The sequence below is a fragment of the Aulonocara sp. 'chitande type north' Nkhata Bay genome, linkage group LG3, assembly GCF_057382095.1.
Source record: "Aulonocara sp. 'chitande type north' Nkhata Bay isolate Kocher_YH1m ecotype deep benthic linkage group LG3, A_spYH_male_GT1.1, whole genome shotgun sequence".
NCBI lineage: Eukaryota > Metazoa > Chordata > Actinopteri > Cichliformes > Cichlidae > Aulonocara > Aulonocara sp. 'chitande type north' Nkhata Bay.
Window position 1 is genome coordinate 14984802 of NC_141346.1, and position 135680 is coordinate 15120481.

The 135680-nt window shown below is 39.8% G+C and overlaps 9 protein-coding genes and 1 pseudogene across 10 annotated transcripts; 3 read left to right on the forward strand and 7 right to left on the reverse strand.

Moving 5' to 3' along the window:
- Positions 1-12898: 12898 nt before the first annotated feature.
- On the forward strand, positions 12899-25838 carry LOC147334125 (uncharacterized). Its single transcript, XM_086286717.1, has 15 exons — positions 12899-13847; positions 14494-14572; positions 14785-14829; positions 16035-16079; positions 18250-18294; positions 19090-19134; positions 19930-19974; positions 20359-20364; positions 20770-20814; positions 21610-21654; positions 22450-22494; positions 23290-23334; positions 24270-24399; positions 24599-24693; positions 24896-25838. The coding sequence occupies exons 1-15, from the start codon at positions 13723-13725 to the stop codon at positions 24905-24907; spliced, it is 852 nt and encodes a 283-aa protein (XP_086142843.1). The 5' UTR covers positions 12899-13722; the 3' UTR covers positions 24908-25838.
- A 4926-nt stretch (positions 25839-30764) lies between these two features.
- On the reverse strand, positions 30765-33339 carry LOC147334126 (Fc receptor-like protein 5). The gene is made up of 5 exons (XM_086286707.1): positions 33309-33339; positions 31852-31887; positions 31358-31621; positions 31033-31278; positions 30765-30946 (listed from the first exon to the last, which is right to left on the reverse strand). The coding sequence occupies exons 1-5, from the start codon at positions 33337-33339 to the stop codon at positions 30765-30767; spliced, it is 759 nt and encodes a 252-aa protein (XP_086142833.1).
- Positions 33340-37066: 3727 nt separating this feature from the next.
- Positions 37067-38210, forward strand: LOC147334127 (uncharacterized; annotated as a pseudogene).
- A 2712-nt stretch (positions 38211-40922) lies between these two features.
- On the reverse strand, positions 40923-46430 carry LOC147334128 (Fc receptor-like protein 4). The gene is made up of 7 exons (XM_086285878.1): positions 46403-46430; positions 44691-44954; positions 44369-44611; positions 44166-44282; positions 43857-43949; positions 41800-41859; positions 40923-41679 (listed from the first exon to the last, which is right to left on the reverse strand). The coding sequence occupies exons 1-7, from the start codon at positions 46428-46430 to the stop codon at positions 41636-41638; spliced, it is 849 nt and encodes a 282-aa protein (XP_086142004.1). The 3' UTR covers positions 40923-41635.
- A 3626-nt stretch (positions 46431-50056) lies between these two features.
- LOC147334129 (ICOS ligand-like) lies at positions 50057-55575 on the reverse strand. The gene is made up of 3 exons (XM_086286832.1): positions 55334-55575; positions 51537-51875; positions 50057-50788 (listed from the first exon to the last, which is right to left on the reverse strand). The coding sequence occupies exons 1-3, from the start codon at positions 55389-55391 to the stop codon at positions 50703-50705; spliced, it is 483 nt and encodes a 160-aa protein (XP_086142958.1). The 5' UTR covers positions 55392-55575; the 3' UTR covers positions 50057-50702.
- A 6061-nt stretch (positions 55576-61636) lies between these two features.
- On the forward strand, positions 61637-66331 carry LOC147334130 (myelin-oligodendrocyte glycoprotein-like). 2 transcript variants are annotated; one of them, XM_086286678.1, is made up of 4 exons: positions 61637-61905; positions 62016-62122; positions 65141-65479; positions 65711-66331. In XM_086286678.1, the coding sequence occupies exons 1-4, from the start codon at positions 61748-61750 to the stop codon at positions 65875-65877; spliced, it is 771 nt and encodes a 256-aa protein (XP_086142804.1). In that variant the 5' UTR covers positions 61637-61747; the 3' UTR covers positions 65878-66331. The 2 variants fall into 2 exon arrangements, with proteins under 2 accessions (XP_086142804.1, XP_086142805.1); XM_086286679.1 differs by lacking the exon at positions 61637-61905 and having other exon boundaries at positions 61910-62122.
- A 10970-nt stretch (positions 66332-77301) lies between these two features.
- Positions 77302-94955, reverse strand: LOC147334131 (uncharacterized). The gene is made up of 9 exons (XM_086286614.1): positions 94925-94955; positions 93714-93749; positions 93236-93499; positions 92911-93156; positions 92663-92824; positions 92381-92473; positions 83828-83908; positions 81603-81689; positions 77302-77521 (listed from the first exon to the last, which is right to left on the reverse strand). Exons 1-9 carry the CDS (start codon positions 94953-94955, stop codon positions 77478-77480), a joined length of 1044 nt encoding a protein of 347 aa, XP_086142740.1. The 3' UTR covers positions 77302-77477.
- Positions 94956-99855: 4900 nt separating this feature from the next.
- Positions 99856-102876, reverse strand: LOC147334132 (junctional adhesion molecule B-like). The gene is made up of 3 exons (XM_086286774.1): positions 102522-102876; positions 100276-100632; positions 99856-100037 (listed from the first exon to the last, which is right to left on the reverse strand). The coding sequence occupies exons 1-3, from the start codon at positions 102586-102588 to the stop codon at positions 99856-99858; spliced, it is 606 nt and encodes a 201-aa protein (XP_086142900.1). The 5' UTR covers positions 102589-102876.
- A 19611-nt stretch (positions 102877-122487) lies between these two features.
- Positions 122488-124340, reverse strand: LOC147334133 (Fc receptor-like protein 5). Its single transcript, XM_086286701.1, has 5 exons — positions 124310-124340; positions 123494-123529; positions 123090-123356; positions 122765-123010; positions 122488-122678 (listed from the first exon to the last, which is right to left on the reverse strand). Exons 1-5 carry the CDS (start codon positions 124338-124340, stop codon positions 122488-122490), a joined length of 771 nt encoding a protein of 256 aa, XP_086142827.1.
- A 1167-nt stretch (positions 124341-125507) lies between these two features.
- On the reverse strand, positions 125508-129379 carry LOC147334134 (coxsackievirus and adenovirus receptor homolog). Its single transcript, XM_086286829.1, has 3 exons — positions 129120-129379; positions 127375-127734; positions 125508-127155 (listed from the first exon to the last, which is right to left on the reverse strand). The coding sequence occupies exons 1-3, from the start codon at positions 129187-129189 to the stop codon at positions 127001-127003; spliced, it is 585 nt and encodes a 194-aa protein (XP_086142955.1). The 5' UTR covers positions 129190-129379; the 3' UTR covers positions 125508-127000.
- Positions 129380-135680: the final 6301 nt, after the last annotated feature.

The following is a 135680-nucleotide window of genomic DNA, read 5'->3' on the forward strand; positions in this document are numbered from 1 at the left end:
TTCAGGTCCTTGAAGTACACACGGGTGGGGGCTGGAAACCCACTCCACCTGTCACAGTCTGAAGACAGAACGTGATTTCTGTTCAGTGTGTGAGGATCAGTATGATGTATAATAATGTGAGTAAACTTCAGCAGGTTCATGTCTGTGATGTAGAAACAGGAACAAGCAGAGGTGCTCTGGATGTTTGATCTGTGCTCTGATAATTCAGCGTATCACCATGTGGGACAGGAGACTGTCCAGCACAAGTTACAGCCTGTCAGAGTGTCGCTCACGACAAACAACAGATGCATCTGTTACTGTTTCTGTCTGCTTTTATTCTAAGCCCACCTTTTATTTCCTGTCCTGTTCTTGTTTTGTGCTCATGGAATTGATGGAAGATTGTGTGTCAGTATCCTGGTCAGACTGGTTCAGCAGTAGAATCATGTGTCTGTCTGTGAATCATATCAGATTTCCTCTTTGATGTTAAGCACATTCATCAGCTCTATTTGAACTTGGAGCTCCATTATTTTTCTGTTGTTTTGTTCTCGTCTCTTTTGGATGTAAAGTCATTTCAGAGCTTCATACCTGTGGTTAGCTGTGCCAGTCTAACAGACTGAAAGAGTCTAAAGAGTTTAAAGAGTTTAATCCTCTTTGGCATGAATTAAAGTTTTTTAGAGAAAAAAATATTTCACTGTAGTTTCTTGGAGTTTGGAGCTCCTGCTTTATATTTGAATCAATAAATTTGCAATAAATAAATGTGCAATGCGGCTCCCAAAATGTCACATTTTTCTAATTCAGAACTTTTATGAAAGAAACAACTAATTGATTGAAAATTGTAATTTTTTTAAACAAACATCACGTTGATTTTCATAGAAGTTTTTAATAAAATAAATTAAATGTATTTATTTAATGGTAATTATTTATTTAATTACCATTAAATAAATGGTAAATTGACTGTTTTTATAGAGCACTTTTATATTGTACTTGAGCATCAAAGCGCTTAATGCAACATGCCTCATTCACACAAGCACCTTTTATACATGTTTTCCATCTAACATTCACACTCTGAGAAACACTTCAGGAGCAACTTGAGTTCAGTATCTTGCCCAAGGATACTTTGGGATCAGGTGGGCACAGGTTGTGTGCAATATCATGCACGATGCAAGGGTCTGTATGTGTGATCGTGTTTGTCTCTGTGTTTTTGTGTGTCTGAATGTGTGAAACTTTATGAATCAGAGGTGGACATCACATTTCTGTTGTTTGACATTTGGAGTACCATTACATCCTGGGACTTTACATCTCCTTCCATTCTGTCCTCCTATGACATGTTCTTGTGGTAATTTCCTGCAATTTGTACAGGCTTGTTTTAGTGCATGGTTTGATTGCTACATATCCCATCACTCAGTGCTCATACATTACCAATAAGTTTGATGTGTCACATGGCCCTCTTCCTATTGAACAAACAAAAGTTGTATCCAAGATGGCCGACTTCTAAATGGCCACCATGGTCACCACCCATCTAGAGGAGTTTGCCCCCTCACATATACTAATGTGCCACAAACAGGACTTTAATATCACCAACCATTCCCATGTTATTACGGTGCATCCATATAAATGGCCCACCCTGTATATATTATGTATACATTTTATACCATTAGTCTTTCATAATAAAGCATTTTTGTATGAATTTATGGTCCATGTTAAGGACTATAATCACATATAAAAAGAAAAACAATGTATTTGTATAAAATTAAAAGTGAATTATTTTAATAGTTAGAAACCTTCTAAATTATCTTTGTGGACATTAATGAGACAGCATGACCACGATGTCAGACTGAAACATAAACTGTTAAACCTCCACACCTTTCTGATGGAAAAACTTTTGAAACAAAAAATTGATATTTGTGATTTATTGGAAAAACATGAACTTGTAAACCAGGCTGATTCTATTTAACAGAAACAAACACTGTTTGGTTTTTAACAGTTCACCTGCAGACACAAACCCAAACACACCGACAAACAGCAACACTGATCAGAGCAAAGCAGACATTTCTCTGTTATCTGGTTGTGATAATCTACTTTGTTTGGAGTTGGTATGTCTAATCTGAGAATCTGAGTTTCATAAATCTAACTAAGATTAAATTCAAGGTTCAAATGAAGTCACTGATTACGAGAAGTAACTTTGAGCTACTTGTTTGACTTTCCCATAAGTGTTGAAGAAAGAGGAAGTAATAACTACACATAAACGTGTCATAATAAAAGAGGTGAATGATGGAGGAGGCAGCATTTAGCTGTAGCCTCCATCAAACCACAGCTGATCTGGAGAACTTTGTCCACCTTTGATTGTCTTTAAGTTGTGTTGGAGCCACAGAGAGCAAATCTTTGTTCTTTATGGAGAACCAGTGAGGTTGTTTGGACTTTCCTATGAAACTTCAGTTCATGCAGCTGCTGCAGCACTTCCTGGAAATCACATGACTGTATTCAGAGTACAGGAGAGTAACTGAGTACATTTCCTCTTTGTGATTGAGGTCATTTTCTTCTTGATAGTGTGTCAGATAAAGTCTGAGAGGTTTTGGTTTTTCAGATGATAAAACACATTGAATTAATTTTATATGATGTGATGTAGATCAGCGGTCCCCACCCCCCGGGCCACGGTCCGTGAGTCGTTTGGTACCGGGTTGCATGAGTTGAGGCTCACAACTCTATAAACACAATAAACATAGTTTTTTATCGTTAACTTGGTTTCCCTGGGCCTTTTCTTGTGTTGTAGTTTTGTGTCTTTTTTGAAAGAAATATTTACACATTACCATAGCGACCAGAAAACATTAAGGGGCAGAGAAGAGGATGTTACTCTCAGTGTTGTTGGCGCATTTCAGGAGAATACTGCTAATAAAGTTACACAATTACACAGTGAATTTGCGTTTAGTATTATATTTACAAAATACCAGTTTTTGTCTTGGTCGTATCATTTTATTTTGTTGTATTTATCTGCCATACTTTCAACAAAAAAGGTTGGGGACCACTGATGTAGATTACAGAAAAGGCTGAAGAACATCATTTTTTAACACTTACTGTTGTTCTGAAGGGTCTCTGAAACCCTCAAACACTCTTCTGATCATCAGGATGGAAAAATGATCCACTTAAAACAGCAAGCCCTTCACCTCTGTCACCCCATAGCTTGTTCCTGCCCACTCCAGCTATACAGATATTTGACAAACAAATAGGTTTTTTTGTTAATCCTTTACACAATACAAAAAACATAGGAGAAAATGAAAGTTCAAAATATATATTAAAATTGAAAAGTTAAAAAAACATTGATCATAACTCCAGCAGGTCTGATCGCTCAAACAACATGAAGAAATAGTTTATGAAGGCAAAATGTAAATAAAACACTTAGTCTGTTTAAAACCAACAAACTTGACTCTGGTGACGTCTGTCTCTGGCACATTGTTCCCTCATAACTTCATAACATATGAAATCTTCAAGGCTAAAACACACATGTCACTTTTACTAAATTAATACATTTTACAGCACCTACTGCAGCTGTCAATATCTAGAGACAAGATCTTTATCACAATATCATCTGTGAGGAATAGAAAGAAATGCAGATTAAAACAGTGCATTCTGGGGAAACTGGGAAGACTCATATGACCATGTGGGAAATGTGGCTGCTCAGCCAGTTTCAATTTAGAGTAAAAGAAAAAACAGCTGATGAGCATAGCTGGACTGGCCATCGGGCATCGGGCATACCGGCCATCTTGCCTTATGGGCCGATGGTGATTTTTCGTTTTTATGGGCCGATGTTTTTTTTTTCCCATAACGGTATAAACACTGAAAGGTGGTGGATTGGCCAGATGAAGGGAGATTTGTAAAAATAACTCAGTTGTTTGGTGGTGGCTATTGCGGAGCTTCCACAGATTCAGTAACATTAGCAAGTGGTGGAGGCCAGCAGATGCAACACGCTGGCAGGTGGATAACGGAAAGGCAGGAGCAGCAGAGACCCGAGGCGGTGAACTGAACTTCAGGTAAGAAGTTATGACTGCAGTCTATCTGGGTCAGATATAACCAAGTTTAGGTGGAGTTTATTTTCGTTATGCTGACTTTTTACAGTCAGTTACATTAACTTATTAACATTAACATTGAAAGGGGGGCACAAAGAAATACTTTTCTTTCTTATTCTCATTTAAAATGTCTCGCTTTTAACAAATAATTATCTGAATCTTACAAAAAACATTTTCATCTGATGTAAAATGTATAGAAATCCATTTTTGTATAGTATTTCTTTTAGGGTCCCATCATAATTTCTTCAGACGTAGCTAAGTACTGTTTATGATGCCAGCATTTTCCCACATTTTTTAGATTCTGTACCAGTACTGTGTGTAAAATGCCATCAAAAAGTCAATTAACTTCTATCGCTGCACCATCGAGAGCATCCTGACCAACTGTATAACAGTCTGGTACGGGAACTGCTCTGCCTCGGACCGGAAGGCGTTGCAGAGGGTCGTGAAAACTGCCCAGCGCATCGCCAGAGCACCACTTCCTGCCATAAAAGACATCTACAGGAAGCGGTGTCTGAAAAGGGCTGGGAAAATCATCAGAGACCCCAGTCACCCATCACATGGACTCTTCACCCTCCTGCCCTCTGGGAGGCGCCACAGGAGCCTCCGGACTAAGACCACCAGGTACCGGAACAGCTTCTTCCCCACAGCTGTCAGACTCCTGAACTCTGCCTCCTGACATCTGACCCACGTTAAACTCATGGACTGAACATACACACACCCACAATGGACAACTGTACCCTCAAACACACAATAATAACATGGAGTGAACCACCACTCACAACCACTAGTACTTTATATAGCCTCTGTAGGAATTATCCACATATCTCACTTATCTTAACTGCACTACTGTATAGCTCTGTGTAAATAATCATTCTGTACATTCAATAATCTTTAACCCTACAACTGTTTACAACTTGCATAGTTCCCATTTCTGTATAGCTGTATATCTCAGATTTCTGTAAAGTTATTTATTTCATATTCTGTATAGTTTTTCATATTTATATCCTGTTCAGAGCCTGTACATAGCTTGTACTCACTACAGCCTGTACATACTTAGTTATAGAATATTCACAACATACTTCATACCGTGTACATTATAACATACCATAATAGACCCATTTCTGTAATATACTCACATATCTATATTATTGCTAATATATATTGTAATATATCTATAGCACTAAAGCACTTCTGGATGGATGCAAACTGCATTTCGTTGCCCTGTACCTGTGCATGTGCAATGACAATAAAGTTGAATTCTATTCTATTCTAATTAAGTTTTATTCTTTCTCACCTGTCTTTCTGTCTCCTTTCACTTTTTAAAGTTTGCCATGTTAGAAAAAATATTGTGCCCTGCCATGCTGTTTATTGATGTGGTAAATGAATGGTTTATGAAAATATATGTAAATCTGTCATCAGTAATCAGTAATGATCATGTCTCACCTCTAGTCTTCTCTGTCTTAATTTCAGGTTTTCACCATGTGTTGTAGATAGTTCAGGAGGTTAACTTGACCAAGCAGTCTACTTTCAGGTACTGTTTAGAGTACCAGGACAGGGAGGATGGTGTAGGTTTAAGTTTATTAGATTGATACATATACACCAACAAGACAGTGTACATCACTGTGACAACAGCGTTTGTTTTCATTCAAAGGCTTTATGGTTTTTCCTATAATACCTGGTGGGCCGGTCTCTAGTCAAAATGCCCGGGCCGATTTTTTGTCCCAGTCCAGCCCTGATCTCAGCTGCAGTCAGTCCAGATAGATCACATAAAATCAAAAATAATCAAAAAAGCTTCAGACTGTTTAACTTCATCAGACTTGAAGATGAAACAGATTTGTGACTGTTCCTGTAACAAGAAGACGGGGAGTGAAGAGTTGTTTTTAATCTGCTCTTAATCAGCTCCTTTAGTCAGAGACTGAAACACCCTCACTGCAGATCATTCATCCCAACAGCAGTTAGACTCTATAACCTATAACTCCTCAATCCCGATTTCACAAGTCACTGGACATCCACGGTCACCACTTCCTGCATAATGCACCTTCTATGTGTATGAACGTGTGCAGATATATATGTATGTATATACATACATACATACGTGTGTGTGTGTGTGTGTGTGTGTGTGTGTGTGTGTGTGTGTGTACTTGTTTTCATGACATCTTAGGACAATTTTATGATAACACACTCACAAAATGAGGACGCTCAGAAAAATGAGGACATTTTTGAGGTCCTCATTTTTCTGAGCCTTCTAAAGTGTTCTAGAGGCTCCCAACATGCTCCCAAACCAAAAATCTCGAAAGTCCTGAAACATCACAATTTTATGAAAAAGTGTGTTTAAGTGTGTTTAGCGTTTTTGCTCACTTTCAGTTTCGCCGCCTACTGGCCAGTTTTGGAACTTAACACACTTTAAACACACTTTCAGTGACGTCACTCTGCGAGTCCTCATATTGTAGGTGTGTCAGACACAATAACACATTTGACCCAGGTTATACCCTTCTGGGGCTTAGCGGACACATGCGTGGACAGCACCTTTTAGTTCTTATGTCCAAAGTCGTATTCAATGTTGAAATGGAGGTGAACTTTCAATCATTCGTGGAATAGTAACAGATGAATTTTGAGGCTTCTGAAAATTGTTCGTTCAAACCTTGCCAATTAAACAATCATTCTAACACACATCAAAAACTTTTCACATTTTTATACATATTAAGGTGAGCTATAAGCAAGGGTAACAACAGTTAAATCAGGCAAATCTTGACAAAAATGAAGGTCTTTAGATTCAGTTATCAGTACCTGCACAGCTTGGTTTCTTTTGTTGTTGACAAAATGTATCGAAATATAAAGTTTCAACATTTGTCTAATTATATTACTATTAATTAATGAGTCTTACTTCTCAAGATCAATGCACAAATTGTCTGACCTTCACTATGCAGAATGATGTGTGTGCAGATTTTGACCCTTGAAGAGTTTATATTAATCTACATTAATATAATTGCATCTGCAATCTGCAGTTGAACTTGGAGATTCCTGCCGCTGTCATCTGATTCAGTATGATCATCAGGCTCAGTCTCGACTCTGTATCTACAAGAATTGATGAAAAAAGTCAACACTTTATTAATTATATTTTAAATTCAACTTACCTTATACTTTTTACAATATAGTATAAAATGCATATTGTTTCTTTAAAAACTAATAACACACTATTAAAAACTGCAGAATGCACAATTCCAGCTTCATTTAGTAATTCAATTAGTAAATAAAAGTGAGTAATTAAGTCACTTAATTAACTAAGCAACTGTAAATGTCACAGAAGTACAATTCAATTTCAATTCAATTTTATTTATATAGCACCAAATCACAAAAAAAGTCGCCTCAAGGCGCTTCATAGATACAGAGAAAAACCCAACAATCATATGACCACCTATGAGCAAGCGCTTTGGCGACAGTGGGAAGGAAAAACTCCCTTTTAACAGGAAGAAACCTCTGGCAGAACCAGGCTCAGGGAGGGGCGGCCATCTGTTGCGACTGGTTGGGGTGAGAGAAGGAAAACAGGATGAAAGACATGCTGTGGAAGAGAGACAGAGGTTAATAACAGATATGATTCAATGCAGAGAGGTCTATTAACACATACTGAGTGAGAAAGGTGACTGGAAAGGAAAAACTCAATGCATCATGGGAATCCCCGGCTGCCTACGTCTATTGCAGCATAACTAAGGGAGGATTCAGGGTCACCTGGTCCAGCCCTAACTATATGCTTCAGCTAAAAGGAACGTTTTAAGCCTAATCTTGAAAGTAGAGATAGTGTCTGTCTCCCGAATCCAAACTGGAAGCTGGTTCCACAGAAAAGGGGCCTGAAAACTGAAGGCTCTGCCTCCCATTCTACTTTTAAATACTCTAGGAACAACAAGTAAGCCTGCAGTGTGAGAGCGAAGTGCTCTAATAGGGTGATATGGTACTACAAGGTCATTAAGATAAGATGGGGCCTGATTATTTAAGACCTTGTATGTGAGGAGTAGAATTTTGAATTTAATTCTGGATTTAACAGGAAGCCAATGAAGGGAAGCCAAAACAGGAGAAATCTGCTCTCTTTCTAGTCCCTGTCAGTACTCTTGCTGCAGCATTTTGGATTAGCTGAAGGCTTTTCAGGGAGTTTTTAGGACATTCTGATAATAATGAATTACAGTAGTCCAGCCTGGAAGTAACAAATGCATGAACTAGTTTTTCAGCGTCACTAAGAGACAGGATATTTCTAACTTTAGAGATGTTGCACAAATGAAAGAAAGCAGTCTTACATATTTGTTTAATATGTGCATTGAAGGACATGTCTTGGTCAAAAATGACTCCAAGGTTCCTCACAGTATAACTGGAGGCCAAGGTAATGCCATCCAGAGTAAGAATCTGGTTAGATACCATATTTCTAAGATTTTCAGGGCCGAGTACAATAACCTCAGTTTGATCTGAATTAAGAAGCAGAAAGTTAGCGGCCATCCAGGTCTTTATGTCTTTAAGACATTCCTGCACTTTAACTAATTGGTGTGTGTTATCTGGCTTCATGGACAGATAGAGCTGGGTGTCATCTGCATAGCAGTGAAAATGTATGCTATGTCTTCTAATGATACTGCCTAGGGGAAGCATGTATAATGTAAACAGAATTGGTCCTAGCACTGAACCCTGTGGAACTCCATAATTGACCTTAGTGGGTGAAGAGGACTCTCCATTTACATGAACAAATTGTAGTCTATTAGACAGATATGATACAAACCACTGGAGTGCAGTACCTGTAATATCTACAGCATGCTCTAATCGCTCTAATAGGATATTATGGTCAACAGTATCGAACGCTGCACTAAGGCCTAGCAGGACAAGCACAGAGATGAGTCCACTGTCAGAGGCCATAAGAAGATCATTTGTAACCTTCGCTAAAGCGGTTTCTGTGCTGTGATGAACTCTGAAACCTGACTGAAACTCTTCAAATAAGCCATTCCTCTGCAGATGATCTGTTAGCTGTTTGACAACTACTCTTTCAAGGATTTTTGATATGAAAGGAAGGTTGGAGATTGGCCTATAATTAGCTAAGACTGCTGGGTCTAGAGATGGCTTTTTGAGTAAAGGTTTAACTACAGCCAGCTTGAAGGCCTGTGGTACATAGCCGATTATTAGAGATAGGTTGATCATATTTAAGATTGAAGCATTAATTAATGGCAGGACTTCTTTGAGCAGTTTTGTAGGAATGGGGTCTAAAAGACACGGAGGATTGGAGGAAGTAATTATAGAAGTTAACTCAGAAAGATCAATTGGAGAAAAAGAGTCTAACTTAACATCAACGGTACTAAAAGTAGCTGTAGATAATGTTACATCTGTGGGATGATTATTGGTAATTTTTTTCTCTAATGATAAGAATTTTATTTGTGAAGAAGTTCATGAAGTCATTACTAGTTAACGATGGTTGGCTCAAAAGAGCTCTGACTGTTTGTCAGCCTGGCTACAGTGCTGAAGAGAAACCTGGGGTTGTTCTTATTGTCTTCAATCAGTGACAAATAGTAAGATGTTCTGGCTTTGCGGGGGGCTTTCTTATAAATCAGCAAAATATTTCTCCAATTATGATGATCCTCTAAATTTGTGACACGCCATTTCCTCTCCAGCTTACGAGTCATCTGCTTTAGGCTACGTGTTTGAGAATTATACCACAGAGTCAGGTACTTCTGATCTGAGACCTTAGTTTTCACAGGAGCTACAGTATCCAGAGTCATATGTAGTGAGGAGGTAAAATTATTATTAACAAGATAATTGACCTCTGTTGGGGTAGCGTTCAGATAGCTGCTCTGCTCTGTGTTGGTACAGGTCATTGAAGATGATAACAGTGGGTGGATTACATTCTTAAACATAGTTACAGCGCTTTCAGAAAGACATCTGTGATAAAGTCTACTCTCCACTGCTGTGTAATCAATTATTGTAAATGTAAATGTTATCAGGAAATGATCAGACAGGAGAGGGTTTTCAGGAAACACTGTTAAATGTTCAGTTTCTATGCCATATGTTAAAAACAAGATCTAGAGTGTGATTAAAGTGGTGGGTGGGTTCTTTTACATGTTGAGAGAAGCCAATTGAGTCTAATAACAGATTAAATGCCATGTTGAGGCTGTCATTCTTAGCATCTACATGGATGTTAAAATCACCCACAATAATTATTTTATCTGAGCTGAGCACTAAATCAGATAAAAAGTCTGAGAAATCAGAGAGAAACTCTGTGTAAGGCCCAGGTGGACAATTAGATGATAACAAATAAGACTGGTTTCTAAAATTTTTCAGCTGGGGTGGACAATGCTAAGCATCAGGCTTTCAAATGAATTAAAAGTCTGTCTTGGTCTTTCATTAATTAATAGGCTGGTGTGAAAAATTGCTGCCACACCGCCCCCTCGGCCTGTGCTTCGAGGTTTCTGGTAGTTAGAATGACTCGGGGGTGTTGATTCATTTAAACTAACATAATCATCCTGCTAAAACCAGGTTTCTGTAAGGCGGAGTAAATCAATTTGTTGATCAATTATTAAGTCATGTACTAACAGAGACTTGGAGGAGAGAGACCTAATATTTAATAATCCACATTTCACTGTTTTACTCTTTAGTTAGGATGTGGATACTGTATTGTTCTTTCTTTGTAATTGTTTATGTTTAAGTTGTTTGTTGCTGGTTTTTAGTTTGTTTTTTGTCTTTTTGGAAGCTGACACAGTCTCTATGGAGATGGGTTTTTGGGGGGGTAGCAGGAGGAGAGAAGCTGCAGAGAGGCGTGTAAGACTGCAACTCTGCTTCCTGGTCCCAACTCTGGATAGTCATATTATGGGGGGTTTAATTAATTTGTCCATATTTCTAGAAATGAGAGCTGCCGTCTCTCCTTATAAGACCAGGTTTCCTCCAGAAGGTTTGCCAATTATCTATGAAGCCCACATCGTTTCTGGGACACCACTCAGACAGCCAGCAATTTAAGGAGAACATGCGGCTAAACATGTCACTCTTGGTCTGATTGGGGAGGGGACCAGAGAAAACTACAGAGTCCCACATTGTTTTGGCAAAGTTACACACCGATTCAATATTGATTTTAGTGACCTCCGATTGGCGTAACCGGGTGTCATTACTGCCGACGTGAATTATGATTTTACTGAATTTACGTTTACCCTTAGCCAGCAGTTTTAAATTTCCTTCAATGTCGCCTGCTCTGGCCCCTGGAAGACAATTGACTATGGTTTCCGGTGTCTCTAGCTTCACATGTCTGAGAACAGAATTGCCAATTACCAGAGTTTGACCCCCGACGGGTGTGTCGCCGAGTGGGGAAAAACGGTTAGACATATGTATGAATTTGAGGAGTGGACCCAAAATGCTGACACAAAGGAACGTGAAAGAAAATTTGAATATTAACAGAAAGCAAGCCGTTTATTAATCTCTACTTTTAAGATTAGGCTTCAAACTTTCCTTTTTGCTAAAGCATATAGTTAGGGCTGGATCAGGTGACCCTGGATCCTCCCTTAGTTGTGCTGCAATAGACGTAGGCAGCCGGGGGATTCCCATGAAGCACTGAGTTTTTTCCTTTCCAGTCACCTTTCTCACTCACTGTGTGTTAATAGACCTCTCTGCACTGAATCATACTTGTTATTAATCCACAGCATGTCTTTGTCCTGTCTTCCTTTTCTCACCCCAACTGGTCACAGCAGATGCCCGCCGCTCCCTGAGCCTGGTTCTGCTGGAGGTTTCTTCCTGTTAAAAGGGAGTTTTTCCTTCCCACTGTCGCCAAAGCGCTTGCTCATAGGTGGTCCTATGATTGTTGGGTTTTTCTCTGTATCTATTATTGTGCGATCTACTGTACAATATAAAGCGCCTTCAGGCGATTGTTGTTGTGATTTGGCGCTATATAAATAAAATTGAATTGAAATTAAAAGATTACAAAACAAAAGGCAGAGGTGAAGCTAAACAATAACCTAACCTGGGGAAAATATTTTTTATTAAAAAAAACAAACAAACCATGAAACCTGACATGGATACAAAGATACCTGGAACATGGAAACGTGGCACCAAAGACAACAGATGACCTGACACTGAACAAATGAGGACAGGACTTACAGTGGCTTGCAAAAGTATTCGGCCCCCTTTAACTTTCCCACATTTTGGCACATTACAGCCACAAACATGAATCAATTTTATTGGAATTCCACGTGAAAGACCAATACAAAGTGGTGTACACGTGAGAAGTGGAACAAAAATCATACATGATTCCAAACATTTTTTACAAATAAATAACTGAAAAGTGGGGTGTGCGCAATTATTCAGCCCCCTGAGTCAATACTTTGTAGAACCACCTTTTGCTGCAATTGGATTCCATTAAAATTGATTTGTGTCACGGCTGGGAAGGCGAGCCGTGTGGTGTGGAGGAAGGAGGACCCAAGATGCAAGCAGTGGATGAAAATGCTAGTGAAGTTTATTTACAAGGTGTAGTGGCAAACAAGCAGTGGGGCATGACAAATAACTGAAGACACCTAAACTGGGAAGAACTAAAATAACAGACCTGGGTGCATACGACAAAGGGATGCGCGGCAGCCGCCGAGCAGGACACCGAGTAACAGGCAGGAGAACACACAGGGCTTAAATACACACACCAGTAATCAGGGGATGAGAGACAGGAGGGCAACAAGGCTGGGAGGAATCAGAGCTGACGGGACAGGGGAAACGTAAACTGAACACACTCACATCAGACAGAGACCTTCACAATAAAACAGGAAACTCAGACACGGGGAACCAAACAAGACACAGAACTAAACAGACAGATTCACAAACAGACGGGGTGACAGCATAGACAGAGACACAGACGCAGACTCAGAGGCAGACCAAATATAACACATAGAACTCAAACAATAATAATCATCATCATCATCATAATAATAAACTAAAAGCGCTGGGTCACCGACCCAGGACCATGACAATTTGTGTTTGTGGCAGTAATGTGACAAAATGTGGAAAAGAGGGACGAATACTTTTGCAAGCCACTGCAAGTACACAGAGAGATAATGAGGGGATGAGGAACAGCTGGGACAAGGGGAAACAAAACTAGACTCACTGCATTTAGGACAAAGACTTTCCCAATAAAACAGACATCACAAGGGTAATCTAATAAACAAATGAACTTAGCAAACCTAAAGAACTTATAAATAAACATCGACATCTAAACAAACTAAAACTTAAAACGCTGGGTCAACAGACCCAGGAAAGTGACAGTAAAATCATTTATTATACACATTATACTTATTTTCTTAAATTGCTTATCTATTATCTGTATTTTAACTTGGGGGTCTAGGGGTGCTGCATGTTTATGATAACACACTGACAATATCAGGACAATTTTAGCCTTACTCTATCAGTGAACAGCATGCCCATGCTAACTTAAACTAGACCAGCAAGCTAACCCCATGTGTATTAAGTGTTACTTCAGAATAGGAACCAAACAAATTAACGGAACGAAATTAACTGTAACAGCAGTTTGCAAAACATTGTGACAGTTCTCAAGTGTTCCTACCTCAAATCCAGCACGTGTTGCTGTGTTTTTGTTGTTAAATGGACGAGGAGAGACCGTGGCTGGTGAGAGGATGCAGCATTTCGTCAGTGGAGCATAGAACGACGTCTCTGATTGGTCAAAAAGTGAGTAAAGATGCATCTGATTGTTCGAAAGCGTCAACCAAAGAGCTGCTGGTCACGGCAAGATACAAACTCGCCGGAGCTCTGCGTGAACGGCACATCCGGGACCTTCAGCACTCAGGAGAGATTTATCTTGAGGTATGTATTTACCTTTGATATCCATGCGTCGACGCAAGCTCCGCGAGGTAAAGTTGTATGTTTAACAAGCTAATTAAGGTTAGTTAAACGGAATTAAAACAATACACAACCGATTTGAACAAATTGAAAGTGGTGAATGATGATAAATGCTAAAAAATTACTTAAGATTTATCTTTAACAATAGATATTAGAAGTTAAATTTAACTGTTTTTAAATTCCCACCGGAGTTAAAGGGACCTGCGGCCTTGCATGTGCTCTGCATCTTCAACTGCAGAGACAGTCAGTCTAAGCTCAGTGTAGCTAACTGCAACACACTTTTTTTTTTTCAACACAAGATATGCTTGGGGGGATTTAAATGATAATATTAATGTTTTCTTATTCAGCACAAATCAATAATATTATAGTTATTTGCTCACGGTCTGGGTCTCTGGCCCAGCGTTTCTGATGTTATTCTAAGGTTTTTGAGTTTCTTATGTTTAATGGCGGGTTAGTTGAGTTTGGCTTAACGTTATTAATATCGTTTTAAGGAGTTTATGTTAGGGCTGTATATTACCACGTTTGTATTTTCATGCCATGTTTCCTGTTTTATTTTGAAAGAGTCTGTTGCGTTCAGTTCATTAATCTCACTTCCCTGTTGTGTCAATAGAATCATTTGTGCAAGCTACTACCCTGCTGTCCCTCTGTCGTGTCTCAACCTCCAACAGGAAAGTAGAAGTCCTCATATGGTAGGACCAGTGATTGTAGTGTGTGTTACACTGTCCTCATATCGTTGGGTAGCAGAACCGTACAGTGTTAAGTTTCTATAGAATCTGGTATAAGGAAGTCAGATCCTTCTGTAATAATATTCACTGATACAAATATGATCTGTAGTTAATTAAATAGTCGGGATTTATACTAGAGAATGTTTCTGACGTTATATTGTTGTCTTTTGTTGCAGACACCAGGTGCCGAGGTCCTGTCTCAACCTCCTTCAGACCAATTGGTGAGTGACACACCCACTTCATTCTTCCAACAGGTGAAGATGGATGTTGCAGACAGGACATATCCTAACTTTTGCAGCCGTTACGATAATAACGCGCTGTTTGCACGATGAGCACAGCTTCCAAGCTCCCCTAAATTGACCGTGCGCTTCGTGTTGTGTGTGCGCGAGTCTGTGCATTTAGTGGCGTCTGTGCAGAAATGACTAGTAAGACAAGGCTGCAAACTATTCTCACAGACTTCAAGTGTGCACTTGAATCCAAAACGATCTCTCTCTCTCCCTCCGGCTCTGTTGAGATGCCACTGGGAGAGTAACGACTGCCCCTCCCCCCCTCTGCTCAGCAAACAGGTGGCTGTTTTTGCACCCCTCCCCCTCTGCTCTGCAAACACGTGGCTGGTTTTGCACCCCTCCCCCCTCTGCTCAACAAACACGTGGCTGCTTTTGCACCCCTCCCCTCTCTGCTGAGGGCAAAAACAAGGCTCATGTGCAAAGTGAAGCAAAATAACATTGACAGAGGTTCAGAGAAAGGAGAAAAAAACGGAGCAGGCTCCCGTTGTTCACTTCAAGGAGGCGGCTCTACGGGCCGTTTTGTTTGTGACCGACACACACAGTATATATATATATTCTCAATCACATTCACACCACTCTCTTATATCAGTTCCACTACATCAAGACTATTTTATGGTGGTCAGCTGTTTTATTGTCATGTATTTTGCATAGTAAGATAACCATGTCCTCCATTCAAAAGCACTGAAAATGTCTATGGTGGTGCTGTACCTAATATTGTGCTCATTTGATCCAAAACCTATTTTTCCTTTATTTTGAAGGCTGAGGCTTAGATCCATTAGGTATTCACGAGAAAGGCATTATCGCATGTCAGGATTACAGTATATCGAAAATATGTGATTATAATGGGAGTCAATGGGGCCCAAACGGATACAAGGGTAAAAGGAGGTAGTACATATGTGAATCTTCTTTACTATACACCACACCATAGAGGGGATCATTGAATTTCAAAAATAATCCTAAAACACACATCCTGGCCAAGTTTCATGCAACTAGTCTTTAAAATGACTGATATATTGAGAATCAAAAATCCAAAGTTACCCAAGCGGGTCCCTTTTTTCGCTAGGGTAAAACGAGGGTTAAATAGTCTGGATTTATACTAGAGAATGTTTCTGACGTTATATTGTTGTCTTTTGTTGCAGACACCAAGTGCCGAGGTCCTGCCTCAACCTCCTTCAGACCAGTTGGTGAGTGACACACCCACTTCATTCTTCCAACAGGTTACACATTATTTTTTTGTATTTGGCATCAAGTATATGTGTCAGTTGGGCCTAGTGCATAAATGAAATGCACTTTAATTGTACTAAAACAATCAGTTTTAGTCGAAGTTAACCAAAACCAACATTAGCATTAGGATAAAGTAATTGTCTATACCATTTGTTAGTCCAAACTTTCCCTTAAAGCATCAGCTTGATCTTTATTCTGACAAAATTTGATATTTTTGTCGTTTTACACATGTTTTTGTCAAAATAAGCTCCCGCTGATCAGTTTACATGATTTAATTTCTGGGGAAATAGATGGCTGTACATCAGTGTTGGGTTTAGAGCTTTTATTGACAACAGCAGGAGAAGTTAGAGGTCAGGAATGTGAACTCTACATGTGTTCAGTCGTCATGTCCTCATATTGTTTTAAGCTGTGAAGGACAGGAGTGTGTTTAAGTAGAAGTCCTCATATGGTAGGACCAGTGATTGTAGTGTGTGTGTTACACTGTCCTCATATTGTTTTAAGCTGTGAAGGACAGGAGTGTGTTTCAGTTGCCTTCCTCATGTGGTAGGACCAACAACTCTAGTGTGTGTTACACTGTCCTCATATCGTTGGGTAGCAGAACCGTACAGTGTTAAGTTTCTATAGAATCTGGTATAAGGAAGTCAGATCCTTCTGTAATAATATTCACTGATACAAATATGATCTGTAGTTAATTAAATAGTCGGGATTTATACTAGAGAATGTTTCTGACGTTATATTGTTGTCTTTTGTTGCAGACACCAAGTGCCGAGGTCCTGTCTCAACCTCCTTCAGACCAATTGGTGAGTGACACACCCACTTCATTCTTCCAACAGGTGAAGATGGATGTTGCAGACAGGACATATCCTAACTTTTGCAGCCGTTACGATAATAACGCGCTGTTTGCACGATGAGCACAGCTTCCAAGCTCCCCTAAATTGACCGTGCGCTTCGTGTTGTGTGTGCGCGAGTCTGTGCATTTAGTGGCGTCTGTGCAGAAATGACTAGTAAGACAAGGCTGCAAACTATTCTCACAGACTTCAAGTGTGCACTTGAATCCAAAACGATCTCTCTCTCTCCCTCCGGCTCTGTTGAGATGCCACTGGGAGAGTAACGACTGCCCCTCCCCCTCTGCTCTGCAAACACGTGGCTGCTTTTGCACCCCTCCCCCCTCTGCTCAACAAACACGTGGCTGCTTTTGCACCCCTCCCCCCTCTGCTCAACAAACACGTGTCTGCTTTTGCACCCCTCCCCCTCTGCTCTGCAAACACGTGGCTGTTTTTGCACCCCTCCCCCTCTGCTCTGCAAACACGTGGCTGGTTTTGCACCCCTCCCCCCTCTGCTCAACAAACACGTGGCTGCTTTTGCACCCCTCCCCTCTCTGCTGAGGGCAAAAACAAGGCTCATGTGCAAAGTGAAGCAAAATAACATTGACAGAGGTTCAGAGAAAGGAGAAAAAAACGGAGCAGGCTCCCGTTGTTCACTTCAAGGAGGCGGCTCTACGGGCCGTTTTGTTTGTGACCGACACACACAGTATATATATATATATTCTCAATCACATTCACACCACTCTCTTATATCAGTTCCACTACATCAAGACTATTTTATGGTGGTCAGCTGTTTTATTGTCATGTATTTTGCATAGTAAGATAACCATGTCCTCCATTCAAAAGCACTGAAAATGTCTATGGTGGTGCTGTACCTAATATTGTGCTCATTTGATCCAAAACCTATTTTTCCTTTATTTTGAAGGCTGAGGCTTAGATCCATTAGGTATTCACGAGAAAGGCATTATCGCATGTCAGGATTACAGTATATCGAAAATATGTGATTATAATGGGAGTCAATGGGGCCCAAACGGATACAAGGGTAAAAGGAGGTAGTACATATGTGAATCTTCTTTACTATACACCACACCATAGAGGGGATCATTGAATTTCAAAAATAATCCTAAAACACACATCCTGGCCAAGTTTCATGCAACTAGTCTTTAAAATGACTGATATATTGAGAATCAAAAATCCAAAGTTACCCAAGCGGGTCCCTTTTTTCGCTAGGGTAAAACGAGGGTTAAATAGTCTGGATTTATACTAGAGAATGTTTCTGACGTTATATTGTTGTCTTTTGTTGCAGACACCAAGTGCCGAGGTCCTGCCTCAACCTCCTTCAGACCAGTTGGTGAGTGACACACCCACTTCATTCTTCCAACAGGTTACACATTATTTTTTTGTATTTGGCATCAAGTATATGTGTCAGTTGGGCCTAGTGCATAAATGAAATGCACTTTAATTGTACTAAAACAATCAGTTTTAGTCGAAGTTAACCAAAACCAACATTAGCATTAGGATAAAGTAATTGTCTATACCATTTGTTAGTCCAAACTTTCCCTTAAAGCATCAGCTTGATCTTTATTCTGACAAAATTTGATATTTTTGTCGTTTTACACATGTTTTTGTCAAAATAAGCTCCCGCTGATCAGTTTACATGATTTAATTTCTGGGGAAATAGATGGCTGTACATCAGTGTTGGGTTTAGAGCTTTTATTGACAACAGCAGGAGAAGTTAGAGGTCAGGAATGTGAACTCTACATGTGTTCAGTCGTCATGTCCTCATATTGTTTTAAGCTGTGAAGGACAGGAGTGTGTTTAAGTAGAAGTCCTCATATGGTAGGACCAGTGATTGTAGTGTGTGTGTTACACTGTCCTCATATTGTTTTAAGCTGTGAAGGACAGGAGTGTGTTTCAGTTGCCTTCCTCATGTGGTAGGACCAACAACTCTAGTGTGTGTTACACTGTCCTCATATCGTTGGGTAGCAGAACCGTACAGTGTTAAGTTTCTATAGAATCTGGTATAAGGAAGTCAGATCCTTCTGTAATAATATTCACTGATACAAATATGATCTGTAGTTAATTAAATAGTCGGGATTTATACTAGAGAATGTTTCTGACGTTATATTGTTGTCTTTTGTTGCAGACACCAGGTGCCGAGGTCCTGCCTCAACCTCCTTCAGACCAATTGGTGAGTGACACACCCACTTCATTCTTCCAACAGGTTACACATTATTTTTTTGTATTTGGCATCAAGTATATGTGTCAGTTGGGCCTAGTGCATAAATGAAATGCACTTTAATTGTACTAAAACAATCAGTTTTAGTCGAAGTTAACCAAAACCAACATTAGCATTAGGATAAAGTAATTGTCTATACCATTTGTTAGTCCAAACTTTCCCTTAAAGCATCAGCTTGATCTTTATTCTGACAAAATTTGATATTTTTGTCGTTTTACACATGTTTTTGTCAAAATAAGCTCCCGCTGATCAGTTTACATGATTTAATTTCTGGGGAAATAGATGGCTGTACATCAGTGTTGGGTTTAGAGCTTTTATTGACAACAGCAGGAGAAGTTAGAGGTCAGGAATGTGAACTCTACATGTGTTCAGTCGTCATGTCCTCATATTGTTTTAAGCTGTGAAGGACAGGAGTGTGTTTAAGTAGAAGTCCTCATATGGTAGGACCAGTGATTGTAGTGTGTGTGTTACACTGTCCTCATATTGTTTTAAGCTGTGAAGGACAGGAGTGTGTTTCAGTTGCCTTCCTCATGTGGTAGGACCAACAACTCTAGTGTGTGTTACACTGTCCTCATATCGTTGGGTAGCAGAACCGTACAGTGTTAAGTTTCTATAGAATCTGGTATAAGGAAGTCAGATCCTTCTGTAATAATATTCACTGATACAAATATGATCTGTAGTTAATTAAATAGTCGGGATTTATACTAGAGAATGTTTCTGACGTTATATTGTTGTCTTTTGTTGCAGACACCAGGTGCCGAGGTCCTGCCTCAACCTCCTTCAGACCAATTGGTGAGTGACACACCCACTTCATTCTTCCAACAGGTTACACATTATTTTTTTGTATTTGGCATCAAGTATATGTGTCAGTTGGGCCTAGTGCATAAATGAAATGCACTTTAATTGTACTAAAACAATCAGTTTTAGTCGAAGTTAACCAAAACCAACATTAGCATTAGGATAAAGTAATTGTCTATACCATTTGTTAGTCCAAACTTTCCCTTAAAGCATCAGCTTGATCTTTATTCTGACAAAATTTGATATTTTTGTCGTTTTACACATGTTTTTGTCAAAATAAGCTCCCGCTGATCAGTTTACATGATTTAATTTCTGGGGAAATAGATGGCTGTACATCAGTGTTGGGTTTAGAGCTTTTATTGACAACAGCAGGAGAAGTTAGAGGTCAGGAATGTGAACTCTACATGTGTTCAGTCGTCATGTCCTCATATTGTTTTAAGCTGTGAAGGACAGGAGTGTGTTTAAGTAGAAGTCCTCATATGGTAGGACCAGTGATTGTAGTGTGTGTGTTACACTGTCCTCATATTGTTTTAAGCTGTGAAGGACAGGAGTGTGTTTCAGTTGCCTTCCTCATGTGGTAGGACCAACAACTCTAGTGTGTGTTACACTGTCCTCATATCGTTGGGTAGCAGAACCGTACAGTGTTAAGTTTCTATAGAATCTGGTATAAGGAAGTCAGATCCTTCTGTAATAATATTCACTGATACAAATATGATCTGTAGTTAATTAAATAGTCGGGATTTATACTAGAGAATGTTTCTGACGTTATATTGTTGTCTTTTGTTGCAGACACCAGGTGCCGAGGTCCTGCCTCAACCTCCTTCAGACCAATTGGTGAGTGACACACCCACTTCATTCTTCCAACAGGTTACACATTATTTTTTTGTATTTGGCATCAAGTATATGTGTCAGTTGGGCCTAGTGCATAAATGAAATGCACTTTAATTGTACTAAAACAATCAGTTTTAGTCGAAGTTAACCAAAACCAACATTAGCATTAGGATAAAGTAATTGTCTATACCATTTGTTAGTCCAAACTTTCCCTTAAAGCATCAGCTTGATCTTTATTCTGACAAAATTTGATATTTTTGTCGTTTTACACATGTTTTTGTCAAAATAAGCTCCCGCTGATCAGTTTACATGATTTAATTTCTGGGGAAATAGATGGCTGTACATCAGTGTTGGGTTTAGAGCTTTTATTGACAACAGCAGGAGAAGTTAGAGGTCAGGAATGTGAACTCTACATGTGTTCAGTCGTCATGTCCTCATATTGTTTTAAGCTGTGAAGGACAGGAGTGTGTTTAAGTAGAAGTCCTCATATGGTAGGACCAGTGATTGTAGTGTGTGTGTTACACTGTCCTCATATTGTTTTAAGCTGTGAAGGACAGGAGTGTGTTTCAGTTGCCTTCCTCATGTGGTAGGACCAACAACTCTAGTGTGTGTTACACTGTCCTCATATCGTTGGGTAGCAGAACCGTACAGTGTTAAGTTTCTATAGAATCTGGTATAAGGAAGTCAGATCCTTCTGTAATAATATTCACTGATACAAATATGATCTGTAGTTAATTAAATAGTCTGGATTTATACTAGAGAATGTTTCCGACGTTATATTGTTGTCTTTTGTTGCAGACACCAGGTGCCGAGGTCCTGCCTCAACCTCCTTCAGACCAATTGGTGAGTGACACACCCACTTCATTCTTCCAACAGGTTACACATTATTTTTTTGTATTTGGCATCAAGTATATGTGTCAGTTGGGCCTAGTGCATAAATGAAATGCACTTTAATTGTACTAAAACAATCAGTTTTAGTCGAAGTTAACCAAAACCAACATTAGCATTAGGATAAAGTAATTGTCTATACCATTTGTTAGTCCAAACTTTCCCTTAAAGCATCAGCTTGATCTTTATTCTGACAAAATTTGATATTTTTGTCGTTTTACACGTGTTTTTGTCAAAATAAGCTCCCGCTGATCAGTTTACATGATTTAATTTCTGGGGAAATAGATGGCTGTACATCAGTGTTGGGTTTAGAGCTTTTATTGACAACAGCAGGAGAAGTTAGAGGTCAGGAATGTGAACTCTACATGTGTTCAGTCGTCATGTCCTCATATTGTTTTAAGCTGTGAAGGACAGGAGTGTGTTTAAGTAGAAGTCCTCATATGGTAGGACCAGTGATTGTAGTGTGTGTGTTACACTGTCCTCATATTGTTTTAAGCTGTGAAGGACAGGAGTGTGTTTCAGTTGCCTTCCTCATGTGGTAGGACCAACAACTCTAGTGTGTGTTACACTGTCCTCATATCGTTGGGTAGCAGAACCGTACAGTGTTAAGTTTCTATAGAATCTGGTATAAGGAAGTCAGATCCTTCTGTAATAATATTCACTGATACAAATATGATCTGTAGTTAATTAAATAGTCGGGATTTATACTAGAGAATGTTTCTGACGTTATATTGTTGTCTTTTGTTGCAGACACCAGGTGCCGAGGTCCTGCCTCAACCTCCTTCAGACCAATTGGTGAGTGACACACCCACTTCATTCTTCCAACAGGTTACACATTATTTTTTTGTATTTGGCATCAAGTATATGTGTCAGTTGGGCCTAGTGCATAAATGAAATGCACTTTAATTGTACTAAAACAATCAGTTTTAGTCGAAGTTAACCAAAACCAACATTAGCATTAGGATAAAGTAATTGTCTATACCATTTGTTAGTCCAAACTTTCCCTTAAAGCATCAGCTTGATCTTTATTCTGACAAAATTTGATATTTTTGTCGTTTTACACATGTTTTTGTCAAAATAAGCTCCCGCTGATCAGTTTACATGATTTAATTTCTGGGGAAATAGATGGCTGTACATCAGTGTTGGGTTTAGAGCTTTTATTGACAACAGCAGGAGAAGTTAGAGGTCAGGAATGTGAACTCTACATGTGTTCAGTCGTCATGTCCTCATATTGTTTTAAGCTGTGAAGGACAGGAGTGTGTTTAAGTAGAAGTCCTCATATGGTAGGACCAGTGATTGTAGTGTGTGTGTTACACTGTCCTCATATTGTTTTAAGCTGTGAAGGACAGGAGTGTGTTTCAGTTGCCTTCCTCATGTGGTAGGACCAACAACTCTAGTGTGTGTTACACTGTCCTCATATCGTTGGGTAGCAGAACCGTACAGTGTTAAGTTTCTATAGAATCTGGTATAAGGAAGTCAGATCCTTCTGTAATAATATTCACTGATACAAATATGATCTGTAGTTAATTAAATAGTCGGGATTTATACTAGAGAATGTTTCTGACGTTATATTGTTGTCTTTTGTTGCAGACACCAAGTGCCGAGGTCCTGTCTCAACCTCCTTCAGACCAATTGGTGAGTGACACACCCACTTCATTCTTCCAACAGGTTACACATTATTTTTTTGTATTTGGCATCAAGTATATGTGTCAGTTGGGCCTAGTGCATAAATTAAGTGCCCTTTGATTATATTAAAATAATCAGTTTGATTGAAAGTTTCCCATATTCAACATTAGCATTACTTGTTTGTGAACATCTTAGGAGAAAGAAATTGGCATATCATTTGTTAGTCCTAACTTTCCCTTTAAAGCATCAGCTTGATCTTTATTCCTGCTAAATTTGATATTTCTGTGTTACATTGTCCTCAGATTGTTTTAAGCTGTGAAGGACATGAATTTGTTTTTTTTTTTTTAGCCTTTCTCAATTGGTAGAACCAACAACTCTAGTTTGTGTTACATTGAAACTGAACAGCAGGGATGTTTGTCATGAAGATAATAACACTCTATCCGATTTCAAACAATCACACTGTGATGAGTATTATTAGTAGATTATGTTCACATGTAAAATATTCATATCAAATGGTAAATATCCTATATTTATATAGCGCTTTACTAGTCCCTAAGGACCCCAAAGCGCTTTACACATCCAGTCATCCACCCATTCACACAGACATTCACACACTGGTGATGGCAGCTACATTGTAGCCACAGCCACCCTGGGGCGCACTGACAGAGGCGAGGCTGCCGGACACTGGCGCCACCGGGCCCTCTGACCACCACCAGTAGGCAACAGGTGAAGTGTCTTTCCCAAGGACACAACGACCGAGACTGTCGGAGCTGGGGCTCGAACCGGCAACCTTCTGATTACAACTCTTGAGCCACGATCGCCCCTTAGCCCCTTAATGTAGAATTACACACTGCCCAACGCTGACTTTGCCTACAATGCAGAGAAAAAAGCAAACAGACCTATTGCATGCATTGATTCTCATATTTCACTGTTACTTTTCAAAGGCTCAAGGACCAAGTATTCCGGGGGTTCCAAGCCACACGCTTTACTCAGCTGCCCTGGACAACATGAAGGGCACCTCTGCCTCAATCACCCTGGACAACAAAAACATTAGCAACACTTCACCAAGAAGGGGTAAAGGCACCAAAATACAAAATGTTTTAGGTTAATATACTTGTGATCAAAGAACAAGTTTGTTTTCAGACATGACACTATTCAGAGCTTTTATCATAAATCATTTCATCTTATTTGATTCCCAGCAGAACACAGCACTTCAAATGGTTCATTCCAAGCATCCTTAAAGGAGCAATAAGCAATATCTTTTCACTGCTAGGTGTGCTGTTTTGCACTGCCTGTGAACCAAACCAAAGTCTATGGCTGGAGATCAACACAGAGAGAGGGATTGTGACTTCATGCTGTACTCCAGATGTAATTACACCTCTAGTTCTTCACATAGTCATTTTTAATTCCTTCAACCTAAGTATGATGAATTGTGCTTATTGCTCCTTTAAAGTGCTCCAGTAGAAAGCAAGGTTTAAGAACATTTTGTATTCACATTATAAACTAGAATATTTTCTATCTTTTCTTGCATTCACATTAAGATATTTTCTTTTGTTTCCATTTATGACAGCTGGGACGGTGAGAAGCAAGTGGACAAATGATGAAGTGAAGGTTGCTGAGCGGCATGTTTCACTTCATAAAAAGCTGCAAAGTACCAGGTAAAAAGGAATGTGACTGCTGCCTCCAAGCAGAGCCGGCAGCTCTGAAAGGCAGAGACTGGGTTGTCATAAGGTACTACAGCCACAACAGGATCATAGCATTAAAAGAAAGATGCAAGAAAAAAAGAAACAAGCAAGAGAGATACTTTGTTACTTCCACAGTTATGTCAGTATTGCAGTTTTCTGTATTGCATTGTTCTTACTCATAAATCTGTGGTTTATGCTGGGTGCTTTTTGCAATTAAATGATAAAAAAGGCAGATAATGTTCCACGTTTTTATTCACATGAACATTCACTACAAAATGAATTAATGCATTACAATATCAAGACTTAAAAAGTAGACTGACCACATTTGACCCATGTCTTTTTTTTTTTAAAAGTCTTTACACAGCTCAGATTTACTGTTTTATTAACACATAAATGTCTGATATTTCTGTCAGAAGTTACCCAACTGATGAGCATTACTATTGTGCATCCATGTCTATTATATTGTAATCTCAAAAGGAGCCAAGCTAAAAATGCAGAACCTACCGTTACCTGGTCCTTATAAGTCATGTATACTTGAAAATTATGTGTTTCCATGGGCTTCACAATTCACCTAAACATGAAATATCTGTGTGTGACCTTATGGTACTCATAAGTCACATAAACCTGACAGTGTCCTCACAAGTAGCATTAAATTCAGGTTTGACCAAAATTTAGCCCTAGCCAAAATCTCAACAGATGGGTGTGTTCCTGGAAGCATGGGTCAAATTTTTTGAGATCCCCATGCCTCTAGGACCTTCGGAAAGGCACGTTCCCATTTGTCACATTTTTGTCATACGTACTGATATATCACGAAAACACGTATGTGTGTGTGTGTGTGTGTGTGTGTAGATGTCTATACATAGGAATAGTAATGGTAGAATGTGAGTTTTCACTGTTGAAAGGTCTGAAGGACTCTGTAAAGTCAGCTTTGTGTCTGTGGAGAGCCTTTGAAAATGTCCTCACCTTCAAAATAAGTATTTGATATTCTGATTCATTGAGTCCTCAAGAGTGTTGATATAAAACAGGTGTGTGTGTGTGTTTGCGTGTGAGTCAGTATCCTGGTCAAACTGGTTCAGCAATGAGTGTTTGCTGATCATACAAATGGGCTCTGTTTTGTTTCATATCACATGATCATCATTGGTATGTGCAGCAAAAGTAAAAACACTCAAAGCTTCTTTCCTTCTCCATTTTTATTATTTTTATAAAAGTAGAGCTAAGATAGTTGCTTAGATGTTAACAAGGTGGTAATCTCAGGCTGTCTAATAGCGATAAAACCACATAAAAAATCTCGAAATGGAACATTATTATCTACGCAAACTTAGATTTTACTGACTTTAAAAATCTATATTTTGCAAACACTACTCATACAGAGTATGAGTAGTGTTTGCGCCCCCCGTGATCTTGAAAAGGATAAGCGGAAGTGAATGGATGGATGGAAAACTGCAGCTTCCTTGAATGTAAATGTTTAATATTCAAACACTGAAATGATGACAGAGACTGAGATATGACTTAAAGACATTAGGAAACATGAATAAAAAGCATAAGAGAAGAAATGTGGATAAAACTGTGACCAACAGGAACCATTAAATATATTCCTTTCTTTGTGCTGACAGTGAGTGACCACCAGAGAAGAAGCCGTCTGTGGTCATCAAGCAGTCAGAAACCACTCTGGATATTAGTCACTGGAAATGAAACAGGAACAGTGCTGGATTCAGGGCTGTGGGAGGAAAGATGCTGAAATGCACCCCGTGGTGGATCGTAGAGACTCGAACTCAAAGACAAATGAAAAATAAATAAACATTAAACTTTTCCTTTATTTGTGTGATGTATATCTGATTCTAATATCTAACGTTAATGAACAGGGTTTGAATCAGATTTAAATAATTTCACTGTGAAAAACCATCAAACTCTGACGTTAAAGGAAACATTAAGTGTTCTGTGGAGAGCAAAATATTCATGTTTCATTGTAACAACACTGCCACCATGAGGTTAAAGTGAACAATGACAGCTGTGCAGACATGCTCTACTCACTGGAACACAATGATTCAGATGTATGAGTTTTATAAATGGCTGCATTGTGTATAACTGTGGATGAAGATTCCTTTACTTTCACTTGTATTCAGGTTAATCATGAAATAGTCAGTGGAATAAACATGACTGTACTCATGATTGGGCAGTAATACTTCTAATATGAACCTAAGAACAATTTCAACAGCACAGTGAAAATATTTAAAATGTGTTTAATATTTCTGTTGGAAAGGTTGTCAACAGTGTGTGAGAGCACCCTTGTGGCGAGAGAGCGTAATTGCACTATTGAGCACGTGGTCCAGAGCACAGAGGTTGAGCTAACAAAGGCCACTTTGCACACTGGCTCAACAGTGGATGTCTAGGCATGGTGAGTTGTGTGCGTTGCTAAAGTAGTGTGTGTAGACATTGATCCCTGCTTGGAAAGGACAGTCTTGAGCCTTTTATGTCATTCAGGCATTTGGTTTATTTATTTATTTTTTTTAAAGAAAAATGTGTTGCACCTTTGTTATAATTTTGTATTCTGGTCTGAGGTGCTGGGGGGACCAGTTAGAGACCAACAGCTGGACGTCAGTGGTTGGACTGGTGGACTACTTCAGTGAACAGTAGACGACGTCTGGCTCTGGTTTAAAGTCTGAACACAAACACACACAGTTCAAACAACAGGAAACATAATTACAAGCTTTGTAGTTTAATCAAGCCCTCCAATCTCCACCTCTCTGCATCACACTGGACTGAGTTCTGAGCTTGAGTGACGATGTGGTTTGATCAGCTTAGCTTAGCATGATGGATGAAAACAGCATGAGCAGCTAGCTTGTCTCTGTTCAAAGATAAAGAGCAGCTGTACCTGTTCTGTCATCTTGTTGTAATGGTTGTTTATCCATAACCGATGTCTTCAGCTCTCACTGCTAAGTAGACCACAGCCGAATAAATGTCTAAAAAAAAAAAAAAAAAACTTCAACAAACTGCAACTACACCAGTGCAGGTAAACATGGCAAAACATTTTTACTGTTTCTAATGTTCCATCACGAAACTACATGATGTGCCAGCCATTGCAAAGGTCAGGTTTTAGTGAAACCAGATTAATTTGAATCTATTCGACTGTTTTTGTGACTTCTCAGTGGAGTTTTTAGATTTTAGATTTTGTCTGTGTTGGACAGAGTACATCTTTCTTTCTGTACATCACATGTTACAGTAACCTGAGAACTGTGATGGATCATGAACAGGAGGAGCTACATGCCACTGATGTTCTGCTTTAAAAACCACAGCATCTTTGTACAGTTTTTTTTTCTCGTCTTAACACCTTTGCTGTGAAACACTGAGTGACCACAAAGAACTGTGGGGTGTTTCTGAGAAAGATGCAGGTGGACGACCACAAAGCTGCCATCTTTTTCCACTGCAGACTGACACTCTTCACCACAGAGCACAAAGCAAATACGTTCTCACAGCATGAACACTTTTATTAGACAAAACAGTAAAAACTGTGGCGAGAACATTCATGTGTTAGATGAACTGTAATCAACAACAGGAAGTTGCTGCTGATGGTTTTACATGAAGAACTTCAAAATAATAAACGATTGTGAACTTTTTAAAAAGACATCGTGTCCATTCATGTTTCTTTTATTTCTCATAGTGAAAATAAATTCATGAGCACCAAAAACCAGACAGCAGATACATGTCAGACTAATCAGAGCTTCTCTAAGCTCCTACTTTTCAATTACAACACTGATAATGTTCTGAGTTCACAACACACCTGACATCTGGACCCAAGGCTGAGTCATTAGTTAAAATAAAATCAAAGAGTCCCTAAAGAAAAATGCTGATCTGTCACATTTGAACCAAATTTCTATTAAATTTTTGACACAATTAAATAAATATTTGTTTCAGCTGTTGACTGACTCTTTTTGGGCCTAAGGGTACATCTTTCACCATCTTACAATGCTGTGATGGCAGCCATTCCCCAACTCTCTGTGAATGGTGATAATGGCCATTAATCAATTATTATTGATCAGTGGCTGTGACAATTTGCATATTAATGATCAAGGAACTGACCTCCCAGCCCATTGTTCCTTCTGTGGGCTGATTTCAGTCAATATGCAAATGTACTGTTTATAAGATTGAAACCTGCAGTCAGCTGAGACTGAAGGAGTCACCTGGATGAGTGACGAAACGTTTCTCCCACTGAAAACATTTTGTCCAGATGAGCAGAATCAACTTTTGGGGATTGCTTGTCAAAATTCTTTCCATAAATATATTTACTAAGAATATTTAAAGAATATTAAAGAACTCTCATGCGATGGTGATGAACTTCATAAAGAACAAAATAATAATAACACTACCTCGTCTTTCTTTGACAGATTGTTGTTGATAAACTGATATCTTGATGATGAGATGAGTGATGAGGTCATCTTCTCCACTTTCTCCTCGATCTGCTGAAACAATGAAAAACAATTCAGTAATATAATTTAAATCTTTAAACAGGGTTTTGACCCCCAAAAATCTCATAATTGTGCTATCTAACCAGATACTTACTCTCATTTTTGTTACTGTGAGATCATTTTATTATCTTGTGCCGTGTTATACCCCTAATTAAAGATTGTGAAATTATTATGTAGTTTTAGTTTGCATTATTCTCCTGACTTAGAAAAAGGTGATAACTATTACATTTATTAAACTGATTTGTATTATTATTGTATTGATTTGTATTACATTAGACTGCTGATTTATTGTAAATGGATGATATTGTTTAATGATGCATTATACTGATGAGGTATAAGAAATATTGTTTTCAGAGAATCATGGCCTTTTTTGACTGATTAGAAAAGAACAGAACACAGGAAGCCAAGGTCATAACTTAGGCTCACTGAGAGAGAGAAAGAATGTGGATGCTTAGGTATTATGACTTTGGAGGGGGGCTGAAGCTATCAGAATGTGAGAAACGCGCGGACACCCTCCTGTGCTCTCCCCTCCGGATGGTTTATGCTCAAAAGTGTTGTATGGAATAATAAGAATTGTATGGAATAAAGAGATTTTTTGATTGAGCATTTATACACCGAGTGTTGTCCTTCCTTCAGCCCAAAGATCAAAAGAACTGAGAATTTAACATTACCTTGGCCTCCAGTGACACTGTGAGAAATCGTATAGTCATTTTTAACCAGGTTATGTCCATCAATATTAATTTAAATTTCTTCCATTTCCATTTCCTCTCACAGTGATGGTGACATGCACTGAGTGTTTCCTTCTCCTTCACCTTTTTTTTTCCACTCGCTAAGTGTTTATATATTTCTCTACATTTAATTATTAGCCATTATTAGATTATTATTTGTCCTGTCTTCCTCCCCTCAAACCAATCACATGAGTCTCCCTGAGTCTTGTTTTGCTGCTTTTTGACTGTCACTAAAGCTCTGGTTCATGGGGGGGGGGGGGGGGGGGTTATATGATTGTTGGGGTTGGATTTTTTGTCTTTATTCCTTATTTTTTTTTTTTTTTTAACTATACAGCTTTTACCAAACAATAGAAAACACCTTGAGGCAACTGGTTTTGCAATTGAACTCAAATGAATTGAATAAATTTAAGAAACTAGTCAGAGTAAACATAATGCCTGTGAACTTCTGCTGAAATTTAAAAAATGAACAATAATAAAAATTAAATATGTAAACAAATTTGTTACTGTGATCGTAATAAACGTTAATAAACTTTATTCTACTAAATAAACTCATACATGAAATATCAGGAAGTCTGAGTCTCACCTTCAGGTCTTGTGTGAACACATCGTCTCACCAGCAGAACCAGTAACACCAGTAGAACCAAAATACAGATTGATCCAACACATGACAACACAGAGAGAACAGCAGGAGGTGTGGATGTAGGTGGAGGTGTGGATGTAGGTGGAGGTGTGGTGGTGTGTTCCCCTAAAATAAAGCAAACACAGTCATTAAGTTGTCGTCACATTGTGAATGTTGAAAGCTGCAGAAACACAGACAGGTGAGTGTGTCACCTGTGACAGTGATCCAGCTGGATGGAGACTCTCCATGACCGCTGATGTCACACTTGTAGAGGCCTTCATCAGACCTGGAAACATGCTGGATGGTCATGTGACCTGTAGGCTGCTTCCTGATGAGGGAGCCATCTTTATAGAAAGCAGCTGGGAGGTTGGAGGGAGTGGTCTTTGTTTTACAGAGCAGAGTGACGTCATCTCCCTCCATCACAGGGAGGACAGGACTCTGCAGGATCACTGATCCACCTCAACACAGAGACAAACTACAGCATTTCATCCATTTACACACAGCTTCATCAACACTAACTCCACACACTCAGCTTACCAGTGACTGTCAGGTTAACCATGTTACTGATGGGACCCTCTCTGGACTCACACCAGTAAACTCCACTGTCATGAAGCATCATCATGCCGATGTTACAGGAAGAACCAGCACCTTCTCCCCAAATATCTCCACACTGAGTCCTCTGTCCTTTGCTCGTGTTTCTCCTCAGAGTCCATCCAGCAGAGCTGTCGTCCTCCTCACAGCTCAGAGACACAAAGTCTCTTTTAAAGAACTGAGAGCTGCTGGGACTCACAGTCAGACGAGCTGTGAGGGTTAAAATTAAAAACTGATGATCACGTCTTTGAGATCTTTACTGAAAGTAAAAGTTTTAATCCAAATGTGTAAAACATGTCAGAGTTTATCAGGTTGAAAATGAGAATTTTGGTGAAAAGATGAAGTTTTACATGTGAGCTCCATTGTGAAGCATGAACCCAATCAGGTCATATCAGTGAGCATTTGTCAGGTTTAAACTGTGACAGAAGAAGGTTACTGACCTTGGTTTGTTGTGCAGCTCAGCAGTGAGATCAGAACTAAAGAGAAATGACACTCAGGTTGGTTTGAGGTGAACATAAAGAACAACTCCACACAAACAGCTGACAAACATAGAAATGACATTGACACAGTCTTTTGAATTTTATTTTTGGATTTATGAGGTAGCTCACATTCTAGTGTTTTATTATTTAGTCATGAGTTTGAGTGCTTCTGAGTTTTGTGTCTATGTTTGCAGATCTTAGTTCCTTGTTTGCTGATGTTAATCTGAGTCTGGTCTCTGTGCATCTCCTGTGTTAAGTCAGTCTCGTCTCTTGTGTTAGTGTTTATTTCTTTATGCTTGTGTCTTATTGTGTTCAGTTTTTTCTTCCTCTTGTCTAGTAACTTAGCTTCGGTTCACCTGTGCCTCATTTTCACCAGCTGTGGCCTTTCTCTCTAATTGCCTCATGTTTTTATTTAAGCCCTCAGTTTTCTTCAGTTCCTGATCACCTGCAATCTGTGTGCTCTCCTGCTTGTCTGTTAGGCAGTCCAAGCACTCTTAATTCTTATTCTCATGTATATATCTCATGTATATCTCATGCACATATCTTTCTACGTAGCACTTTTAATTCTTATTCCTACTTTTATTTTTTCATGTCTATTTAAGTGCTATTTATGACACTATGTTTGCACTGAAGCACCGCAGCAATTTCCTAATGTTGTAAACCTGCTCAACATTTGGCAATAAACCCCTTTCTGATTCTGATTCTGATGTTAGTTTTTTCTCTCCCCAGTCAGCCAAAATTCCAATGATTATGTTTTGTTTAAAGAAATCACATTTTCACATTTTCACATGAGTCTTTCTGCCCACTTCTGGATTTGGCTCATTTGGCTCACACTTTGCCTGTATCACAAACACACTAACCACTGCACCTCTCCGCTACCTGTGCTGTTAAAACTAATTTAAATAACATTTTTATAGTGTTTTAATCAACATTTCTGGAGGAACTTACTGACATAAGTATTTACAGAGAGTGGACTCAGCTTTTACTGTGATCATTATGTACATGCTGAGTATATACTTTACAAATTATCTACTACTTAAACGTATTCAAACAGTTTGGCATCTCCATCTGCTATCCCAATTTTTATCTAAAAAGCAGCTCTTACTGTGGTCACTCATGTACACTGACTACTCCGAGTATATACAAATGTTCACTATAATAACCCAGTGAAGTCATGTGTCCACTGTGCAGCTGTGTTGATATAATGAGTGAATGATTTGATCTTTTCACTGCCTGCTGTGTTTCCTCGACTCCTGAGCAAAGATAAAGAGTCAGTTCAGACCTGCAGTTGGTCCTCGTGGTGTTTGAACTTGAATTCAGCCTGATTTGTTTTTCATGTCTTCTCCTCCATCATCAGTTATCAGGAGAGCAGACAGTCAAAGTACAAGAATTCAAACAAACACAGAGATTCTACTTACAGAGCAGACACAGCACAGATGTTTCCTTCATCGTCCTTCTCACTCATTTGAGCTTTTTGTCATTTCTCTCACTGACACCAAGTAAAGCCCGCCCTCTTCCTCTGAGCACCAGCTTTTCTATTGGTTCAAAGAAAGTCGTGAGGGGCTCACTTTTTTCTTTGTGATATGATGTTGCTTGAAAAAGTTATTTTGAAATCTAACTACAATCACACTATAATCCCTTTAAAAAAATTAACTATTGTTTTAATATGATCCAGTATTTTCTATAAACATCTTTATATAAAAATCTGAGGAATAAGATGTCCTCTGTTCTCAGTGATCTGTAGATTGGTTGATAATCAGATCCATTTCCATGTAGTGGACGTCCCCCTCAGTGAGAGAGGCTGAAACACAGGAATCAAACCAGGGTCGCTGCTGTTATGGAGCTGAACTGGAGCCATTCAGACACCGAGGCCCTCTGAAAATATTTTAATTACAGGTGTCCAAAGACACACTGGTTTACTTTTTTACAGACATACAGTGGGGCAAAAAAGTATTTAGTCAGCCACCGATTGTGCAAGTTCCCCCACTTAAAATGATGACAGAGGTCAGTAATTTGCACCAGAGGTACACTTCAACTGTGAGAGACAGAATGTGAAAAAAAAATCCATGAATCCACATGGTAGGATTTGTAAAGAATTTATTCGTAAATTAGGGTGGAAAATAAGTATTTGGTCACCTCAAACAAGGAAAATCTCTGGCTCTCACAGACCTGTAACGTCTTCTGTAAGAAGCTTTTCTGTCCCCCACTCGTTACCTGTATGAATGGCACCTGTTTGAACTCATCATCTGTATAAAAGACAGATTCTTTACAAATCCTACCATGTGGATTCATGGATTTTTTTTTCACATTCTGTCTCTCACAGTTGAAGTGTACCTCTGGTGCAAATTACTGACCTCTGTCATCATTTTAAGTGGGGGAACTTGTACAATCGGTGGCTGACTAAATACTTTTTTGCCCCACTGTATGTCTTCCCCCAACTGTTAGCAGCACTTCAAATGAGCCATAATGCGCAAAGGGGCACAATTTGTCATGGCTATATCGAGACTCTCTCTCCACTCCATTATATATTCCATATGTATAGGGGTAACTCTGTAAGACACCCCGTGAGGAAACAGTGCAACCGAACCCAGAGTCAATGTATCAACGAACTATTTACAAATGTACGTATATCCACGCCACCCCGGCCAGGGCCTTGCCAGACGCAAGGCCGAGTCGGAGGCATCAGTCCGCAAGACTGGCCTGAACCGGCCCTGCAAGACGCAAATACTGCAACCGATCGGATGCTTTCGGTCAGCCTGCAATACGCCAGGCAGACCAGGGAACGACAGTTACCACCGATGGGCACCCAGCACCCGCTTCCCAAAGAGGGGCTGGCTGCCACGTTCAAGTGGTAAAACCACGTAAAAGTGGTGGCTGAGGACCACGTGGCGACCACACAAAATGAGGAGAGGGAGGCATCTGTCCACAAGGCCCAAAAAGTGGCCACCCCACGTGTTGAGTGTGCTCACACACCCGAGGGGAGAGGGATTGCTGCCAAGGAGTAAGCCTGGCGGATGGCCTCTACAGCCCAACGGGACAACTAGGACTTGGACAGGGGCCTGCCCAGGATCCTGGGATGGAACGAGACAAACAGTTGGTCCGTGGTCCGAATTGGCTGAGTACGTACAACGTACAGCACCAGTGCTTGTACGGGGCACAGGGCCCAGAGACGCTGCGCCTCCTCCCAGTCCAAACCTTCTGTGGGAGCTGACCGCAGCTCAACTGACTGGGGAAGGTGGAAATCCGAGAGGACTTACGGCAAGAAGGTAGGGTTTGGCCAGAGGACCACCCTCTGGCAGCCACCTGCAGCATTCACCATGGACCGACAGCGGAGCTCACTAATTTTTCTGGCGATGAAGAAAGGCGGTCTTGAGCAGCAGCCACTTCAACTCTGCTTTTTCCAGAGGCTCGAAGGGAGGGCGCTGGAGGGCATGAAGGACCAGGTCCAGATCCCGGGGGGAATGGGGACCCTGGCATATGATCTGGGCACCCCTCAAGAACCACGAAATCAAAGCAGTGTCGGTGTCGCTGAGTGCTGAGCGACCAAGACAAATAGCCTTAATCGCAGCCACCAGCCCACGCAGGGTAACAGCGACTCTGCCTGCCTCTAGCTGGGACTCCAACTGCAGCATTCAGGCCCATGAGGCGGAGACACAGGCCCCAGTTCACCCAAGAGTGGAGGCTGAAGTGGTCCAGGCACACCCTGAAGACCCGCTACCGTTCTGCTGTGAGGGACACTAAGCCCCTGACGGAGTCCAGGTACATGCCTAGAAAGGTAGTACTCTGAGGTGGTTCCAACCAGCACTTCTTGGGATTCAGGCAGAGCCCCAGAGCCTGAACATGGGAGACCAGAAGGGCAACATGGCTGCGGCACTGTTCTATTGAGGAGGCGCAGACCAGCCTGTCGTCCAAGATCCTGAGGCCCCGCAGCCTCATAGGAGCGAGGGCGGTGTGCACACACCTGGTGAAGGTTCGGAGTGCCAGGGAGATGCCAAAGAGGCGGGCGCGGAACTCGAAGATCTGCTCTCGAACCTGAATCTGAGGACCATCAACATCTTGCACTTCAGGGGCCAGAGATAACAATTGAGGCCCCTGTTGTCCAGAATGGGACAAAGACCCCCGTCCTGCTTGGCGACCAGTAAGTAGTGGGAGAAAACCCCCACTTTGCGGTCCCCAACGTCCACCTCCTGTATGGCCCCCTTTGCCAGAAGCATCACCAGTTCCTCCCGCAGCACCAGGGCCTGCTTCGGGTTGCTCACAGGGTTAAAGGTCGGGACATTATGTTACTGTCAACTGCAGGCGATAACCCTGGGTCATAGTGGAAACCACCCAAGGGTCCGCCCCCAGGGCTGACCAGGCCACCCTGCACTGCTCTGTGGATAGGGCTGGGTGGCCTGGCACCAAGAGATGTCAGGAGGGAGGGGTGGCTGGAGGACTGAGAGACTCCACATCCTCCCTGCCTGCCCTGGGCGTGACTGCCGCGTCTATGAAACCTACTAAGCAGTGCCGTGAGTCTCTGTAGCCTGCTGCAGGAGCCAGGCCGCACCTTGGTCGAACATGGCTGAAGGGTCAACCAACAGTCTCATAAGGCAGTCCCGGTCGTCCGACATGGAGCCAGGACTGAGACAGCCACAGGTGGCGGCGTACTACCCAGAATCAGCCTAAAGTGCAGCCCATAGCAGTGGCCTGCTCTTTCATAAGCGAGGCTAGTTGAGAGGAGGCAGACAGAAGCTCCCCTACGCCGTCTAGGTCCCCCAAACTAGCCTGCAACTGGCGGGCCAAGTGTCGTACACGAAGCAAAAAAAATGGCTGTCAAATTGGAGAGGCAGGCCTGCGTTACCATTGCTCTGTGCAACTTAGTCAACAGGACATCCCTCATTGTTAGGGCATGCAGGCCGCCCCAGGAGGGAGCCCGAAATGGCAACCAGAGGGTTCAGGGGCAGATCCACCAGGGGAAGGTGCCACAGTCAATCTGTTCTTGGCCATGCAGAGGAGCAAACCACTTACAGGCAGGGGACCAGTGATGCAGGGCTGTAGGGGATCAAACTGCCTGCATACCAGGTCCTGAAAATCAGGAAGCAGTGGCACCTGCAAGAGGTGGCGCTGAGGCTGTGTGGCATCATCAAACATAGAGGGTACTTAGACGGGTTATCCTTAAATCTAATGGGAGGTTGAGAGTGCCCATTGTACATGCATGGGGGGTGTGGCAGAGAAGTGTGTACATGTGGCAGCTCTCCTGTACAAAATTTACACTGCAGTGCGTCTACGAGGGAACATCACACATACAGATGTCCAGGCTTACTGGATAATGCCCTCAAATATGAAGAAAGTGCAAGGAGTCCCAGGCCATGCAATCAACTACACCACCAGTACAGCAAGGAAAAGGGCACTCGACCAGTCCATTAGTGAAGGACAAAGTGAGTGTTCTGTACCCAGAATCTGGACGCATACTGGTTGCAGTTTGCTAAAACAAAGAACACTGACTGAGTTAAAACCTCCCACTGATCTTATGCATGCACAATGGTCGGGGCTCTGTTCTGTTATTAAGGAATTCCGCCACTTAAATGCAGACCCTGTCCAGCCTTGTGTCCTCCCCAAAACACTTACATGTCTCCATGAAAACAAGGGGACGCAACAAATATGACTTTTGGCACACAGCACAGGCAGGAAGAATCACTGTGCCAAACATACATGCGGTTATGTTTGCCTCCAATGCCACTCCTGCGTTATCAACTGTGAAGAAAGTGTGCTACCCACAAAAACTGTCACATCAGCTCTCAGACACTGAACCACAACAAATCAAATGGGGAAAAGAAAATGAAGACAGAGCTACAGAATGGTATACCTCACAGAGTAAGCTGCAGCACAGAGAGCTTAAAGCGGAGAAGTGTGGTTTCATCATCGACCACTGATGCTCTCGTTAACTGTGAATGTTGTGGAAAAGGCAACAATCCCCTGCAGGCCTGTGAAGATGACAAGTTCTGTCTGAGGCTAACTGATGGAACAGTGGATTTGAAACAGACACGCATCTACTACAAGCAGGTCCAAACCAGATTTTTGTTACAAAGTCACACTTTTGTGACTTAGTTGTGTGGACAACCAAAGCTTTTGTAATTACATGTGTGATGCCAGATGTAAACATGTGGGGTAAAGGTTTAGCAGTGGGTCAGAATTTCCGTGGATGTTGCAATGACAATCAAAAAGAGAGAGAGAAAAAAAGCTTGCTAAGAAAACTGAGGCAGTATTCCAGTTACACCCGTTTAGACAGAACTCTAATATTGCAGGTTTCTTTTAAGATTTTTGGTTCGGTGTCACATTAGGGTGGACCCATCTTCCTGTACTCTGCACTTCATGTTTTATTTTACCCGTTTTTCTATCACTCACTGTGAATTAGTAGATCAGGTTTAAAATACTACCAATGTAATTCACAACATACATACTTTGGCGTATCTATTTTCTGATTTTTTTCATTTTATAGCTGTCGTTAAAATGTTTTCTTTATCTCCTGTACAGGCCAACGCAATCTATTTGTCTTTTCAGGTTGTAGTATTACACAACATGTTCAGATCCAATAGAAATAAAATAAGTGTTTCATAATTTATTAAATTGTCTTTATTTATAACTGGCATTATTTTCTCATTTTATTATAGAAGCTTACAAGAAAGAGGCAAAATTGTATTCCGTTGTGCTTTATTAGCTGCTTCGGGGAAAAACAAAACAAACAAACAATGCAAAAAAACAAAAACATTTCAAAACAAACTGGAAAACAGTTCATCAATTGATATTTAATTGTGTGCCTACTTTTGTAAGTGGAATATGTCTCTGCCTTAGCGCGTAAATTTTGTGTTCTCTCTATAAAAACTTCAAAATAGTCAATAACTGTCACACGGTCACCAAACATCTCAACATACTGGTGTGGCACACTGGCCCGTATGCAATGTATTTTAGCCCAGTGCACCAATGGGCTGAGGTGAGCGTACAGTAAATTTACAGTAATGTTAAACACAGTGGTTTTAGTTTAAGCTAAAATCAAAGAGATGTGCAACATGTTCAAGTGGAAGGTTTAGTCTTAAACGCATCAAAGTCAACAAGAGCATCTGAAAATGAGATTTTTCTGTGAGTATCTGGTAAGATGGGGCTAATTTGTTATCGCACGCCCATTTGTAAAGCAAGAGATGGCAGCCCTATGGCTCAAAAGCCGAAACATAAAAAAAGGAGATGAATACCAGAGTGTTAGTGAGAAGAGGTTTTATCTTAAAATGAAATACCAGGTTGGCTAAAATGACTGGTACCACCAAGGCAAAGACAAGTGAACTCCAGCTTGCCTCAGGTAAGTTTTTATCCACACCTGACTAGGTGTGACCAATTAGCACCAGCCGAAAACATTGAGGAGATTAGGGGCTGCAGAGGGACAAAACTCCTCTGTAGGTCTTCACTTTAGAGTTGTTGTCTTTCAGGAAGTCCTTGTCTAATTATTTTTTGGACAATTCTTGCTTCAATTTTTGTTTTTCTTTTGTTTTTCTCTGTGAATAAAACACAGAATCGTTAGCAAAGTAATATAATTTATTTTGTGTGTTGAAATCCAGTTTAAATTAATAAAATGTTTCCAAGATAAAACTTTCAAATGGATCAAATTTGACTGAAAAAAAAAAATACGAGTGTGATACTGAGAATAAACTAGAGATGGAACGATACCATTTTTTTTATGACTGATACCGATATCATAAATTTGGACATCTGCCTATATAGTGTATTTTAAAATTAATAAAACTGTTTTTTTTTATATCTTGTTGCATTTTGTATTTGGTCTTTTTAAATTTGAGTATGACCTAACACTTTAAAATGCAAAGAATACACGGCACCCAAAATATTTCACAGTTCAACAATGCTGATCTTTTTATTTAAACATTTAGCAGAACTTAAAATCTAAGTACTTAAAGTAATATTCAAAAATAATTTAAAATGCAATTTTATGCAGATTTCAAAAGTTCTTTTGTTCTGAAAAAAAGAAGTGCAAAATCAGGACAAAATAATCTTTATATTCCACAACTTAAAATGGACCCTTTCATACTTAAAGCTACATGTAAAGAGACATCCAGAGTGGAAATAAGTGCAAATGAAAGCAAACATGGCTTCATGACACTCATCTGTTATCAAGATGAATGTCAGTAAGCTGTTTCTATCACATTTAACCTGATGCTGAATGTTATGTCATTTCCATACAAACCTTAACACAAGTATGAAAGTTTTGTTTGTTTTTTAAAGTAAAACTTGAGTCTATCTTTTGTATGGTCAGACTTAGCAGTGACAACGCACAGACGTCCGAGCTCCATATATCGGTTGTTAAGCTTAATGCAAGATCGCTTTGCAAACATTCAAAAATGATCTGACTCACTTGCTTTACTTCTCTGCGATAGCTCAGAGATGAAATGCCGGTTTGGCTCCAGATGCTTTCAGTGTGAAGCAACTCTACAATGTCGACAGGCCTCATACACAACAGCTACTCTACTGTGTGAAGCATACTGCTCCTTCATGCTAAGGTCACAACCTGGGTTACGCCATGTTGCAAGTTTTATGAGGTGCTTTTGTGACATTTAATGGATCGGGTTACATTTTTTATTTCTCCTCGATATCCAATAAAGTAATTTAGGTCAGGATCGATACCAATACTGTATCCGATCGGTCCATCCCTAGAACAAACAAGTCAAACCTGCTCAGTTCCTGTTTTATTTCTCTAAAGTGAAAGATGAAAACATTTTGTCTTTAAATTATATCTGTATAACTGTAATACTTGGAGTTAACAGTAGATAGCTGCAGACTCTAATTTGTTGTTGTGTTTAGCAATTTGTTGGTGTGATTTGCACTTCAGGGCCACCGTACTAAATGGATGTTTTGGCTATGTTAGGCTTCAGAGTAGTTTAGCCCAAGAGCTGGGACACATGAATCAGCCTGACTGATCATGCGTGTAAATTATCGGACACCAAACACTTTCAGCTCTTTGCCGAGGAGGTAAGAACATGAGATCTTCTTAATGTTTTTTTTTTTTTTTAAAGTGACTTCATTGTGTTGTAGTTTACACCAGGGGTAGAAAACTCCAAAGCTTTGCCCTGGGTCAACACACCTGAATCAAATGATTAGTTCAGGCATCTGGAGAACTTCAAGACATGTTGAGGAGGTTATTTAGCCATTTAAATCAGCTGTGTTGGATCAGGGACACATCTAAAACCTGCAGGACACCGGCCCTTGAGGCCTGGAGTTCCCCCACCCCTGGTTTACACCATTCTCTAACAAATACATCCCCAGTTCAGTCTCAGAAGGAGACACAAATCCCTTTGCTCTTTGGTTTTTGGGTGATATAAAAATGCCAGTCCTTTAGTCTCAAACATGCACATCCTGGAATGAAGCTGTTCTGTTTTCAGCCACTGAATGATTGAAAGAAGGACATATATCAGTTAGCTACAAACAAATAAGTCAAATTTTCCATTTGATATCTTTTCCAAGCAAACATGAGAAAACACATGACAATATTACTGCTGAAGAGTAACTAAATGAGTGTGATAAGAATGAGAACAAACGCCATCAAACATGAATAAATTAAACATAAGAACAGTCAAGGACATGAAATATATTAGTAGAGGATAAAATTTGAAAACTCAAGTTAAAAATACATTCAGTGAGAACGACAGGAAGAGGGAACGGACCAGTTAGAGACCAGGAGCTGGACGTCAGTGGTTGGACTGGTGGACTACTTCACTGAAGAGTAGACGACGTCTGGCTCTGGTTTAAAGTCTGAACACAAACACAGTTCAAACAACATTACAGTTTTCTCTCTGACAGAAAGGAGATATTCTGTGCTTAAGTCATGATGTGGTTAGAATAACTCTGTACAAAGGTACAGAGCAGCTGTACCTTTTATTCTCTGCCCAGCAGTGACATCTTGTGTTGTATCGAGTGCAGCTGGATCATTCTCTGCACAATAAAACAAAGAAATGAATAAAGGGACAAAAACATAACATAACCATACTACTTTTGTTTATGTAGAGATTAATAAGGAATTTTTTATAAATAGCAACAACTTTTCAAGCTTTTTCCTTTTAAAAACAAAATAAAAAACATCCCCTCTGCTGTGAAACTGTGGTTACCACATGAAACTGGGGATGTTTGTGTGAAAAAAGAAAGAAAGCAGATGTCAGTTTCTTTCAGTTCTAACCAAAATTTCTCCACAGGGCACAAATGAAACCTGCTCTCAAATACAAAACAATTGTTACACAAACCAGACAAGACCGTGGTGAGAAATGTCACGACCTCAGAGAACAGTCATCTGGAATCAATAACAGGAAGTTGCTGCTGAGGGTTTTTTAGACAGAATTTTACAGAAGTGGGAAGTTGTTGGTCTTTTAGTCCTTTGTGTATTAGAGAAACAACTGTGTATGTATATTGTGTGTACCAAACCCAGACACATCTGGGATTAATCTGAGCTGCTTCTAAATTTACTGCTTAGTTATGACACTGGCAGAATTCACAACACATCTGACATCTGGCCTATGTGAGGCAGACCTGTGACTGCTGCAACGTGGGAGATATTGATTGGTACAGCTGCTGCGTTAGCTTTGCTCCAACTCACTGACAGGAAAGACAGAGACGGGAAGTACTTCACATTTAAAGGGAAGGACCAAAGGGTGATAACTGTTTTGCAAAAAGGAAATGCAAACAATGTTACTGTAAGAAAATACTTCCAGTTTAGTGAAGCACATAAAGGACTGGCATCCAAAAATAAGTTCAGTAAGTTTCAGTTCACAGTAAAATTATCCTTCTCACATTTTCCTGAAATCTCATTATTAGTTTGTTTGAGAGAACCAGAGCTTTGCGAAAGGGTAATTTTTTTTCAGTGACTAAAAAAAAAATTCATATGGTATGGTAATGTAACTCTAACAATGTAACTGTAACATAAGTTGGCCACTCAGCAAACATCTTAACATTTCAGTCTTTGTCCCGGAACAAAATATATTGTTAAAATTTTAAATAAATGAACAGCCACCTTGTTAGTGTTAAAACAGCTCTTTTTTTTTTTTTTTTTTTTTAAAGGAGTTTATGTTTAAATACGTTGGATGATCATTTTGTTTTTCTGTGTTGAGACTAAAGTAATTCCACTGGTATTAGTACCACCTACAAAATCTCTGGTATCAGGACTCCTTAAGTAGATTTAAAAAAAAAAAAACTCACCTGTTTAAACTGTATTAAAACTTAAAGTTTGCATTCATAGGGGCGTGGCCTCTTTGACTTACAGGTGGATGGAGAAACTGTTATTAGCTGTATGCTAGGCTTCACCTCAGCTAATTGGAGTCCTTGAACTGGATCTCTACACAGTGTTTGTTCTGTTGGTGCCCTTGGGACCATTTTTAATGTCATTATATGACAAATAATACATCTGATGTGTGATAGGATGTGTGGTTTGGAGATGGGGGTACTAACAAAAAGACAGATGGCCAAGGTGGAGGTGTTAAATTTTTGAGTTTTGTTGAGAGAACTAACGTTGAAGCTTCAAAATGTCAGGCCCAGAAACCTGCAGGTGATGCCATAGTTAATCTGTCTATTGCATGTAGTCTATTAAATTAACATGAACGCATAATAATGGAAAATAAAACAAAAAAACAATTGACCCACATTAAGTAAGGAGTAGCTGAAACTTTCCATTCCATGCAATAACGTGACTGGTCACTTATTTCCTGTTTAAGCTGCTGATAGGCTCTTTGGAAGAAAGCCCTCTGTGTTCACCTACATAGGTATTCTTCTTCTTCAAAGGTACTCTTTGGCTGAACCTATAATTTATGTTTATTTATTTATTTATTTAATTATATATATTTTTTGATTACGTAATTCTAAATGTCTACACTTCCATTAAGTGTTCTAATTTTATGGACCACAACCCAGCCCCCAACCACAAATCTTAATAAAAGAAAATGTACCTCTTTCTGATTTTACTGGTTTTTGCAGACGATTTGATAAAATGACCTCAGTGTAGGTGACTTGGTTTTCTTGGACTTCTTCAGGATTTTCAGCTGAAAAAAAAACAACAACATTTAACCCGAAATTAGTTAGGGGTAAATGAAGAGAATAAGAAATAGAAAAAAGAACATGTGTTTTCATTACTGTGTAACAGCTTGGAGTTACTTCCATTGGGAGTGAGAGTCAATATAAAAACATCTAATCACAATAGCTGTGTAGCTTATTCAGCAGAACTTTATTTATATAAAATCCAGAAGTCTAGGTCTCACCTTCAGGTTTCCTATGAGCACGCCATCTCAGCAGCAGAACCAGTAACACCAGTAGAACCACAACACAGACTGATCCAACAGACAACAGCACAGTGAGAACAGATGTGGTGTGTTTGTCTAAAATAAAGCAAACACAGTCATTAAGTTGTCGTCACATTGTGAATGTTGAAAGCTGCAGAAACACAGACAGGTGAGTGTGTCACCTGTGACAGTGATCCAGCTGGATGGAGACTCTCCATGACCGCTGATGTCACACTTGTAGAGGCCTTCATCAGACCTGGAAACATGCTGGATGGTCATGTGACCTGTTGACTCATTCCCAATGAAGATGCCATCTTTATAGAAAGCAGCTGGGAGGTTGGAGGAGTTCTTCTTTTTACAGAGCAGAGTGACGTCATCTCCCTCCATCACAGGGAGGACAGGACTCTGCAGGATCACTGATCCACCTCAACACAGAGACAAACTACAGCATTTCATCCATTTACACACAGCTTCATCAACACTAACTCCACACACTCAGCTTACCAGTGACTGTCAGGTTAACCATGTTACTGATGGGACCCTCTCTGGACTCACACCAGTAAACTCCACTGTCTGACAGGAAAAGTGTGATTTTACAGGAGCGACCAGCTAGTTGCCCAAATCCATTTGTTCCACACTGAGTCCTCTGTCGTGTGCTTGTGTTTCTCCTCAGAGTCCATCCAGCAGAGCTGTCGTCCTCCTCACAGCTCAGAGACACAATGTTATATTCAAAGAACTGAGAGCTGCTGGGACTCACAGTCAGACGAGCTGTGAGGGTTACAATGAAAAAAAACAAAAAAACAATTGTTGCTTGGTTGCTTTTGCCTGACACAAAGGTGTTTTACTTAATTCTGAAACATGAACCCCATCAGGTCATATTAGTGAGCATTTCTCAGGTTTAAACTGTGGCAGAAGAAGGTTACTGACCTTGGTTTGTTGTGCAGCTCAGCAGTGAGATCAGAACTAAAGAGAAATGACACTCAGGTTGATTTGAGGTGAACATAAAGAACAACTCCACACAAACACACAAACTCATCTCTCTCTGATATATCATTTTCTGATATTCTCATTTTCTGTTCGATATCAGGAATAGGTTAAAATAAAGTTCAGACTGACAATAGAGCTACACTGTATCCCAGCTGCCACTGTGGGAGAGTTAATGTGGACTGGTCAGCAGTTTCACATCCTGCCTGTATCGAATCACCATTTAACCTCAAACATTTTCCGCCACATTTTCTGAAGGAACTTCTTTAAGGTTATTACTGAAATAAAATTAAACAAAACTCTTGATTCTCCACCAGTCTGAAGTTTTCATCTAGAAAGCAGCTCTTACAGTGATCATATTTTTATGTACACTGTGTAAACTCAGAGTGTAATCAAAGTATCCACTGTATTTAAATACCACAGTAAAGTCATGTGTCCACTGTGCAGCTGTGTTGATATAATGAGTGAATGATTTGATCTTTTCACTGCCTGCTGTGCTTCCTCGACTCCTGAGCAAAGATAAAGAGTCAGTTCAGACCTGCAGTTGGTCCTCGTGGTGTTTGAACTTGAATTCAGCCTGATTTGTTTTTCATGTCTTCTCCTCCATCATCAGTTATCAGGAGAGCAGACAGTCAAAGTACAAGAATTCAAACAAACACAGAGATTCTACTTACAGAGCAGACACAGCACAGATGTTGCCTTCATCGTCCTTCTCACTCATTTGAGCTTTTTTTCATTTCTGTCACCGACACCAAGTAAAGCCCGCCCTCTTCCTCTGAGCACCAGCTTTCTATTGGTTTAAATATAGTGGTGGGGACCTGAAGTTTTACTTAGTATAAAAAAAATACTCTGCAGTATCTTGTTTTTCATTCGTCAAGTCTTAAGACTGGAACACTGTGATTCACATTTTACATTAACACCATCCTCACACATGTTTATATACGGACACTAGAGCAATGTTCCCTCTAAGCTGCGCACGGTCTCTGCGCACAAAAAAAACTAACCTGAATTGAAATTAAAATTAAAACTTTAACAATTCTGTTTTGCAGTGTTAGTCAGTGAGTGACTGGTCCTCCCGTATGGGATTAGAACGATGCCACCTTATCCCATAGTCCAGCCAATAATGCGATTCACATTCGTATATACGCAGCTAATCGACGTCGTTGACAGGCTATGACAGCCTCCTCATGTGCCGACACCAGTGTTTTAGCTAGCAAAGCGACGTGGCTGACGTGGAGCGAAGCCAACGTTTACAACCATTGGAGATCTGAGCAGGACAGACGGAACAAATGACGGAAAAAGTGTGGACTTTATACCAGTTTTTAAATTATGTTGATAGGCCACGTAAAACCAGAGTTATGATAAAAAATATCTGTAATGTTTGGTTTTCTTCCTGAATACTGTCGTTGTTTATATTTACTGCGGGAAGAAACGTTCTATAAGAAAAAAGTCTCGAAAGCGCTCTCTGCCTGTGAGCAAAAGCAAAACCAAAAACACCCCCACCCTTTCCTATTGGTCGAAAAAAAGTGCCATGTCGACCAATCAAAAAAGGATATGGCAAGTTGTAAAGAAACGGGGGGAAGTTTTAGGAGTGACGGCAGTGTTTTGAGATGTGAGAGATTTGCGACGTGTAGTGTAGTCAATAGTTTTGTTGTGTGTCAGGACAATGAGGCGACTGCTGAATGTTACAGGTGTTACAGGAGTGACACATCTCCTGTTGTCAGGCCTGCAGGTATCAGGCTGCTGTTCTCCTTTATCTCATAGTGGACAGAAATTATTTTTTGGAGTGGCACAAATAATTTGTGTGGCATCAGATTTGATGCAGAACAGCTGATTGTTCTGTAAATAGTTTGAAATGTTTATTTAAAAACACCTTGGCTGCATTTAAAAAAAATAGCTGCAAAAAACTTTGTTGTTTGTCAAACTGAGTTATTTTTTGAAGAAGTAACTATATAATTAATTGCCCAACATTGGTCATTATATGCTGTATTTTGCAGACACTCTCTCCCAGACCACAGACTCATAATACAAGTCAGAGCTTTGTAAGTAAAAAGAAAGTTGTGTTTTCAAAATTGGAGTTCAAGTTATTTTTACTTCCAATAGTGTTAACATACTACACAGGTCATTTCAGATGTCAGATTTTTTTTTACATTTTTATTGTAAGTGGGCTAAAGCAGTTAATTAAAAGTATTCTAACATACATGTAAATGTTGTCATTTTAATAAACCATGTAACTTGGATGGATTCAATGCTGGCGTGACCACAGTGCACACGTCTGATGTTGCTCACAGTGGTCCAAGTTTGTATTTCTGTGAGGTGTTATAATATACTTAATACATGAATAATAATAATAAGACCTTTTATACTTTTTAGGAACTGTATAACAAACACTTTAAAGCGGAGAAAAAACACAGTTTTACTTAAAAAAACAACAACCAATTTTCAGGTTTGAGTTCACATCTCGTGGAAAATTAATCAAATACAATCTATCTCACGTCATCTCAGTTTTCCAATAAATAAAACACAGCAGCCTCTGATGGGCCAGATCTTCCAGATCATCTGTCATTTAAAAAAAACAAAACTTGAATATGTCTTTATCAGCTATGTCGGCAGGTTCAATTTCAAGATCACCCAGTTTTGCTCCTGTAAATACGGATATGTTCACTGTGATGGGTCCATCACCAGGAAAGGATAATGTTTCTTTTTCTTTCACCTTTCTGATTTCACTGACTCTTTTCCCAAGTGCAGTTTACATCACTATGATTGCATATTGCAAATGCTCACATTTTATGTGATTGCTTGCTCTGAGCTCTCTTGGGAAGGGAAAAGAGAGAATGTATCTTTCTGTAGTCTCAAAAGTGATTTTGTGCTTGAACACCAAAACATCCTGAGGACCATTTTTCCTTTTGTTCATTCTGCTTGTTATGGTGATGCGATGGTCATCTTATATCTACCACGAAGTGCAACTTTTCAAGCCAATCTGCGGTTTCCAGTTGGGTAGGTGAAGCGCAAGTTTTCACATGTTTCACACTCGCAGCAAATTGTTTTAGCCCCTCTCCCTTTGACAGCCACCAGACTTTGTCTTGCAGCAAAAGATTTGATGTGAGAGTAGGTGCACTGATAATTTTATGAATTGTTTATGTTTTTATGTAGTCTCCATCGGTGAATGGATGTTGTGTCTTACTATCTCATGGGCTACCAGAAAACTAGCAGCAATAATTGCATTTTTATTGAACAAGGTCTAAAAAAAGCATTTGGTCTGCTTAGCAGTTCCAGTCCCTCTTTTTTTTTTTTTTTTTTCGTCTCCAGCTTGGTGCTTTTCAGCAAACTTGGAAACGTCTCGCGACACTACAATTAAAAAAATGTTATTAAACATCGGGCAAGTCAGCATAATAAGTGGTGAAAGCAAATGAATCAGTCCAAACAGAGAATTACACACCAGTTTCCCCCAAGAGTTTTGTTCTTCGGATTAATCCACGGTTAGCTTGCTGGAGCTCTCTCATTATTAGCCACTGGCAGGGAAAACACGGGAGAGCGAGAGGTGTGGTAGACAGGGTGGATATTTGCAATTTTTGTTTTATTAATACATTTAATAAAACTGCGTATAGAATAAATAAATATAAAAATAGTTTGTTTAAAATTGTCTTAGTTTTGTTTTATTTCTTTTACCCTGAAAGCTTCCGGCAGCCACAGCTAGAAGAGGGCAGGTTACCGACCTCTGAGCTAAAACCCTGCCCTGTCCAATAATCACCAGAAACGGAGAAAAAAAAAAAGAAGAAGAAGAAAGCTTTGAATCCCATTTTCAGATTCTTTGACCCTTGTTAATTATCAAGTACTCCTCATTTTCTAATTCAACTGCAAATGTTTTCTTTTCAAGATCATCCATGTGCTCACAGCACAACAACAGGTTTGGACAAATAACAGTTCTTTATTAGCAAAATATGACTTCTTATAAAAACATACAATTACAGATAAAAAAAGTTTATTCATATTTGAATGTAAAAACCAAAAATACATTGAATTCCAGAGAAGTAATTTAATAATTAATTAATTTAATTTGAACAAAATGAAAACTAAGACTTTCAAAAAGCATGAGCCAATATTTCATTCACAACAGAACATGAATAGCACTCTGATTGTGTTGGACACTTTTGTTTATGTAAGATTGTTTTGTATTATATTGCATTGTGTTGTACATAAGATTGTTGTATTTCTATCTTTTTATCTTGAGGGCTGGGGGCTGTGGGAGCATTGCAATTTGAAATTCCTCTGTGTGCTCTGAGCATATGGTTTTTGCCAATAAAGCTGACTTTGATAACATGAATGTTTAATCTGAGATTTTATACTTTCAGGCACTAAATGAGCTCATTTCAAATCAGATGCTTGCTCCAGGTCTCAGAGTAGTTGAAACAGGGGCCTGTTTGTGTAGCATCTCCTCTTCTTTTCAAACCAGTGTGAAGATGTCTGAGCATTGAAGTTATGACTTTCTGGAGTTTTGGTTTGGAAATTCAGTCCAATTCTTGCCTTATATAGGCTTTCATTTGCCGAAGAGTTTGTGCATTTAATTAATTATGCGTCTGTAATGTTCTCTATAGGTGAAAGATTGGCAAATACAAACGGCCTTCCCTGAACTAAACATCATCTGAAGGGTAGCAGATGGTAAATGGCCTGTATTTATATAGCGCTTTACTAGTCCCTAAGGACCCCAAAGCGCTTTACATATCCAGTCATCCACCCATTCACACACACATTCACACACTGATGATGGCAAGCTACATTGTGGCCACAGCCACCCTGGGGCGCACTGACAGAGGCGAGGCTGCCGGACACTGGCGCCACCGGGCCCTCTGACCACCACCAGTAGGCAACGGGTGAAGTGTCCCAAGGACACAACGACCGAGACTGTCCAAGCCTGGGCTCGAACCGGCAACCTTCCGATTACAAGGCGAACATTTCTAATGTTAATTATGTTCTGTTGCTCTAAAACCTTTATAGCACTTTTAGCATTCATAGTTTTAAAATTTCTCAGTTTAAACATTTCTTATGTTAATTACGTTCTGTTGTGAATAAGTTATTGGCTCATATCAAGTGAAAGTCTTAGCTTTCGTGTTGTTCAAATTTATGAAACATCACAACTTTTCTGGAATTCAGGTTGTATAAAGAACAACAAATTGGAGGCTGAGAGGAACGGAAAACCTACAAGCTACTATACTATTAGGATAATGATTTTGTATTGTACAGTGAATTCATTGATTGATTTACAAAGTTCCTTCTTATTGTAAACAAATCCTATGGAAACTGAAGATGAACAAACAATGTAGTTCACAGAGTCTCTGACAGACAGCACAGAGACTGACACAGTCTGAACAGGTTTGATGATAGTCAGAGAAATTTGACATCAAAGCAACTCTGGACGTGTTCGATGTTCATCATCAATTCATGGGTCAGAGTTCAGATGGAAAAAGTTCTGAGAGGTTTCAAAGCTGTTGTGGTTCAGCAGGAGGCTGGTACGGATCCTGTCGCTGTTATTCTCTAAAATGCAAAAGCAAAAGCAACAACAAAAAGCAGACCTAAAACTAGCACACTGCCTTTCAGTCCAACAGATCCTCCTCGCTGACCTGCAGGTGAGAAACAGGTGTGAGATGTTAGCTGTCAGGTAGATCAGTGTTTCCCAACGTTTTGGAGCCACGGCGCATATTTCACATTAGAAAAATCACACGGCACACCACCAAACAAAAATGTCACGAAAAGCATGTTGATAATTCTTTCCCTGCATAGCAGAAGTGGCTTGATTTGTCCCCAGGATACCTTTTCTTTTGTTTAAATTGCTTTCTTCTGACCACATCTCGTGCTAGGGCCTTCATCTGTGATGGGATTTTCTCCAGGATCCAGGTAAGATTGACACATGTTTCTTTTCAAATATTTATTGCTTTTATGTGCTGCATTGTCACACTCACAGCATGACAATTATGTAATTTCCTCTGTCTTCTGTTTTACTGGCAGTTGGCGACACATTTAATCAGAGCAGGTTGCATTGCCCTCTAGTGGAAGAGAATGTAATTGTTCTGCCAGTCACGCCATTTGCTTAGAGTACCAACCAGGTGGAACCAGATCATCTTCCACGACAAACCTGTGTGCCGCAGCACAGTGGTTGGGAAACACTGAGGTAGGTGATGAGTGAAGAACAGAACAGAATCCATTTCCTCTTCAAACTGCTGTCAGACATTATCTACTGCACTCTGATCACATCACTCAGACCAGCTGCTTTCTACAAAGTCTCATCAACAACATCTTTAGAAACAAACATCAACAACCAGGAAGCAGCTTCACCTCTGATCACACACACACTCAACTCTACTCACTCACCTGGAGGATCAACTTTCAGGGGGATGTTTGTGATGGACTGCAAGGAGCGTGTTTCTTCCAGGAAGACTTGACACTCGTATGTTCCAGTGTCATTAATCGTCACATTCTTCAGAATCAAAGACACGTTTCCATCCTTCATCTTTCTGTCCTGCAGATCCACCCGGTTCTTAAAAGATTGATGCTGGTTGTCTGGATCAATGTTTCCATCCCGAAATAAAAGAACATATTTTGGCTGCAGGTCAGGTCGGTGCCACTCTACAGTTAGGATCTTGCTGTTGTTTCGAGCTCGACATGGCAGAGTGACATTCTGTCCAGACTCAGCTGTGATGGTTTTCTGGTCTGTCAGAGGAAACAATACAAAGCAGAGAGGTTATAGGTCAAAGTACAACTGTTCACTGTGCGCTGAGTGTGATGAGTACAAACATAAACACCTGCTCACAGTGTAATTTGTGAAACAAAATAAATACAACAGTCAGAGAATGAAAAATTCAGGAACCAAATCTCTTATGAAGCCTCTTAGTGTATTTCTGATTTACTCACTCTGTCAATATAATGTTTTATAGAAAAATTACAAACTATTTTAACATTCCTTTCTCTTAGCACTGTGACTTTAATATTTAGCATGAAAAAAAAATCCCAAAATACAAAAAATGCTGTCAAAACAAACAAACAACAAAAATAGTAGATCTCTGAGCTTTGATAGCAGACTTTTCTGATTTCGTGTGCAGCATCATACAGTGTGTTCTTGTGTTTGTCTACGTCTACAAATCTCCACACAGGAAAGGAAGTGACCCTGACTCAGTTCTGCATAATCAGTTTCAAAGCCACTAAACTATGCACGTCATTTTTTCAAAGACCCCTCCACAGCAAAGCTTTCTGACTGCAGGAGACCCAAAGCCTAATTAACTTTCAACTGCAGCTTTGGCAAATGACATCGGTGAGACACCTGACATCTTTCTGCTTAATTTAACCATGTTTGTTACTGTTTGGGATTTGCTTATGATGAGCCTACAGAAAAGTGTTCCCAGTCTCTGCAAATTTGTTCCTATACAGTGCTACCAAATCCCAAGTGCACAATGATTGACGTGGATGAAACTGTGCAGTGGATGAATGCAGATTGTTTGACAAATGGGTCCAAACAGGGAGGGTGAAACAGCAGATTTCACAGAGAAACATTTCATTGTTTTAAACACCGGTTTCACTTCAGCTATTTGTATGTTATAAGTTTACCTTTATCTGCAGCTCAGTGAAGGACCAACAACAGCACAAGCATGAGTGGCCCACGGGCAAACTGTACCGCATATATATCTATGTCTATCTAGATATCTCGTAACAATATATCTCTTCCAATTAATATTGTGCAAAATATTGAATAACTCACATCAGTGTCTACTAGGGCAGGGATAGCTCAGTAGGTAAAGTGGTCGCCCCATGATCGGAAGGTCGGCGGTTCGAATCCACTTAACGGCTACCCTGAGGTACCCCTGAGCAAGGTACAGTCCCTACACACTGCTCCCCGGGCGCCTGCTTAGTGGGCTGCCCACTGCTTCACTGAGTGAATGGGTCAAATGGAGAGAAAAACAAGTAATTTCCCCATGGGGATCAATAAAGTATCCATTATTATTACTGTCGGTCTACTGTTTACTATCATAGTGTGAGCGTGGATGTACGCATACATGTAGCCTACATATACACATATATAGTTTAGAACTTTGATAGGTTATGTTTTATCCTAAACATAACCTATCAACCCTGATTATGTCATAGTCAGGGTTCACCAGCCTCTGAGTTTAAGATTAGGGCCAGCGATCCTGAATAAAACATATATATATATACACACACACATGTATGACAGAGAGAGAGATGGCTAGGTACAGCCGTTGACCGATGGCCGTACAAGGAGTGAAACCTGCCCATTCGTTCATTTTTATTACTGGCAGCCACCAGCCCCTCCCCTACACTTGCTGTGCCTGTGCGCTCGCGGGGCTTTTAACATGGAAGAAGTGTCTAAAATAAAATAAAATAAACTAAATAATCAAAATCAACAGTCAAATTAACGACATGTTATCAACATTAAAGTGCAGCATAAATGTCACATGTTGCAGTGCAGCAGGCAGCCCTGCACAACACACTTCTTTATTTCTGTCACACCGGTGACATTAAGAGGGCGTTGTAAGTCTGTCTTTCACTCAGTGTTGCCAACTATATTTAGCAAGCTTTCAGACCCCTTAGCGACTTTTTTTTTCTAAAAAACAGTCGCTAAAAAAGACGTGAAAGCGCGTATCGCTTTTACTCTCAACAAGCAGCGGGTGCTGTCAGTTCTTCTTTTACTCTTTTACTCTTATGCTGTTTTGTGGATCACAAGGTTTAAAACTACTTATAAACACACACACAAAGTAACTCCACCAGAGTGCCTATTTCGGGTCATTTTTGCCGGTCCAAGCCCGGGCAAAGGAGCAGGGTTGGAATTGTGACATTAAAAAAACAATAATTGCTAAAAGAAATTTAATTTGTAGTTCTAAATAAACTCTAAATGCATTTAGGACGTTTTTTTACTCACTTTATGTCTCTTCCACGATGTTATTTCTCTCTCCAACAACACAATTAGGGTTACAATTAGATTAGCATGACCAATTATGCAAATTAGGCGTAGACGTCATTTAGCGACTTCTAGCGACTTTTAGGACAACCAATAGCGATTTTCCTTACTGAGGAGTTGGCAACACTGCTTTCACTGGTTTGATTTTGACAGAGAGGAGGGCTGGGTAGCCGTAGTTTTTGTTGACCGCTGCACAACGAGTTTCCCCTTGTTGCATTAGAGCCTGTGATGTTTTAAGAGTTTGAATCGTGAGCCGATCACGTTGCTCTGTAAACTTTTCAAGCACTTTAATAAACAAGCAAGCAATTCCACCTCTCGCATTATTGCGTTAAGTTGACAGCGCGTCAGGCAAATAGGCAGGCTCAGCCCCCGCCCTCTAGCGATTGTGGAAGTCGCTACACTCCTCTTCTTTTCTCTTTTTTTAAACTTTGAAAACGGGTTGTGTGTGAGACTTTAAATCAACAAAATATAAAATATACATTTTAAATTGTTATTGATCCCTTTACCCCGAGTCCTAAAGTGTATATTAATTTTTTTACTCTTAAATATTTATTGTTCGTTTACTTGCACTGCTGTAACTGGGAGCTCTCTATATACTGGACTGTATGTAGCGGAGATGACAATAAAGTTTACTTTGACTTCAGCAGCGAGCAGGCGCACAGAGGGCTCTCGCGATCACTTTTCATGTATAGAAAAACATCGGTGCAGATTATAAGTCTGTATCATGATGTCTGGTGTTCGTGTTTGTTGTTTTGTTTTTATTTTGTTTAATTTTGCGAGTTGGTTATAAGATGCTGCTCCAGCCAGCCAGAGAATCCCCCGCCGCCCCGCCATCTCCTCTCTGCGCCGCAAGCAGCAGGTGCACCTCGCAAACGGAGAGCGCCCTTACTCCCAGCAAATGTGCGATAGAAAACCGATGGGTGCCTATGCCATCCCCAATATGCGCTGGCATGATGTCGGGACAGCATGAATACGAGCAATTTTTATTTATTTTTTTTCTTGCCCGTGATGCCGCCCCCCACCACGATGCCGCCCCGGGCAACCGCCCGTGTCGCCCGTATCTAAAACCGCTACTGGTTACACCTGCATTACATTAACGGACGTGAACTCCACGAATCAATAGAAAACCCACAGTGATTTCCTTTACTTTTCTCTACCTCAGTGGGAAATAGTTTGGTTCTAAATTTTTGAATCTCACCTGCAGAGACAAACACGAGGAGCCCCACAGACAGGAAACAGCAGAGAGATGTAGACATTTCCTTGTTAGTGCTGATGATCCGACACTTGTCCAAAGGCGCTGGTATTTACTGTAAATGACTGAGCCTCAGTATAAAGCCTGACTAATTAATTAGGTACTGAAAGTTATTTCCCGTGAAAACAAGCACTTCTCTCGCTTATGCGATTGGCGCTTTCAGATGCATTGTCTTTGAAAAGGAAGTAGGAAATCTGAACTATCGAATCACAACACTACATCAGCCTCTCGTGACTGATATCTACCTCCAATCAAACTTCCATCCATCAGCCTGCACTAGTGCAATGCGCAGTAGTGAACCTGTGGGACTGCCATTTTTGCTTGTACTGTTTGCATCTGTGTCTGAGCCGTGCGCCGCCTCCTTACGTGAACGTGTCGCCGCGGTGTGCATAATGTGCCTACACAATGCAGGCACAGCGCTGTACTGTTAATGACATCCGAATGAGTTTCCCGTTCTACGGAGCAAACAAAGCCTGTTTTATTGTTTCATTTTTTTCTGACCTTCTCACTTACTTCTGCTTGAACTTGGTGAACGTCTCATTTCCGAGGTAAAGGGAACTTGATGCTTTAGATGTAGTGATCCAGTGAGAAATTCAAGCCATTTATAGGAATATAAAAAGTTATTAAATGCAGTACTGTGCAACAATGTAAAGCATCCTTTCAGAAGAGTGAAGATTATCAGTAACATTTACTCAAGTAAAATTCACTGAAGTTCAACTTAAATATACTTTAATTCTGCTTAACATTCATAGTTAACATATGAAGAGATCAATGGATGCAAACTAAGAAAACTAAAAAAAAACAAAAAAAAAGTGAACGCTCATCAGGAACCACAGTGAAAGTATGACAGAAATAAACTGACAGCTAGAAAACTATTTTTCTTCCTTTCCTGTGCACAATTCCACAGAATGGCATTAAGTTTACTTCATTTCTCTGCGCTGGCAGTGATAAACACAAGCAGAGAAAGTGTTTGTGTTCCAGTGATTCTTGAGATAAGGGACAAAACATGTCTGGCAGATAAAACCTAATTCTGTGGTTAAAAATATGCATACAAGTGTTAACCCAACTGCCTAAAAGACAAACCAAGGCAATGTTTATACAACAAAACTATGGCTTTGCATTTTTATAAATATATATTTATTTTAAATGGTACATTACCAGTACCTTAAAAGTCCATTGTCCAGAAGCAGGTGTGATAATATTAAAATATAAAAAAAAATTAAAAGTAATGTAAAATTAAACATCATGGCTCTCGTCACTAAGTATTTAAGTCAATACCTTATACAATATCAAAATATGACATCGAAAATTTATTTTTAAATATTTTTTAAGTGATTAAAATCGTGTCCAGAGTTTTTGTCAACACCGTCAGATTTTTTCAAAAGTACAAAAAATTCAAATCATTGTGACACTCTGAGGACCCCTTTACCACTTCCTGTTTGATGCACTTCCTGTTTGATACACATGCCATGAGGTCACTGCTGTGATAATTTGTTTGTTTTTATTTCATTTATTGCACACCTTTCTGATAAAACTCTGTGTCACAACCATAGTGCGTCAACACCAAAGTCGATCTAATCCAAGATTTAATTATTTTTTCTTGTAAAAAGAGCTTAATTTAGGTAGATTGTTGAGGCCATAAGCAACTGATGAAAAACAAGATGGCTTCTGTCAGAAAAACATGTGTTATGAGAAAAAGTCGGGTATTTTGTCAACACCATTAAATGTCCACACCATCAGGATTTTTGTCTGACGGTGTTGACCCTTTTTCTAATGGTGTTGACAAATGTCACAAAAGTCTGCTGTTCACCGTTTATATTAAGTAATTTTTTATTAATATTTCAGACATATTACTTCCTGTGCATTTTACTGATATTTCTGCTTCACAGATGTGTCAAATATTATCAAATTTGCCTTATCTTGAATCTCATTGTTTATGTATACAGTATTAATCCTGTAGGAAAATGCTTAGTCCTCTGCATTTAACCCATTCACTCAGTGATGCAGTGGGCAGCTACCAACCCAGGATAGCCTCTGCTCGTTGGATTTGAACGCCCAACCTTCCGATCATGTGACATCAACTGAGCTATCTCTGCCCCGAGAGTTGGTCTTTAAGTGATGATGCTTCCTGCTTCCGGGCCCAAACTACTCTGTGTTTATTAAGCCTGTTGTGCTGTTAAAATGTTTTAATGCTTTTTATCTTGTTCTATTACATCTGAACAAGCCCCTAAAAACAGCCAGTGATCACTGTCAGCCTAACCATCGGGAACCCTCACGTTAACTTCTATCAAGTGGAAAAAAGTTAGCATTCATCCTCCAGCTTCACTGTGTTTATGTTATGCTAACACAGCTGTGTCGCCAGCGATCACGTGGCACATCACTACATACCAGCTAGCCCAACTTCAGTAACCTGACAATAGTCACTGCTGTTTAGTTTTCTGTCTCCATTTATGTTGGAAGTGGTAGCAGAGCTGGTATGTTTAGGTGGAAACAAGCAATCTAACTTTAACTCTGTTAAATTTCATATATTCTGTTTTCATGGATGCCTGGATGTTACACCTGGTAGAGCCACACACTGATCATTTTATTAAAGATGAAGGAATTTAGACAGTTTGTAACTCTCAGTGATGCCGCAGAGTTCCTTTGACTTTGGGATCTGCAGCGGAGTTTGGACCTGGAAATGGCTAATGACATCAAACTTCATGGCCGGATAGCATTTCTATTGCTTAATGCATAATTGTGTTGTGAATATTCATCCTTAATCTGTGAAAAAGTATAAGGTTCAGAAAAGTTATAGTAATTACAAAATGGTACATTTCAGGCTAGAATGGCAAAGGGGAAGCTGCCCTTAGAGGAACGAAAGAGAAGGAACAGGGAGGATCAAAAAAGAAAGAGAGAAAAAATTAACAGCCAGCCTGAGCTGAAGAAAGAGTTTCTCATAAAGGAAAGATGGAGAAATAAAGAACACCAGTGATCTGAAAGGAAGAGAAAAAAGGCAGAAGAGAAGGTTTTGGAAGAAAACACAGAGACAAAAGGAGAGAAAGTCCAGCAGGGTCTAAACACACAACCACAGAGAACTTTAGGAATCAAGGAGTAGTAGGCTGGTGAACTATTAAGATGTAGAACATGTGCAAAAACAGAATTGTTATGATGTGTCTTGTGATATTACGAAGGTTGTTAAGGTTTAATTGTCATTTTGAAAGAAATAATATCTTGTTTTCTACTAGTGTGTCTCCACCGTCAGCACCTTGTCAACTCCATAACATGGAGTTTTGGTTTATTTTTCCTCTTTTGGAGAACCATATAGTTTCCTCCCTCATGATCTTCCAATAAAAATACGTAATTTTCTCAATAAATGTGTAATTTGCATGCTGCTTGATATGACTGTTTCTTATACAGATTAAATACAAGCTTCTGAAAATATGTATGACTGTAACTGGCTGCGCGCACACAGCATATATGATTTAATACATAAAATAATTTTATGTATTAAAGAACATATTGAGAAAGCGCTCCACTTTAAATGTTGGCCTCAGATGTGATGATGATTTCTCTTAAATTCTAACGTTAATTGTTAATTGTTATGAGAAAAGGTTGGTGTTAGTGTACATTAATACTAACATGGTAACATTGCTGTTTGCGTCTTGATACATTCTCAATCATCCAGGAAAGTAAATCTCCAAAAGTTGTCATGAGAATTTGCATAATTAAGATTAAGGAACTGACAGGGTACATCTGTCACCATCTTACAATGCTGTGATTGCAGCCATTCCCCAACTCTCTGTGAATGCTGCTCATGGCCATTGATCAGTGGTCTTTGATCAGTGGGTTTTGGTCAGTGGTTAATTGAGTAACTAATGATCAAGGAACTGACCTCCCAGCCCATTGTTCCTTCAGTGGGCTGGTTTCAGTCATTATGGAAATGTACTGTTTATAAGATTGGGGAAAGGAAAGAGTGTGAGGATAAGGAAACCCCACCATGTTCCCAAAGGACATCCCAGATTTACCCCTCCTGTAACAGAAAAAGCCTGTAACAAAAGCCAAAGGTCTACTGGGGTCAGCAGGGGAGCTGGCCCCAGGGAGGGGTCACTTGCCCCTCCCTTCCTTCCCTCCCCATCTCCAGCTGCCTCCCTCTTCCCGCTCCACCACAATCACCCACACATGCAGGGCCTTGGGGGTAAAGGTGTGTCACCAGGGTGCAGGGGAGACACCCCCCCGTCCCCCTCTGTCCCCTTCTGGCTTCTTGTGCCTCAATTTTATCTCACAACTTAGACATTCACATTACTCACACTCTCATAACACATACATATAGGTTTCCCCCTCCAGGGGCAAGGGTACCTAGACCCGGTTTGTAGAGTACGCTTGGGGAGTGTGATCGTGTGTACAGCGTCTCTTTATGTCTGTCTCCACGTTGGTTGAGTGTGGAGTAAGTGCATATGAGAGCATGAGGGTGGGAATGGATGTTTGTATCTGTGTGTGCCTGTTTGTCTGTGTCTATATGTCAGGTTGGGTATCAGACGCCACCTCTCTGGGGACATCTCAGGCCCTCCAAGGTTTGGAGGCCTATCTCCACCCACCACCACTTCCCCTGCCAGTGGCGGACTCCCTCAGACATCGGTGCGTTGGTGGTTCTTTGTGTCCGGGGATGGGCGTCCAGGTACACACCGGCTCACTCCTTGGTGGCTGCTTGTTGGGACCTGGAGCCTGGGGCTCGCTCGGGCCACTTCAGGGGTGGGGTGCCCTCGGCCTCTCGGCCTGGGGCTCGGTCACTCAGGCACGGCTGGCTGCCGGCAGAGCTCACGGACACAACCCCCCCTGGCTTCTGCTCCACGGCTGCTGAGTGAGCCCTCATCTGGGACTCTCCTCAGCTCTTTCTGGGACAGTGGCGCGGCTGCCCCTCTGTTGGTCTTCCTTGGTCTCTTGTGTTCTGGGGGCCTCTGGATGTCTGGAGTCTTGATCTCCTCCATACCTGCTTCATGCCCTGGAGGACGGGGCTGTGGCCCCCCCACACCCTCTAGCAGATCATTACATGAAGGAACCTTTTAAAAAAAACAAGCGTGTCCATGCTCACAGGTGTACACACGGGTGATCACACCCACAAACTACACCCTTTTTGGCTCCTACCTCAAAGCACACTGTGTTCTGTTGATCTTACGTGCTGCACAATAATGTTTAATATTTTGTATTTACTGTCATATTCCCATATATCATTGTGATGTTGTTTATTCTATTACTCTTGTTCTCTTCTGCTTGTTTTCTTTTTTCTTTCTCAGCAGGTGATCCAGGTGATTGATATGTGTATTTTTTTGTCTGCTTATTTAGTTGTTTTTTTGTTTTTTAGCCCTTTATCCCCGTCCCCTTCTCCACTGTTTCCCCCCCTCTTCCTTTCTCCCTTTTCTTTTCCTCATTCAAGTCTGTCCCGTATCTAGCAAGTGAAAATAAAATAAACAATAAAATAAACAATAAAAGGTGAATCAAATGGACCATTACGGCAAGTCTGGGATGGTCCATTTGGTAAAGTAAATCCGTTGGACATCTTTCCTCACCTTTAGACAATAATTCTGATGGCAAAAGAACCAAACGGGACAGGCAAAAAAAAAGGAAAAATAAAGCCAAAGGCTTGAATGCCTTCTTGCTGAGTGATGGAAAGATTTGGAATGCCACTCATCTAGCATGCTGTCGCCCAGTGACTGAAAAGAACGCTGACACTGCTAGGCTGCACCACACTCTTACTGGCTCACCTACTGCCACGCGTCAAGTACAAGTCTCGCTGGCACAAAGACTATATTGTACCATAAAAGGTTGCTTGGAAAAAGAACATTAGAGAAACGTTATTACTTGTTCTAGCTTGGGTTTAAAAAGAACAGATTTTCTGCCACCAATGCACTAAGAAAAAATTGTCATGGAAAAACTGGAATAATAATTTTTCATGTTACGTAGGAGTGCAATATAGTTTCAGGCTTATTAAGCTTTGCTAGTTGTAGTAATCTGATGTTATAACTATTGCGACATTTAAGTTCACAAGTGTATGTGTGACTTGCTAAACAGTGAATTACTTTATTTCTGTACGCTATTTGGTGAACTCTGTTCATAAAGAGAGAGGAGACGTTGTGTCCTGCAATGATCGTACCATATTGCACCACTAGAGGGTGGTGTCGTGAAATAAGAGTAAAGTGGAGTTGGTAAAGTTTTAGAGTTAGAGTATAGTTAGATGGATAACTTGTTGTGTCTCCCTGTTACCTCTACGGTGTAAAGTCTGTGCTGAATTCATTAAAGAGCACGGTTCCTTTATGCGGACTGGTTTATTACCGGCCGCTACTACAGAAGTGATTATTTTGGCCATAACTTGAACATAACTGAATGGAACTGTTATTTCTATTCTCGGATATTCAAAGATGTTCTTCTCGTAAAGTAAAGCAGCTTTTAATTCTACCCTGCTTGATTCCCAGGCTCGTCCTCGTAGCTTATAACACTGATCTCAGATCTGTGCTCGTCATCAGCGTATATTTAAAGCCCAGGTAACCGAAACGGATCCATTGTGGTCAGTGTGTTTTTTGCTCTATTTCAAAACTTACAATTAATTTAGTTGTGACAAGGGGACAATATATTTTTTGTTATCCGCATAAAGTTCCGGTGTCCCGTCCCGCAGACCTACATCTGAAATGTCCGCTGCAACGTCTGTATCGCTCATCAGGAATGTGCTGTCAGTCTGCCTCCTCGTTTCAATCCGTGCAGGTGAGATTTGTCTTTAATTTCAAACCAAAAAGCCTTTCTTCTCTGTCGTAGGTGTGCAGAGGGGAACAGCTGAGGCAGTTTTTTGGCCACTCAACTCGGTTATGTTTGTTACGCTGGAAACGTGTTTGTGTGTAGTTTCTTCTTTTGACACTGAGACACAAGGAGTTAATTAGTCGAATAAATGTGCCGCTAAAATTTACGATTAATTTTTTTGTCCGATTTTTTGTCTTGATTTTATTAAGTCTTGCAGTTTAGCAAGTGCGTCACAAATTGTTGCGCTTCCGCGTTGTGACGTTTTAACTTCCCTTTGAACCTCCTATTTAACAATACCAGCAGACTAGGGGATTTAAAGATTTAAACTAGCTAATATCGAGTGATTTAAATTACATCAGCTAACTTTTTTGATGCTATTTACAGAACAAATAAAAATAAATTCTTAATTTTTAATAAGATACTTTGTAAGTAACGGCAACGTTTATCACAACCGTTTGAACTTTTAGTATATTTCTGTTAAAGTGTTTTAAATCTGCATCACTGTGTCATGAAATTCATTCTGCATCTTCTTTCTGCTGCAGTCGTATTAGCCTGTTAATGACAAGCTGAAGCAGAAACGCCTCTGTGCGGGCTCAGTGTAACAGCACTGGTGATAACAACATCTTAGAGTTGTTATCACCAGAATGCACAGAGAACAACTATCAGTTAGTTGCCGTATGTCTGGATTTATTTCACTTAAATCAACACTGACTGCTAAACACTGAAAGGGAAAACAAAATTGGGCTTAAAGTTTAATTAATGACAGAAACTCAAGAACCAATCAGTGATGAGAAAGTCAAGAGAGCAAACAGGGTAAGTATGGCGAGATGAGGGAGAGTGGGGAAAAGGGTAAACAGAATATCAATCTTTACACATGGTTGCCAGCCACGGAGCTCATGTGCATCATTGTTTTAGTTTGTTAAAAATTTCTATTCCTCTTTTCAAATTTGGCTTAGGTTGTTTTTTTTATAGTACTATATAAATATAAGTACAGCTCCAGACCCAAGTAACAGCAAGTCAAAATGAAAACAAAACAAAACATTACCTTTCTGTGTTCAGCAGTAGTCTTTATTCAATTTAAAAACTGTTATGGAGTTTATGTGACATTAAACATTTGGGTGGACAGAGTCTGAGAGAGGACAGAGAGGGAGAGAGCAAAAAGAAACAGATAAGAGTGGATATGTAGTCAAATTCTCCAAAATTATAAAGCTGTAGCTTTACAACATGCATATAATAATTATTATAAGATTATATTTTCGGCATATTCTAGTTGAGTGAGGAGTATGGAGAGAGAGAGGTTGTACAAGAACAGGAAGAATGAGGGAGCAGATGATGAAGTTAGCTGGAAAAACAAGTCATTTTTCACAAAGTAGTTTTTCATGTCTTTCATGCTTTGTGTGCTTTCCAGTAACACACTGAAGAAAATGTAAGTGAACATCCTAAACAGAGCATGTTGACATGAATAGCAGCATTTAACAGGATTCATATCTCTCTAAACATGGACAGGATGGCTGCCACTACATCGATGTCACTACAAATCTGTTTTCCACTCGTGAAATTGGGGTTCATGATGCTCTGTGCTCAGTCTCTATAATAAAGGGAGGGTTTGAATGAATTCAAAAACTTAATAGAAGGTAATTCTATTGCACGTTTGCTTTGCGTACAGGTCTGTGTAGTAGAAGGATGATTTTAATAGTGCTAATAATGCTACTTCAAGAGATTGATTTGGTGGACTGCCTCTATGTGAATGAGACTGAATGTTGTACATGTTTCTCATCGTATCTCCTTTGCTACAAATAGTTCTTTAACTTCTTTAAAGACTGGACATGTGTGTGCATGACATAATGACTGGGGACCGAGCCCCCCTAAATGTTTGAAACTAGAATCACCCCTGGTAAAAATGGCTGCTGTGACTGAGTATTAGAGCCACATGAAAAAAAAATGTTTTGAAAAAAAGTTGAAACGTGAAGATTAAAGTTGTTGTTTCATGTCAAACTGCCACAGTAGCTATACCCTCTACAAAATGCCTTGTGTATAAGACTTTGTAAAAACATATATCCTCTTTATTCTACCAAACTGCATCAGTTGTTACTAAAACTGATTCTAAAGTAGGAGTTCATTAACTTATCCACACAAGGCAGGTTATGGGAGACTATGTTCATGTTTTGGACTTTATTTCCCCCCAAAATATTTTTTTTCTTAATGTGGTGCGAATACTCCTTTGTAATAGTACTTTGCTTTATTGTAGAGCTCTTATTAATTAGTAATTGTTATTAGTAGTGAGACCCACCTTGTTTGTAGAGTGTCTGCTTGAATGTGTGTTGATCCCAGTGCCTTCAAAGCCACGATGTGATTATTTCCAGTGACATATTTTTACTTGAAGTTTTCCCGGCCTCAATTACAGCTGGAATATTAGTGGAAGACATGTATGAATGTGGAAGTTACAATGGCATGCTACCCTCTGAAATATTTGTAGTTTGTAAGGTATTTAATATCTATATTCTTCTGGTTACTTGCAGATAATAGCTGCTCTGCGGAGCTACTATGTGTTTGCTTCCAACATGAAGCTGCGGTTTAAAGTGTTATTACTGAAGTTTGAAATTACACAAAAAAATCCCCTTTTCTCAGCTCAGAAATGTTTAGTGTTTTATTTTAAGCTCCCAGTGAGCTTTCGTTCCATTTTCCATCTATTAATTATTTGCTCATTAAGTAAACTGGATCCTTCTCATAAATATTTTTTACATTTTGTATAAATGAAATTGCTATAGGGAGGATTTGGGTGCAATTTGAAAATATAAAACTTTTATTAAAATATTTAGGAAATTTGGAGCAGGAAGTAAAAGGAAGTAAATTGGAGGTAAATGTGAAACCAATTAAAAAACATGCATTTCAGTGGTATCTCTCTGATCCTCACATTGATTGGCTGTTGTACAATAAGCAGAAACTGACTTCATCCTCTCTGCTCTGTGTTGTTTCCTCTTTCAGACCAGAAAATCATCACAGCTGAGACTGGACAGGCTGTCACTCTACCATGTCGAGCTCCAAACAACAACATCATAGTTGTAGAGTGGAGCAGAGCTGACCTGGAATCAGAATATGTCCTTTTGTACCGGGACGGTCACTTTGTTCCAGAAAACCAGCATCCATCTTTTAAGAACCGGGTGGATCTGCAGGACAGACAGATGAAGGATGGAGACGTGTCTTTGATTCTGAAGGATGTGACGATTAATGATGCTGGAACATATCAGTGTCGTATAATCATGAGAGAAACATACTCATGGAAACCCAGCAGCATCATCTACCTGAGAGTTGTTGATCCTCCAGGTGAGTGAGTAGAGTTGAGTGTGTGTGTGATCAGAGGTGAAGCTGCTTCCTGGTTGTTGATGTTTGTTTCTAAAGATGTTGTTGATGAGACTTTGTAGAAAGCAGCTGGTCTGAGTGATGTGATCAGAGTGCAGTAGATAATGTCTGACAGCAGTTTGAAGAGGAAATGGATTCTGTTCTGTTCTTCACTCATCACCTACCTGACACCTCACACCTGTTTCTCTCCTGCAGGTCAGACAGGAGGAGACACAGAGGACGGAGGGAAGGAGGGAGGAGGCAAGGAGAATGACTTTCGCCAATTTATATTTTGCTTGGTAGTTTTTCTTGTATATGTTGGGATTGTTGTTTATGTGATCTTCATGATACATAAACAAAAACAGAAACAGGATCCCCATTAATCTCGTGCTGAACGGCAGCATGCAGAAATGCCAGGATGTGTTTTTCAAGCAGTACTCTCCTGCAGCTCTCAGTGTTCACGCCGAGCCTTCAGGGAAAGACAAATGACAGAAATGGACAGGCTCGGGAAATCTGGGCAGTCGCCGTCATGATGTTGTTCATGTAAAACCGACAACATGAACAAAAGACAGACACCAACAGGCAAAAAGGAGGAAAATGCACAAAATAAATCAGCCATGTGAAGGCCAGTAACAAGGTATGATACAGAGAGAAGCTAAACAAAGGTGTGTTATTAGGAGGGGTTGAGCTATTAAAAGCAGAAAGAATGATCGCTTTCATTTTTCATTTGTAGTTTTACGAGCTCCCGATGCTCAAAATTTACAACATTTTCACAGAACTGTAATAATATACTTACTGTAGTTGTACTAAACTGTGGATGTTAAAAATAAAAAAGTCATTCATATTTGATATAGTTTTTATGTCTTTTTTATGGCACAGTATTTCATTATCATACTTCATGTTCTAGTGCAGGGACTTCTAGTAACTTTGTTCTCCACTGATACGGGTCAGAGGGAGCTGATTTGACTTCCTTGTGTCCAAGATATAACAGTGGTATCCACTTAGGATCACACTGTTATATTTCAGAAACATTTTTTAAAATGAGAAAAAAAAAATCATAAATATTATACTGTCATGTATTTACAGCCAAGAAAACTGGCACATCTAAGAAATGCAACAACCTCAACTCCTTGTTGCTGCTTCCAATCTGCAAAGCACTCTCACTCTGCTCTGTAAAAGACTTCCACAGTTTGACTTTCAAACCCAAAGGCAACATCTATCCCCCCGTATGATTCTCAGCTTCTAAGTAGTTAAGTGTCTTTGTGAAGATACTTTGTGCTTGGACAGGAAAAGCTGGAAACATTACTGTGAATGTCCATAAACAGGGTGCACCTTTAAGACCGATTGTTTGAATTATCAACTCGGTCACCTATAACGTCTCTAAGTTTCTGGCTTCGATCCTCAACCCGCTGGTGGGCAGCTCTGAACACCACATCCACAACACCCTGGATTTTGTTGAAAAGGTGAGCGATGTCATTATGGAGGCAGATGAAACCATGGTCTCGTACGACGTTACATCTCTCTTCACTTGCATCCCAGTCAGGGAAGCGTTGGAGGTAGTCCGTAAGAGATTACAGGATGACCCCAACCTCAGCAACAGGACCACTCTCAGCATCTACCGAGTGTGTTTGCTTCTGGAACTGTGTCGTCATTCCACCTACTTCACATACAAGGGTCAGTTCTACAGGCAGAAACATGGGTGTGCCATGGGCTCCCCAGTTTCACCCATTGTGGCCAATTTGTACATGGAAGAAGTGGAAAAGAGGGCTTTGCTATCCTATCTTGGACAGGGAGGAACGCTGGTTTGAGCGCAGAGTCACTTTCGCGGAGTCCATTCACTCACTGGGCTGGTTTCAGTCATTATGCAAATGTACTGTTTATAAGATTGGGGAAACCTGCAGTCAGCTGAGACTGAAGATGAGTGACGAAACGTTTCTCCCACAAAATGCTACGTCCAGATGAACAGAATCAACTTTTGGAGATTGCTGTTTGCTCATCACACAAATACCATGTTTTCTCCAATAGTGACCGACTTTTTCACTTCATCTTTGAGTGTATAGAAAACTCTTTACCAGTAAGTGAATTAAACATTTTCTAAAATGTCCTTGGGAAAAACATCCTTGATTGCCAGTCTACCTCGGTCACCAGTCTGAAAGCAAAAGACAACAGTTTTGCTTTTTGTGAGTATCCTCCATCTTCCTCCAGAGGGTGCTAAACATCTGAAAGCCACGAGTATCACTATTTCAGACCTTTTTCCAAAAAATGTTCCACACCAGCTCCATAAGGGGCAATTCTAAAATAATCCAAGAGGTGGGTCTTTGTGCTGGATCACAAGACGTAAACCAGCCTAATGGATAATATGATGAAGACACTGACATTAAATGTGTTTTTATAACCCTTTTCTCTGCGTTAAGCTGACAATCAATGGCTCCAAAATATCATGTTTTGTTTTTATATAATCTTTTCACGAAAGACATACTTAGAAAATAAGCTTCAGGAGCTTTGAATGAGTCCCAGAAGGAGAAACAATAGATAAAATAATGCTTTGCAAAAACAAAAATAAAAACAATGGTGGTCTACTGACAGGTTTACTCTCCTCTATGCCTAGCACACCTACAATGAAGCACAGTTATAAAATACTTGTAATTATTTTCTGAAGTCTAAAGTTAAGTTGTTGAAAATTTGTTTATGCTGTTGTTGTTATTGTTGTTGTCTGAACAGCAGACAAACAAGACAATTTTGACTTCACAAGAAGCTGGTATTAGATGTATTTACTTCTTTTGCTGCTGGCGGTTTCTGTTTGACACAGGAAATAAAGACATGAAAACTCTTGACACACAGTCAGCACTGAAGCGTCTCTGTGCAGTTTACATTCATGCAATGTTGCCGCTGTTGTGGTTTGATACTTATTCTTTGTTTTCTGCAGTAAAATAAGGTGAGTTTTGGTTAGCCACAACCAAAGCGGAAGAAGTCAAATTTTCCATCTGCGCCTTGGTGAAACCCACAGAGCCACACGAGGAAAACAAAGGTTTAATAATTTGACTGAAACCAGATCACTACGATGGGAGGAAAAGCCAACAAGCTTAAATAGCATTTATACAATAGTAAAGTTACTGAGAACACAAAACATGTTAATAATTAAAACGTTAAATGTTCAATAACTAAATAAGTAATAAAATGACATAAAACATATACAAATATTTTTATTACATGGATGCCCTCCGGATTGATGTGCTGGAGGGACCAGTTAGAGACCAGCAGCTGGACGTCAGTGGTTGGACTAGTGGACTACTTCTGGGACGACTTCTTTCTCAGTTTTAAAGTCTGAACACAAACACACACAGTTCAAACAACAGGAAACATGATTACAGGCTTTGTCATTCAGTCAAGACCTCCAATCTCAGCCTATCTGTGTCACACATTTCAGATTTTACTGGGAACCACCTCAGACCGAAGTTAGAGAGCTTCTATACCGCCCACACTTTTGTGAATTTCAAGAAGCAGCTAGAGTCAAATCTGGAACCCACAGAGCTGAATAATTTGCATCAACTAGACTCAGTGACATTAAAAGTCAAAGCTTTTGCTGCTCCCAGCTTCTCACAGAATATTTGTCAGACAGGCCGAGCAGTGACACGTATAAACAGGAACCATGAAATATTCATTCTGTTCACTACTGGGTGGAGCTTTATCAACCAGAATTATTTTGCTTTCCAGTTTTTTTTCATCTTCTTGCCTTACAGCTGAGATAAGCTCCCACAGGACTAAACAGGTGCTAAGAAAATGGATGGAGTCACAGCCTTATGTGACTGTTAGGCTTGCTACTAGTCGTTGCTTGTACTCCTGTTGATGGTGCAGCAGCAGCCCTGACAGCCAGTTAATCTGGTCAGCTAATTTGACCCATTGTGCTGCATTTATTTTTGGTTACTTCGTCTTTGGTTACAGCCTTATGTGACTGTTAATTCAATTCAATTCAATTCAATTCAATTCTTTATTTATTTGTCACATGTAGTTATAGCTAGTACAACATACAGTGAAATGTTTTTCCTGGCTAAAAAATACTCCCCCCGACTGTGAGAAACATACTAGAAAAAAAACTTTTACCTAAACTAAGAGAAAGAAAAAACTATAAAAATATAAAAATATACATATTTACATAAGTACAAATGTATATAATATGATAAAATAAGATAAGATAAGATAAGGTTCAGGAAAGAAAAAAGTAAAGTGCGAATTATGTACTGTGTGAGATTGTCCAGCATATTATCCGGTTTGCGTTTTTGGTTGAGGAGTCTCACTGTTTGTGGGTAGAAACTCCTCCTGAACCTTTCTGTTCTTGTTTTCAGCCTACAAAGGCGTTTCCCTGACCTCAGCAGCCTGAACAATTTATGGGCTGGATGGCTGGAGTCCCTAATGATCCTGATGGCCCGGGATCTGCACCTTTCAGCGTAGATGTCCTGCAGTGCTGGTAGAGGTGTTCCCATAGTGCGTTCAGCTGTGCGCACAACCCTCTGCAGGGCTTTCTGTTGCTGTACTGTGCAGTTCCCGTACCACACCATGATGTTGTTGCACAAAATGCTCTCAATGACACCAGTGTAGAATCTCCTCTGTATGTTCTTGGAGATCTTAGTTGTTAGGGCTTGCTACTAGTCGTTGCTTGTACTCCTGTTGATGGTGCAGCAGCAGCCCTGACAGCCAGTTAATTTGACCCATTGTGCTGCATTTACTTTTGTAAAGTAATGTGATTGGGCAATACAGTGTCAGTAATGAAAATTTACAAACAGACTGCTGTCAGTGCATGTAGAGATGATGTGCAATAGGCTTTCAATTGACCCATCGATCCAAAAGTGCATCTGCCCACCAGGAAAATGCCTGGTATGCCAGATTACCAGTCCAGCCCTGTTTCCATCTCTTTGCTGTGTTCACAGGGTAAGAGAGCAGTGAGGCAGCAGAAAGTAACAGTAAGCAGTGGTGCACAAGTTAGAGTTTCCAATTAACCCAACTCCACTAACTCCATGTTTGGACTGTGACCATGAGAACACACAGAAAGACCCAGCCCAGAAATATGTCTCAATCCAAAGTTAAGATAAACAGCAGCTGTACCTCCTTTCCTCTTTGCTGTGACGTCTATTTGTCCATAAATTATGTTGTTAGTTCTCACTGCTGAGTAGACTACAGCTATGTCAGTCTCTGTGGAAGAAAAATAGCTCAGGTAACACAGCTGTGGCAAAACTTTTTTTTTTTTGCACATTTGATTATGCAGAGATTAGGTTTTAGTTTCTGCAACTTGCAGCAGGTTTTCAGTTTTTCTCCCATTTCTTTACACCTCTGGTGAGAAACAAGAATTGATTGCATAAAATTGGTAGGTGTTTGTCTGAAGTCAAAGGTGCACAACCACAGAGATGGCCCCCTTTTCAGTGCAGTCTGACACACTTCACCACAGAGCACCAAGCAAACGTTTTCTCACAACATGAACATGACATTAGCCAAACCAGAACTCACTATGGTGAAAAGTCTTCAGCTTCAGACTAGAATCAACAGGAAGTAGCTGCTGTGGTTTGACATGCAGAACTTGTTTCATTGCATTAAAGGATATTTGTTATCTGCATTCTTCCTTCATTTCTTTAGACACCTCATATCAACAACATATTCCCCCTGTTAACTTCTGTTTGAGCGAAACTGTGCATTTTGAATGCTCAGTTGTGGCCAAAAGTAACTACACACCTGAAATCTCATTCATTTAAGTTTTGTTGGTTGTTACCAATCAAATGTGCCACAAAACCAGAAATGTCCCATACTTCAACTAAATAGTGCGATTCCTCATTTTATTTGTTTTAGGTGGGTTTGGAGTCGACACGATGTCTGTGAGGAAGGGTTTTGTGGTTGATGAGAGGAAACCTATTAACTTGTTTGGCAGTAAGTTAGCTGCAAAAATATGCAATCAAGCATTTGCAATAACTGGCAAAGAGTCCTTTACATTTTTTGGCCCACACATCTTCACACAATTGTTGTAATTCAGCCACACTGGAGAATTTTCAAGCATGAACCACCTTTTTAAATTCATGCCACAGCATCTAAATTGGATTTGGTCAGAACTTTGACTATACCACTTCAAAATCTTCATTTTGTTTTTCTTAAGCCATTTAGAGGTGGACTTGCAGGTGTGTTTTGGATCATTCTCCTGCTGCAGAACCAAAAGTTCAAAACAGCTTGAGGCAATGAACATATGACCAGGCATTCTCCTTCAAGATGTTTGGGTAGACAGCAGAATTCATGTTTCCATTTACCACAGCAATTATTCCAGTTCCTGAGACAGCAAAACAGCCGCAGACCATCACACTACCGCTACCATATTTTATTGGAGATTATGTATCGGAATTTCAGAAGTGGGACCATGCTTCCAAACACACTCCTTCCGGTTGTCATAGGTTACCCCAGTTCTGCAAGCTTATATATAATATTATAATATAATATAATATAATATAATATAATATAATATAATATAATATAATATAATATAATATATATTAGGGGTACAACGATACTCGTATCAATATTGAACCGTTCGATACAGTGCTTTCGGTTCGGTACACATATGTATCGAACAATACAAAATTTTTAATTCATTTTATCAACTTTTCTTCTGACGATGCTGTCTGTGTTGAGAGCTCAGTGGATCTGTGTTCGACTTATCCGCCTAGGCTGCACTGTCGAGCGCAGATTCACTGAGCGCAGCACAAGCTAGCAAGACAGAAGCTAAGCTTGTTGCAACATGACAAATTGAACCTCCCCCACCCTCATTCATATCTGGCCTTTGGAACTATATTGGTTTTCATGTGAAGTATGACCCATTACTAGTTAACTTTTAAACGAATGCTTGGTTCTAGACCTTTTCTAGAGACTTTTTTGTCAGCCTGGTTACAGTAAACGGGTTTACCTAGGGTTGTTCTTGTTTTCTATTATTTCTATTATTTATTATATCATTTACTCTTTCTATAAAACTATGAATAATAAGATGTTCTAACTTTACACAGGGTTATATATGGTGTTACGGCCTCCGGCCTCAGGTGGCCCCGCCTTCCTCTAGGTAAATCAATGTGTTCCAGGACTCGTGTGTGATAGGGTACTGGGAGACCCGTGCCAACCCTCTCTTATGCAGAATGAAGTGTGCCAGACCACACGGACGATTGGCTGCCCCGGAATCCCATGATGCTCCAAGAGGCAATCAGTGGCTGATCGTACCCACCTGTGGCTACAAAAGGCTGGAGGTCCTTCACTCAGTGGCTGCTGCTTAGGACTGAACATGCAGTTTGCCCTTCATGCCTCCCTCGTCGATCTTTGTTGAACTTATTCATATTGCTGACCTTTGTCGAACCTTGGTGCATGCTTTAAACCTAGCCTGATTAGAGTTTTGAGCTGCTAGCTGGCTGTGAGTAGGATTTTGTGAAGCTGGCTTACCTTAGTTAAAACCCTAGCTTTTATTTTGTGTGCGGCCAGCCTGCCTTAGTTACCCTTTAACTTTTACTCGTGACTGTTCTTTCTTTATGTAATAATTGTCTGCCCAGTGGTCTGTTGCACAGCCCTGTCGGTTTTCTGTTTAAAGTTTGTAATTAGAACCTTTCGCTTTACTCAGTTTTGTGTTGGGGGGCTCGTGTATGTTACTCCCTCCCCCAACTTTTCCAGGCTTAATGATGATATTTTAATTAGTGAGACTATTTTCTCTCCAGCTTACAGCTTACAGTTTATTTGTTTTAAAGAGTTATACCAAGCAGTCAAGTACTTCTGATTTGAGACTTTTGAGAGGAGAAAATATATATATAGATATAAAATATCCAGAGTTGTATATAGTAAAGAAGTAAAATTAAGGATAAAACAAGATAATCAACTTCTGTGGAAGTAGCGTTCAGGTGGCTGCTCTGCACTGTCTTGGCACAAGTCATTGAAAAACATAACAGTGTAAACATATCCTTATACTAAGTCAGCGCACTTTCAGAAAGAGATCGACTGTGATGAAATCTGTTCAGCTTTTCACTGCCTGCTGTGTTTCCTCGACTCCTGAGCAAAGATAAAGAGTCAGTTCAGACCTGCAGTTGGTCCTCGTGGTGTTTGAACTTGAATTCAGCCTGATTTGTTTTTCATGTCTTCTCCTCCATCATCAGTTATCAGGAGAGCAGACAGTCAAAGTACAAGAATTCAAACAAACACAGAGATTCTACTTACAGAGCAGACACAGCACAGATGTTTCCTTCATCGTCCTTCTCACCCATTTGAGCTTTTTTTTCATTTCTGTCACTGACACCAAGTAAAGCCCGCCCTCTTCCTCTGAGCACCAGCTTTCTATTGGTTCAAACACAGAGGTGGGGGACTCACTTTTTCTAATTACTAAAGAGACATCATCATCGAAGCGTTTTCATAAAATATGAGTTGCAACTTTTTGTCTGTTTTCCGAAAATAAAGCCCGCCCTCTTTCTTTGAGTAGGAGCTTTTCTATTGGTTTTTAATGTGGGTGCCTATCATGTGTAAAAGTATATTTTTAAAATATAACAATTAAAAAAAATGTCTAGTCCACCGTGAATGCAAATGAAAAGGTAAAATAAATAAATGTTCAAACTTATGTAATAAGATATTCATCATTTCACACAGAAAAAAATATAATAAAAAAAATTCAAACATCCTCTGCTGTCAGTGATCTGTAGTTTGGTTGATGAACAAATCCATGTCCATGTAGTGGACGTCCCCCTCAGTGAGAGAGGCAGATATGAGCACAGGAATCAAACCAGGGACGCTGCTATTATGGAGCTGAACTGGAACCATTCAGACACTGAGGCCCTCTGAACACATTTTAGTTACAGCTGTGCAGAGACACACTGATGACTGACTGGAACACTATGATTCACATTTTACATGAACACCATCCTCACACATGGCTTATATTTGGCCACTAGAGGCCGATACTTTACTTTAAATAATAACATGAAAACACTCGGCTCACCAGTGATGCTTCCACTTTTTGATATAAAGAGCTTAAGTAGTGAGACTGTGTAGTTTCTAATACACTGGCTGGATTTTAATACACTTTTGATAAAAATCATCTTCCCTCAAATATGACTGCAGGATGGTGATGAAACAGACTGTGAGTCATTTGATTCCATCCTCCCCACAGTCCCTTTTACCAAACTGTCAGACATAGGACTTCCAAACTCCACTTGCCTTTGTTCAGCCCCCTGCTTCACACCCAGCATGGATACAAGGAGATCAGCATTGAAGTTATCGGTAGGAAACCATCAGGCTGAAGAGTCCTATTGGGCTTGGTTAGCCTGTTGGACTTTGGAGGCAGGTGATAGGCACAAACAGGCCTTCCTCTATAGAACACCAGCAGCAGTTTGAGGACAAGGGGGACGAGCTGTCCATCATTGGTGGTAAGGTCACTAAGGCAGTAAAAAACTCATGCCACCAACTCAGGGGATGAGGCTTCCCCTGAGTTCCTGAAGGCTCTGGACTTTTTCAGGGCTGTCTTGGTTAACCTGCGTCTACAATGTTGTGTGGAGATCAGGTATAGTACCTCTGGACTGGGTGGTGGTTCCCATCTTCAGGAACCAGAGGGTGTGTTCCAGCTATAGGGGGTCACACTTGTCAGCCTCACTGGAAAAGTCTATGCCAAGGTGCTGGAAAGAAGAGTCCATCTATTAGTCAAACCTTGGACACAGGAGGAACAATCATTTTCTCCTCATTTTAACAACATATCACAAAAGTCAAAATTGGCTTTATGTAAGCAGCAATACATGAAAAAAACATGGGACCGGGGGGGAAAAGAATCAGCACCTGAGTCTGAGGCCATGGTTCTCAGCCAGAAAAGAGTGGCGTGCCCAGTCAGGGTCAAGGACGAGTTCCTGCCCCAAGTGGAGGAGTGTAAGTATCCCAGTAGGGCCGCTAGTCCTCCACATTGAAGTGTGCCAGTTGAGGTTGTTTGAGTGTCTGACAAGTTGCCTCCTGGGTATTTGGTCATGGCCCACTGGGAGGAGGCCCCGGGGCAGACACAGGACACACTAGAGAGGTAATATCTCTCAGCTAGTCTGGGAACACCTTTGTGTTCCGTAAGAGGGAGGTCTGAGCATTTCTGCTTAGGCTGCTGTCCCTGCAGCCCAGTCCTGGTAAGAAGAAGAAAATTGACAGATGGATGAATGGAATAATACTGTGAGCAAGAGGAGTACCTAACAAAGTGACTGTTTTATTTCATTGTAGATAAAGATTATCATCATTTAAAGGTGACTGTGATGTGTTCAGCGCTACTTCCTGGTTGAGGTTAACTAGCTAGTGTTAGCTGATACCTTAGAATGTCCCTCTCATCCAAATACAGTAAATTCTGGCTGTCAAAAAAAAAGAAAACAACATGGCCTCCAAGTTTCATCCCAGTGTTCAAAGCACTCCATTAACCAAATATTTGAGGCCATCACTCAGTGAAGATACCAGCAGAACATTAACAGCAAAGAGCAAAGATTTAATTCTGAGATGACCAAATTTAATACCCACCAGGAAAGACTCTGAACATACACATGAAGGTTAGGCCTGAGAGTGAAACAATCATGTGTGGTTAAACCCCTAACACCATGATCGGTTCTACATGTCAGAAAACAAAGCAGATATTAGAAAAAACAAAACAAAGTAAAACAAAAAAAACAAACAAACACAACAACACTGAAAAATAAATGACAGAATTAAGAAAACATTGTGTACTCGTGAATGTAAAACAATGTGTCAACCAATTAAAGCTCATCAATGGATACTGAACACTAATAGCCAAATCAGTGATTATCTATGCTTACATCATACCAGTGCTATGTTTGTGTTGCCACTTGTTTCATTCAGTATCTGTAAGTATAAGCTAACAGCTGGTCTCTAAAAACAGAGGACACTGAATTAATGAATACTTAACAGAAACAGGCAATAAACAGAGACAAAAACAGAAACATGACTTTTAAGACAGCAGAAAAGCTGATGTCATCAAACAGTTGGTAAACAATCTGAAATTAGTAACGGGACAGAAAACAGGGGGAGTGTCGGATTTGGGGGATTTTAGCGCGCTTGTAGTGAAGCAGTGACACTGAAGGTCTTCTGTAACACTCAGTTTTACCAGTAGGTGGCAGCACATTTACAATGCGTTCAATAGTAGTATTCGTATAGTATACTACTATTGAATTGAATAGTAGTATTAGTATTCAATTATGAATAAATAAAATATAACACTGCTGACATAAACAGTTTTACAATCCTCAAACAAACAGCTGTAAAAACATCTGTCATAGACCAGGTTAACCCACGGCTGTGTCTGACAAACACAGAAATACCAAATTTTGAGGTTATAATAATTTAAAAATGTAAAAAAAGATTATAGCGGTTAATTTTCTTATTTCTCTTACAATTAAATAATTAGTTAATGTGAATCCATTTTTTATTTCATCATAGCTACTGTTCGGTTTCTGGGTTAGTTCACTCTATAGACACTCAGCACTTCACTTGAACGTTTCCGTGCACTTTGTATACACTGAATGTTGCTTCTGTTGTGGTTTGATGCTTATTCTTTGTTTTCTGCAGTGAAATGGGGCGAGGATTGGTTAGCCACAACCAAACCGGAAGAAGTCAAATTTTCCATCTGCAACTTGGTGAAACCCACAGAACCACACGAGGAAAACAAATGTGAACAAAAGTTTATTAAGCTGACATAACCATGTCAGCAAAGGCCAGCAAACATAAATAATATATACAACAGAAAAGTTACTGAGAACATAAAACATGATTTGCATGAAAATACACACTTAAACTCAAGTTGAAATTTAAGAATTGATTTTTAAATCATATGTGTCTAAATTAACAAGAAAAAGATGTCAAACATATAAAAATATTTTGAACATGTGGATGTCCTCTGGTCTGAGGTGCTGTGGGACCAGTTAGAGACCAGCAGCTGGACGTCAGTGGTTGGACTGGTGGACTACTTCAGTAAAGAGTAGATGACGTCTGGCTCAGGTTTAAAGTCTGAACACAAACACACACAGTTCAAACATCATGAAATATGATTACAAGCTTTGCAGTTCAACCAAAACTTTAATCTCCACCTCTCTGCGTCACACAGTTCAGATTTTACTGAGAACTACCTCAGACACAAATCACAGAGCTTCTGTACCGCCCACGCTGTAGCTACTTTCTGAAATTCACACCAGTCAAATCTGCAACCCACAAAGCTGAAACGTTTGCATCAAATACATTCAGTGACATTAAAAGTCAAATCTTTTGCTGCTTCCAGCTTCTCACAGAATATTTTTCAGACAAACAGCAATCCATAAAAACAGGAACCATGAAATATTGCCTCTGTTCACTACTGGATGTTGTTTTGATAGACTTGGGTACATATTTAGTTGTTGTCTTATCAGTGAATTGTGGCTTTGCTGCAAGATTTAGCCACATTTCATACCTAGAAAAGACAGCGTGTGATAGACTGGATACCTCTCCAGGGTATACCTCACGAGGATACAACCCATTTTGCTCCAGCTCCCCACGTGACTAATTTAGATAAGCAGCTAAGAAAATGGATAGATTGATGGGTCTAGCAAAATATTTCAAGAAAACATTGGACCAATTAGTTGTTGTGCTCTGCCGGCACAGAAACAGCATTCACCCTCTGTCTACGTGGGATGTTCACTGGGTGAGAGAGCAGTGAGGTTTCAGAGAGTAAAGGTGAGCAGTAGTGCACAGTGGTTGTGTAGCAGGGAAGTGAGGCGTGGGTGTGTAAATTCTGACCCAGTAAATTTTAAACTGAAAAAACACTAGGACCTAAAATTTAACCTCTGCTACTGTGAGCTACAGATGTTGAGAAAAAAACGCTTCTACTGGATCAAAAGCTGCAGATAGATTTAAAAGAACATGCACATGCATTTATTGTAGGCAGTTAGTGTTAAACTGTCATAATATGGAAATGCAGTAGTTAGTAAGCACATAGTGTATATGGCTTACTACAGCTAATGCTCTGAAGGAAGTATATTGATAGAGACACACTGTTATTGGCTTTAAGTTTGGCTGTAATTTATGGTATGATTGATGGGAAACTGTCTGTCTTTGACTCTACAGGACAGGATAATAGATACAAAATCTCCAAACTCTTCTCATTGCTTATTTCCAGAGCAGCTTTGCAAGACTCAAAGTTAAACGTAAGGACCATCAATCATGTTCTGTTTGGAGTTCCATGTTTTTCTTGCTTCCGAGGGTAAAGATGGTCATGAGAAAGACAGTGGATCAGCCCAAAACCACACAGGAGTAGCTTGTTAATGATCTGAAGGCAGTTAGGACCACAGTCACCAAGAACAACACTGGTAACACATTACACCAGGATGTATTTACAGTGGGGCAAAAAAGTATTTAGTCAGCCACCGATTGTGCAAGTTCCCCCACTTAAAATGATGACAGAGGTCAGTAATTTGCACCAGAGGTACACTTCAACTGTGAGAGACAGAATGTGAAAAAAAAATCCATGAATCCACATGGTAGGATTTGTAAAGAATTTATTCGTAAATCAGGGTGGAAAATAAGTATTTGGTCAATAACAAAAATACAACTCAATACTTTGTAACATAACCTTTGTTGGCAATAACAGAGGTCAAAGTTTACTATAGGTCTTTACCAGGTTTGCACACACAGTAGCTGGTATTTTGGCCCATTCCTCCATGCAGATCTTCTCGAGAGCAGTGATGTTTTGGGGCTGTCGTTGAGCAACACGGACTTTCAACTCCCGCCACAGATTTTCTATGGGGTTGAGGTCTGGAGACTGGCTAGGCCACTCCAGGACTTTCAAATGCTTCTTACGGAGCCACTCCTTTGTTGCCCGGGCGGTGTGTTTTGCATCATTGTCATGTTGGAAGACCCAGCCTCGTTTCATCTTCAAAGTTCTCACTGATGGAAGGAGGTTTTTGCTCAAAATCTCACGATACATGGCCCCATTCATTCTGTCCTTAACACGGATCAGTCGTCCTGTCCCCTTGGCAGAAAAACAGCCCCATAGCATGATGTTTCCACCCCCATGCTTCACAGTAGGTATGGTGTTCTTGGGATGCAACTCAGTATTCTTCTTCCTCCAAACACGACGAGTTGAGTTTATACCAAAAAGTTCTACTTTGGTTTCATCTGACCACATGACATTCTCCCAATCCTCTGCTGTATCATCCATGTGCTCTCTGGCAAACTTCAGACGGGCCTGGACATGCACTGGCTTCAGCAGCGGAACACGTCTGGCACTGCGGGATTTGATTCCCTGCCGTTGTAGTGTGTTACTGATGGTGACCTTTGTTACTTTGGTCCCAGCTCTCTGCAGGTCATTCACCAGGTCCCCCCGTGTGGTTCTGGGATCTTTGCTCACCGTTCTCATGATCATTTTGACCCCACGGGATGAGATCTTGCGTGGAGCCCCAGATCGAGGGAGATTATCAGTGGTCTTGTATGTCTTCCATTTTCTGATGATTGCTCCCACAGTTGATTTTTTCACACCAAGCTGCTTGCCTATTGTAGATTCACTCTTCCCAGTCTGGTGCAGGTCTACAATACTTTTCCTGGTGTCCTTCGAAAGCTCTTTGGTCTTGGCCATGGCGGAGTTTGGAGTCTGACTGTTTGAGGCTGTGGACAGGTGTCTTTTATACAGATGATGAGTTCAAACAGGTGCCATTCATACAGGTAACGAGTGGGGGACAGAAAAGCTTCTTACACAAGACGTTACAGGTCTGTGAGAGCCAGAGATTTTCCTTGTTTGAGGTGACCAAATACTTATTTTCCACCCTGATTTACGAATAAATTCTTTACAAATCCTACCATGTGAATTCATGGATTTTTTTTTCACATTCTGTCTCTCACAGTTGAAATGTACCTCTGGTGCAAATTACTGACCTCTGTCATCATTTTAAGTGGGGGAACTTGCACAATCGGTGGCTGACTAAATACTTTTTTGCCCCACTGTAACTCTTTCACAATCCACATGGTTCCCCTGCTCAAAAAGGCCAATGTTCAGGCTGTCTTAGGTTTACCAGTGAATTTGCATTTTTTAATCACTCTCTTATATTTAAATGTTCATTTGCTATTTCATCTAGGGTTTGAGAGTAACGGAATTTCTATTCTCTGTATGTCCTGTACATGTGGCAGAATTGACAAATAAAGTTGACTTTGACTTTTGACTTTGAACACTGAAATTTTTCAAAGAAGAAGAAACCAAAATCAACTTTCTGGCATTAACTCAAGTTGCTGTGTTTGGAGGAAGAGAAATGCCGAGTATGATCCAAAGAGGTGGTATCATTACGATTTGGGCCTGTGTTTCTGCTAAGGATACAGAACAACGTCAATGGATGCGACCCTCTAGAGCACCATCTTGGAAGCGAAGAGAACCTAGGAACAGAATCTCTATGCCTGACCAATCTTCAGCCAGAACACTGAAGATCGGTCAGGCATCGGTTTTCCAGCGTTTCAGTTACCCAAAACAAACAAGAAAGGCAAAAAAAGGAATTGCAAAAGGTCATGGAGTGGCCTAGAACAGTTCTATTAAAAATCTGAGGAGGGAGCTGATGTTTTGAGGTGAAGCCAAGAAAACTAAGGGATTTAGAGGGTTTCAGTAAAGATGAGTGGGTCAAAGTCACTCCTGAGATGTGTGCAAACCTGGTGACTTATAACAAATAATTGCCCTTCCCAACAAGGATTTCTCCACCAACTGCTAAATCACATTTTGATTGGGATCTAATATTATTTCCTTCAATGACATGCAAATCCATTTATAACTTTAATAATATTAATTTGTCTATTCTTTTATTATTTTTGGTTGATATTATGTCTCTCTCCATTAAAATTAAAACATAAAAAACATAGACTTCATTTATTTGTAAGTGAGCAAACTTACAAATTTAGCAGAGAATCAAATAAATAATTCCCCCACTGTACATTCTGTTTTATACTTTAAATGTATAGTAAAAAACATTTTTCTTCCTCAAATGATGATAAAACTGTTTGATATCCTGAGCTTAATAAATGATTTAGTTAGCTTAGCTTATCTTATCTTAGCTTAGCATGAACACCAGAACATAAAGAGTACCTCTTTTCCTTTTTGGTGTAACAGCTATTTGTCCATAATCGATGTCCTCAGTTCTCACTGCCGAATAGACTACAGCTGTGTCAGTCTCTGCAGGAAAACCCCCACACAGATAAACAAAAATTATATTTCAGGTACAATAGTATTCTTATATAGTTTGATCATGCAGAGATTAAGTTAGATCTTCTGCAACTAGCTGCAGGTTTTCACAGTTTTTTTCTTCTTTACACCTCTGCTGAGAAACAAGAATTAATTGCATAGAACTTGTAGGTGTTTGTGTGAAAAACAAGGTGCACAACCACAGAGATTGCACCTTCATCTCAGTGCAGTCTGACACACTTCACCACAGAGCACCAAACAAACAAGTTCTCACAGCATCAACACTGCCATTGGACAAACCAGAACTCACTGTGGTGAAAAGTCCTTTCAGCTTCAGGCTAGAATCAACAACAGGAAGTAGATGCTGCGGTTAAACATGCAGAACTTGCTTCATTGCATTAAAGGACATTTGGTCTCTTCAGTCTGTTTCTTCAGACATTTTATTCTAACAACACATTCACGATGCTAACAACTTATGTTTGTGCCTAAACAAGACAGCAAGCACATCTGGGCATTTTACTCACATGTTCAGTTATGCCTAAAAGGTTGATTCTGTTCATTTGAATGTAGCGTTTTCGATTGGAGAAACGTTTCGTCACTTATCCAGGTGTCTCATAAACAGTACATTTGTACAATAATGTAACCTAGCCCACTGAATGAACATTGGGCTGGGAGGTCAGTTCCTTGATCATGACTAAAGAATTCACTTGGATGAGTGACGAAACGTTTCTCCCACAAAACGTTATGTCCAGATGAACAGAATCAACCTTTTGGGATTTACTTACCTGGATGATTGAGCATGCATCAAGAAATGTTCAGTTACGGCGCTGCCAACCATTACAACCTACCTCAAATCTGATCTATTTAAGGTGGACCTGAGCGTAGGCTATTAAGAAGTAAGAAACTAAGAAAACTGTTTCATATATGAACCCACAATGCTAAGATAGTTTATTCCTCATTTTCAGGAAATTATTTTTGGTGCTCTGAGAGCTGACACGGTTTTTGTGGAGATGTTTTTTTTTTGTGATGACAGGATGTGAAAGCTGCAGAGAGGCATGTCAGCTCTGCTTCCAGGTCTTGACTTTGGATAGAGATATGTTGGGTGTTTTGGTGAAGTTTTTAAATATTTTTATTTTTTATTAGCAGTGTTGTATGAATTCTGTTTGTTTGCATTTGACAGACCAGAACAGCATGAAAACATGAGGTATTAAAGTGTGCCTGAAAAAAATTATATCCGGGGTGAAAAAGACGCAAATACTTGTTAAAAAGAGAAGACTAGCTTTCTTGTCCCTGAATGAATCCTGGCAATGGAAAATTTAACTTTTCCATTTAAATGAAATGTTCCTCTACAGTGTGCATGTATTGTTATTACTCATGTATCAGCCTGTGGGAGGTCTGCTGATTGTCCACAATACATTGTTTACCTGTTAGTTTGTTATCACAGAATGGGTTGAGTTCTATGAATTAACTATTAATTCATTCTTTTAGTTGGATGTCTAATGCATTTTTATTGTGTTCTATCTTATAGACCTCCAAGTTCAGCAGGATTTATTTCAAGTTAGTTCACAAATATTTAATCTTCCATGGTTAAAGTTGGAATTGGAAATTTTATTTTGCACAACGATGAATCACGTCAGCTGCCCAGACACATATTTTCTAAATATCACTGATTTATTTTAAGCTGCTTCTCACACTGATGGTAACAACAATGGACCTTGTTGTTTTCTCAAAGGTAATTTTTGAACGTATCACAACTGTCATAAGGCAAGAGGCGGAATACATCCTGGACAGACTGCCAGGGTGATGTGTTACCTTGTGGGAACAATTTATTATCTTGGGTGCGTATAAGCTGGCTAATTGTAAGCTAGCTAATTGTAAGCTGGCTAATTGTAATTTCTAAACTCCAGGTGACTAACCAAACCAAAAAAAACATTATAGGACTCAATATTTCCGTCTGCTGTTTGCCAATTAGTAAATATTAGCTTGCTACTTAACATTTTGGATATAATTAACAGACCTACTGACCATCAGTGCATTAGCGTTCTTATGTTAGCATGTAGATTAACTCAAAGCTTCAGTTCCTGTCCACAGAAGAGAACCATGATGGAGACAAAGAAGAGCAGCTGTACCTCTCGTCTTTGATCTGTTTTTCTTCTCTTTGATGACATCGTCAATTTTCACTGTTGAATAAACTGCATCTGTATCAGACTCTGCACAATAAAAACACACAGAGGACATCAGTGCAGAACAGCTGAGAGCTGATCATTTAAATACAAATACAAACACAAATGCTGTAGAAATCTTCACTACAAAAAATTTACTTTTTCTATTCAAACAACAAAAGTTAAAAGTCCAAATTACTTTTACAACAATTTGAGTAATTTGACTAAATCCAATTGTTATTCTGTTTTTAAATTCAACAACTAAATCTAACACCATCTAAGCGATGCGACACCTGCACCCTTTTTGTTAAACCTTCTTTTTCATCTTATACAGGATGCTGGATGATTGCAGAGCTGTTAGCTTCAGTCAACCACAGACCACAAGTACACAATCTAGCACACAGAACAACAACCTCGGAACCTTTTAGATTTAGACAAAGAAAATAAATAAAATTAAAAAAAATTAATGTTAATTTCAATATAATTGTAAAAAAGTAATTCCAAATTTCAAATCAGTAAGATGTTGGTTTTCTTCTCACAACTATACACATTATTCTACCTCTGACCATCTCTCACATGCTTCATAAAGTTCTCATCCCTTATATGAATCATCGTTAATCACAGTCAGAAACAATCAGCAGCAAACAAACACCAAGTGAAACTCTTGGAGAGGTTCAGGTCAGAGAACATCGTGTCCTTAAACACATACATTCCAAAAATGTTGCTGCATTGTGAAGCTTGACCAAAGTATTCTTACAAGCTCTTGGGGTCCACGGGTCATTAACCTTGGGTTTAGAATTTTTGTGGGTTCAATATTTATTTTTGGCTTTGTGAAGGAAATTATGTTCTTTAACTATTTTAGTATTTAATCTTTGGAGTATAGTTTAATATTTCCTAGTGTCTCTGAGTTTTTTGTTATCTGTGTTTCTAGTTCTTAGCTAATGGTGTTAGTTAATCTTGTGTCCGTGTTTGTTTACTGATGTTCTGTGTCTAGTTTGTAGGTTTGAGTCGTTTTTTTGCATCTTAGGCTCAGTTTCCTGTTTTATTTGCAAACCTATATCTTGTATGTGTTGTCTTCAATTTCGCTTCTCTTTTTGTGTATTTTTGTTTATCATTTGTTTGTTTATATTTTGTTTATCTTTTTGTGCTCTCTTCCCTCTTGTCATTGCCATATCACACTGTTACGATCATTCTGTTACTGCTGTACTGTTTCTGTCCATGTTTAAGTTCCTGTTCTACGTGTCCTAACGCCAGCGAGCTTTCGTTTTTTTCATTTTGGACTTTCCCATTTGGATTTGTGTTTTGCTACCTCATCAGTTTAATATAAGGTGTGTTTTGAAGCTCCTGTCTATACAAATACAGAGACAAACCTTTATTTTCAATAAGACATAAAAACGGCATGTCTAAAATCTTCAGTTGGGGAATTTGCTTCAAAATAGGACTATACAGCAGAGTCAAATTACATGATATCACACCCTCAATTCCAGTAGAATGAAGACGAAATACCAAAACTGCAGTTTTGGCATTTCGTACAGTGAGAATGTCTCCATAGATGTGTTAAAATGTCCAACTTTACAACAGAAATAGTTGTAAGAAACAGAAATTAGACTTCTCTACACTGAATCATACGTGTTATTAATCTCTGGCTCTCTTCCACGGCATGTCTTTTGCTTTCTTCCTGTTAAAAGGCAGTTTCTCCTTCCCACGCTCTCCAAAGTGCTTCCTCATAGGGGGTCATATGATTGTTGGGTTTTTCTCTGTACCATTGTGGGGTCTACCTTACAATATAAAGCAAATTGAGGCGACTATTGTTGTAATTTAGGTAAATAAAATAAAATTGAAAGTATGCGTCATTAGTGTTAGGTATTTTGATACCATAGTAGCATTTACAGGATATTGTTTTATACAGGAAAACTGTTACTCAATAAGGCCCAACTACTAGTTGTTTTTCTCTTTCTCTGTGACCCAAGAATTAATGTGTAGGACTCACAAGCTGGTACCCCAAGGTCGAAAATACCACAGAGATGAGACCACTTCCTTACTCCCATCCTCCCTTTTTCTTTATCTCCTGGAAAAGGCTCGTTAAAGGCTAGGTGGTTTGTTTCAGAATTCACTAATGAAAGAACTCTGTATTTTATGTCTAGGAGTGTATTTTGCTGGGATGATCATAAATTGTAGCTGAGCTGATAAACTACACACAGGATACTTCTTTGCTCACAAGGCAGGAAGACGTTTCCTTATTTGGTCTGTACCGGTTTGAACTGGGAAAGCTGACACACGAACCTTTTTTTTCATCTATATAAACTGCTGTGTATCAAATAAACCTTTGAGTTGATTTGGGAAGGCAACCTGAAGCAGTCTGTGTTTCCTTGTTCTCCCAAGCTGCTCCCGGCGCTGTAACTAACCCAGCTGAACGGCATACCTGAGTGTTACTTTAAATAATTAGGAATCTTAGAAGGAAAGGACAAAACTCTGCTTATCGCTCACGCCACGGAGGAAACCCGGGACGGCAATTTCCTTCAATTTTGGTGTCAGAAGTGGGATCCCTGACAGAAGGTAAATATGCGTCTTTCATATTTATATAAAGACCTATTATACCTCTCTCAGTGATTGATCCATAAAGAAACGGGATATGCTGACGAAGTTTCACTTAGTGATCCAGAGAGATACACTGACGACTTCCTCAGTCCCCGAATAAAGTAAATTAACCCTTGTGTGGTGTTGGTGGACACAGGAAGTTGCCTGTTGTCTTGAATATTTTAATTTTGTTTAAGTTGCTCACCAAAGAGTGACACAGGAAGTTGCCTGTTGTCTTAAATACTTCTCGTTAAGTGAGAAGTTGCTCACCAAAGAGTGACACAGGGAGAAGTTGAACGGGTCTCACAGACCCGATTACCATACAAGGGTTAAAAGCAGTAAATTAAAAGCAGAAAGACACAGGAAGTTGCCTGTTGTTTTACGAGAAGTTGCTCGTTAAGCGAGAGTTGCTCACACAAACAAAAAATTGCTAGCAATAAATTTAAAGTGACCTCAGCTGTGCCGCAGCGAAAATACTAACCTAAATCCTCCTAGCGTGTAAACCCCTCTGGAAATCACTGAACATGGGTCAGAATTATTCAAAGACCACAGACAGGTCCGATAAAAAAATCTAAAGTACCTGTAAAACCAAAAATTAATAAAATACAAAATAAAGTCTCAAATAACGGCTCAGTATAACTCCCATTTCCGGTTACGTGTAACCTACGTCCGCGAATCGGTGAAGACGTCCATGATCACGTATCCAGAACATGCGGGAGTGCTTATGTGACTGACTTTGTTTACAACTTAAGAAGTTCAATGCATTCTAATTTATTTCCGGAGCCTTATCCCGAACGATTATCGCCAGAAAACAGGTCAGTAGAAATGTTGAATATCATTTGTGATAAGAAAAGTAGTCTGCTTAAAAAGTCCTGTAGAAAATATATGATAGAATGCCGCGACGTGATGCATCAAATGTTACCGCTATGGACAAAAGGAGGGTAAATAATGACAAAGTCGCCGATTTCTTTAAGAATCTAAAGAAATTCCTGCTAACAATGTCCAGAGACAAAATTGACTTAAATGCAGTAACTATGTGTAAACAGAAGCCTGATGAATCCATCCTAGTATTTATAAAACGCTTTATGCACTGTTGGACAAGCTAGAGGTGCAAATTTAGCTCAGTTTTCCAGCAGCCGCAGACACCCAGAGCAAAAATGAATTTGTGTATTTAATTTAACATAAAGGGTGAAATGTTTGCTGACACTGATAACAGCTTATGTTTTCTCTGCCCTATGTACCGACATGATGGAGAAGGAACATCCTCTGTGTCAGCTGGACCCTCAGCAGAGAATGAACTCAACATCCTTTTTGTCCGGTACTCTATGTCACACACTGTGCCAAAAAAACGTGTACAGACGCCACTAACAGGTAATCCCATGACTGGGAGCCACACTTTTGTTTCTCTCACACTGTTCAACAACATGATAACTGCTCACACAAGTGAAGGTCAAACAGTGATTTTGTCACATAACTCAGACATAGGTTATGATATAACTACACCATGTCGTCACATAGATCTAACCTATCCTATCCACTGTACTATTTCTGCACTTATGTTGCCAGCTGAATACCAGAATATGACATTGTGGTCAAGAAGTGAGAATGATATAGGATTTATTGACTGTACACTTTATCACGTACACCTATTAAAACACAACAAGCAGTATATGTCAAGCAGCATCCCATTTCCACGGAAAAAGCCGCAGTCCTAGATGTCATGATAGGAGATTTATTGACTACAGGAGTAATAAAGCCCACACTCCTGTCAATCCTGTGCCAAAGCCTAACAAACCTGGCGTATGGCGTTTCATACAAGACTTAAGGCAAATTAATGCAGTCAACATTCCTCTGCCACCTCTCGTTTCAGATGTTCACAGCATATTGACATGCATTGCATACACATTTTACCGTGGTGGATTTATGCTCCGCTCCTTTTTCTCAGTACCTGTGACACACAGCCGTTATTTGCATTCACACATAGAAATAAGCAGTACACTTGGACTCGTTTGCCCCAAGGCATGATAGACAGCTCTGCTGCTTTCTCAATGGTGCTTCACTCCTCCAGGGCTGCACCCTGATCCACATGTGGATGACCTCCTCCTCTGTGCTGAAAGTGAAAAAACTGTGTCAAACTGCTACACACATGCTTCTCCAGCACCTCCAAAAGACTGGCCACAAAGCATCAGCAAAGAAAATGCAGTACTGTCAGACTTCTGTTCAATATTTGGGATTCACACTGTCTCACGGAAAACGTTCCATGACTGCAGACAGGGTCAAAGCTGTGACCTCCGTCCCTCGTCCCACTACACAGAAGGACATGTCGTCCTTCTTAGGCATGGTGAACTATTGCAGACAGTGGATACCAGACTGTTCTTTTCATGACCACATTCTGCGTGAATGCTGCAAAAAAGACAAGCCTCCTCGAATACTGTGATCCACAGAAATGACTGTCTCTTTCAATGCATTAAAGGGAGTGCTGACCTCCGCCACTCAAAGGTGCTGCCTGAATTGTTCAGGAATGCCGGCCTGCCTGAGGGCAGTAGCAGCTTGCTCTATCATGATAAGGGACTGCGAGAAGCTCACACTCTCACATGACACTATTCTACACACCAATCACCAGGTCACGACCATTCTAGCAAACATAACTAAACAACATATGCAAATCTCACATTTATTGATCCTATGCTGTGTTCTTCTGACCGACAGGATGGCTCAGACATGCTTGATGATCATGACTGCATGACACGTATACAGGAATCCACAGCACCACGTCCAGATTTAGAGCAAACACCTATCTCAGACTCAGCCACGGTTTATGTGGACGGGTCCTGTTCAAGGCCGAGTGACAACTCATTTCTTTGTGGCTATTCAGTGGTAACAGTGCCTGACATCATACTAGAGGCTCACTCATTACCATTTCACTCAGCACAAAAAGCAGAGCTCATGGCTTTAATACACGCCTGTGAGCTACATTTGGATAAGCATGTGACAATTTGCGCAGACAGCCGCTATGCATTTGGCGTTGTGCATGACTTTGGCACATTGTGGAGACAGAGAGGATTTAGATCTGCTGATGGAAAATAAATTGCTAAATTGTGATTTTGTTAAAAGACTTTTTCAGGCTATACAGCTGCCATCGGCCGTTGCAGTTGTAAAAACGAAAGGACACAGTACAGCTGACACAGACGAAGCAACAGGTAACGCCTTAGCAGACGTGACAGCCAAGGCTGCAGCTGCATCACAGCTCCCACCTCCGCAGGAAGTATTATCTGTGCCCCTACAGCTGCCACTTGTTAAACTCCCAGACTATTTAGACACAAATGTTGATTTAAAATTCATACAAGAGCAAGCCTCTGCATGTGATTACACCTATTGGGAGAATAATGACTGTACCTTAGATGACAGAGATGGCTTATACAAAATCTTAAGGGTTTGATTGCCCTCCCATATTCCCTGATGCCAGTCCTTGCCCGACATTTTCACTGTGTGAGTCATGTCGGACAAAGAGGGGTAATAGGGGCAATAAAATCAAGATTTGTAATTGAGAAAACATCACACGCAGTAAAACGCATATTAGCAACCTGTCTAACATGTGCACGAACTAATGTAGGAAAATCAAAAGCGAAACATCAGCATTTACCACAACCAGATTTTCCATTTCATACATTACAAATTGATTTTACACATATGCCAGCACAAGGAAGCATCAAGTACTTACTGGTAATAGTGGATCAATTTAGTAAATGGGTAGAAGCTTATCCAACCTCAAAAGAAACTGCAGAAGTAGTCTATCAAAAGTTGAGCAATGAAATAATACCCAGATTCGGAATACCTCACCAGATTAACAGTGATAGAGGATCTTCATTCACATTAGAAGTAATTCAAAAGTGTGCTAAAACTTTAATGACCTGGGTCAAATTACTTCCTCAAGTCCTCTGTGAGATTGGAATGACTCAATCTGCAGTAACCAAATTATCTCCATTTGAAATAAGACTATTTCCAACACCATGGTCAGCTTCCAGAGGGGCACCGCTAGTAGAAGGTGATGTATATTGCATTGTCCACTGATGTTCACAACCTGATAGAAAAACTGAATAATAACTATCAGAAAGTTTGTCTCTCTCAGCCTTTCCCCTCCACAGTTCCACCAGTGGAGACAAGGAGACGCATGTTGGAGAAGCCACTAAAACCAAGGACTCTCTGGGAGGCCGCGCGTGTTCCAGCCCCAGACTGTACTGGCAGTGACGAAGAACCAGCATCCTCACAGACGGACAACCTCAGTGGATTCATGCCAGCAGGGTTAAGACCAGCCCAATCGGACCATCTCAGGCGTCGGATCAAGCAGACGACATCTCCGGCGAGCCAGCGCCCGGAACTAGAGCAAATAAACACACACGGGTAGATGACATCTCAGGCGAGCCAGCGCCCGGATCCAGTGCACACACGCAATCACTGATTAACACACAACGCCTGAAAGAACAACAACAAGGTACTCAAACATCCAGCAGGAACAGAAAGCCAAAAGTACCACATGATGTCTAACCTGATAAAGCCAGACTCATTCCATCCTGATAATGGAGAAAATGAAATGCCCATTGTCATCATACGACGCTTATTCTGTGTCTCTCGAACCTGGGACCAGGCCAGAAGACGACTGAAGAACTGTCTTTTTTATATATTTAGGTTATTAATCATATCTACTGCATTAACCTTAGGATTTTTATTTACTATTTCATATTGTAAAGTGCAACCCTGTTCACATTTCTGCAAGCCACATTTTCAATGATAACCCATATAGCTACCAGTACAGCCACTTCAATGTATTTGCAATTAGCACAAATTGATCCTGAGGATGTGCCAGATGTTACCAATGATGTTCCTGATGTGTATATTGAACATTAGGTTGTGAACTATTACATTTTATGATTTGCTTTTTATATTATGTTATTACATTTGTGATTTTTCCTTTCTATTTGAGTTATTATTTTTAAAAATAATAAAAGAGGGGAACTGTTAGGTATTTTGATACCATAGTAGCATTTACAGGATATTGTTTTATACAGGAAAACTGTTACTCAATAAGGCCCAACTACTAGTTGTTTTTCTCTTTCTCTGTGACCCAAGAATTAATGTGTAGGACTCACAAGCTGGTACCCCAAGGTCGAAAACACCACAGAGATGAGACCACTTCCTTACTCCCATCCTCCCTTTTTCTTTATCTCCTGGAAAAGGCTCGTTAAAGGCTAGGTGGTTTGTTTCAGAATTCACTAATGAAAGAACTCTGTATTTTATGTCTAGGAGTGTATTTTGCTGGGATGATCATAAATTGTAGCTGAGCTGATAAACTACACACAGGATACTTCTTTGCTCACAAGGCAGGAAGACGTTTCCTTATTTGGTCTGTACCGGTTTGAACTGGGAAAGCTGACACACGAACCTTTTTTTTCATCTATATAAACTGCTGTGTATCAAATAAACCTTTGAGTTGATTTGGGAAGGCAACCTGAAGCAGTCTGTGTTTCCTTGTTCTCCCAAGCTGCTCCCGGCGCTGTAACTAACCCAGCTGAACGGCATACCTGAGTGTTACTTTAAATAATTAGGAATCTTAGAAGGAAAGGACAAAACTCTGCTTATCGCTCACGCCACGGAGGAAACCCGGGACGGCAATTTCCTTCAATTAGAGCTATAGCTCTTAGCTGTCTGTGCTTCACCTCAACTAATTGGAGTCATTGAACTAGAAATCTGAACCATAATTGTACAGCTGGAGCTTTTTAATATTTTGTAATGCAATCACCTGACCAGCAATAATGCTGCTGTTGATCCAAGTAGTTTATGTTCCAGTTTTCATGGGTATAATTCAAGGATTTTATCTCCATGTTAGAGTTCTCATTTAATAAAAATATATTTCAAACAATTCATCAAAAAAAGGAAAAAAAATACCTCTGTTATGTTTGGTTGTCTGTTTGGATTTTTTAACATAACTGTACGTGATGTCATCTGCAATGCATTCTTCTCGTGCTTTTTCTTGTTGAGCTGAAATGATCAAAATTTAACAGCAAAATAAAATTCTGTAATTGAACTGTTAATCAAAGAAATTCTACATTTGTAATATGTAACAAACAGGAGCTACTTTCAGTATGAATACAAAACAAATTTAATAACTGCCAAGATTATGTCCTGAAGGTAAACCACACATCTGAAATGCAATTTTCTGAGTCTCACCTTCAGGTTTCCTGTGGACACATCGTCTCACCAGCAGAACCAGTAACACCAGTAGAACCAAAACACAGACTGATCCAACAGACGACAACACAGAGAGAACAGGAGCGGAGGTAGATTTAGGTGGAGGTGTGGATGTAGGAGGAGGTGTGGTGGTGTGTTCCCCTAAAATAAAGCAAACACAGTCATTAAGTTGTCGTCACATTGTGAATGTTGAAAGCTGCAGAAACACAGACAGGTGAGTGTGTCACCTGTGACAGTGATCCAGCTGGATGGAGACTCTCCATGACCGCTGATGTCACACTTGTAGAGGCCTTCATCAGACCTGGAAACATGCTGGATGGTCATGTGACCTGTAGGCTGCTTCCTGATGAGGGAGCCATCTTTATAGAAAGCAGCTGGGAGGTTGGAGGGAGTGGTCTTTGTTTTACAGAGCAGAGTGACGTCATCTCCCTCCATCACAGGGAGGACAGGACTCTGCAGGATCACTGATCCACCTCAACACAGAGACAAACTACAGCATTTCATCCATTTACACACAGCTTCATCAACACTAACTCCACACACTCAGCTTACCAGTGACTGTCAGGTTAACCATGTTACTGATGGGACCCTCTCTGGACTCACACCAGTAAACTCCACTGTCCCATGGAAAGAGGTTCCTGATGCTACAGGAGGAACCAGTTGGTTTTCCCCACCCATCTCCACACTGAGTCCTCTGTTGTTTGCTTGTGTTTCTCCTCAGAGTCCATCCAGCAGAGCTGTCGTCCTCCTCACAGCTCAGAGACACAAAGTCTCTTTTAAAGAACTGAGAGCTGCTGGAACTCACAGTCAGACGAGCTGTGAGGGTTAAAATGAGAAAAATACATTTGAAGATAAATAAATAAATAAAGATATTGGATTTGTTATACTTTTGTCAAAACTGTTATAATTCTCTAATGAATCCTTCATTTCATCAGTTTATATGAGATATCCACTGTGAAACATGAACCCAATCAGGTCATATCAGTGAGCATTTCTCAGGTTTAAACTGTGACAGAAGAAGGTTACTGACCTTGGTTTGTTGTGCAGCTCAGCAGTGAGATCAGAACTAAAGAGAAATGACACTCAGGTTGATTTGAGGTGAACATAAAGAACAACTCCACACAAACAGCACCAACAACTGTGCCTCTATGAGGCCTCTGTAATATTACTTTTTTTGTTAATGGTTACATTCTTTCTTAGCAACATCCAAAGATTTCTGGAGTAATTGTTTTATTGGAATAAGATAACAACTCTTCATTCTCCTCATAAAAAACTGGGTACACAAGACTAAATTTTAATTAAAACATAACACCAACTGTGGCCATCGGTGTCAGCTTATAGACCTTCTTGGTGTCAGATGTAGTCTTGAGCAGTCTTGTAGGAATGGGCTCTAAAAAAACGCATTGATGGTTTGGAGGATGTAATTACTGAACTCAAAAATATCACTTGGAGAAAAATAGTCTAAATAGATATCAGTGGTGTTGAAAGTAGCTATAGTACTTTTATTTTTGAACAACTCCATGAAGTTACTAGATAACATTAAAGAAATGGTTGCTCAAGAGAGCGCTGACTTTTTGTCAGCCTGACTACAGTCATAAAATTTCTGGTTGTTCTTATTTTCTTTAAATCTTTCTATAACCAAGATGTGCAGTAAGATGTTTTAACTTTATTGATGACTTGTTTGTTTGTTTGTTTGTTTGTAAATAAAGCAGCAAACTACTTTTGCAGGCTAAATGACAATCTTCCAAATTAGTGAGACACCATTTCCTCTCCAGCGCACACATTATCTGTTTTAAGTTCCACATTTGAGATTTATACGAGGGAGTCAAGTACTTCTAAATTTGAGGCTTTCTTTTCACAGGAGCAACAGTATCCAGAGTCATATATAGTAAGGAAGTAAATGTAAGATAAACGACTATTGTTGCCTTCAGGTAGCTGCTCTTCTCTGTGTGGCAACAAAGAACAAAGAAGAAGAAGAAGAAGAAAATAACATAATTGAATGAAAACTCTCACAAAGAGATCTACTGTGATGAAATCTGTTCAGCTTTTCACTGCCTGCTGTGTTTCCTCGACTCCTGAGCAAAGATAAAGAGTCAGTTCAGACCTGCAGTTGGTCCTCGTGGTGTTTTGAACTTGAATTCAGCCTGATTTGTTTTTCATGTCTTCTCCTCCATCATCAGTTATCAGGAGAGCAGACAGTCAAAGTACAAGAATTCAAACAAACACAGAGATTCTACTTACAGAGCAGACACAGCACAGATGTTTCCTTCATCGTCCTTCTCACTCATTTGAGCTTCTTTTCATTTCTGTCACTGACACCAAGTAAAGCCCGCCCTCTTCCTCTGAGCACCAGCTTTCTATTGGTTCAAACACAGAGGTGGGGGACTCACTTTTTCTAATTACTACAGACACATCATCATCGAAGCTTTTTCATAAAATATGAGTTCCAACTTTTTGTCTGTTTTCCCAAAATACTTTAAAATAAAACATTCGTTGGTTAACCAAATGAAAACAAAGTAAAAAAAAACCCAAAACAAAACAAAGAAAGTTCAAATGTCCTCTGTTCTCTGTGATCTGTAGTTTGGTAGATGAGCAAATCCATGTCCATGTAGTGGACGTCCCCCTCAGTGAGAGAGGCAGATATGAGCTGAAACACAGGAATCAAACCAGGGACGCTGCTGTTATGGAGCTGAACTGGAACCATTCAGACACTGAGGCCCTCTGAACACATTTTAATTACAGCTGTGCAGAGACACACTGATGACTGACTGGAACACTATGATTCACATTTTATATTAACACCATCCTCACACATGTTTATATTTGGCCACTAGAGGGAGATGTTGGACTTCAAATACTAACATGGATACAAGCAGCTCATCAGTGATGCTTTTATATCTTTTTGATGTTCTTTTTAATCTTTTAAATTGTTTAAGCAGCTAAAACTGTCAACGTCCTGGCCAACTAACACTTATAATGCTTCTGTTGGTATTTTTCAAATGCAATAACCCTATTAATAACAATAATTTTATAACGGTATGTATACAAAATGCAACATTTCCTGTGAATGTATAATAAAAGGGCAGAGCAACTGAATCTGATGAGTTCCAGGCCTTAGAAACATAGTTGAGGTGAAGCAGTATGGACGGTGTATCAGAGGCTGCAATGTCAGAAGAAGCTAAGGTAATGTGATGGATTTTCACTGTTTGACTTTTAAAAGGTCAAAGGTCAAACCTAAGACTGAAAATCCATGTTCACTTTCTAATTTGTTTCTGTTTCCCCAGTTAAAACATTTATGTTGTGTTGAAATCACAGAGGATATGCTAGAGTAAAGCATTAGAGCAGGAACATCACTTAAATTTATTCACAGAAGCTTTAAAGCAGATTTCGACTCCGCCAACAATCCTCCATCTTCTTTTTTTTATACAGTTAGGTCCATAAAAATTTAGATAGAGAGAACCTTTTTTCTAATTTTGGTTCTTTACAGTACTCCAATTAATTTTAAATGAAACAACTCAGATGAAGTTTTTCAAATTTTCAGTTTTCATCTAGTGGGTTGAATGAAAAGATGCATAAAAATGTGAGGAACTAATGCATTTTTAACATAATCCCTTAATTTTAGGGTCTCAAAAGTAATTGGACAAATTAAATAACTGAAAATAATATGTTCATTCTTAATTCTTGGTTGAAAACCCTTTTCTGACAACAACAGCTTTGAAGTCTTGATCTGATCGACATCACCAGATGTTGGGTTTCCTTCTTTTTAAAACTCTGCCTGGTCTTCACTGCAGCGACTTTCAGTTGCTGTTTGTTTGTGGGCTTTTCTGTCTGAAGTTTAGTCTTCAACAAATGAAATTAATTCCTAATTAGGTTAAGATCAGGTGACTGACTTGGCCATTTAAGAATATTCCACGTCTTTGCTTTCACAAACTCCCGGGTTGCTTCGATTGTGTGTTTTGGATCATTATCCATCTGTATAAGGAAACATCACCCGATCAATGTGACTACATTTAGCTGGATATGAGGAGACAGTATGTGTATGAACACCTCAGAATTAATTTCCTTCTGTCCTGTGTCACATTCAAAAATAAACACTAGAGTCCAAGTGTAGTAAATGTTTAATGTAAATTAAATTAGTAAATGTAAATTAATTTACATGAATGTAAATGTAAATTAGTAAATGTTTTTAGTAAAGTCCAATCCAGCTTTTCTATTATTGAGGCCTGTGAGCGGCTTGCAGCTTTCAGTGAACCCTCAGTATTTACATCCATGCAGATTTATATATCAACATACGCCCCTCCTGAGGAGTGTTGTTCACTTGGTTGTTTGCTGTGAAGGGGTTTCTGTTCAGCGTGGAAATGATTCTGTAATCATCAACCACTGTTGTCTTTCATGGATATCCAGCTCTTTTTGTGTTGCTAAGCTCACCAGTGCTTTCTTTCTTAAGACGTATCAAACTGTAGATTATGCCCATCCTAATATTGTAGCAGTTACCAGGATTGTTGGGGGTTTTTTTTCCTGTTTTTTGCAGCTTGTTTCACCTGCACGGAAAGCTCCTTTGACTGCATGTTGTCTGTTCACAGCAACATCTTCCAAATGCAAACACCACACCCCAAATCAACTCCAGGGTTGGGACCTAACTGCAGGCACAGACTCAAAACCTAGTCATCTCCCAATCTCCTGCAGTTAACCAGGATTCTTTGAATGTTATTCTTTGTAATGTTTGTTCTTCCAGGGAAAACAGTGATTTTATTGTTTTACTGGTCTGCTTTCAGCTCAAATAGAATCGGCATCCACAAGTTCAACAGGCCAATAGAACAACACAAACAATCAATGAAGACTAAAAGATTTCGTACCAATGTTTGATAAACTTTATTAGGAATAAACAAACAGAAAAGGCAAAAGTGAAATAAATAAACAATATGTAAACAAGTTTTGGAATATTTAAAGTAACAAACAGACTCAAAAGTTAAAGCTTCAGAGATAAGAGGCCACATCTGACTCTGCAGCTACTTGGAAAATATTTCTGTCTTTGGTTTTATAACCCAGTTTCCTAATCACTTAATTACAGGTAGCAAATTGATCCTGGACATTATTTAACAGATTATCTATCGTCTATAATCCACAGAGCTTCATATTGTTTGTGTCTGTAATTACTCTGTAACAGCTGATCTCTATACGAGGATTAGTTTGCTTGTCACAAATAACTTTCACTTATTTCCTGCAGTCTATAGTTCTTCTACCTGAACCATTTCAGAGAGATTTGTTTTTCTTGTTTGGCAAGACACTTAACGGTGACAATCGTTCATGCAACTTCACAGCTGAACCAGTACTGTGTCTGAACATAACAGACAACTTAGGCACTTTGTTATTAGTAGCCAGTCACAAAAGCACACAGTTTGTTACCAAAAATAACAGTTTTATAGGCATAAAGTAATATATTTGCACCAGCAAACGGATTCCCAAAAAGCTGTTAGCTAAAAACTAGGCAGATCTCAGCATGATGTGAAGTGTGTCCTTAAAATTATTGAGGAAACTGGACAGGAGGACAAAAGAAGAGGCAGCCCGTTTCTGAAAGCCACTTAAGAACCAGAAACAATTCCAGCAAAGACCTGAGATGCATCTGGACCTTCAGCTGATTCATTTACTGGGCGCTGAAGTCTCATCACAATCCACATTTGAAAGTTTTGGTTTAAATATTCATCTCTTCAATTGTAAAACAGGATGGAGAGTCTGTCAAGGTTTGGAGCTGCATTTCAGCCAGTAGTGTTGGAGTAGTAGCGGTGTTGTTAAAACTGATGGAATAATGATCGAATAAACATACAATTATAATTTGATCCACGATGCATCTAGAATGAATGAATCTGACTGGAAACAAATTCATTACTCAGCATAACAATGATCTCAAACACACTGCAAATGCAGTAACTGAATCAGTCATGGATCGGCCTCCCAGGGCTCAACATTATTTAAGCAGTGTGGGATCATTTTGACAGAGAACGGAACAAAAAGGCAGAAACATCCAAAGAAAAGCTTTGAATATCCTGGAGAACTATTCCTGAAGACTACTGAAATACAGGAAAGCTGCCTGAGCGAGTTCAGGCTGTGCTGAAGAATAAAGGCATTCATACGAAATACAGACTTTCAGCTTATTAGAACTGTACAAACTCTACATGTGTGCTTGTTTCATTATATAGCTGCACCTACTTCCACTTTTCATAGCAAATATAAAGAAATAAAACTTGGTTTAAGATGTTGCACAGCGTAATCTTAGTACTGCTAAAAACTAAAAATTACTATTATTATTTATAGTTTTACAAAATCCTGCTCAAAGGTCAAAATAAATTACATGTAAATATGTTGTAGGCGTAAAATCTTAAACTTAATCTAATAGGCAGCATCTTATCTTATTAACCTAGAGAATAAAATGAATGTTTATTCTTGCAGGATGTCATCATGTAGAGTCTAAACCCACAGATTGTAAAGAATATCTGTGTTATTTTTTTTTTAATCGTTGCCAGTCTCAGGCTGCTCAGTCTCTTTTGTCTTTGGATTTTGAGCGGTTTTACTTTCTCCTAATTATTTGCTTCACTGTTATTTGAAAAAAAAAAAAAAAATTCATATTTAAATATATATATATATATATGGTCCATTTAATATGAATGAAACCTGACTCTGTTGTTTTTGTTATGTTTTCTGTAGATCAGAACTCCAAATTTCTTAGCAAAATATAAAACCAGTGGTGGAGATGCTGCGGGGTACTTTTCTACTACTATTACTGCTAAGTATTATTATTATTTACAAATTTACAAAATACCGTAAGCCTAATATATTCTTACACTTACTAAAACAGTGTAGGCTTTAACATTTTAAACAAATAATACACAGCATATTGTGCTATTAACCTACTGAATTAAAAAAAAAAAGCTAGAAGTTCAGTCTCAGTGATATTAAAAAAATATGTCTGTTTTAATAAATCTCTGCCAGTCTCAGGCTGACAGATCAGCAGCTCCTGGTTCTCAACCTGCTTGTATTTCTTTTTTAAATTTGCATATTGGGCAGTTGAACTCCATTTTGCATTTTACTGATGTAGTGTAGTGATGCTTCTCTTACCAAACATCATCATCAAAAACACTAAAGACATTTCAAATATGCCGCAATTACTCAGGAGGCTAGTATGGACCCTGACTCTGCTGTTTATGTTTTCTGTAGATCAAACAACCAACAACAGCAGCAACAAGAAGCACAGCAGAAAGAATCAGACCAACAATCAGTCCAACAATCAGTCCAACATGTCCATTCTCCTTCCCTCCGTCCTCCTTCCCTCCATCCTCTGTGTCTCCTCCTGGCTGACCTGCAGGTGAGAAACAGGTGTGAGGTGTCAGCTGTCAGGTAGGTGATGAGTGAAGAACAGAACAGAATCCATTTCCTCTTCAAACTGCTGTCAGACATTATCTACTGCACTCTGATCACATCACTCAGACCAGCTGCTTTCTACAAAGTCTCATCAACAACATCTTTAGAAACAAACATCAACAACCAGGAAGCAGCTTCACCTCTGATCACACACACACTCAACTCTACTCACTCACCTGGCGGAACAACACTTAGACTGATGATGCTGATGGGATTAGTATCTAAACTGGCTCTCTTCCTGCGTTTTGTCACTGTCTCAACACGACACTCGTATGTTCCAGCATCATTTATCGTCACATTCTTGAGAATCAAAGACACGTCTCCATCCTTCATCTGACTGTCCTGCAGATCCACCCGGTTCTTAAAAGATGGATGCTGGTTGCCTGGATCCAACTGCTCATTCCGATAAAAAAGCACATATTCATCTCCCAGGTCTTCTCTGCTCCACTCTAAAACGATGATGATACTGTTGTTTGGAGCTCGACATGTCAGAGTGACGTTCTGCCCAGACTCAGCTCTGATGGTTTTCTGGTCTGAAAGAAAATGGTAAATGGCCTGTATTTGTATAGTGCTTTAATTCGTCCCTAAGGACCCCAAAGTGCGTTACAGATTCAGTCACACACACATTCACACACTTGTGATGGCAAGCTATATTGTAGCCACAGCTGCCCTGGGGCGCACTGACAGAGGTGAAGAAAAAAAAAACAGAGCAAAGAGGTTAAAGGTTAAAGTGCAACTGTTCACTTCTACAGCAGCCAATCAGAGTGAGGGTCAGACAAACACAAACAGGTTTGACAATCAGTACCATTTCTTGGCGCTGTGCCAAGTGATGTGTTATGTCTGAGAGGATGAAGACAAAGGGGGGAAATGCAGCTGATGCATAAAGTACCACTGCACAACACATCTGACATGAATCCACTTCTGCTGACACCAAAGATTGTTCCAGTTGAAAACTTAAAATTAAATGTCTCAGAACTTTATTGTCTCCTTACTACTGAGAGTTTGATAAAACTGTCAAAAAAATCCAGAAATCTTATATTTTGACAGGTTTAGAGTTACTTCTCATCTTTGGTGGTTAAAGCAGTGCTGATTTTAACGTAGGTGTAGGGATTCACCTACATCTTATCATCAGGCTTTGCATGCAGCACAACAAGAACAGGTGGACACTTCTGTATCAACTATATTAACTGCATCTGAAGCTGTGAATTTACAGCCAGCTACATCTACAATTCCTGTGGTCTTTACTCATCTTTTACTAGTGCAGCCTCTTCCTCCTGCTTCACCGCAGCCTCCAGCTACTGTTATGATGCCTCAAAATGCCAATCTATAGAACGTATGTGGATAAGTGTTCCCACTCAAACAATATTGCTTCATAATCGGCGGTAAGGAGAAGTCAAAAATCCAAGACTTTGTCAAATGTTTTTCTTTCTTTTTTTTGCATTTTTCCCCCACAAACACAAGTTTAAGGGTGAGCATAATGGCACCTTCACCTGGTGTCTCCTGCTACACCGCAGTCAGAGTCATGGGCATCTTAACCCTGCCCCACCAGAGCAGCAGTAGAGTGAGCTCCTCAGATGTTGACAGTCTACTCCACTGTCACATCCACCTGTTCATTATCCTGCACCATCATATGTACAGCACTCCTACCCAGCACCCTTTTCTGCAACTCCTTGCCTTCTCTCATCTAACCAGTATGATGGAGATGATAATTGCTTCATCATATGTGAGCCAAACTCCTGCAGTCTTTTTAATAGCTGATTTAGGTCGGTTCTATCCTGCAGTGTTCCAACAAGTCTCCACACACTAAGTTGGTTTTATGGTCCTACCATCCACTTTTTGGTTGAGGATGTAAAGTGCGGTTCTACAAGATCCTGACTGTACGTCATTGGAAGCCAGATGACGTAGGCCATTTCTAAATGCTCATTGGTTGGCAAATGAAAAAAAGTGATACCGGAGTTCACCGAGAACAAGAGAACCTAAAAAACTTCAAACATAAAAAAATAAAGCACGAAAAACACAGACAGTGACTGTAGCGATACTTGTCTTTGTTTTTAACACTCGGGAGCTTTTGGTATGTTAGCCCTTCGCTCTGCTCCCCGGCTGGCTGACAGACCACAAACACCACGAGTAACAGACGTCACAGACCGAATAAAACACAGAATCTGTGCACTGCCATCATTTCAACCACAGATCTCACTTTAGTCAGAAGGACAGTCCCCACAGTGGTACAAATAGCAAACATGCTAACTCTACGATAAAACAAGTAGACCCCACCCAGCCGCGTGATGCATTCACGGACACAAACAAATGGAATCGACATGAAACTAATTATTTGTGAAGTATTGGCACCACGTAAACGACAAAGATACCATTTTTTCCTTTTTTATCTCAGAGGGGAGAACATTTGGTTTATTAACCTCACCTGCCGAGACAAACACGAAGATGCCAAAAAACAGCAAAGTGGAGCAGAGTGACGCAGTTACAGACATTTCCGTGTTCTTCTTTCTGATGATCGGACAAGTTTGTTCTAAATGTGCTAGTCTGATGATATTTTCAGCGAATAACAGACTATGAGTTTAAAAAGTAACTACAGGAGATTCAATTTAAAGTTTAAGCAAGACAAAGATTATTTGAGCTTCAGCCGATCGTTTCAACTTCACACTTGCGATTCAGTACTCTTAAGGTAGTCGCATTTGAGTGACGTCAGATACATTGTGAGCTATAGAATCAGAAAGTGAGTTATAAGAAAAGAGGTGAAAACTAAAACAGCTCTGAGTGTTTCTTGAATGATCTCCCTAACCTCTCTGATCCATAAAAAATCGGCTCCATGCTGAAGACCAAAGGACTTTAAGATTGTTCCACTGTATAAAAATGTAAATATATAAAAATATATAAAAATGAATCCCTCAAACACTCTGACCATCTAACGTCTTAGAAAGGACTAGAAAGTTTCCACCCACATATTTGCTCATACAATCCAGGTAGCTTTAGCTTTCGTATCTGATGAGGCACAGACAGAGGAACTGATCATATAAGATTAATATTAGATCCTATTGATTATTTACTTCTCATTTGAAATGATAGTTTTAAATAATTTTATAGTCTTTTCAAATTTCTACAAAACGTTTGATTCCATCAGAACTAAATTCTGTGCTTGATAGGTTTAGCTTTGGGGCATTTGTTCTGTAACACTATTAAGAAATGTACACAAATGTGAATTTCATTACAAAAATGAAGACTTTGTTTTCTAAAGCAGGGGCACGTGTGCCACGCGAAGGCTTAATTGACGGCACAACATGCAGTGAAATAATCTGAGAAGGTGTATTTAAAATTCAGTATCTAAGGCTGGGCCACCAATGCACATCGCAAATTAGCTCGCACAGAGCTAATGACAATACAGCTAATGACTGCTCTTCTTAATGACAGTCTCTAAGCTATCAGCCTCACCTCCTTGTTTTACTTGTAATTGGCTAAAAATTACACACACGAGAGGGATGTAGCTAGCCAGTCCTGTGAAATATGGCGTTGAAGCGAGCAAAAATAGATAATTTTTTCTATGCCAATTTGGACGGAAGACTGGGGTTTTGTCCAACAGAAAGATCATCCTGTATGTGCCCTTTGCCTTGAGAGTGTTGTTTGCCAGACCTCCAGTGTGAAATGACATTTTGAGATGAAACATCAAAAACCTTCACGGATGAGGCAGAGAAAGTTGAATCAATTACATGTACTGTGTCAAGATATGAGAAGCAGGCTAGTACTCTCCAAGTTTTTACAGCTGCAAAACATCATGGAACTCAAGTAAGTTTTCGTATTGCACACTGTATTGCTAAACATGGAAAGCCATTTACAGACGGAGAATTTGTTAAGGAGGCTTTTCTCTCAAGCTCAGAGGTGTTATTTATTGGGCTTCCAACAAAGATGCAATTAAAGCAAGGATACAGGTACCTGCATCAGCCATTTGGAATTTCTTAAATGGGTTATGGAACAAAAAAGTTAAGTGGTAGAGCAAAAAAAACTTCACCAGCACTGAGCCGGAGGAACAGTTGGCTGTCTGTCAACACACTGGACGATCCTCGACCCAAATGAAGTCCGTTACTGGTGCCGACTGCAGTCCCATAACCATCAGACAGCATCTGAGACTGAAGGGCTTCAAAAACAAAAACGTCTTCAGAGGCCTCGTCTCATTGAATGCCACACAGCTGACCATTTGGGCTTTGCAAGAGAGTACCAAACATGGAACACTGAAAAGTGGACGAGAGTTTTATTCTCCGATGAGAAATGTCCTTATGGTTTTCAACATTACTAGCATGACATGCAGATCCCACCTGAGATGTTTTCTACATGCCACAGTGGAAGGTGGACGATAATAGTCTGGTTTGCTTTTTCCTTCAGTAGAACAATGGAGCTTCAGGAGGTGCAGGGACGTCATACGGCCGCAAATGTTGCAGAGAGCATCACTTCACCCGTTGCCTACTGGTGGTGGTCAGAGGGCCCGGTGGCGCCAGTGTCTGGCAGTCTCGCCTCTGTCAGTGCGCCCCAGGGTGGCTGTAGCTACAATGTAGCTGGGTTTTTTTAAACAGCAAAACACTACAGTAGACATAAAGAGCTGGATGGCCGCTAACTTTCTGCTTCTTAATTCAGATAAAACTTGTTATTGTACTCGGCCCTGAAAATCTTAGAAATATGGTATCTAACCAGATTCTTACTCTGGATGGCATTACCTTGGCCTCCAGTAATACTGTGAGGAACCTTGGAGTCATTTTTGACCAGGACATCGATGCACATATTAAACAAATATGTAAGACTGCTTTCTTCCATTTGTGCAACATCTCTAAAATTAGAAATATCCTGTCTCAGAGTGGCGCTGAAAAACTAGTTCATGCATTTATTACTTCCAGGCTGGACGACTGTAATTCATTATTATCAGGATGTCCAAAAAACTTGCTGAAAAGCCTTCAGCTAATCCAAAATGCTGCCGCAAGAGTCCTGACAGGGACTAGAAAGAGAGAGCATATTTCTCCTGTTTTGGCTTCCCTTCATTGGCTTCCTGTTAAATCCAGAATTGAATTCAAAACCCTGCTCCTCACATACAAGGTCTTAAATAATCAGGCCCCATCTTGTCTTAATGACTAAGCCTCCTGAACTACCCTATCATGACCACCAGTGCCGGTCTGTAGACAAGCTGTTTCTGCTGCTAACCAGATGGCCAGCCCTCATAGTTTCTATGCTGTTGGCTTCTTAGCTAGCCACCTCAGTAGCTTGGTCTCCATCACAGGCCTCCTGGATTCCCCCTGAGATTCTCAGGCTCGCAGGCTTTTCAGTATTTTGGATTCTGTTCACCCTTCCTCAGTTCAGGATCTTCTAGACGTCTTGATTGTGCTTTTGGATTATTCTGGATTATCCACATTTCAATTAAATTTTAAATTTCAGTTTAATTAAAAATTTAAATTATTATTACATATAATTAATGTAATGTAATGTATACAGCCCTGTATACATTACACTGTATACAGGGCTGGATGTAATGAAATGTTCTTAGGGTGGCAAAATCTAAACCATTTCTTTACACACATGCAGCTTTTACAATGTGTAATATGCCTTAAAATGTAGCCAAGGATTCTGATTTTTTATACAACTATTTAAAACTCAGGGGCTGATCTACAGAGGTGGCATGGAGTGGTCTCTTGCTCCCCCTTAATTGACAACATTGTCACACACAAAACTACGGTGGCACTCGGGGTGGCAACATATCATTTTACTGTGGCACATGTAGATCCGTCCCTGGCTGTATACTGATGCCTGAAACTACAACACATCACATTGACGCACACATTACACTTCTTTGTCTCTGTGCTGGAAACAACACCGCTGACCAAGCGGGTAAATCCACAGACACCACCAGACCTCGTGATGCCGTCACACAATCAGACAATATGATTGTCTGATTCAATATGAAACTCAGTGTTTGGGAAGTACCATGTAAACCAGACTGATGTTTATTCCTCTTTATCTCAGAGGGAAACACCGTTTGGTTTATAAACCTCACCTGCAGAGACAAACACGAAGACACCGACAAACAGCAAAGTTGAGCAGAGCGACGCAGTTACTGCTGATCTGACTCTTAGTTTGTTCTAAAAGTCTGAGTCTGTTGGTATTTTCAGTTAATAACAACACTAGAGTTTTAAAACTGACTACATGAGGTTAACTTTGAGGTTTAAATAAAACTGAAACATTTGTTTTTCAGCCACTCATTCAAATGCCACTGTAGGAGCCATATGAGTTGTTCCTTTTTTTGACTAAGTGGGTTGGTTTAAATGGACTCACTGTATTGGTGCACGGGTGTGGGGCGTGTCTCATGGGTGTGGTAGATGATAAATGTGGTTGCACTCACCTGTTCACAGCACCTAATGTTGATGAGCAGAAAGTAGGGTGAGCATGAGGCAAAACTTTCTGTTGAACGCAGCTTGAAAGATTTTGATGTGTTTTGACTGTAACTTGATGGTTTTTGTATATTAGTGCGCAAATTGATGCCATAGGCCAAGTTGTAATTTGGCATAGTAGTGAGTTGCAGTTATTTGTTTGTGCAGTCTGTGCATTTGTTTAATAGTTAATCCCAGGCACTGATTTGTATATTGGACAGTTGCATGTGGAATAAAAGGAGCAAATGGTACAGAAGTGTATTTTATGTGTTTATTGTTGCGCGTCATCTGTGTCCTCATGTTTAGCCTGCCGCGGCCATAGGTTGGAGGAGCCGCAACAGCCACACTTTCAATATCTCTTAAGGAAGTCGCATTAGAGTGACGTCTGTTGCGCTGCGCTGTAGGACGACCATGAATAAGTGCGTCATAACTAAAGCGGTGAAATCTGAACCAGGTCTGAGTGTTTAACAGGTTTAGTTCTTGAATGATCTCCACAGAACAACACAAACATAACCTCTCTCATCATCAATCATCAGCTACATACTAAAGACCCTCACCAGCCAAAGAACTTCAACATGACGTCACTGTATATTGTACTATGGAGGAGGTGTTGTGCCCTTAAACAGGGGAAATAGTGAGGAGAGGTGAAAGAACGGCACAGACACGCAGCTCTCACTCTCACTCGTCTGTATTGAGTGAAGGAGGAGGCGCGCGAACCCACCTACTGGAGCCCTGAGGCATTAACAATCGACGCACAATCAGCCCAGGCAAAACTTTCACTACTTATCTCCCTCTATATTCCCACTGCATATTCTTTTCAAAACAGTCAAAGCAACAAATAAAACATTAATAAAGGCATGACATGAAATGTAAGGAACAGAGATGTACAACTTCAAAACTAATCAAATTTATGATCCACCACAGAGGCAGCATTTAGCTGTAGCCTCCATAAAACCACAGACAACTTTGTCCACCACCTGCAGCTGCTGGAGTGCTTCCTTTAAGTCACGTGACTGTAATCAGAGTACATGAGAGTAACTGAGTACACCTCCTATTTTTTCAGATAAAGTCTGACAGCTTTTGGGTCTTAAGATGATGAAAAACATTGAATTCATTCAGGGGCGATTTTAGCACATTTTTGGGGGTGCTGACCCCAAAAATGAATCAAAGCACCCCCAAAGATTTCTTGCTTCTTTGACAATATTTGCTGTTTGTGTGAAACACTACTAAAAATATAAAAGGCATACAGTACATAGGTTGAGACGTATAAATAAATAAACAAAAGTATAGATCCCCCCCCCCAAAATGGTTTGTTCCAGCTCACCTCTCCCCTACTCTGGCTCTAGCACCGTTGCTGCCAGTAGTCATGTGCGATACCACTGATTTTCTTTCCGATCCGATACAAAGTAAAATTCAGGGTGGTATCGACGATACTGATCCGATACCGATACTTTGTACAAAAACTTATTTTATTTATTGTATCTCAAATTACTCTGCGGTGTTTGATGAGGTTTGTGGAGCTGCCACGACACCTCACTTTCTTGCCACATGTATCGCAAACCATGTCTCGGCTGTTTGTGAAGGTAAAATACGTCCACTCAAGACTTAATTTACGTTCAGCCATTGTTGTGAGTGCGCACGCCAGGCGCTGAGACACATTTTTACAGCCGTATTTCGAACATGACTATGAAAGGTGGAAGAGGAAGTAGTTCCTTCCAATGTAGACAATCTGAATGATATTTCCATATTTCCTTTCCACTGTGTTGCACTTAATGATGAACTACAAATTTACCCTAAATTACTAAAATATCGATATTTTAATATGAGAATCGATTCTACAACATAAATTAATGGTATCGGAGGAATCGATATTTCAGTATTGATCCGCACATCACTTGCTGCCAGAGTGATGGTGGCTGACATGCAGCTGAGCGGAGGTGTAAGTGCCTAGCTTAAAACAGGACAAATTAGCTGCATTTAACCTTCTGTTACTCTTCATATAGTTAGGTAAGAGTCAGACCATGTTTCTTTTTAGCTAGAACCTTACACCCAGGTCACCTGCAGTGCTGAAAACGTGTTTTCCAATGATATTTGCTACCCTACAATCAGTCCTACTCTGTAGTAAATTCAGAGACATTTGACCGTCCTGTTGCTCACATTGAAATGTATACAGCCTATTTAAAATCTAAAACTTAAAATTGCCCATAGCCTACTGTTGTCGGGCCCTGTATGTGGCATACAGTGTGGCATACGGGCATTGCCCGTAGTAAATGGAAGGAGTTATTTTGTCATTTGTGCCGATATTAAACCCAGGAGCCACATTCAGGTAAAAGTGTAAGGTACCTGAATTCAGGTAAAATTCAGGTAATCCCACAATTTAGACATTCACATTACTCACACTCTCATAACACATACATATAGGATCTTGGGGGTGGGCGCGCTACACGGAATCCAAAAGACCATCAGGGTGTACACCCCACCCCTGGCGTCGTTGCCCACCTCTCAATTTTAAATCCACGTAGACATTGAGGGCTAGCAGGAGGGACTATGCGCTTACCTGCTGCTCTCTGGCAGGTAGCTCCATGCCCTCCTGGGTTTTAAATGCACCTTAGAACACACATGCATCAACACTACATATGAGCGGGCGGAGGGAGGTTTGGAGTCTTCACACACCCCTGTTCTCTGGAGAACAGGGGTGTGTGGAGTGGGAGTGGGGGGCAGGAGGAGGAGTTGGCCGTCCGACTGCGGTCTGGATTGTGGGGCCTCCCTGCTGCTGCGGAGTCGGGGCGGTCTGCTTCTCCCCACCGCAGGGAAAAGGGTAACACCACCTGGGTCTGGGTGCAGTTCCCCCCTCCAGGGGCAAGGGTACCTAGACCCGGTTTGTAGAGTACGCTTGGGGAGTGTGATCGTGTGTACAGCGTCTCTTTATGTCTGTCTCCACGTTGGTTGAGTGTGGAGTGAGTGCATATGAGAGCATGAGGGTGGGAATGGATGTTTGTGTCTGTGTGTGCCTGTATGTCTGTGTCTATATGTCAGGTTGGGTGTCAGACGCCACCTCTCTGGGGACATCTCGGGCCCTCCAAGGTTTGGAGGCCTATCTCCCCCCACCACCACTTCCCCTGCCAGTGGCGGACTCCCTCAGACATCGGTGCGTTGGTGGTTCTTTGTGTCCGGGGGTGGGCGTCCAGGTACACACCGGCTCACTGCTTGGTGGCTGCTTGTTGGGGCCTGGGGCTCGCTCGGGCCACTTCGGAGGTGGGGTGCCCCCGACCTCTCGGCCTGGGGCTCGGTCACTCAGGCGCAGCTGGCTGCCGGCGGAGCTCACGGGCGCGTCACTGCAACCCCCCCTGGCTTCTGCTCCGCGGCTGCTGGGTGAGCCCTCATCTGGGACTCTCCTCAGCTCTTTCTGGGACAGTGGCGCGGCTGCCCCTCTGTGGGTCTTCCTTGGTCTCTTGTGTTCTGGGGGCCTCTGGATGGCTGGAGTCTTGATCTCCTCCATACCTGCTTCATGCCCTGGAGGACGGGGCAGTGCCCCCCCACACCCTCTAGCAGATCATTACATGAAGGAACCTTTTAAAAACAAGCGCGTCCATGCTCACAGGTGTACACACGGGTGATCACACCCACAAACTACACCCTTTTTGGCTCCTACCTCAAAGCACACTGTGTTCTGTTGATCTTATGTGCTGCACAATAATGTTTAATATTTAGTATTTACTGTCATATTCCCATAGATCATCGTGATGTTGTTTATTATGTTGCTCTTTTTTTTTCTTCTGCTTGTTTTCTCTTTTTTTTTCTCTCAACAGGTGATCCAGGTGATCGATATATGTATTTTTTGTCTGCTTATTTTGTTGTTTTTTGTTTCTTTGCCCTTCATCCCCATCCCTCTTCCCCGCTGTTTTTCTTTCCCTCTTTCTTTCTCCCCTTTCTTTTCCCCAGTCATGTTTGTCCCGTATTTAGCAAATGAAAATAAAATAAACAAAAGGTGAAACAAATAGACCATCCCAGCCTTGCCGTAATGGTCCATTTGGTAAAGTAAATCCGTTGGGCATCTTTCTTTGCCTTTAGACAATAATTCTGATGGCAAAAGAGCCAAACGGGACAGGCAGAAAAAAAAAAGGTAAAAATGAAAGAACAAATGATCCATCAATAAAGGATAATGTTGGATCAGTGTTTCAATATTTATCTTTTATTAGATTTACATGTGGTTATGTTATTTGCCTTTTGGTTGAAAGTACACTGAGAGAGGACTTTTTCATTAGTGATCTTAATAATATTGTTTTTCATATTAATGTAAATTTTTTCATCTAATTGAATACAATCTATTTGTGTATGATTGTCAGTCCAAAGAGGGAGAGAGGACAGAGGGGAACATGAGGAGAAAGTACAAGTTCAGGAAGAACCAGGTAAGGAAACAGACAGGGAATAGTGACGGGCAAAAAAAACTGTTTAACCGCTTGAGAGAGTTGACCACCAAAAGTGATTTGCCAACTTCAAGGTGAGGCGACATAGGTTAAAATAAAAGAAAAAAATCTGCAGAGCCATAGTAGTATTGTCAATAAAGATCTTTTCATACATTGTACCATAGGCAAAGTTGCCTCCATTTTTATAAGTTTTTTTTTTAATCAATATTTTGTGCATTTCAAGGACTCTATTTTTGGAGTGTATTTTTTATATATCTGTATTATATTAAACATACACATTAAAAGTTAATCTCTGTCCAAAAAATGCACTCAGTTTACTTTTTACTCACTCTGAGCATCATTCATTATTCTCCCCAGTAATTAAGGTTAGGATATGTATTTATTCACCCCCAAAGCTCTGATCCTAGAATTGCCCCTGAATTCATTTAAGATGTGTTTTCAGATGGAACCAGCCAACAGTAAATCAAATGCTTCACACTAACTCCACATGACATTCATCTGTAACCAGCAAAGTGAAGCTTTAATCCTGGTTCAGATGGATTAACATGAACAATCTGTTAATCGACTGAAGCTCACAGACTTCAGTCAACCTGTCAGATTATCTAAAAGACTGAAAGACGTCATTTTAAACACTTACTGTTGTTCTGAAGGATCTCTGAAACCCTCCAACATTCTTCTGATCATCAGGATGGAAAAATAAAATCTTTCTACAGAAAGATTAAAAAAGGAAAACTTAAAAAAGAAACATGAACAATTATTATTCGAAAATTAAAAGAAAATAAAAATCAAAAATATAAAATACAGCAAGTTGAAAGCTCAAAGTGGTTAAAGTGACCTCCTTAGCAAACAGCCACAGATCAAACTAACCCGTACATCCTTGTGTGTCATCCTGTTTTACACAACACACCCATCACCTGTGTGACACCAACATCTCCACCTCTAAGTAAACATATGTGAGGAAATGTTGCCACATATACAAAGTAACAGGAAGAGAACATGTTTCAATTAAACAGGCAGATGTGCAGAGACAAACTCGCAACACTCTGTTTATGAATTTAGATCAGCTCAGTCTCATGAATAAAAGTAAAAGGTTTTGATTTCCTCTGTAACATGTTAGGTCACGAATAAAACAAAAACTTGAATTTGCAGGTAAAACTACACAAACTATATTTAAATAAACCTGATGTAAGATATTATTTTAAAACCTGCCTTTAACTAAAAGGTGAAAAGCAGACATTATAAATAAAGTTGATCACATACAGTACTGAAAGCAGCAATGAAACCATCACACCTGATGGTGTTTTTACCTTCATCTGAACAAAGTCTCTCCTGATCTCTTCAGAATCATTAGATTTATGTGTAAAAATCTTAATAAAGCTATAAATATGTTGAAAAGTAGAAAGAAACCACAGAAGCATATTTTTCTGTTTCCAAATACTGAAAATATGATCAGTTTGCTCATTTTAAATTTTAAAGGAAAAAATTTTACATTTTAAAGGATCTGTGAAATCAGCTTTGTGGTTGTGGAGACGTGACTCTCATGAAGAGTGTCACACTTCCGTACACTTCCCTCATGAAGTGCTTTGAAATGGTTTTAAAATCATTAATATAATGATTTAATTAATCACTGGATCCTCAGCAGATCTGTGTGTGAGTGTGTGTGTGTCAACATCCTGGTCAAACTGGTTAAGTAGTGTGTGTTTGTCATTGGTACAGACTGACCCTGTGAATCAATGACATGACCTGTGTGTACAGTAAAGTACATTTATTAACACTAAAAACAAACCTGACTTTTCTCTCCTTGTTTTGTGTTCATGAAATGTGTGACTGTGAAGTGATTTCATATCAAAGCTTCTTGTTAGAGCTAACATAGCTGTGGTCAGCTCAGCCTGTTTAATTAATCCAAACGGTTTGAAACATCTTATTACAAAACTTTATTCAATTACTTTATTTATTACAATTACTACAATTAAAATCCTAAACATGGTTTATGTATTATCATTATTTAATGTCCCACTGAGATGCACCCTACACTGCTTACCAGCTTGTGTTTAATGAAAAGCAATGAAAAGTCATTCTCACCGGTGACTAAGTACATTTACTCAAGTAAAGTTTATAAGTAAAACTGAAAAGTACCTTTATGCTTTCATTAATTTATATTAATATCATGTTCTGTACAAACTAACCATGGAAAATAAATGATTAACTAACCTACAGAAAATTCATTAGCAGCTACCTTCATCTTTAAGTCCATTATTTATTTTTTTATTTTTTTAGAAAAACAAAGAAATAGATTTCATACCTCCAGCTTCATTGAATGTGAATGTTTGCTTCTCTCCCTGTGTATTTGTCCACTAAGATCCTATCAGTGACAGAGATGTGATGTGAAAGACACACATAATGAATCAGCAGCAGACAGAGATGTTCCTCTTGGATCGAATAAGAGGAACCATTACATGTTCACTTCCCTTCTCTGTGCTGGAAGTGAGCTATCATATTATGTTTGTGGTCATCAAACAGTCAGTAAACAATAAAGAAGAATGTTTGTGGGATTCAGTGGATTTTCACACACTTGTAGTGAAGACTGTAGAAAGAAGTGACCATGAGGATGTTGCAGCACCCCCTCCTGGATGGTAGAGGTTGTGCATGACTGTTCGTAATCATACATGTAAACATCAATAACCATTTAACAGCAAATATAATTCACACAGATCTTTTATTCACGTTGGTGTTGAGATTTAAACTTCTCAAACACATGTTGTTTCTAAGATGCGATCATTAAAGGACACAGGCATAGTGAAATGCTACTGCCGCTAGGAGGTGAAACTCGGGAATTTCAGTGGATTCTCATGTAAACTAAGTGGGGAACAAATCTTGACATTGAAACACAATTTAAATAACAATTGAAAGCTGAGAGAAAAATGAAAAAATATTTCCTGATATTATGACCAATTATTCAATCTCAATTTGTTTTAGTGATGTTCAGCAGCTTTTAAAAACATGCACAGCTCATCATGACTTCTCAAACCTGCTGGCGAAAAGCACGCACATCTCCAAAATGGGCCGCTTGCTTTCTGTCATATACATAGCTGATATACTTTGTGAACCATTAGTCAGCAGACTGGTTTTGTATCAGCTCCACAGCATTACACTTTTTGGCTAAAAACGGTGAAACTGTAATATGTTGGAAAAATTCATTGCATTTATTTATTTTTTAACTGTGTGGTGTGGAGAGAAAAACAGATGTTTGACTTTAAATATGGGCCACCTTAAATAATCTCTTTTTACCTCCCCAAAAGCACCTTTTGCATATCACAATGTTGTTTATTAAAATGAGTTAACACTTTGAGTCTAGCTACAGTTAACATTCAATATTACTTCTAAAACTGAATATATTGCTTAGATTGTAAATTGCATTGACAGGCCACGTAAAACCAGAGTTGTTATTAAAAAATAGATCATGTTTAGTGTGGAAGCTAATGGTGGAAACTGGCTGTTTCTAAGAACAGTGAAAACAAACCCTCCAAGCCATGATGTCCATTTGTGACACTCAAATGAACGTCTTCTAACTTCTAGTTTCTGAAGACAACATGTGAGTAAAATTCACCCTAAATTCTACCCTGTGTTGGTTTGATGGACAACTAGAGTATTTTTAGAAGTTAAACTGGTGTCATTTATAAAGCAGCTGCTGGGCTGCAACACCCAGTTTTACCAGTAGGTGGAAGCAGATTTGACATGTGTTACATGTAACATTGTCGTTTCAAGATTGAAAGCAGCTTAACTCAAAAGGTGGGATCTGTGCTGGTTCACAAGATATGAATCTGTCATGTTCATGCGTTTGTAGTTTATCAGACACTCTTCAGCTCTCTGTTTTCATTTCGAACTACTGGATTTGACGCATTGAATGAAAGGATAATAAATAAAATATAACAATTTTACATGAATGTTGCTGGTCTGATTCTAGGTGAGCTCACCTTACACACACTCAGCACGAAAACATTTCTGCACCATTTAATTGAGTGAATTTTGCTTCTGTTGTGGTTTGATGCTTATTCTTTGTTTTCTGCAGTAAAATGAGACATGCTTCGGTTAACCAAACCGGAAGAAGTCAGGTTTTCCATCTGCACCTAAGTGAAACCAACAGAACCACACGAGGAAAAGAAATGAAAACAAAACTTTATTAATCTGGCATAACCATGGCAGAAAAAGTCAGTAAGATATGTGTTTTTAATTTATTTATTTTTCAAATCAATTTTATTTATATAGCACTTTAAAAAAAACAACTGTACAAAATAATAATCAGATAAAATTTAAAAGGAAAGTAAAACCAAGATAAGAAAATAATAAGAATAAAATAATGACAGACTCATACCGACTTAAAAGCCAAGGAGTAAAAATGGGTCTTTAGATGAGTTTTAAAAGTATCCGTGTTGGAGAGCTCCTGATATGTAAAGGCAGTTTATTGCACAGTTTCGGCGCAGTCACAGCAAAAGCCCGATCTCCTCTGTGTTTTAACCTAGACCTGGGGACAACTAGAAGCATTTGGTCCGCAAACCTCAAAGATCTCACCGGAGTATACCAACTTAGAAGATCAGAAAGATATATAGGGGCTAGTGCATGCAATGTTTTAAAAACCAGCGTCAAGATCTTAAAATCAATTCAGAAACTGGCAGCCAGTGTAGCGAGGCGAGGATAGGGGATATGTGCTCTCGCTTGCGCGTCAGTCAGAAGACTTGCCATAGCATTTTTTTAAAAATAATAAGAGTCTAAATAAGTGAGAAAAACAAATAAAATATGTTAAAAAATATTTTGAACATGTGGATGTCCTCTGGTCTGAGGTGCTGGGAGGACCAGTTAGAGACCAGCAGCTGGACGTCAGTGGTTGGACTGGTGGACTACTTCAGTAAAGAGTAGATGCCGTCTGGCTCTGGTTTAAAGTCTGAACACAAACACACACAGTTCAAACAACAGGAGACATCATTACAAGCTTTGCAGTTCAATCAAGGCTTTAATCTCCACCTCTCTGTGTCACACAGTTCAAACTTTACTGGAAACCAGCTCAGACACAGCTGACAGAGCTTCTGTATCGCCCACACTGTAGCTGCATCTTAAAATATGCAAAATGTCAAACCTGGAACCCACAGAGCTGAAACATTTGCATCAACTATATTCAGCGACACTGCAAGTCAAATATTTTGCTGTTTTCCACGATCTCACAGAAAAAACACAAAACCAGGAACTGTATAATATTGATTCTGTTCATTACTGGGTGGAGATTTCATAAACTAGGATTTGTTTGCTGGATACATATTTACTTGCTGTCATGTGATTTTGCTGCAAGATTTAGCCACATTTCATACTCAGAAAAAACAGCCTATGATAGACTGGATATCTTTCAAAGGTATACCTCACCTCTTCTACTGACAAATAAGACAAATAAGCCTCTGTCTCTCTCTCTCTCTCTCTCTCTCTCTCTCTCTCTCTCTCTCTCTCTGTCTATGTGACATGTTCACTGGGTGAGAGAGCAGTGAGGTTTCAGAGAGTAAAGGTGAGCAGTAGTGCAGTGAAGTGAGGCGTGGGTGTGTAAGTTTTGACCCAGTAAATTGTTTTAAAATTGAACTTTGTGGTACACCACAGGTACTGTGAGCTTCATATGATGAGACAGTATCTATGGTGACCAAAAAAAGCTTCTACTGAGACAGAAGCTGCAGATAGATTTAAAAGAACATCCAGACACAGCAACATCAGCAGATTTATTGCAGCCAGTTAGTGTGTGTTAAATTGTCATAATGTGGAAATGCAGTAGTTAGTATTGCATAGTGCAGCGGTCCCCAACCTTTTTTGCGCCACGGACCGGTTTATGCCTGACAATATTTTCATGGATCAGCCTTTAAGGTGTCGCAGATAAATACAACAAAATAAAACTAGTACCGGTACCGAAAAAAAGAAAATTTATTCATAACACACGTGAAAAGACCCAGGAAAACAGAGTAAATGATAAAAATGATAACAAAATAACGCTGAAAACCAATAAAAACCCTGAAAACTATACATTTCACACCTGAGCCTCAACTCTCGCGGCCCGGTACCAAACGACTCACGGACCGGTACCGGTCTGAGGCCCGGGGGTTGGGGACAGCTGGCATAGTGCATGGGGCTTGCTACAGCCAATGCTCTGAAGGAAGTATATGGATTGAGAACCATTGCTATTGGTTTGTTTGGGTATAATTTATGCCACAACTGAATAGGAAACTGTCTGCTTCCACTCAACAGGACAGGATAATAGATACGCAATCTCCATATTTAACATAAAACACTTCTGCTTATTTCCAGACAAGCTTTGCAAAACTCAAAGTTAAATATAAGGAACATCAATCGCCCTCTGTTTGGAGGTCCATGCACAATCTTGCTTCATGGGGTAAATATGATCATGAGAAAAGATGGTGGATCAGCCCACACAGGAGTAGCTTGTTAATGATCTGAAGGCAGTTGGTACCAAAGTCACCAAGAACAACATTGGTAACATGCTATGTCATAATTTGTCGACCTTTTCAGCACCCACAAGGTTCCCCTGTTCAAAAAGTCCTATGTACAGGCTGTCTTAAGTTTACCAGTGAACACTGACATGATTCAAAGAAGGCTTGGGAGAAAGTGCTGCAGTCAGATGAAACCTAAATTAATTTGGAAGCTCAACTCAGTGTTAACTCGATCCACTGTTTGGAGGAAGAAAAATGTTGAGTATGTCCAAAGAACACCATCCCACAGTTAACTATGGAGGTGGTAGCATTGGGATTTTTGCCTGTGTTTCTGCTAAGGGTACAGGACAACTTCACCTCATTAAGGATGGATGGTACCATGTACAGAAAAAACTTGGAAGAGAACCTCTTTTCCTCCATCAGATTCATGGATGGGTCTTGTAGTATGCCAATGATCCAAAACATTCAACAAGGGAAACAAAGAGGAAGCACATTAAAGCTGAGCCAGTCTCCTGACCTCAGTCCTACAAAATATCTATTGAGGTTTGAGGTGAAGCCAAGAAACCTAAAGGATTTAGAGAGTTTCAGTAAAGATGAGTGGGCCAAAATCCCTCCTGAAATGTGGTGACCAACTACAAGAAATGTCTTAGTATTGTCCTTGCCAACAAGGACTTCTCCACCAAGTACTACAGTCATGGCCAACTCCAGGACTACAGGGCCTGTGTCCTGCAGGTTTTAGAGGTGTCCTTGATCCAACACAGCTGATTCAATTGGCTAAATTACCATCCATCCATCTGCTTCCGATTATCCTTTCCAGGGTCGCGGGAGGCGCTGGAGCCTATCCCTGTCATAGCTGTCATAGGGCGAGAGGTGGGGTACACCCTGGACAGGTCGCCAGTCTGTTGCAGGGCTTGCATAGAGACACAGACAACCATTCGCACTCACATTCACACCAATGGGCAATTTAGATAGACCAATTAACCTATCCCCACTACTGCATGTCTTTGGACTGTGAGAGGAAGCCTGAGTACCCGGGGAGAACCCACGCAAACACGGGGAGAACACCGTGCTGCCTGGTTAAATTACCTCCTCAACATTTCTTGAAGTTCTCCAGAGGCCTGGTAATGATATCTAAAACCTGCAGGACACCGGCCCTAGAGGCCTGGAGTTGGCCACCCCTTTAGTACTAAATCAAGTTTTAATTGGGGTCTAATACTTATTCCCTCAATGATATCAATTTGTAGCTTTAATTAATGTGTCTTTTATTTATTTATTTGGTTAATATTCTGTCTTTCTCCATTAAAATGAAAACATAAAAAAATTTTCTTTGTAAATAAGCAAAATTACAAATTTAACAGAGAATCAAATAAATATTTAGAATATTATTGACCCTTTACCTCTAAGTGTATATACCCCCCTTACCCCGGTCTATATATTTATTCTTGTTCTTGCTCTAGCTGTTTTTCTTTTTTGTTGTTGTTGTTGTTGTTTGATCTTTTGCGCTGAATGTAACTGGAACCTCGTCGTCTCGTCTCTCTGTATAGTGTACTGTGTATAGCAGAGATGACAATAAAGTTTGACTTTATTTACATTTTGATGACGATAAAAGTGTTTGATGTCCTAAGCTTGAGAAATGATGTGGTTAGCTTAGCTTAGAAACACTTGTCTCTGCCCAAAGTTGAACATGAAGAGCAGCTGTACCTCTTTTCCTCTTTGGTGTAACAGCTATTTGACCATAACTGAGTTCTTCAGTTCTCACTGCTGAGTAGATTACAGCTGGATCACGCTCTGAAGGAAAAACACACACAAATTATAGTTTAGTTCTGATAATATTTTTTTAATTTTAATTATGAAGAGATTAAGTTAGATCTTCTGCAACTAGCTGCAGGTTTTCACAGTTTTTTTCTTCTTTACACCTCTGCTGAGAAACTAGAATTAATTGCATTGAACTTGTAGCTGTTTGAGTGAAGATGAAGGTGCACAACCACAGAGATTGCACCTTCATCTCAGTGCAGTCTGACACACTTCACCACAGAGCACCAAACAAACAAGTTCTCACAGCATGAACACTCCCATGGCCAAACCAGAACTCACAGTGGTGAGAAGCCCCTTCAGCATTACGCTAGAATCAACAACAGGAAATAACTGCTGTGGTTAAACATACAGAACTTGTTAAAGGACATTTGGTCTCTTCAGTCTCTTTCTTCAGACATTTAATTAATTTAATTCTAACAATGTTCACCCTGCTAACAACTTATGCTTGTGCCTAAGCAAGACAGCAGACACATCTGGGCATTTTGCTCACATGTTGAGTTATGGCATCGCCAAAAGTTACAACCAACCTCACATCTGATCCATTTAAGGTGGACCTGTGTGAACGCCATTACGTTAAAACCAAATGTGGCACTAAGAAAACAGTCTTATATCATCATATGGCATCGGCTTAAATCAAGTGAAAGCTGCAGAGAGCCATGTCAGCGCTTCTTCCTGGTTTTGACTTTGGATAGAGATAGGTTGGGTGCTTTAGTCAAGTTTTTTATTAGCTGCACTGTATCAACTCTGTTTCTTGACTTTTGTCAGACCAGCACAGCAATAAAAACAAAACATTTTAAAGTGTTTCTGACAAGAATAACATAAGAGGTGCACAAGACACAAATACTGAATGACTTGTTTACATGTGAAAACTAGCTTTCCTGTCCATGAATGAATCCTGGCAATGGAAAATTGAACTTTTCCATGTGAATGAAGTGTTCTTATTTCCCATTCATCAGGGTGTGGAAGGTGTGAATACCGAAAATACATTGTTTACATTTAGTTTGTCATCACAGGATGCTTTAAATTCTATGAAGTAACTGTTAATTCATTCATTTAGCTGGATGGCTAATTCATTTTTATCATTTTTAAACTTATAGACCTCCAAGTCCAACAGGAGTGCTTTCATGCTAGTTCACACATTTTTAACCTTCCGTGATTTTTTGTTTGTTTGTTTGTTTATTAGAGCTACTGACCATCACTGCATTAGCATTTTCGTGTTATCCTACAACCTAACTTAAACCCTCAACTTCTGTTAAAGAAGAGAATCATGATGGAGACAAAGAAGAGCAGCTTACCTCTCGGCTTTGATCTGTTTTTCTTGTCATTGATGATGATTTGTCCATAACTGACGTCTTCAGTTCTCACTGCTGAGTAGACAAATTAGTTGGATCAGTCTCTACACAGTAAAACACACACAGGACATCAGTGCAGGCAGAAAAAAGCTTTCAAGCAACACAAATTAAAAGTCAAAATTATGTTTACAACCTCACTGCTCATCGATAGAATGGATGTATGTGGTCATCATGTGAGGCCATAAAAACTAAAATTATTATCAATTTAAGTAATTTAACTTAATCCAGTTATTAATAATTTCTTGTTCTGTTTTTAAATTCAACACCTAAATATCACACCATCTAAGGTGACGTGACACCTTTTTGTTCAACTTTTTTTTAAATCTCATACAGGATGCTGTATGACTGCAGAGCTGTTAGCTTCAGTTAACCACAGACCACAAGTACACAATCCACCACACAGAACAACAGTCAATACACTAACTTTTCTTTGTCCGATAAAAAAATGAGATAAAAATAAAAAAGTAAAAATAAAAAAACTATATGTTTCTTGTTCACAATAGCACACACCTCTGACCACCTCTCACATGCGTCATAAAGTTCTCATCCCTTATATAATTTAATAATTATTTTCATGTTATTTATTGCCCTTGATTGGCTGTACCGCCTAGATGTTTTGTGGGATCCTGCATCTCTGCAGTTCACCTCATAGACCCCTGCTGTTTAAGTGTTTCACTGCATGTGTACCTGTCTCATTCTCAATTTTTCTGTGTCTTTTTTATCATGCTGTCAGATGCCTCCTAAAGGCTTCTGCCAAAGAGCTTAAGCATGATAAGAAGGTTTTTAAAGTATTTTAATGGGCAGTTATGAGAGAATTTAGGGTCTCAAGTATTCATGGTTTTCAGCTGTTCACAGGTAGTTGGCTGTAGTTCCCTTTTCTGTCCACTCTCTCCAAGCCCATGTTTGTTTACCATTGGTTTGTGTCTAGTGTGTAGGTTTGTGTCTAGGGTGTAGGTTTTAGTATCAGTTTCCAGTTTTATTTGCTAATCTTTTTTCTCATGTGTGCCGTTAGATTCTGTTCACCTGTGTCTCAATTTGTTCCCAGGTATCCTGATTTTCCTGCCTTCTATTTATTTTGCTCTCTTCCTGCTTGTTGTTGCCATATCACACTGTTATGGTCATTCTTTTACATCTCCCAGTGTCTCCTAGGCACATTGAGTTTTAATTACTTTGTTCTTTTGACTTTCCCATTTCTGTTTTGCCAGCTCATCAGTTCAATAAAAGGCTCGCCTTTTGCTCAACTCCCCTTGACTTTCTGTGTTTGCATTTTCGATCCTTGTTCACCACACTCTAACACAAGCAGGTTGAACCACTCAGCAGAAATGTGTTACATTAAGTTATTTTGAAGTTGCTTTCTATATGAATACAGGGAGACATAACTTTACTGCATGTACAAAATCTCCATTTCAGGACTTCAATCAAATTAAATTCTAAATTTTTAATGTGAAACAAAGTTACTTGCAGAGACTTGAAGTGTAAATACAAAACAAATTTAATAACTGCGTAGATCATTCCCTAAAACCAAACCACACATGTAAAATCGAGATGTCATTTTTGATATTTAATGGATCGGATTACATTTTTTATTTCTCTCCGATATCCGATCCAGTAATTTAAGTCACTATCGGACTGATACCGATACGTAATATCAGATCGGTCCATCTCTAGTTACAACTATCCCCGGCCTCCCCTACATGTGTAATTTGTAGAAATGTGAGTACGGATAAATTGTAATGGAGAAAAAACATATATTATAATAATAATAATAAATAGGAGTATATATGTATAAATGGTAACATATGTAGATTATCATAACCACACATCTGAAATGCAGTTTTCTAACTCTCACCTTATATGAATGTGAACTTTATTCTACTAAACAAACTCAGACATGAAAGATCAGGAAGTCTGAGTCTCACCTTCAGGTTTCCTGTGAACACATCGTCTCACCAGCAGAACCAGTAACACCAGTAGAACCACAACACACACTGATCCAACACATGACAATGCAGGAAGAAGATAGGAACCAGGTGGAGGTGTGGATGTAGTTGGAGGTGTGGATGTAGGTGGAGGTGTGGTGGTGTGTTCCCCTAAAATAAAGCAAACACAGTCATTAAGTTGTCGTCACATTGTGAATGTTGAAAGCTGCAGAAACACAGACAGGTGAGTGTGTCACCTGTGACAGTGATCCAGCTGGATGGAGACTCTCCATGACCGCTGATGTCACACTTGTAGAGGCCTTCATCAGACCTGGAAACATGCTGGATGGTCATGTGACCTGTAGGCTGCTTCCTGATGAGGGAGCCATCTTTATAGAAAGCAGCTGGGAGGTTGGAGGGAGTGGTCTTTGTTTTACAGAGCAGAGTGACGTCATCTCCCTCCATCACAGGGAGGACAGGACTCTGCAGGATCACTGATTCACCTCAACACAGAGACAAACTACAGCATTTCATCCATTTACACACAGCTTCATCAACACTAACTCCACACACTCAGCTTACCAGTGACTGTCAGGTTAACCATGTTACTGATGGGACCCTCTCTGGACTCACACCAGTAAACTCCACTGTCATGAGGTGCTGTTATACTGATATTACAGGAAGAACCAGCTATTCTCCCCCACCCATCTGTTCCACACTGAGTCCTCTGTTGTTTGCTTGTGTTTCTCCTCAGAGTCCATCCAGCAGAGCTGTCGTCCTCCTCACAGCTCAGAGACACAAAGTCTCCTTTAAAGAACTGAGAGCTGCTGGGACTCACAGTCAGACGAGCTGTGAGGGTTACAATGAAAAACTGATGATCTCTTAAGAGTGTTTTTTTTTTTTTTTTTCAAAAAGCATCTGCAGACATCAGGTCATATCAGTGAGCATTTCTCAGGTTTAAACTGTGACAGAAGAAGGTTACTGACCTTGGTTTGTTGTGCAGCTCAGCAGTGAGATCAGAACTAAAGAGAAATGACACTCAGGTTGATTTGAGGTGAACATAAAGAACAACTCCACACAAACAGCTGACAAACACACAAAGTCATCTCTCTCTGATGTATCTTCTCAGTGTGTAATCATAAATATAGCTTGTGGAAGATATGTTAACCATTTATCATCACTCTTTCATACTTCTGCATATTTTCAGTTAGATGCCAGCAACATGTTTCAATAAAGTTTCTATAAAAGCTTGAAAAACGTGTAAAACTAAAAAGCTGACATTGATCGATTCCATCTGTCACAGGGTGTACAGGTCATCAGTCCAGTAAAGAATATCATTCACACCCATTTTAGCTATTTTAGAATCACCAGTTAAACAAACATGTCTTTTGAATGTTGAGGAAATCTACACAGTATTGTGGTTCCTGTGTCATTGACAAGGTTTTTGGAGTTTTGTGTTTGTCATAGCTCACATTCTAGTGTTATATATTTTTTTTTAAATTTGCACTGACTACACTGTGATTATATGGAAAATATCTACTGCATTCAAATACCACAGTAAATTCATTTGTCCAGCTGTGTTGATATAATGAGTGAATGATTTGAGCTTTTCACTGCCTGCTGTGTTTCCTCGACTCCTGAGCAAAGATAAAGAGTCAGTTCAGACCTGCAGTTGGTCCTCGTGGTGTTTGAACTTGAATTCAGCCTGATTTGTTTTTCATGTCTTCTCCTCCATCATCAGTTATCAGGAGAGCAGACAGTCAAAGTACAAGAATTCAAACAAACACAGAGATTCTACTTACAGAGCAGACACAGCACAGATGTTTCCTTCATCGTCCTTCTCACTCATTTGAGCTTTTTTTCATTTCTGTCACTGACACCAAGTAAAGCCCGCCCTCTTCCTCTGAACACCAGCTTTCTATTGGTTCAAACACAGAGGTCGGGACTAAATTTTAAATAAAAAAATCAAGTTATAAACTACAAACATGTTAATTTTAACGCGATGACGTACATCAGACATTCGGCACCGTAACTGTGTAATTTTTGTCAAATATTTAATTTGATGATCTGAAACATTTAAGTGTGAAAAATGGTAATCAGGAAAGGGGGGCAAACACTCACACCACTCTATAAGATCAAAGGTCACACCTAAGAAAAGAAAACCATCCGTTCAACAAACAGTTGTTGCCTTGTTTTGTTTCCACCATGTTTAAGTGTGAACTCACGTCTTGTGTGTCACTGTGTCTCGCCTCTGTCAGTGCGCCCCAGGGCAGCTGTGGCTACAATGTAGCTTACCATCACCAGTGTGTGAATGTGTGTGTGACTGAATCTGTAACGCACTTTGGGGTCCTTAGGGACTAGAAAAGCACTATACAAAAACAGGCCATTTACCATTTACCATCACTTCAATTTATTCACAGCTTCTAAGCAGATTTCCACTCTGTCATCAGTTTTCATCATCTCGTATTCCTGTCAGATCGTGTGTGTTCCTGTCTAGCTATCTTTGTGAAGACCAAAATCTGCATTCTACTATACTTGCAGAACCAACAATCACTTGTGAGGACACACTCGCGATCCTCTCAAATTTGAAGGCCTTTTTGCCTTTAAAGCTCCCGATCAACTTTTTTCTGCTCCTCTTCTCCTTCCCTCAAAGGTCCTCTTTGGTATATACTGTAGACGTGCCTTCTAATTGACTGGTCCTTGTATTAAGTTACTGTGTAGATATTCAACTTATGAGTTAACGGGAAGAGCGGTGTGTATATAAAAAAATATAATAAAAAAATTCCTAATGGTTAGGGTTAGGCATTCGTTTTGAATGGTTAGGGTAAGGGACTAGGGAAACCATTATGTCAATGAAGGTCCTCACTAAGATAGCTGAACAGGCACGTGTGTGTGTGTTCCTCGACTAATTTCGGCTCATAAAATGTGCCAACATGAGTTCAACAGGTCAGAACATATTTCACAGCAGCATAAACAATCAATAAACATTAAAACTAGTACCAATGTTTGCAACGTTTTATTAAAAATAAACAGAAATAAAAATAAATAAACAGCAATATATGAACAAGCAATATTTAAACAGAAGTTACAGACTTCAAAGTCTCGTAAATGGAAGGAAAAGTCAAAGCTTCACAGATCAGAGAGATCTGTAGCTCTGTAGCTGCTTGGAAAAGATTTCTCGTTGGTTTCATAATATCTACCACAAAGCTTACTCAGTAATAGCTGCTAAACGGATCCTGAACATTATTAGGCAGATTATTAATAACCAGACTATGACACAGTGTTTCTGTACTTGGTTGAGTGTCTGTAATTATCTGTGACTGTGGATCTCTGCATTGGTTTGTTTGATATGACAGGTTTCCAATAACTTTCAGTCCAGTCCAGTTTACACAGGGAATCTTGTTTGTGTTCTTTAGGACACTTAACATTGACTGATGAATTATTCAACCATAAAAAAATAATATAACAAAAACAATCCTTACTCAAGGGAGGAACCAGTTCTGTGCCTATGGATAACAGACAACAGGCACTTTGTTACCAGCAGCCAGTCACAAAATTGCAGATTTAATTGATTTCTTTAATTAAATAAATAATAATTATCAATAATGACACTTTGTCAGTGCATAAAATATTATTTATGCAACAACAATGTGATTGTAAATAAGGTATCAGCTAAAAACTCATCTCGTTAAGGGCTGCAGTCGAGGCTTTGTCATGGTTTGAAGTTGCATTTCAGTGGTGTTGGAGAACTTGTTAGAGGTGATGTAATTATGAACACAGAAAAGTATCAATAGATTTTGATCCCCGTGTAATACCATCTAGAAAGAGTCTGATAGGCAGCAGATACATTTTTCAGCATGACAATGATCCCCAAAACATTGGCAGTGCAGTAAAATCATACCAGGATATGAAAACATGCAGTTGAAAAGTATTAGTCAAGAATTTGCTTTGATAACACGAAATATAGACTCTCAGCTTGTTAGAACGTTTTTGCATAAACCCTCTATACTCACACGTTTGCACGTTTTAATAAAAGTCTGCAACTAACTCCAAATTTCCAAGCAAAATATAAAAACAGTGGTGGAGATGCTGTGCAGTACTTTTCTACTACTATTACTGCAAAGTATTATTATTTACAAAATACCGAAGGCCAAATATATTCACACACTTAGTAAAACAGTGTAGGCTTTAACACTTTCAACATATAATATATATCATCTTATGCTATTGACCTACTGAATAAAAAAACAAAACAAACAAAGTCATCACTTACAGTTCAGTCTAAGTGATATTAAAGAATGTGTCTGTTTTTATAAATCCCTGCCAGTCTCAGGCTGACAGATCAGCAGGTCCTGCTTCTCAACCTGCTATTTTTTAAAAAACAAATTGGATGTTGGGCAGTTTAACTCCATTTTACCATAGTGATGCTTCTCTTACCAAACATCATCATAAAAACTAAAGACATTTCAAATATGCTGCAATTACTCAGGCGGCTAGTATGGACCCTGACTCTGCTGCTTATGTTTTCTGTAGATCAAAAAACCAACAACAGCAGCAACAAGAAGCACAGCAGAAACTGACAGACCAACTTTCAGTCCAACAGATCCATCCTCCTTTCCTCCATCCTCTGTGTCTCCTCCTGGCTGACCTGCAGGTGAGAAACAGGTGTGAGCTGTCAGGTAGGTGATGAGTGAAGAACAGAACAGAATCAAACTGCTGTCAGACATTATCTACTGCACTCTGATCACATCACTCAGACCAGCTGCTTTCTACAAAGTCTCATCAACAGCATCTTTAGAAACAAACATCAACAACCAGGAAGCAGCTTCACCTCTGATCACACACACACTCAACTCTACTCACTCACCTGGAGGAACGACTCTCAGTGTGATGATGCTGATGGGGTCACCATCCTGATTTGCTCTTTTCCTTATGTTTGTTCCTCTCATGAAGACACGACACTTGTATGTTCCAGTGTCATTAATCGTCACATCCTTCAGAATCAGAGACACGTCTCCAGCCTTCATCTGTCTGTCCTGCAGATCCACCCGGTTCTTAAATGATGGATGCTGGTTAACTGGATCAAATTGTTCATCTCTGTAAAAAAGCACATATTCATCTTCCAGGTCAGCTCTGTTCCACTCTACACCTAAGATGTTGTTGTTATTTGGAGCTCGACATGGCAGAGTGACGTTCTGTCCAGATTCAGCTGTGATGATTTTTTGGTCTGAAAGAGGAAAGGACACAGAGCAGTGAGGTTAAAGGTCAAAGTGCAACTGATCACTACTTCAGCAGCCAGATGGAATGAGGAGTGTTTGCACATATATTAAATTATAGTACATCCGTGCACGATATACATAAAAAAAAGAATAAAAAAAAAAATCTTTTGTTGATGCTAAAGTACACACGTGATCATTATGACAGTAAATGCTGTTAATATCACACAGTACCACTGCACCCCACCCTACAGAGATCTGACCTTAATCTATTACTACTGACACAGAAGTCAGTTACAACCTTCATCACTCTATATTAACAAGATTTCGTCATACAATTAATTGTTCTGTTATTTTATTTACAGAATAAATAAAATATTTACACCACCTGCAGCTGATGCAGCATCAGAGTACAGTGGAGTAACTGAGTACACTTCCTCTTTTTCTTTTTTATATTGTGTCACATAAAGTCTGACATCTTTTGGTTCTTCAGATGATGAAAAACATTGAATTCATTTCATATGATGTGTTTCCTCAGATGAAACCAGCCAACAGTCAATCAAATACTTCACACTAACTCCAACATTCATCTGTAACCAGAAAAGTGAAGCTTTAATCCAGTTCAGATGGATTAACATGAACAGTCTGTTAATCCACTGAAGCTCACAGACTTCATCAACCTGTCAGATTATCTAGACTGAAAGACGTCATTTTAAATACTTACTGTTGAAGAATCTCTGAAACCCTCAAACACTCTTCTGATCATCAGGATGGGAAAATTAAAATTACACTAACCCATCTATATTAACAAGATTTCGTCATACAATTAATTATTCTGTTATTTTATTTTTCACTGCCTAGAATTTGAGTTGTGCTTTTTTTTTGCTGAAGCTCCCAAATCTCATATTTTGACAATACAGGGTCAAAGTTAGTTTAATTTTAAGTCGGAAACTCAGAGGGTTGAAGGGATGCAATAAATGAGGAGATTACTGTGGATGACAGTAGCTGTGTTATATAAACACTTATACAGTGAAACATGAGCTGATAATAAGTGAACATAATGTGTGAGAGAAAGCAGCCTCTCATTATAAGACACTGTGAGTCTCTGCATGCTGCCTTTATGGAGCTACAGCTGTTTGTATACACTGAACAAGAAGCTTTGTAGCTGTATACTGACTCCTGAAGCTACAACACATCACACTGACACACACATTACACTTCTTTGTCTCTGTGCTGGAAACTGCACACAGACACCACCAAACCTCGTGATGTCTTCACACAAGCAGACAAACTGATTAAATATGAAACTAAATGTTTGGGAAGTAACATGTAAACCAGACTGATGTTTATTCCTCTTTATCTCAGAGGGAAACACCGTTTGGTTTATAAACCTCACCTGCAGAGACAAACACGAAGACACCGACAAACAGCAAAGCCGAGCAGAGCGACGCAGTTACAGGAAACATTTCCGTGTTTTTGTTTCTGCTGATCTGACTCTTAGTTTGTTCTAAAAGTCTGAGTCTGTTGGTATTTTCAGTTAATAACAGAACCCGAGTTAAAACTGACTACATGAGGTTAACTTTGAGGTTTAAATGAAGCTGAAACATTTGTTTTTCAGCCACTCGTTCAAACGCCACACTTTCGATATCTTAAGGAAGTCGCGTTAAAGTGACGTCTGTTACGCTGCGCTGTAGGACGATCATAAGTAAGTGCGTCATTACTAAAGCGGTGAAATCTAAAGCAGGTCTGAGTGTTTAACAGGTTCAGTTCTTGAATGATCTCCGCAGAACAACACAAACATCTCATCATCAACCATCAGCTACACACTAAAGACCATCATCAGCCAAAGGACTTTAAAATGACGTCACTGTATAAAAATGTAAATTGTACTATGGAGGAGGCAGCATTTAGCTGGAGTCTCCATAAAACCACAGAGAACTTTGTCCACCACCTGCAGCTGATGCAGCACTTCCTGTAAATCACATGACTGTAATCAGAGTACAGTGGAGTAACTGAGTACACTTCCTCTTTTTTCTTCTTTATATTGTGTCAGATAAAGTCTGACATCGTTTGGATCTTCAGATTAAATGATAATAATAATAATTTTAATAATGTGTTTTCACAGATGAAACCAGAAAATTAAAATAAAAAAAGAAAATAAAAACCAGTAAATCAAATACTTCACACTAACTCCACATGACAGTCATCTGTAACCAGTAAAGTGAAGTTTTAATCCTCGTTCAGCTGGATCAATATTAATAATCTGTTAATCCACTGAAGCTCACAGACTTCAGTCAACCTGTCAGATTATCTAAAAGACTGAAAGACGTCGTTTTAAACTCTTACTGTTGTTCTGAAGGATCTCTGAAACCCTCAAACACTCTTCTGATCATCAGGATGGAAAATTTGAAATTATCCACTGAAAGATAAAAAAACAAAAAGTCCGAGTTCAGTATCAGCTTTTTCAGTATGTAAAACGGAACACACTGAAGATTTTTTCCACTTGATAAAAAAAAAGTTTAAAAAAAATAGTTAAGAAATCAAACAATAAAATGTAACAAGTTTAAAGTCTGTGTATAAAGTGGCCTCTGTACCACAGAGCCACAGATCAAACTAACCCACACATCCGTGTGTCATCCTGTTTGGTACAACACACCCTTCACCTGTGTGACATCAGTGCACATAGCAACACCTTAGCAACCACATTCCTATCTTCTCCAAATCTAAGTACACACATGTGACAAACAGCTACCACAAATACAAAGAAACAGAGAAGTAATAAAGAAGTGAAGTGTTGCAATAAATCAGGTAGATGTGCAGAGACAACTTCCCACTCCACTCAGTTTATGAGATCAGCTCAGTCTAATGAATGAAAGTAAAAGGTCGTGATTTCCTCTAAAAGGTGTTTAGGTGCAAAACAAATGAGGACAATTTATAGTTAATATTACACAAACTAAAAATAAACAAATGTTACGACATATATTTTCAGATGATTCCTTAAATGAAAAAATAGAAAGCAGAAGTAAAAAAGCTGATTGTTTACTCAAACTAAAAAACTAGAAATACTTTATCAGAATCAGAATTCAGAATCAGAATCAGAAAGGGTTTTATTGCCAAATGTTGAGCAGGTTTACAACATTAGGAAATTGCTGCGGTGCTTCAGTGCAAACATAGTGTCATAAAATTACGCTAAAAAAGACATTAAAATAAAAATAAGAATAAGAATTAAAAGTGCTAAGTAGATAGATATATACATGAGTGCAGGTGGTGATCAGTGCCAAACATGGAATGATGCAGTGAACACAGCGTAGGGTCATGTGTTAGTGGCGGGAACAGTCATACGGTTATTGTTCATGTGTCCAACAGCAGAGGGGAAGAAACTGTTCTTATGGCGAGAGGTTCTGGTGCGAATGGACCGGAGCCTCCTGCCTGAGGGGAGCAGGTCAAACAGACTGTGTCCAGGGTGAGAAGGGTCAGCTGAGATCCGAGCTGCACGCCGCAGTGTCCTGGAGGCGTACAGGTCCTGCAGAGATGGGAGTCTGCAGCCAATCACCTTCTCAGCAGAGCGCACAACACGCTGCAGTCTCTGTTTGTCCCTGATAGTGGCTCCAGCGTACCACACGGTGATGGAGGAGGTGAGGATGGACTCGATGATTGCAGTGTAGAACTGCATCATCGTCCGTGTTGGCAGGTTGAATTTCTTCAGCTGCCTCAGGAAGTACATCCTCTGCTGGGCTTTCTTAATGACGGAGGTGATGGTGGGCTCCCACTTCAGGTCCTGGGTGATGGTGGTACCCAGGAAGCGGAATGAGTCCACAGAGGTGATGGGGGTGTCAGTCAGGATGATGGGGGGGAGTGGAGCTGTGTGCTTCCTGAAGTCCACAATAATCTCCACTGTCTTCTGGGCATTCAGCACCAGGTTGTTGTGGCTGCACCAGGACACCAGACGTTCAACCTCCCTCCTGTAGGCAGACTCATCCCCGTCCGAGATGAGTCCAATAACGGTGGTGTCATCTGCAAACTTGATTAGCTTGACAGACTGGTGGGTGGAGGTGCAGCAGTTGGTGTACAGGGAGAAGAGCAGAGGAGAAAGAACACAGCCCTGAGGGGAGCCGGTGCTGATGGTCCGGGAGTCCGAGACATTCTTTCCCAGCCTCACATGCTGCTTCCTGTCCGTCAGGAAGTCAGTGATCCACCGGCAGATGGGATCAGGCACATTCATCTGGGAAAGCTTGCCTCGGAGATGGTCTGGAAGGATGGTGTTGAAGGCAGAGCTGAAGTCCACAAACAGGATCCTGGCGTAGGTTCCTGGGGAGTCCAGATGCTGCAGGATGAAGTGTAGAGCCATGTTGATGGCGTCGTCTACAGACCTGTTGGCTCTGTATGCAAACTGCAGGGGGTCCAGGAGGGGGGCCGTGAGGGTCTTGAGGTAGGAGAGAACCAGGCGCTCAAATGACTTCATGACCACAGATGTCAGAGCCACGGGTCTGTAGTCATTTAGTCCAGTGATCCTAGGTTTCTTGGGGACAGGGATTATGGTAGAGGACTTGAAGCAGGCAGGCACATGACATGCCTGCAGTGAGGAGTTGAAAATGCCAGAAAACACTGGGGCCAGCTCGTTTGCACAGTGTCTGAGGGTGGCAGGAGACACACCGTCTGGGCCGGGAGCTTTCCGAGCATTCAGACTCTTATAAATGAATCTCCAACAAAAGCTTCTTAAAACACAGAGTGTTTATATCCGATACTGTTTTACCTTCATCTGTACAACGTTTCTGTCAGAGTCATTAATCACTGACATTCTCCCACCTGACTTCCTCAGAATCATCTAACTTTTTCTACAATCCATGCATTTCTTTAAATCATTTAATTAATCCTCTGATCTTCAGCAGCTCTGTGTTAAGTAGTGTATGTTTGTCATTGGTACAGATTGACCCTGTGAATCAATGACATGACCTGTGGTGTGTACTGTAAAGTACATTTATTACCACTGACAACAAACCTGACTTTTCTCTCCTTGTTCTTCTGTGTTCATGAAAGGTCTGACTGTGAAGAGATTTCACATCGAAGCTTCTTATTAGAGCTAGCTGTGAACATAGCTGTGGTCAGCTCATCAATTCAAACAGTTTGAAAAATCAAATTCAACTGAAAAGCATCTGTATTCTTCTCTTTTTTTTATTTATATTTTAATAACTTTGTGGATTTAGTGTTCCGTACAAAGTAACACTCATCAGTAACTAACTGCATTTAATCTGGTGAAATTCACTAAAGTTCAACTGTTTTTTTTTACTATTTTTTTCCACGTTAATTTATATAGTGGCGTGTTGGGGGAGCAGCTAGTTCTCTCCCATGCCTTGGGACGTGCTGCTGTTTAGATGTTCTTGTTTGATTGTTTATGGTTACATCACTTTTAACTGTTATCTTGAATGTTGTGTTTATATTGCGGTTCAAAGTCACTGACAGTTATTGTTTTATAGAATGAATGCAGTACCATAAGTGAGTTCTGTTATGCTGTTATTGATGCTCGAAGCAGTGTAGCATCAGCAGGTATGCAATAAAAAAAATATCTCTTCCTGTTTGTGTTGAATCAGCAAGCTCAATCTTTCTGTGGAGCTTCTTTATTAAGATTTCTCTCCATGCTGCAATATTGTGTTAACTATAAAAACTTCAAACTGTGGAAACTAAAAACACGAAGACCTCAAATATGGGGATCTTATGCTTTATAGGATGAAACTAAATGATTAAATGTTGAACCCTAAATAACATCAGCAACTACAGTCAACTTTATGTCAGATTTATAGAGAAAAAACAGATTTCATACCTCCAACCCCTCAGACTGCAGCGGTTGCTTCTTTCCCTGTTTATTCCACTAAGTCGCTTACAGAGACAGAAATACGACTTCAAAGACAACAGGACACATGATGAAAAAACAAAAGATTAATGGGGAGGAAGTCTGACTGAGAGGAACAATTAAATATTCACTTCCTTTGTCTGGCCTGGTGGTGAGTGAATAGAAGAAAAGAAACTGTCTGTGGTCATCAAACAATCAATAAACAGGCAAGCAGGAACAGTGCTGGATTTTAACACTTGTACTGACGGCTGTGAGATGCTGTGACGCTGCAGGTTCAGCAGCACCCTCTGGTGGACGATCGACGCTGCGTGTGACCATAGAGACAAATTAAAAATGGTAATACATGAACATTTGTCCAGCAGTTTTCATAATTCCAGTGACTTTAGAAATAATCTTTTATTTATTTCTTTTTTTCCTGACCAATCTGTGGTGACCACCATTGTTGCAAGTGTAATTGTTGTTTTCCATCCATCCATTCTCTACAGTTACCCTTATCACAGTCGCTGAGTGATAGCTTTCCTTTTCAAACCACTAGGTTTAAATCTGGGACTCTCCACCATTTGACCTTAGAACTGAAGAAGCTTCTCAGATGAGAGGTGAAACGTCTTCAAGTAACTTAAAGAAGTCCAGACGCTTATCTTTAGAAGTTCTTTAGACTTTGAGTACTCATTGTGTTTCTGTCATCAGTCAATCAGCCTATTTCTGTTGCTTTTTTAGGATTATTTAGATTATTGTTTTTGTATCATTGTTATGATTGGATAGATATTAGAGTTTTCAATTTAATTTACCACAGATAAAAACATCCATAACAACTTTATATCTAACTCTATCTAAGAAATGATAGACCTAACAATAAGACAACACAGTCACCATGAGGGTAAACTGGAACATTGCTCTCAATAATTAAACCATCAGTGGCAATCCAACCACCAAAAAGCCAACTGAGGGAATTTGAAGTAATTTCCAACTCTGGTTCACCATGGCCAGTACTTTTAACACTTTATTTATTATCTATATCTTAAAAGCAGCAACAAAAACAGAGTGAAAAAAACACATGACATGACCATCAGAACCAACAACCACACAGTTGTAAAACTGTGTAGCTTCCTCTACTAACCTACATCTCTGCCCCTAATGCCACATATCCCCACACAAGGGATGTACAAGTAAAATAATTATAGGAGGAACACCCTCCCCCCCCTCCCCCCAAGGAATATCTGATTTGTGACCGTGAATTGCAAAGTATTCCAAAACACTGGAGTCACAAACACTGTCTTCCACATATCTTTTCAAATCAGCTGTTATTCATCAGGAGAGATGGGCAGTACGCAGCCACTGTAAAGTGAAATTCACAGACAAAGATTCTTCCACTGACGTGACCTCTGCGACACACCTGCACCAGGGCAAACCTCCGCCTGCCCCACTCCTGCTAAACATGTGACAATAGAGCAACAGGACCACCGAGTCTTTGATTTTATTTATTTTCTGCTGTGTTTTACTTACATCTATTTGAAAGAGTGAGTGTAAACTAAAAATAAAATAAAATATTTTATGTGCTGGAATGTGCAAAAAATAAGTTTAAATGTTCTTCCAGTCAGAGAATGTTGCATATAATTTAATTGTTGCTTGATGCATAAAGTTAAAACATTAAAACTAATAAAAATAGTTTTAAATAGATAATTTTTTATTTGATTACATTTTGTATGATGGATTATGCAGAAACAGTAGAATTGGGCTGAAAGATCTATCGCTTTATCACCTATTCAGGTTGTAAATTGTGTTTTAAAAAGTAACTAAGTAACTAAATACTTTTGAAAATAAGTAATCAGTAAAGTAATAGGATTACTTTTGGGGGGAAGTAATCAGTAATTAGTTACTGATTACTTCTGATTTTTTATGTCAATGGAAAATTGTACATATTGGTCAGTATAATCTTTTAGTGATATAAGTTCGCATATGGTAGAATACTGCATGTAGTTATTTGTATTAGGAAATAATTAACCATGTATGCTTAGAGGCGTATAATCAATTGTGTAGTGACAGGATGTGTGATCTCTAGCAGGCTGCAAAAAGGCTTGGTGTGCACTCCAGGAATGCACCCCCACATCC

Coding starts and splice junctions, on each gene's coding strand:
- LOC147334133 (XM_086286701.1), bottom strand. CDS start 124,340: ATGAAGGAAACATCTGTGCTGTGTCTGCTCT. Junction 123,011..123,089: donor GGTTAACCTGACAGTCACTG/GTAAGCTGAGTG, acceptor CTCTGTGTTGAG/GTGAATCAGTGATCCTGCAG. Junction 122,679..122,764: donor CAGCTGGATCACTGTCACAG/GTGACACACTCA, acceptor GCTTTATTTTAG/GGGAACACACCACCACACCT.
- LOC147334128 (XM_086285878.1), bottom strand. CDS start 46,430: ATGGTTGTAAACGTTGGCTTCGCTCCAC. Junction 44,283..44,368: donor CAGCTGGATCACTGTCACAG/GTGACACACTCA, acceptor GCTTTATTTTAG/ACAAACACACCACATCTGTT. Junction 43,950..44,165: donor TGCTCATAGGAAACCTGAAG/GTGAGACCTAGA, acceptor TTTTTTTTTCAG/CTGAAAATCCTGAAGAAGTC.
- LOC147334129 (XM_086286832.1), bottom strand. CDS start 55,391: ATGTCTACATCTCTCTGCTGTTTCCTGTCTGTGGGGCTCCTCGTGTTT. Junction 51,876..55,333: donor CCTCGTGTTTGTCTCTGCAG/GTGAGATTCAAA, acceptor TTCCTCTGACAG/ACCAGAAAACCATCACAGCT. Junction 50,789..51,536: donor CCTGAAAGTTGATCCTCCAG/GTGAGTGAGTAG, acceptor TCTCACCTGCAG/GTCAGCGAGGAGGATCTGTT.
- LOC147334132 (XM_086286774.1), bottom strand. CDS start 102,588: ATGTCTGTAACTGCGTCACTCTGCTCCACTTTGCTGTTTTTTGGCATC. Junction 100,633..102,521: donor CTTCGTGTTTGTCTCGGCAG/GTGAGGTTAATA, acceptor ATTTTCTTTCAG/ACCAGAAAACCATCAGAGCT. Junction 100,038..100,275: donor TCTAAGTGTTGTTCCGCCAG/GTGAGTGAGTAG, acceptor TCTCACCTGCAG/GTCAGCCAGGAGGAGACACA.
- LOC147334125 (XM_086286717.1), top strand. CDS start 13,723: ATGCATCTGATTGTTCGAAAGCGTCAACCAAAGAGCTGCTGGTCACGG. Junction 22,495..23,289: donor AACCTCCTTCAGACCAATTG/GTGAGTGACACA, acceptor CTTTTGTTGCAG/ACACCAAGTGCCGAGGTCCT. Junction 23,335..24,269: donor AACCTCCTTCAGACCAATTG/GTGAGTGACACA, acceptor TACTTTTCAAAG/GCTCAAGGACCAAGTATTCC.
- LOC147334131 (XM_086286614.1), bottom strand. CDS start 94,955: ATGAAGGAAACATCTGTGCTGTGTCTGCTCT. Junction 92,474..92,662: donor TGTCCACAGGAAACCTGAAG/GTGAGACTCAGA, acceptor TGATCATTTCAG/CTCAACAAGAAAAAGCACGA. Junction 83,909..92,380: donor GACAACCAAACATAACAGAG/GTATTTTTTTTC, acceptor TTTATTGTGCAG/AGTCTGATACAGATGCAGTT.
- LOC147334126 (XM_086286707.1), bottom strand. CDS start 33,339: ATGAAGGAAACATCTGTGCTGTGTCTGCTCT. Junction 31,279..31,357: donor GGTTAACCTGACAGTCACTG/GTAAGCTGAGTG, acceptor CTCTGTGTTGAG/GTGGATCAGTGATCCTGCAG. Junction 30,947..31,032: donor CAGCTGGATCACTGTCACAG/GTGACACACTCA, acceptor GCTTTATTTTAG/GGGAACACACCACCACACCT.
- LOC147334134 (XM_086286829.1), bottom strand. CDS start 129,189: ATGTTTCCTGTAACTGCGTCGCTCTGCTCGGCTTTGCTGTTTGTCGGT. Junction 127,735..129,119: donor CTTCGTGTTTGTCTCTGCAG/GTGAGGTTTATA, acceptor TTCCTCTTTCAG/ACCAAAAAATCATCACAGCT. Junction 127,156..127,374: donor ACTGAGAGTCGTTCCTCCAG/GTGAGTGAGTAG, acceptor TCTCACCTGCAG/GTCAGCCAGGAGGAGACACA.
- LOC147334130 (XM_086286678.1), top strand. CDS start 61,748: ATGGAACTGTTATTTCTATTCTCGGATATTCAAAGATGTTCTTCTCGT. Junction 61,906..62,015: donor AGCGTATATTTAAAGCCCAG/GTAACCGAAACG, acceptor ATCCGCATAAAG/TTCCGGTGTCCCGTCCCGCA. Junction 62,123..65,140: donor CCTCGTTTCAATCCGTGCAG/GTGAGATTTGTC, acceptor TTCCTCTTTCAG/ACCAGAAAATCATCACAGCT.